Source organism: Pristiophorus japonicus, chromosome 15 (genome assembly GCF_044704955.1).
Source record: "Pristiophorus japonicus isolate sPriJap1 chromosome 15, sPriJap1.hap1, whole genome shotgun sequence".
NCBI classification, from domain to species: domain Eukaryota; kingdom Metazoa; phylum Chordata; class Chondrichthyes; family Pristiophoridae; genus Pristiophorus; species Pristiophorus japonicus.
In genome coordinates this window covers 66,395,775-66,539,953 of record NC_091991.1, presented here as the reverse complement: position 1 = coordinate 66,539,953, position 144,179 = coordinate 66,395,775, and the positions used below count along the sequence as shown (strand labels likewise).

The 144,179-nt window shown below is 46.1% G+C and overlaps 1 protein-coding gene across 3 annotated transcripts; it reads left to right on the top strand.

Moving 5' to 3' along the window:
* Nucleotides 1–40,877: 40,877 nt before the first annotated feature.
* Nucleotides 40,878–121,112, top strand: LOC139280825 (proline-rich protein 5-like). 3 transcript variants are annotated; one of them, XM_070900556.1, is made up of 9 exons: nucleotides 40,878–40,903; nucleotides 41,294–41,407; nucleotides 48,928–49,008; nucleotides 51,232–51,280; nucleotides 62,603–62,660; nucleotides 63,511–63,602; nucleotides 81,330–81,470; nucleotides 113,823–113,961; nucleotides 116,100–121,112. In XM_070900556.1, exons 2-9 carry the CDS (start codon nucleotides 41,304–41,306, stop codon nucleotides 116,687–116,689), a joined length of 1,254 nt encoding a protein of 417 aa, XP_070756657.1. In that variant the 5' UTR covers nucleotides 40,878–40,903; nucleotides 41,294–41,303; the 3' UTR covers nucleotides 116,690–121,112. The 3 variants fall into 3 exon arrangements, with proteins under 3 accessions (XP_070756657.1, XP_070756658.1, XP_070756656.1); XM_070900557.1 differs by lacking the exon at nucleotides 40,878–40,903 and adding an exon at nucleotides 40,955–41,060; XM_070900555.1 differs by lacking the exon at nucleotides 40,878–40,903 and having other exon boundaries at nucleotides 40,955–41,407.
* The last annotated feature ends 23,067 nt before the right edge of the window (nucleotides 121,113–144,179 follow it).

The following is a 144,179-nucleotide window of genomic DNA, read 5'->3' as shown; positions in this document are numbered from 1 at the left end:
AGGTACATCACATTGTTATGAAGAGCGGTGTGTTGCAGCATTTGTGTTTGATGTGGTTTCTCTATTAATGAGGGATCAATAAATAAGGTCATACCGGAAAGAATTAATGTGAAGGCCATGTTATTGATATGTGGCATGGTTGTCATAGCAAGTCAACTCTCTAATCGTGCTGCATGTGGTCTTCCTCCATACGGCACCAAGAATGTTGGGGCAAAGTTCTGCAGCACTGTGTGGCTGATTGGCTCCTGAGAGGGACACTGTGAAAGGCACCTCCACTGAGAATACCTCCCAAAGCTCCAGACAGCAGTCTGTAAATTCGAAAAGGATTGTTTTAGGAAATCTTGGGGGTGAAATTTTTTGAGAGGCCCGTTAGCGCTTCTGTTTTCGCCGGAGGGGTGCTACCGGCTCCCGGGTCCCGGGAAATTGCCTGGGAGCTTGCGGAGGTGCTGTCATGGCAGCGCCGTGGGCAGCGACCCTGGACCGCCGCGCAACGGGCGATGATGTCACCATTGTGCGCAGCGACCCCTCAGTGCGCCGACCCCTTTCCGCCCCATTAGGCTGGCACGAGCGGGAGTCAGAGCCAGTGTTGCGGGTCGCGAAGCTAGCCAACATCCGCTCGCGAGGTGGAAGTTAAAGGGGAGGTCGTCAGCACCCTGCGGTGCCATCTTAGCTTTTTTGCCAACTCTCGGCTTGGCTAGCCTACCTGCTTTTCCCGTGGTCCGGGCCACTATCGTGCATACCAGGCTGCAGGCTTGGTACCACGCTACCCTGGTGGTCCAGCAGAGACCATCAGAGGCCTTGCAGTGTGCGCAGCGGCCTACCTCTCTAAGCGAATGGGAGGGGCGTTGAAGCGCGATAGCGCTACGCAGAGTATCTGTGTAGTGCTACACAACTCACCCCTGGAACCACCCCTAAAGGAAGTGGAGCGTGCGAGATTGCACTCAACTTCCTTTTGAGGGGCAGTAAGCCCAATTCAGCGGCCGGGGCGGGACCTCTCTGCCGGGCACAGGAAGTCCCGCGCCGAGCGGGTTGCCGCCCCCAATCAGGCACAGGGATATTTCGCCCCCCCCTTGTGTTCTTAAACCCATGACCTTCTGACTCTGAGGCAAATCAATGGTTTACAGTTTAATATAAAATTATACAGTTATAAATTTTGAAGTTGTAGTGATTTATAGCTCAGTACTTTAGCACTTTGATTTTTTTTTTGTTTTGCAATTAACTCTTAGACTGCCAGCAGCTCGAGTGAATTGCTGGCTCTCTAAGCTGCCCAAGTTTTGGAGATTCAACTCATGCACTGTAACTCTGAAACAAACAATAATATTATAGCAAGGATGCTACTGAGCATGATGGAAGGGGTGTTTATTGAGTCCATTGGTGGGGTGCTGATCAATCACACTGCTCTGTCCTGGATGATGCTCCATTACTCTCCTGACTTGAGCCTTGTAGATGGTGAAGAGCCTTTAAGAGGTCAGGAGGTAAGCCATTCATTTCAAGATACTCTGCCCTGCTCTAGTAGCCATGGTCTTCATATGGCTGGTGCAAATCAGCTTCTGGTCAATGGTAACCTCCAAGATATTGATGGTGGGGGTCTCAGCGATGATGGTGCCACTGAAGCTCACAAGGAGAACACTAGTCTTTCTCTTGTTCAAGATGGTCATTACTTGGCACTAATTGGCACGAATGTTACCTGCCATTTGTTAGCCCAAGCCAGGATGTTATCTAGGCCCTGCTATGTGCTACTATTGGCTACGTTCATTATCAGAGGAGTTGCGAATGAAGCTGAACATGATTTAATAATGTCCTTATAAAAAGTATATTATCTGCCTTAACATGAGCAATGCAACAGAAGATCTGCTTGTATGTATATAAGATTTTCTTGTTGCAGATGCAGGAAATATTTTTTTTTTTATTTATAAAAGAAAACCAGTTATTTCCTGGGCCTGCTAACCAACAGAGAAATAGTCACTCTTTAAATTACTGCAGAAAGTACGTAAGAAGAATTGATTCTCTAATTGACCTGAAGGTGCACCTATTTACGGCAGTTGGATCTTGTGATCTTAAAATAACAGGCCAACATACACACAACTGCCGAATAATACACTTTACTACACGGTGCTCCTCTCCTTATAAAAGAGCGTATTCTATATCTTACCATAAGCATCCACTCACCACTTCGAACTAATGATGTATATTGTGGCCTTTTTAAAATTGTATTTTCTTGCAGAAAGGTGAAATTGTTATCTTACTGTTTTCTAATGCTTTTGAGGTATAACAATCTGAAGGCGAGACTCAGTCTCACAAAGTAGCCCCAGATTGACTGAACACCGGCTTCAAAAACAGTTTTTCTTCCAGGGCATTAGAAATCAAGCTAGCCATGTCACTGAAGCAATTAAGACGATCTTTTAATGTCTTTTTCCATGCAACATCAGGCACAGCCGGCTCACTTGATGAGCAGAGAACTGCCAAAATGAGTTATCTGGTTGCAGCATTTCAGGGGTTAAAGGTTGGAGAGAAATTATCACGTACTGCTTTTTATCATTTTCCTCTCTCCTAAGGAGAGATTTTTTCCTGTCATAAGGTTCCACAGCTGTGACAGTTCCCTAGTGCCTCTTCCAAATAGCCACTCTTGACATGTGAGCATTGAGTGGTGAGTGTTGGCAACATATATTACCATAGAGGGGCTCACAAATGGGCCCAATTTTGGCCTCGCCCGACATCCACACCCACATACAGAATCAGGCAGCCAACTACTGCCCTATCTGGGTGCAAGAAATTTAATTCGCACACCAAGAATCTTCCTAGCTTGTATAACTTAGTTCTACATTCGGATGTGTTGTTATGTATTGGCAGAGCCACAATTATTGTACATAACTCTAATGTAACATGGAGAAATGTACAATTGGGTTTTGGGAGCTGCTGCTGACTTTACTCATTCAACAGCAGATCTGTCAAGTTTAATACGTTTGTATGCAACAAATATTGCTCTGGTCACATCTATGACATGATCAGAGCAATCTTTATGGCTTGGGTTTTCAATTATGTGTAAAACTGACCTTTACAACTAATTGAAAGAAACAATTTTCTTTAAAGTTATTCCCACCGTTCATTATGGTAATTGCTTGGGGCCGGGTAGGGTCCACTGCCCGGTAAGAATCAAAGTAGAATTAGGTCGATCCACAGAGGCTTTAATTTTCTGTTATTATGGAGCTCTCCATTCTCCATTTGTTCCATAGGAGTCTCCTCTTCTTCTTCATAGGCAGTCCCTCGTATCGAGGATGACTTGCTTCCACACCAAAAAGGGATGAGTTCACAAGTGTTTCAATGAAGGACCTAATATTCCAGGTTCCGAACTACATGTTAAAGAGTGGAAGATGCCTGTGCGTGGATTTTTTTAACGTGTGCTAGCCATTGCACACCAGCCACCACACGGGCTTGACAGAGCTAGGTCTTGGTCCAGTGGCAAGGATTAACCAAGACAACTGGAGACAAGCTGTGCTGCACAGACCTAGAACGCGCGCACATCGCAGGAGAATAGTAAGTAGGTGGCCACCTGGTAGGGTAGGAAGAAGCAGGCAGTGCTGGAATCCTCCAGGAGTGTGATACTCTCTAACCGGTTTTCAGCGCTGAATAGTGAGCTAGTGAGGGTGATGACACCTTGGGAGAGTACAGTATAGAGCACATCCATGGCACTGTGGGGAAAATGACTGCACAAGGGGATACAGCAAAGTGTAAAAATGCACAAAACATCACAGTTGTGTGAGATAGGCTGGATGGACCAGAGGGTCATTTCCTATCTTTCATTGTTCGTATGTTCCAGTACCTGTTTGGTCTTCGGTTTGAACTGGAGACAGATCACAAGCTGCTTATTTCACTGTTCTCTGAAAACAAAGATATCAATACCAATGCTTCATCCCATATCCAGAGGTGGGCGCTGACATTATCCACTTATGATTATGTCATTCGCCATAGATCTGGCATCGAGAATTGTGCCGATGCTTTGAGCCGTCTGCCGTTGCCCACACCAGAGGTGGAAACGCCACAACCGGCGGACCTATTGTTAGTTATGGATGCTTTTGAGAGTGAAGGAACCCCTGTCACAGCTCAACAAGTTAAGACCTGGACCAGCCAGGACCCGATTTTATCGGTGGTGAAGAGTTGTATCCTCAAAGGTGATTGGTCTGCCATACCCAACAAATGTGCGAGGAGACCAAACCTTAAATTCGTCGCAAAGACGAACTGCCAATTCAGTCGGATTGTATACTGTGGGGCAATCGTGTTGCTATGCCCAAGAAAGGGAGAGAGAAATTTGTACGTGAGCTACATAGCACACATCCCGGCATTGTAATGATGAAAGCCATCGCCAGGTCTCATGTATGGTGGCTGGGAATTGATTCTGAATTGGAATCATGTATGCATCAGTGCAACACTTGCATGCAGCTCAGCAAAGCACCAGCGGAATCACCGCTGAGTCTGTGGTCGTGACCGTCGAAACCATGGTCCAGGATCCACATAGACTTTGCAGGTCCCTTCCTGGGAAGATGTTTTTAGTTGTGATGGATACATATTCGAAGTGGATAGAGTGTATAAATCATGTCATCCAGCACATCCACAATTACCATTGAGAATCTCAGTGTCATGTTCGCGACACATGGTCTGCCTGATATCGTTGTTAGCGACAACGGATCGTGCTTCACCAGTCAGGAGTTCATGAAACTCAATGGTATCAAACATGTGAGGTCAGCACTGTTCAAACCTGCATCCAATGGGCAAACAGAACGTGCTGTCCAAGTCATAAAGCAGAGTATGAAGCGAGTAATCCAAGGGTCACAGCAGACCCGCCTGTCATGCATACTGCTTAGTTACAGGACAAGACCACACACGCTTACCGGGATCTCACCTGCTGAACTAATGATGATGAGAGGTCTTAAGATCAAACTATCTCTTGTACACCCTGACTTGAATAATCATGTTGAATATAGAAGACAAAGTCAGCAAGGATATCATTATCACGCAGCTGTGTCACGCGATATTTCTGTAAATGATTCTGAATTATAGTCAGGGTCCCAAGTGGATTGCTGGTACTGTCATGGCCAAGGAGGGCAACAGAGTATTTATGGTCAAGCTCAAAAATGGGCAAACGTGCAGGAAACACATGGATCAGACAAAGCTGCGGCATACAGACGAACTGGAACAGTCACAGGAAGAGACAATCGACGACCAACCAACCAACCCACCCCCAGTCATCAGAGGACTCTGTGGTCATCAGTCATCAGTCATCAGTGAATCACTGATATGTTCAATGAAAATGGACTTTCAATCCCTGACATGGCCAATGCCACTCTCACCAGGTCAGCCACCCAGCCACCAGTAACAACAGACTCTGAACACTCACCCAAGGCTGGAGTTGAACTGAGACAGTCAACCCGGGAGTGTAAAATACCGGAGTGTAAAAGACTGTGTTAATATCTCAGAGTGGGGTATTGTCATGTATGTACTTTTGGGATTACTAGCCACTAGATGGCGTCATTGTTGGAGGCCATTGGGCTGCACATACGTGTGTGCAGCCCAAGTATAAAAGGCCAGCCATTTTGTATATTAGTCACTTTGGGCCTTAATAAAGTAAAGCCAAGGGCATACCTTCTTGGAGTTAAACAGTATTCAGTCTAACAGTTATTGCATACACAACAGCAACATTAAACATTCCAATCAAAATTTATATAACAATAATAAACTGTATCATAATGTCTTTACGAATCACCCTTGTGCATTTCCTTATATCCCCTCTTTACTTTAACTATTGTAGCTCCTCTGCAGTGCATTCCCTGTGGCTGCAGCATGGTTGATGGAAGGCTGCTGTGTATCAGGGCCAGAGACTATAGATGGCCTTGCAGGATGCCCTCGACCAGTTCTGGGCCTGGAAGGTCCGGCTGTAGACTGCACCACCTCAGGCTGGACGACAGCTGACTGGGTGACAGCGACAAATGCAATGGAGGAGTTGGCAGTGGTGGGCTCAGGAATGCTGTAATTGTGAGAGAAGACAGCAAGTTCCTGCTCCACTGACCCAGAACCATTCCCCTGGGGCAGCACCTCAACATCCCCATCAGTCTACTGGAGCACAGTTTGGTGGGCTGCTGCAACACCGTGAGATCCCTGGTGGACTGTGCTGCGATGGCAGCAGTCAGAGCACGTGTGGTATCTAGCTGAGACTGCATGAGAGCAGTCTGAGACCCGATGGCACCAACCATGCTCTGCATCACAACACCAAAACATTGGGTCACTTCCATCTTTTCTGCAATGGAAGCTGCGACATCGCCCATGGCACGTGTCATGAGGTCTGGATCCGCACAGTCTCTCTGGAAGTCCAACATCATCTGCAGACTGGCAATGATGGGCTCCATGGAGTGCACAGAGCTCTGTGCAATTCTGGATGGGGACTCCTCCACGCTCCTTACTGCCATTGAGATGTTCTTGGGCACCCTTGCCATTGCACCCATGATGTCAAAGTGCATGGATCACCCTTGCTGTGAACGCCTCCCTATCAAGGTCCTCATCTGAGTCCTGTGCAGCAGAATTCACGTGTAAACTCTCCCTCGGGAGATGACTCCCAAGGTTCCCTTTTCCCTGGGCCTTTCTGCAGCCCGCTGGGCCCCGGTGCATCACCCAGTGCAGACCCCTCTACTAACCTAACCCCGAACAAACGAGTAGTGTCAGTTTCTGAGCTGGTGCCTGTGGGTGACAGAAGCAATGACGCAGTGCTCAGCTCCTCCTCTTCATCGTCGTCCTCCTCTCCCTCCTGACTATGTTGGAGAAGGGGGGGTTCCTGTGCAGGCTCCACATCTGCTGGCTGGTTATCTGAAAGCATAAATGGCACAAGGCTCGCATTAAGGTGAGGGTAGTGGGGTAGGAATGGAGCAAGGAATGCAGACACTATCAGGAGTTGGAAAGTGAAAAAGCCTTCTGGTGCGTGGAGGAAGTGGGATGAGAAAAGAAGAGGGGATAAAGATACCGTTGTTGCCCCCAGCGGGGTCGATGCCCACCACCTGCGGGCCAATGAGCCGCAGCACTTGTTCCTCAAGGTCAGTGAGCTCGCGCAATTGAGGTTCCCTTCTTCCAGTCTGTTGCTGCTCCCTCCTGTTATGTGCCATCTTGGCCTGCAAAAGAAAGGTATTTGTGTAAGTGTCCAGCTATGTATGTGGAAGATATGCCTGCCGTGATTGAATAGCTGTGAATGTAGGCAAGGCATGAGATATGGATGTGAGTTTGAGTTTGAGTATCTGCAGATGCTTGGTGGTTGAGTGGCGGGGAAGTGGTGTTTTGCACAGTGTGCACAGACAGAGGTTCCGAGAAGAGTGTAGTGTAACAAAATTTGCAGATGACACAAAGATTAGTGGGAAAGCGGGTTGTGTAGAGGACATAGAGAGGCTGCAAAGAGATTTAGATAGGTTAAACGAATGGACTACGGTTTGGCAGATGGAATACAATGTCGGAAAATGTGAGGTCATCCACCTTGGGGGAAAAAAAACAGTAAAAGGGAATATTATTTGAATGGGGAGAAATTACAACATGCTGCGGTGCTGGGGGTCCTTGTGCATGAATCCCAAAAAGTTAGTTTGCAGGTGCAGCAGGTAATCAGGAAGGCGAATGGAATGTTGGCCTTCATTGCGAGAGGGATGGAGTACAAAAGCAGGGAGGTCCTGCTGCAACTGTATAGGGTATTGGTGAGGCCGCACCTGGAGTACTGCATGCAGTTTTGGTCACCTTACTTAAGGAAGGATATACTAGCTTTGGAGGGGGTACAGAGACGATTCACTAGGCTGATTCTGGAGATGAGAGGGTTACCTTATGATGATAGATTGAGCAGACTGGGTCTTTACTCGGAGTTCAGAAGGATGAGGGGTGATCTTATAGAAACATTTAAAATAATGAAAGGGACAGACAAGATAGAGGCAGAGAGGTTGTTTCCACTGGTCGGGAGACTAGAACTAGGGGACACAGCCTCAAAATACGGGGGAGCCAATTTAAAACCGAGTTGAGAAGGAATTTCTTCTCCCAGAGTTTGTGAATCTGTGGAATTCTCTGCCCAAGGAAGCAGTTGAGGCTAGCTCATTGAATGTATTCAAATCACAGATAGATAGATTTTTAACCAATAAGGGAATTAAGGGTTACGGGGAGCGGGCGGGTAAGTGGAGCTGAGTCCACGGCCAGATCAGCCATGATCTTGTTGAATGGCGGAGCAGGCTCGAGGGGCTAGATGGCCTACTCCTGTTCCTAATTCTTATGTTCTTATGAGGCTGGTATGCAGGAGATGTGGAAGCATGTACTCGCCTTTACCACCCGACTGAGATCATTGAATTTCTTACAGCACTGTGGCAGGGTTCGGTCTACCACTGTGCTGGCTGATAGCTCCTCGACCACATGGCCCTGAAACCTGTGGCGATGGCCGTTCCAGATAGAGGGAACTGCAACTCCCTTCTTCTCTCCACTGCCCCCACCAATGTCTCCAGCGCCAAATTATTAAACCACCTGGCCCTCTCCCTTGAAGCAGAATTCACAACAACAAAGGTGTCTCAGTTGTTGACATGTCTGACTCAAGTGCAGCAATGCTGAAAATGAACAACAGCAGGTTTAAATTACCTTCCCTTTAAGAGCTAGATCAAGCTAGAGGCAAGGATTGAAGGCTGGTTGTTGAATGCAAGTCAGCTGAAATTGTGTAACCCTCTGTCAATAGCGGCCATCTGAGGCCATTAGCATCTCATTTACCGCCCCCTCCCCCGCCCCCCCCCCCCTTCACTCCTGGGGCAAAAACACTCAATTTCCCACAATTTTGCAAGCCATTTCACCAGGTGCTAAATTGTCAAAAAGTTAAAAGTTAATGCCCCAAACAGGGCTCAACCAAATTTCGCAACCTGGGTGTTACAGTCCCAATTTGAACTTGTACCACAATCTATGTATGCTGAGACTGCAGAACTATGGGAATTGAAGTTCCTCTGCTCAGGTAAGCATTCTCCATGCAACGGGGGTGTCTAGCTGGATTTAGTTTGCAGATAAATAAGAACAGCCAGTTTTCGCAGCATGACCTCTTATGAATTATGAACCATCTTCAACCTTGGGATTTATTATGAAAAGCCTTCTGTAAATCATTATTACATGTTCAAAAAAGTACTGGCAGTAAAATATACAATTGTTTCTGATGAGCTGAAAACATTTAAGATGAGCTGAAATATAAATGTATTTAATAAATATATATAATTATGCCAGGAATAGGCATAAAAATGCTGTTTAAAGTTTGGTAACTGTCCCCGAGATAGCTCATTTTATTTCAGATGATAATAGACATTTATATCTTGAGAAGGCCGAGGTTAGTCATGATGTGAAATTATACTGCAAGTCCGTGCATGTGATGTGTTGAGTTTCGTCTGGAACACTTTCGATCTAAACTAGGTCAAGTGCTTTTTAAATAAAAATGGAAGCAGTTATGTTTTTTCATGTGGCTGTTAGACAGTAGAATTTTAAAATTAATTCATTCTACACTCCCCGCACTCTCCCTAGCCCTATCCCGTTTCCTGTGCCATGTGCCATCCATGATAATTGACAGAAGCTTATCCAGCCTGTTACCATAACTTACTTAAGTCAATGGGGACTGGTTGAATTGGGGATATTAAAAAATTTAAACAAAATTTTAAAAACAATACTTCAAATCGACTATTTATTTCAATGCAGCAGTTTCACAGAAAAAAACCCACCAAATAACATTCTTGCTCAAGTATTAGAAATGGCCAAGTCGACAATTTTCACCCATATTCATATAATGCCAAAAGCTCTTGAGGATGGCAACATCCACTGGGTGCGAGTTGGGGCTCAGTAGTGCCGTTGTACGGGCACTACGGATGCCGTTTTGGAGACCAAATTGGTGACTGATGCATGCAGCACACTTCTGCCGCAAATCATGCCAAACGCCATATTGGTGAGGGCATTAGCGCACGTGCAATTATGCAGAGAAGGCAGATCATGACGTCAATCATGTAAAGCTGATTTGACGCCAGAGCTGTCATTTTGGATTGCAATGCTGCAGCCGATGACCTCCCTTAAACTTGCACAGTTGAACATGCGTTAATCAGCAGGATGAAGTCCCCCACCAATGCTACTTAAAGGGATCATCAACTACTCACAGGTTAGTTGCTGGTAGCTCAACGACAGAGGTTGGAGTGGTCTTGGACCTGGCCTGGAGAAGGCGAAGGTTGAACAGCTTCCCACAGGTTCTGTAGTTTAGCTCCACTCCAGCGGGGAGCTTATCAACTGTGAGGTGGAGCATGGCAGCGAGGAAGATTGAGAAGAGGGTTGGGGCGATGACGCAGCCCTGCTTGACCCCGGTCCGGAAGTGAATTGGGTCTGTGATGGATCCGTTGGTAAGGATCACGCAAGAGCAGGCATTGACGACGAGATCCAACACCGCCTCCAGTGCAAGACCAGTCCCTCAAAACTGTCACCAAGCTCATAGTCTACAGGGCCATAGTAATACCCGCCCACCTGTATGGCTCAGAGACGTGGACCATGTACAGTAGACACCTCAAGTCGCTGGAGAAATACCACCAACGATGTCTCCGCAAGATCCTGCAAATTCCCTGGGAGGACAGACGCACAAACGTTAGCGTCCTCGTCCAGGCCAACATCCCCAGCATTGAAGCACTGACCACACTTGATCAGCTACGCTGGGCAGACCATGTAGTTCGCATGCCAGACACGAGACTCCCAAAGCAAGCGCTCTACTCGGAACTCGTCCACGGCAAACGAGCCAAAGACGGGCAAAAGAAACGTTACAAGGACACCCTCAAAGCCTCCCTGATAAAGTGCGATATCCCCACTGACACCTGGGAGTCCCTGGCCATAGACCGCCCGAAGTGGAGGAAGTGCATTCGGGAGGGCGCTGAGCTCCTCGAGTATCGTCGCCGAGAGCATGCAGAAATCAAGCGCAGGCAGCGGAAGGAGCGTGCGGCAAACCAGGCTCCCTGCCCACCCTTTCCCTCAACAACTATCCCACCTGTGACAGAGACTGTGATTCTCGTATTGGACTGTACAACCACCTAAGAACTCATGCTAAGAGTGGAAGCAAGTCTTCCTCGATCCCGAGGGACTGCCTATGATGATGATTAGTTGCTGGTTGATTTCTTCTGGCTGTTGCTACGATTCTACAAGTGTTTTGTGCTTACCATAGTTCATTTAAATTACAAAGTCTGCAGGGAGTGGTGTGGCAAGTGCTGAAGGACTTTTTGCTGACTTCAAGGCTTCTGTACAAACCAATTTCTCCCAGACATGGGTGTATTAGTAGGCCGCCTTCTTGGAATACAGCATGACTGGCAGAATGAGCAGAGACCATGCAGAGCAGGACAAGCTGCGAGAGAGAGGAGGAGGAAGGGGAGAAGTGCTCTCAGCAGGAGGCCATATTCATCCAGGGTGGTCGGGGAGCAATTCTCCTACCTGAACCTTCGTGAGGAACAATGTGTGACGCATCTGCACTTCAGTAAGGACGTCCTCATTGAAACTTGCCACCTGCTGCAGCCACAACTGCAAACTCAGAGCAGGGCAAGGACCACATTGCATTGTCAGTGGCCATGAACTTTTATGCATCGGGCTCCTTCCAGGCTGGAGCTGGAGATATTTGCTACATCTCACAGGTGGCCGTCAACTGTTGCATAAAGATCGTCCATTCAAAGAGAGCTAACTGCATAATTCTCTCTTGCCAGAGACAAGTAGGCGAAGCGAGCACAAAGGTTTGCTAGGATTGCAGGCTTCCCCATGGTGCAGGGTGTCAGTGGTTGCCGCACATTGCTTTGTGGGCACCACATGTCAACTCTGCCATGTACTGGAACTGAAAGGGATTCCACTCCCTCAGTGTCCAGCTGGTGTGCAACCAAAGCTAACACATCATGCAGGTCAATGCCCGGTATCCTGGCAGTAGTCAGGATGCCTTCATTCTGCGTCAGTCCGCTGTGCCAGCTGCATTTCAGCCACCCCGGCAAACCAACGGACGGCTTCTGGCAGACGAAGGCTATCAGCTGATGACACGACTCATGACTACGGCGGGCAACCCACACACACGTGCGCAGCAGGCATACAATGAGAGCCATGCTGCCATAAAAATGTCCAGAACAATCATAGTGGCATCAAAGAAATTGTCTTTGTTTTTTCATTTTCTTTGAATATTTTTGTTTATTAGTTATAAAAATATCAGACATGAGGGTGAAAAGCCGTTTGACTGACAGTGAAGAATCATCCAATCGGGTAGTGAACAGTCTATTCACTTTCTGATTCGAGTATGAAGGTGTCCCACCATGAGGAAGGACATGATGGGCGACTAATGGCGGGAGTGTGGGGGCAGTTGAAGGCAGGAGATCATGTGACAAAACTTCCAGGAATATGTCCAACCAGAGTTGGCAACCCCAATGGGGAAAAGGTTACAAAACATGTGCTACAGTCAGGAGAGGCCCCAGGTCTGTAGGATCTGATTCTGAAGGCCTTTATAAACCCAGAGTACGCAAGCAGTAATTTTGCCAATTCATACACAATGTCATTTTGGGGAGTCTGCAGCAGCTGTGTGTTGAAACTTCTATAGTCCAATCATCAGTGTGTACATTATTAGCGCCGGGCTGCAACTGTGTTAGAAATGTTAGCAAGTGTTATCCTAAATCTTCACAGGAGATGGCCCTAGCAATAAACAACTGCAAAGAGGCTTGTAAAATTGCCCTTCAGAAGAATGTTTTACACAATCGACAAAATCTGCAGACTCCTTAGTTGTATATATGGTGGAGGGATACAAGCTCCACATTAAGTCATGTTTGATCTAGGATCTAATAGCCTTTCAAAGTTGACAATGCCACTTTGATGATGTGATGCATATTGCCTTCTGTCAAGGTGGATGTTAGCTGCTACATCAAATCTGTATAATACTGTACCATGTTCATAACACTCCCCTGCTGACATCACAAGCAAGTCTGTTTTTATACCTGGAACTTGACAAAACCTGTGATTATGGAAGCTGTCCTTATCTAGTCTTACTAATGTAGACAGAAGTAATTAGCCTTTGACATTTTGGTTAACATTTTCTTTCCAGAACTTATAAGGCAGCTTGATTTTAAGGCACTTTATTTTTGTGCAACATATTTTCATACATTACATTCATTAATATGAGATACGAAGTAGAGAGTGACAGCAAGTGAGCCTTATAAAGTGGCTTGCAAATAATTCGAGACTGGTTCGGGTGCTAATGACGGGATAGCAGGATGTTCTGTTGAACTTGTCCGATGACTCAGTGTCTGGTGGGTTTTGGCTGTGCAACATAGCTTTGTGAATTGCTATTTTGGAATGGATGAAGCGTGTGTCTTGATGCAGTGCTCAAGTTGTGTAGGAAATGCTCTTGCTAACCAGGGACAGGGTCCAGGTTTTAGAAAATGTTTCCTGATTCAACCACTTGATGAGTCCATGAATTTCTGATAGTGCTGTTTTTTATTTATATGATGTGGGGCTCGTCTTGAAACTGGAATCTAGTTGTTGTGGAGATTTTGTTCAATTACCTTTGGGACCAGGAAAGAAATAGTAGTTTTATGTTTGTGGATGTTTTGTCTGTTGAGTTGATATAAGTTGGGTACAACCCATTACACAACTAATGGCACTGTTTAAAGGAATGGGTTGGAAGGATCACCTTCTCTCATTCTGTATGTTATCATGTTCTTGTACAAACATTTCCCAACACAAAGATTACAAGAGAAATTAACATAGACTCATTACTGGCGGCCTATTATGCATAAATAACTCTTGCTTTTTTTTTTTATTTGTTCATGGGATGTGGGCATCACTGGCAAAGCCAGCATTTATTGCTCATCCCTAATTTCCCTTGAGAAAATGGTGGTGAGACGCCTTCTTGAACTGCTGCAGTCCTTGTGGTGAAGGTACTCCCACAGTGCTGTTGAGGAGGGAGTTCCAGGATTTTGACCCAGCGATGCTGAAGGAACAGTGATGTACTTCCAAGTGAAGGTGGTGTGTGACTTGGAGGGGAACATGGAGGTGATGGTGTTCCCATGCGCCTGCTGCCCTTGTCCTTCTAGGTAGTAGAAGTCGCTGGTTTGGGAGGTGCTGCCAAAGAAGCCTTGGCGAGTTGCTGCAGTGCATCTTGTAGATGGTACACACTGCAGACACGGTGCAACTGTTTAAGATGGTAGATGGGGTGCCAATCAAGCGGGCTGCTTTGTCCTGGATGCTGTTGAGCTGCTTGATTGTTGGAGCTGCACTCATCCAGGCAAGTGGAGTGCCTTGTAGATGGTGGAAAGGTTTTAGGGGGTCAGGAGGTGAGACACTCGCCACAGAATACCCAGCCTCTGACCTGCTCTTGTTTACGTGGCTGGTCCAGTTAAGTTTCTGGTCAATGGTGACCCCCAGGATGTTGAGGCGATGGTATTGCCTTTGAATGTCAAGGGGCGATGGTTAGGCTCTCGCTTGTTGGAGATGGTCATTGCCTGGCATTTGTGTGGCGCGAAAGTTACTTGCCACTTGTCAGACCAAGCCTGAATGTCGTCCAATTTTTGCTGCATCCGGACATGGACTGTTTCATTATCTGAGGAATGGCACTGAACAATGTACAATCATCAGCGAACATCCCTACTTCTGACTTTATGATGGAGGGAAGGTCATTGATGAAGCAGCTGAAGATGTTTGGGCCTAGGACACTGCCCTGAGGTACTCCTGCAGCAATGTCCTGGGGCTGGGATAATTGACCTCCAACAACCACAACCATCTTCCTTTGTGCTAGGTATGACTCCAACCAATGGAGAGTTTCCCCCGATTTCCATTGACTTCAGTTTTACTAGGGCTCCTTGATGCCACACTCGGTCAAATGCTGCCTTGATGTCAAGAGCAGTCACTCTCACCTCACCTCTGGAATTCAGCTCTTTTGGCCATATTTAGACCAAGGCTGTAATGAGGTCTGGAGCGGAGTGGTCCTGGGAGAACCAAAATGAGCATCAGTGAGCAGGTTATTGATGAGTAAGTGCAGCTTGATAGCACTGTCGACAACACCTTCCACCACTTTGTTGATGATTGAGAGTAAACTGATGGGGCAGTAATTGGCCAGATTGGATTTGTCTTGCCTTTTATGGACATGACATACCTGGGCACACTTCCACATTGTTGGATAGATGCCAGTGTTGTAGCTGTACTGGAACAGCTTGGCTGGACGTGTGGCTAGTTCTGGAGCACAAGTCTTCAGCACCACAGCCGGGATGTTGTCGGGGCTCTTAGCCTTTGCTGTATCCAGGGCATTCAGCTGTTTCTTGATATCACGCGGAGTAAATCAAATTGGCTGAAGACTGGCTTCTGTGATGGTGGGACCTCAGGAGGAGGCCAATATGGATCATCCATTTGGCACTTCTGGCTGAAGATGGTTGCAAATGCTTCAGCTTTGTCTTTTGCACTCACGTGCTGGGCTCTGCCATCATTGAGGATGGGGATAGTCATAGAGCCTCCTCCTCCAGTTAATTGTTTAATGGTCCACCACCATTCACAACTGGATGTGGCAGGACTGCAGAGCTTTGATCTGATCTGTTGATTGTGGGATCACTTAGCCCTGTATATGGCATGCTGCTTCCGCTCTTTAGCATGCATGTAGTCCTGTGTTGCAGCTTCCCCAGGTTGGCACCACATTTTTAGGTGCGCCTGGTGCCGCTCCTGGCATGCTCTTCTACACTCCTCATTGAACCAGGATTGGTCCCCTTGCTTGATGCTAATGGTAGAGTGGGCGATATGCCGGTCCATGAGGTTATAGATTGTGGTGGAATACAATTCTGCTGCTGATGATGACCCGCAGCATCTGTGGAGAAAATAGAAACTGCTGAGATATGTTTCTCCAGGGTTATACCTGAAATGTTGACTTTTTTTCTATTCCTCCCAGATGCTGCCTGATCTGGTGAGCATTTCCAGCATCTACAGTATTTTATGGTTTGTTTTCAGTATCTAATTAATTGAGATATTTTGATAAGCAACATCTTTTAGCAAAATCAGAATGGCCTTCGCTGCAGTTGTGAGAAACTGGAAAGCCAGCTGAAGTCAGCCGAAAGAAGAAGATGGTGCTGTAATAAAACCAAAATACAGATTGTGTAGGCGAACTGAAAGGGGAACTGTCTATTTCGATTATGATGTGTCAGCGTGCTAGTCACAAGTTAAGAATCCTATGTGTATCTTGATTGGAACTGAAAAGGTGACCTAAATTTGCTCTCGCTATATGCCCTGAAATGAATTCAAGATGAAATGAGAAGTGACGGGGAGGGAGGGAGTGTGTGTGTGACATGGAGGGGTGAGTGCAGACCAAAGTGTAAAGTGCTCAAACTGTTTTGGGGAGTCTATTCTATCAGAAACCTCTACAATATATTAGATTTCCTCCTGAAGTGGAATTTCCATGGGAGTTCTCACTATTTTTACCGCAACTTTCCTGGAGAAATACCAGGAAATTGGAAGAACTTTCCAGAAATTCTCCTCCCCCTATTGATCTACAGTGGATTCCATTAAGCATCAGCTTTTCTTTGATTGAGGAGGGAAGTAGCAGTATGACTTATCTTGCTTATCACGAGGAGGAATATTGGTGTTTAGAAATGGAAGGTATTCCTACATTCTACATCCCGTGTTCACTCTGCACTATCCCGACAATGCACCTGATTCCCAACCTGACAAAACATGCTTAAATGCACCACCTGATGCTTACATATCCCCAAATAACCATTCCTAGCTCTGGGTGACCATAAAAGTAAAGAATAAGCAGCTTATGCCACAGAATTGCACCGCTAAGAATTAGACTTGGACTGTACAACATTATTTCTCTGAGAGTGAATTCAAAGGAAAATTTTTGGTACCAAATAATATTTGCTCTTAGCAGCTGGCCTTTGGTTTTTACAATAATCAAGATAACAAACGAACAATTGACTGCACAATCTTCTTCCTGCCCCCAGATATTGCCAATTGACATGGTAAATATTGTATTGTAGCATCTTCAAACTGCTGGAAAAATCTAATGACAATTCAATAAAGCTACACTTTTTTCAACCAAATTATTGATTTGAGTAAGCATGATTATTTCCTCCTGTTTAGTGTATTTTTTCTTTTTTGGCTTTGTGTCAGCCATGGCTCAGTGGTAGCACTCATGCCTCTGAGTCAGAAGGTTGTGGGTTCAAGTCCCACTCCAGAGACTTCAGCACCAAATCTAGGTTGACACTTCAGTGCAGTACTGAGGGAGTGCTGCATTGTCTGAGATGCTATCCTTCTGATAAAGCATTAAACAAAACCTATGTCTGCTCTCTCAGGTGGACATAAAAGCATCCATGGCACTATTTCAAAGAAGAGCAGGTAAGTTATCCCCAGTGTCCTGGCCCATATTTATCCCTCAACCAATATCACTAAAAGATGATTTGGTCATCATCTCATTGTTTGTGGAAGCTGGCAGTGTGAAAATTGGCTGCCGCGTTTCCTACATTACAACAGTGACTACACTTCACAAGTACTTTATTGGCTGTAAAGCATTTTGGGATGTCCTGAGGTTGTGAAAGGAGTTATATCAATAGAAGTCCTTCTTTTGCTTCTCTCTGAAACAACCACCTACACCAAAGAGGATATGTGACTTTCCTTCAGACCCTTGCCAATGCCAACTGACCACTATAAGGTGCATGAATCGACCTGGGTAGCTGTTATCTTCATCAGTGTTTACATGTTCTTTCCTCCTCTCTTGAAAGAACGGACGCCTGCTTAGGTGTGATTTTAATTGTGCCAGTTGGCCTTCTGTACCTCATACAAATGAGCATTAGTCATGCATTATCCTTGATAATAAGTAGTGCCAAGCTATTAAACCATGGAGGATCTCCACAGCAAAACCTGATTCTTCCCTCCCTCATCAGGCAGCATGAGAGGAGAATAGGCAGGTGTGAGGTGACTTTAATTGGTGAGATAACTTTTGTTGAAAGCACTGGACTATTGGTTGCATCATCCTTTCTCTGGCTGTTGTGGTTCACATGCTCCCTTCCTGTGCTCCCTCCTCATGACTACACTCCAAAAGTACTTCATTGGCTGTAAAGCACTTTGAGACATCGGATGGTCATGAAAGGTGCTGTATAAGTCCAAGTCTTTCTTTCTGTGGGGAAGGAAGTCCTTCCAACCCTCTCTCCATCATTGCCTTTAGCTTCTCGAGGCAGAAAGCCTTTCCTCATTGCGACATTATGCAGAAATGCAGCAAGTTACAGTGATTCTTGAGAAACTTGCAGGCTGTATTGTCGAGCTCCAGCAGATTTATCCAAGCACCTAAAATGGGACTTGAGAATTCCTGTGGTCTGCACAATGACACCTTGTAATGAAGTGCTTCTGATTGTATCTGTTGTTCCCCTCTGTCTGCAGAAGCCTACTGGAGTCATCAATCAGCTATTCTGAGCCATGAGGCTGGCATGGTGGATTGTTACATAAAGAAAGCATCATAGCAGCTTCCTGAATATCAGGCGTCGATGTGCTCGATAAGATGATTTATATAGAACACTCACTGGACTTCAATGGAATGAAAACCTTTCCCACATAAAATTGAAAGGATTGTTGCAGGGGATTATTTCAGGGGACTTTTAGTGCTCCATATGTTCGATCAATTGCTCTTTGCACCTGTGAGAAGTGGTGATCAACTGTCTGACTAATGTGGCAAGGTCACCTGATGCTGCCTGGAAGGATCCAACCACAAATACATTTAAGGTAGTGGTGACTTTGACTGGTAGGAATCATGCTGTGCCCATGGTGAAAGTAGGCTGCAGGTCTACAGTGAGCAGTTGACGTATCTCCCCAATAGCCTCTGGATGGGAGGAACAACCTTCTGCGGCACTGATGACCAGAAACGTCTATATAAGACCTTATTGGCTGTAGACACTTATGGGTTGGCATGAGCACATAGGAAAGGGACAGTTTCCAAGAGCCTCTAATCTAGCTTTATCCATATCCTTCACTTTCTCCTCCTCTTCCTCTTCTTCATAGCATGAATAGAAAAATGCCCTTTGGTTCATCTGTATCCCCAATGCAAAGCAGTAATTTGAACTGAGTGAAATTAGCACGAAAAGTCCTGACTGAACATCCAAAGTACTAGAGAAATCAATATACAAGCAAAATAACAGCAACCTATAGTAGCTGCACACTAAATGACCTCCTCAATATGGCATCCACCTCATTATGCCTTCCTACAACGCCACTTGCATAGTGGTGGTAATTATTTGGTTGTGGATTAGCCCCACCCCCTTGACCCCAGTTACATGGGTGGATCAAGTTCACGGTAGCTTTAAAAGGGAACTGATGCTACTTTTGGAGGGCAATTCAAGTGCAGATTTTTTGTAGTGGATTTGAGGCAATAGCCTCTAAGAACTTCAAAATGTGCATTAATTTGGGGAAAAATCTGAGCCAAAGTTAGCTGTGGCTTGCTTACAAGAATAGGCTAGTTCTGACATGACCTTTAAATGTTTCTGAATATGATGTGTTTTGGTATTTTCACCTACCATCGATAAATGAATAACTCTACTGAAGCAAAGTTGCAGATTGGAAAGAAGGTTATATATTCATTTCTTGATACAGGTTGAACCTCCCTTATCCAGAACTCCCTGATCCGAACCACCCCTTGTCCAGAACCATTCCCAGCCACCGGGTGGCGCATGCGCAGAACTCCGACTTGAACAAATTGAAGTCCTTCCTCACTGCCGACTCCCGCAATCGCTGGCCTGACCCCGTGATCCACACACCCCCCCCCCACACAAGATCTCTCTGCCGCACTCCCAGCCCCAAGCCAGCCAGCCCCAATATCCCCTTGCTCAGTACCTGTACCATCCAATGTAACGTGACTGCCCCTCGTCCAGAAAAATCCCTTATCCAGAACATGCCAGGTCCCGAGGGTTCCGGATAAGAGAGGTTTCACCTGTACTAGATTTTTAGTTTGATCTTATTACAAGTAATGGATGGGAAGAGAAGTTCCTAAGTGCTTTTTGTCTCTGTCTGGATCGTGTGGGAGGCTCAGAAGTGGTGCAGTTGATTTATTTTCATTTCTATACTGCTAGTTGTGGGAAGTGTGAGTCTCGGGTTATCCTGTACAAGATGGATGCTCCAGGGGTATAAAGGCAACACTTGTATAAAGCTGTGATGAAGATGTGGAACATGATATGTAATGGTTCTGAAAGAGAACTATGTTCATCTCAAATAAAAGCAGAAAATGCTGGAAATACTCAGCAGGTCAGGCAGCATCTCTGAAGAGAGAAACAGAGTTAACATTTCAGGTCGATGAACTTTTGTCAGAACTATGTTCATCTGAATTGCCAATGTTGCTAAGTATTGAAAGGATAGATTTTTCAAACTAATGCAGCATCCCATGAAGCAGAAATGGACACGGCTTTATTCGGTTCCTCATCTGAGGCATCTTGAGTGTGCATGGGCTAATTTGTCAATGAGGTATCAAGCTAAAGAAATAAACAAGGAATTTACAAGAAAAACAAGAGGGGAAAGCATACCAAAAAAAGTACCCTTTCCTCCAGAGGAGGTTACAGATATCGACATACCAACTGGGGTTCTCCTCATCCGGCCCCACATCCCCTGCAACCACCACCTGTCCCCACATCCCCCACATCCCCACATCCCCCACATCCCCACATCCCCACATCCCCACATCCCCCACATCCCCCACATCCCCATGCTCTCATGCTTATAATGTAAAGCTTTTTCTCTGGTCCATGTAGGAAACAAATACTGTGTGTTGAATTTCCACCGCTCCCTCCCACCTTCCAACGAACACCATGAAAGAGGATAGCAGCATCTGGACTGCATTTCTATTCATCAGTCACTGAATATCTACCAAAATGTCAGGCTACCTTTGACCGGCACTGCTAATGAACAAAACATGAGAACAAAGACCAGCTGAGCAAATGTACTGATTATTACCTGATACAACTGTGGCCATTAAGATATAATGGGGGGTGATTTTCAACTGCATGTTTCCTGCCTGAAAAACAGGCGTCCAGCGATTGAAAATCTGTGGGGAGGGGCGGGCTGGTGTGTCCTTCAGCCACCCCACTAATATCAAGGTCTGTGTGATGCAATTTTAAGCCGGGGCTGTAAATGGGCACGCATCCCGATGGCCTGAAACAAAGATGAATGGCTGTTTAAATATGAAAATAGGACCCTGATTGCATTTTCAGGTACAAATAGGCAGCGCGTGCACCATGAAAGCTTTGCCCATTTGTATCAGCGTTCAGCAGCCCAACCAGTGATCCTTAAATGGACCACTGGAGGTCACTCAAAAATGGCCCACGAAGCTTTAAATTTCTTTCAAAAACCCAACCTCCGCCCACTACCAGCCTGTTCGATGTCCCCCTCTCACCCCCAGGCACACCATGGCAGCTGGCTCAGCCTGGGAGCTGGATGCTTTCCCGTCCTCGCGGAACCATCAAGCTGTAGCGGAGCGCTGACTTGGTGACCACCGCAAGTCACCAGCATCATGGTAATGTGACCGGGTCTCAAAATGGTTCCGGTGTCATGTCGTCACCAATGGGTTCTACTTGCAAATTTGTCTGTTTCTTTTAAATATTCTTTGAAAGCTGTAGACTGCAGGAAGATATCAATGGACTGGTCAGGTGGGCAGAACAATGGCAAATGGAATTCAATCCAGAGACGTGCGAGGTAATGCATTTGGGGAGGGCTAGATAGATAGATTTTTAACCAATAAGGGAATTAAGGGTTACGGGGAGAGGGCGGGTAAGTGGAGCTGAGTCCACGGCCAGATCAGCCATGATCTTATTGAATGGCGGAGCAGGCTCGAGGGGCTAGATGGCCTACTCCTGTTCCTAATTCTTAGCCCTTATAAGAACATATAAGAATATAACAAAGCAAGGGAATACACATTAAATGGTAGGACACTGAGAGGTGTCGAGGAACAAAGAGACCTTGGAGTGCATATCTACAGATTGCTGAAGGTAGCAAGACAGGTAGATAAGGTGCTTAAGAAGGCATACGGAATGCTTACCTTTATTAGCCGAGGCACAGAATACAAAAGCAAGGAGGTTATGTTTGAAATGTATAAAATACTAGTTGGGCCACACCTAGAGTACTGCATGCAGTTCTGGTCACATTACAGAAAAGATGTAATTGCACTAGAGAGGGTGCAGAGGAGATTTATGAGGATGTTGCCTGGACTGGATAATTTTAGCTATGAGGAAAGATTGGATAGGCTGGGTTTGTTTTCTTTGGAACAGAGGAGGCGGAGGGGAGACCTTATTGAGGTGTATAACATTGAAAGGCCCAGATACAGTGAATAGGAAGGACCTATTTCCCTTAGCAGAGGGGTCAACAACCACGGTGCATAGATTTAAAGTAATTGATTGGAGGTTTAGAGGGAATTTGAGGGGAATTATCTTCACCCAGAAGGTGGTGGAGGTCTGGAACTCACTGCCTCAACATTTAAAAAGTATTTGAAGTGCCATAACCTACAGGGCTACGGATCTAGAGCTGGAAAGTGGGATTAGGCTGGATAGCTCTTTGTTGGTCCACGCGGACACGATGGGCCGAATGGTCTCCTTCCATGCTGTAAATTTCTACGATTCTAAAACAGTAGAGACAATGTTCGTTATGATCTCATGCTGCCTCATTGGGTGACATTTGCCAATTACATATGTGTCCTTGAGATGTCTCGCAGAGCACCAGCCTTGCATTTTGATATCCATTTTTGTTGGTTTGTTTGATGCCTGATGGAAAAAATTTGTGGTTGGGAGAAATGAACCTGTTTATGAGCTGTTTCATACATTTTCTTCATCCTGCTGACTGAGCTTGAGTTGAGGGGAAGCACAGTGATCATAATCCTTTCACTGGAGTTCTGACCCCATGCTGAGCTGCTCTAAACACATGTCTAGGTCCATAAGAACATCCAAAAGTGAGAGATACAGAGACTACATGCTGCTGAACAATGGGTTAGAGAGCTTAGATACTAACAAATGCTAGGCTGTTGTAGAGCCTTACTCCTAGCAAACAGTAGGCTAAGAGACAACACGCTGGCGGTTATACAGGCAACATGCTATGAACAATGAACTATAGAAATTACACACTGGCAAATGAAGGATTTATAAAGTCTACACCATAGTGTGAAATCATCACTATGGTTTTTCTGTTTCCCCATATGCAAAATGTGGGGCAAACATTTTTTTCAATAAGACAGCTGTGCTTCTAACATTAGTTGTAACACACACTTACACAAATTCATTAAACAACAATGAACCAAACAAGAAAACCAAGAGCGATACACTTTGTTCTGGGTGGGATGGTATCTAAATGTGAACTTACCCTTTCACTGGAGAAGAAAATACCAACAAGAGATACTTCTCTGGCCTAGTCAGCCATCAAGTTTAACACACTAAATAATAGAACACTTTATGATAAAGCAAAATGACCCGGATGTCATTTTAGGACTGAGCACTTCTGTTAGAAACCTGTTCACAAAAGTACACAAATGTAATCCAGTGTTGGTGTTCTGTGGGTTGTTTCCCCAGAGCTCCACAGTTTTGTAATGTATATTATTCAACGGTGCTTCAGTGAGAACTATGCTGTTTTAACACGTGTTGTGTGTAATCAGAAGCTTTATTCAATAACCAAATGGCCACTGAGTTCCACAAATCCAAAATGCACAAATCCAAAATGGGTCAAGCTGTTGAAGCAGAGCCTGTGCTTGTTTATGCTGCTGTTGGTGCCCATGAAGAACAGAGGTGCAGATGGGAAGTGTGCTGTCCTTCACAGCTGTCCTTCCAGAATTCAATGAAGAATTACCTGAAATGGAAGAAATGAGAGCCTTCACATTCAAAGCCAATGGGCCAGTGCAGGGATTAATATCCAAGGCCAAATGTACAAGCATGTGTTGCGTTAGTGTGTGCTTAGTTGATGAAAACATTGCTCTCAGCAGTAGTCAAATAACTGATGCTTCAGTGCCCACCAGTACAATAACTGTAAGTAAGACATTAACTATGGTAATGTTCATAACCTTAACAACGAACAGCAGCAAGAAAACCATGCTTGAACTCCTTTCTTGTTATATTCATCTGACCATCAGGATTGCTTTTTAAAAATCAAATAGAGTTATGACTAACATTAATATATTGCTTTGGTCTCTCATTTCTGTAAAGTCTTTTAAATGTTTTTTGTCTAAATAGAAGTGTTAACGATTTTATTGGCGAGGCATGGAGAATAACTCAGCTCAATTTTAAGGAGCTGAATTAACGTTAATAGGCATGCAACCATAAGCCCAGTGGTGACTGAGCATCAGTCTTGCATGTTCTTCTAGCTCTCTCACACTATAATCATTAACAGTTACCATCTGAAATTTAAAAAACAGACAAAATTAAACTATCAATAACATTCTTTTAAAATGATATTCCCTCTTCAAACTGTTCAGCTGCGGTATTAAGAAAACAAATTCGCCTAAGCACACAGTCGCTCTAATTGCATCTTATACATCAGAAAGCGTGTGCCCTGATCTCCTTTATCTCTGTCAGTATTATCCAATAGAAATCATTGACAAGCCACAGCTGTGGCTCCGATTACACCATTTATACACACGTACTAATTTTAGTAGAAAACATCTTGCACACAATACAAGTAAATGTACTTCACCCGTTAAAAAACATCTACAACTTCAGAATGTTTCCACTGTGGGAAACGTTGCCGTCTTTCTCTTGTTCCAAATTCTGACATGAGTTTATCAGACACAGCCCGCCTTGGTGCAGCTTCCAGGCTTTTGTCTAGAAGTTGCGAGCGCCACTTTCACTTCCTCGGTGATTCTGAGAATATTGTTTCGCACAATGTGGCATGCCAGATCCGACACTGCACTCCATCCAGAACGTGGTTGGATGCTGCTTGCATTTACCATGACATGTCCTGGTGGGGCTGCTCATTATTGATTGGGCTTGTTTTTTTCTGCTGCCCTTGAGTAGTTTTTCCGTTAGTTAAGCTGACCATGATGACGGCACACCTCTTCATACAATGTTGCTGGCGTTACCATGATGCTGAATATGAAAGGTTGAACATGTGAAAGTGGGTTCAACCTCACATATAAGTTTGATGTTAAGGGCATTTGTCCAGGTTCAGTGTTGTTAAGACAATTAGTGAAGCGTTGTATCTTTGATTATTTTTCAAAGGGAGTTGAGAGTTGTAAACTGTTCCAACTTCTTGTTGCTGTTTGATTTTTTACTTTGTAATAACCCCAAATCATAGATTGTACCCTAATACAGACATTTCACACACAGTGGCTATTCTTCCCTTATCTGAAGGCTAGGACAAAAGAAGCTGATGACATTTCCAGTGAGCAACTTACAGTAACAAAGGCATCCTGCTCAATCCTGGGAATATCACATGTCAGATACTGGCCCGGAATTTGCAGTGGGTAATAACAGCGAACGAACAGCATTCGCTGTTATTACCCCTTTGATACTGACCGCAACTTCAGGATTTAGCGCATGCGCATCTTAACGCAGAAATCCTGAAGTTGCAGTCAGTCATTCACTGCTCTGACACTGGTTGAGCTGTGGCCCCCCCCTCACCCCCCACAGCCGGCAATCAGTGTTATCAGGGAAATCAGTGAAAGTGACTAAATTAGGCTTTGCGGGATCTGGACCGCGGCTCCCCCTTCTTCTACTCGCTGGAAAAAAGGCAGAGTGTCCGTAAGCAGCTCTTGACGCTGCTGGCCGACGACGGCTCTCTCGTCTCGGATCCGGAGGGCGTCAACAACAGGGCCCGTGAATATTACGGGGCTCTGTTCTCTCCGGATCCGTCCAGCGAGGAAGCGCATAGAGTTTTGTGGGAGGACCTGCCGAAGGTCAGCCTGGAGGGCGCCGAAAATCTGGAAGCTCCGCTAAGCCTGGCGGAGCTGACCGGCTCTCGAGGGGAAAATCCCCGGGGCTGGACGGGCTGACCGTGGAGTTCCACAGGGCATTCTGGGACGTCCTGGGGAGCGACTACGCGCGGGTCCTGGGGGAAAGTCTGGCGACCGGGGAGATGCCCCTCTCTTGGCGCAGGGCAGTCATCGTCCTGCTGCCTAAGAAGGGCGATCTCCGCCTCCTTAAGAACTGGCGCCCGGTCTCCCTCCTCAGCACGGACTACAAAATCTTCGCCAGGGCGATGTCTGCTCGCCTTGGTGCCGTGCTGGACCACATGATCCACCCCGACCAGTCCTACACGGTCCCGGGCCGGACAATCCACGATAACATCCATCTGGTCCGGGACCTCATCCATTGTTCCCAGGAGGCTGGTCTGTCGGTCGCCTTCCTATCCCTCGACCAAGAGAAGGCGTTCGACAGGGTGGATCACGACTATCTGCTCGGAACTCTGCGCGCTTTCGGGTTCGGGACGCATTTCGTCGCCCGGATCCGACTTTTGTACGCCGCCGCGGAGTGTCTGATTAAGGTTAACGGGTCCTTGACGGCGCCCCTTCGCTTTAGGAGAGGGGTGCGCCAGGGATGCCCCATGTCCGGCCAGTTATATGCCGTCTGCGTGGAGCCTTTCCTGCGCCTCTTGCGGACGAGGCTGACGGGACTGGCTCTGCAAGGGCCGGGCGTGGAGGTCGTCCTCTCGGCTTACGCCGATGACGTGCTCCTCGCGGTAGAGGATCCCGCTGACCTGCGGAGGATGCGTGAGTGCCAGGAGATTTACTCGGCCGCGTCCTCCGCCAGGATCAACTGGGAGAAATGTTCCGGACTCCTGGTGGGTCAGTAGCGGGTGGACTCCCTGCCGGAGGAGCTCAGGCCTTTTGCCTGGAGCACGACCCATCTCCTCTATCTGGGAGTCTACCTTAGCCCCGACGAGGGAGCCTGGCCTGCGAACTGGCAGGAGCTGGAGGCCAAGGTCGCCGCTCGCCTAGGGCGCTGGACAGGACTGCTCCGAGTGCTGTCCTACAGGGGTCGAGCGCTAGTCATAAATCAGCTGGTGGCCGCAATGTTGTGGTACCGGCTGGTCACTTTGACCCCTCCCCCTGCGTTTGTCGCCAAGATACAGAAGAAGCTGGTGGACTTCTTCTGGAACAACAGGAAGCACTGGGTCTCTGCCGCGGTCTTGAGTCTCCCGCTTGAGGAGGGCGGTCAGCCGTTGGTGTGCGTCAGCGCCCAGCTCGCGACTTTCCGTCTTCAGACCCTGCAGAGATACCTTTACGTCGAGCCCCCTCCTAGGTGGTGTGCTCTGGCGACGTACTTCTTCCGCCAGCAGCGCGACCTCAATTATGACATGCAGCTCCTGTTTGTGAACTTGGGGGGTGTCAGGACCGCCCTCCGGGAGCTGCCTGTCTTTTACAAGGAACTCATCAGGGTCTGGAACAAAGTCTCCACCAAGCGCAGCTCTCCGCCGGCTGGAGTGGCGGCCGTCCTGCAGGAGCCGCTGCTCGGGAATCCGTACCTCCACGACCGAGGTTTTATGTGGCGGTCGGAAGAGAGGGCTGTGGCTGGTGAGGTGACCAGGGTCAGGGACCTGCTCGATGGCGGAGGAGCGGGCTGGATGGCGCCAGACACGCTGGCGCGGCGCCTAAACTCTGGCAACGTCCGCCACGCGGCCGATGCCATCGAGTTGCTAAAAACAGCTCTGGGCCCTGACTCCGTTAGGTGCATCGAGGAGGCTCAAGCACGTGGGGAGATCCCGTCCGAACTGACCCCCGTCCGGACGGAATTCCTCATCGGCGCCAAACTCCGGAACCTCCCTCGGGGGCCGGCGCCTCACAACTTGAGCCGCCTCGGGGAAATCCCCTCCGTGCCTTTCAGTTCCGCGCGGAGGGGTTTCCTGTACGGGCTGCTCCTGCACACTCTCAACTTTGCCATCCTCGCCGGCCGTCCGGACACGCCATGGCGTACCATCTTGCCGTCCGGAGGAGGCGGGGATCCCCGATGGAGGGCACTCTACGCAGGGGTCCTCCCACTATTCATCGGGGACTTGGCCTGGAGGGTGGTGCACGGAGCAGTGCCGTGCAACAAATTTTTAAGCCGGTTCACGGACTCCCAGGCCGCCTGCAATTTCTGCGGTCTGGAAGAGTCCGTGTTCCATGTTTTTATGGAATGCACAAGGTTGCAGCCCCTGTTTTATTATATGAAGGGGCTGCTCCTGAAATTCTGGCTGCACTTCAGTCCCACTCTCCTGATCTTTGGGCACCCTGTGCGGAGGGGAGCGGGTAGGTCCGAAGGCCTCCTCGTAGGACTGCTCCTGGGCACGGCCAAGGGTGCCATCAGCCGGTCCAGGCAGCGGGCGGTCGAGGGGGTCGTTCAACCTGCCTCTCTTCCGCTCTTACATCCGGTCCAGGGTGTCCTTGGAGATGGAGCACGCGGTGTCCACCGGTACGCTCGCGGCCTTCCGCGAGAGGTGGGCGCCAGAGGGACTGGAGTGCATCATCACGCCCGGCAACCAAATTTTAATTTGATTTTATGTTTTAAAGTTTAATTTGTTTTAATTGCCAGTGCTTTTAGTGTCCCCCTTCCCTTTTATAGGGGGCACTGGGGAAAAATTGTGATTTTAGTGCCCAAAGAAAAACACAAAAAAAAACACAAAAAAAAGGAAAAAAAGGGCCTTGTAAATGTCTGGTGTGTCACCCAGGTCGGGTGGCACGGTTTAATGTCTTATGTTTTATAGGTAGATTCTAAAAGAGTTTCCCGCGGTAATATCATTGTTAAATCCCCCATTAAAAGTTAGACCTTTTTAGATTACGTGGAACTGGGATTTTAACAGCATATTGACTGCTAAACCAACGTTTGGCCCTGAAAAATTATTTTTAATTTTGTGGAGTGGCAAATTGATCAATTTTTAATAAAAATTACAATTTTTAAGAAACTTTTAAAAAAAATTTTAAAGTTTCTTCATATTTATTTCAGGTTTACGTTTGCCCAGGTGAGAGCGCCAATCTTTGGTTTTCTCTCTAACATTTTTTAAAAGTCAGAATAAAAGGTGCTTCCTGATTCCTGGTCTGTGAGAATCCTGCATCGTGATTGGCTGCTTAGACAGTTTGTTGACATCACAGCAGCTAGCGCTATGGAATTCCCACTAAATTACACTGATTGAACGTCGGAGAAGTTCAAATTTCTCACCAGAGATCGCGAGATCTTTGTGGGAAGCTTTCTTTGGGACCAGCGGCAGACGCCTTTGCATTGCCACATTGTGCGAGGCAACATTCTCAGAAATCACTCTGAAGAAGTGAAAGTGGCGCTCGCAACTACTGGACAAAAGCCTGATCGGTAAAGAATGAAGGCTCACTTATTTTGTAATATTGAACTTCCCCCTTATTTTTGTCTAGTGCTCCACTGCCATAGGGTGGATGAAATGTAAACCAAAGGCCTGGCTTCCTGTTTGGAGATTAAAAGTTCCCTAGCAGTACTTAAAGAAGATCAGGAACCTCTCCTGATGTCCTGGCCAATATTCCTCCCTTAACCAATACCAAAAACAGATTAACTGGTCATCCATCTAATTCCGGTTTGTTGGATCGTGCTCTGTGCAAATTGACTGTTATATTTTTCTACATACCAGTTATTGTAATTCTTTGACTGTGAAGTGTTTTGAGATGTTTCTGACAAGGAATATATAAATGCAAGTCTTTATTTCAGAAAGTGTAACCAGAAGAAAATGTTTTGTTTCTGAATTTCACCTGGATTTAATTTGTAAAGCACTGGGAAAATTCCAAAGGAAACAATCATTCAACTATTTCAGAGAGTGCTAAATAATGGATTTGCTTGTGTGTATGAGTTTCCAGCTTTTCAAGTCATAAATTGCTGACAACTTGCATAAATGATATTGCTAGAATAGGAAGAACTGTTGGAATAGAAAGACTTGCATTTATATAAAGGTGCAACGTCTGAAATCCAGAAACCCCGGACTGAGACTGTGCTGGTTTTCGGATTTTGCTGGATTTCGGACCTTGCTGTTGGCGTTCCTTGCTGATCCTTGCCACCTGCCGATTCCCGGCGCTGCATTTTTTCACCGTTTTTTACCAGTTTCCTCGTCCCTCCCCGCCCGATGTCGCCATCTTGGCCCTCTCAAAAATATCCGCTTTTCGGACAATTCCGGTTTTCGCACAGCGATATTCGAGACGTTGTACCTGTAGGGCCTTTCACAGGCCCAGGTCATCTAAAGGCACTTTACAGCCAATGCAGTACTTTGAAGTGTAGTCTGAGACTCCTTCAGTCTGAGTCATCCTGTGGAAGATCTTCTGTGGGAACCAATTGCTTAAATTCAAGTTTTCAGGCACTTGATGTTTACAATCAACAATCACATTATACAATGACACCTTTGCCTGTAACACCAACTAACAACATGCAGTCTACTCCTGATCACTCAAATGGCTCTTTTGCTCAACGAATATTTGGTTTATCCAATAGTTCGAAGTAAGCAATTTTAATGAAACAGCACAGATAAACATCAAAGCTGTTAGTGAAAAGCTCGTGACTGAAATTTGAGCACTGTGCAGGCTGTACACTGCAATGTTCAGTCACTTCACGAACTGCTCTCCGATTGTGGTTTGCTTCCTGCTGTCAGCACGATCGTCCACGAAGTACTTACCGTAGAGAAAGTTCAGTCAGGACATCCGGCTTAATTATCAGCAGTTATTATTATTATTCATCAGCGATCTAACACAACTGGACACCAAGGCCATATTGAGGGTTGGTTCCTCTACCTTTGCTCACGGAATTCGCTGACTGGGGCCTCTTGTTCACTCTCACTCCCACTAGTGGAAGCATTCTCCCATACTTCATCAACAATCTGGCCGCCGGGCCTCCTCTTCACCACCAATGGTACATTCAGATTTCACAAGCGCTGGGAGTCGCTATGGAGAACTCGCGTGCTCAGAGCTAGCTAGTCGGGATCTGTGCGAAATCCTCGCCTGTGTCACATGCTGCTGCTTCCCCTTACATTAGAGTCTGCCTCCAGACACTGCTGTTTCACACAGCCTTGTGCTGCCATGAGTCGGGCAAAGTGACTCAGCCACTCTTGTGAAAAGAGCACAAGCCATTCACACCTTTTTGTTATTTCCGCAGATTACAGGCACACTAGCATCAGGGCATTTGAAATTCCCAATCACCAACTATTTTGATCACGGGGCCCAATTGTCAATTCTTTCTGCATGCTTCACCTGTGTGTGGATCTAGACTTCGATTGTGTGGTGGTGTATTAAGAATCTGATCCATGATGCAGAAACAGGGCCATGTGATATATTTTTATGACATCACAAACAAACGCCCTACAAGATGGGTCCAATACAGAAAACTGTCATCATGTGACCTTGTCACATGAACCTATTATTATTTACAGCAGCAGTTGCATTACCACAGTAGTCCAAAAGGTGGAGCAGTAGCGCACTAGTGGGAGCTCTATTACAGGTCAGTTCCAAATTCTTTGGCAAATTCAGTTGCCTTTTCCAACAAAGCGAGATCAGAATAACCAAGGAAGGTTAGCTGGCATGGCCTGCTTGAGCCAGGTTGAATTCGAATTAAGCAACATTTGGGGTAAAAGTTTGAATTTATCAATTTTTTGAATGAGGAGGTTGAAATGAAACAATAAATTTTCAATGCATTTTCAATAGAATTCAATTCAAATTAACAGATAATTTGAATTAAGTAATTTCAAATTGAAAGTAGGTGGGTAAGTAATTAGCTCTCTCTCTCTGTAAATGAGTGCCAATAACTTCCTGGCCAAGGTGTTAATGGCTATTGATATAATCTGATAATATCTGCATGTTCCAGCACTTTGCATTTCAGAAGGAAACAGCCAGCTTTCATAGCAAGTGGCTGGAGCACCTGAAGCTGTCTTTAAACTCCAGTAGAACGTTAAAGAAACACTTTCATTTAAACAGTGCCTTTCGTGACCTCTGGACATCCCAAAGAACTTTACAGCTGATTAAGTACTTTTTGAAGTGCAGTCTCTGTTATAATGTAGGAAACTGGGCATCAATTTGCACACAACAAGGTCCCACAAACAGAAATGAGATACATGACCAGATGATCTGTTTTAGTGATGGTGGTTGAGAGTAAATGTTGGCTAGCACACTGGGAATGTCTTCAAAAATGACATAGGATCTTTTACATCCACCTGAAAGGGCAGTTTCCCTGGGGGGTTATGATGGAGACCAGAAGAGCCGCTGCAGAATTCAGAGCCACGGCTATATGGATTTTCAGAAGGTGTTAAATAAAAGGTCTCACAGAAGCTTTTTAAAAACAACTTCGGCGTATGGTGTAAGAGGAAATATAGCAGCATGGATAGAAAGTAGGTTAATGTATAGGAATCAAAGAGCTAGAGTAAATGGATGTTAGTTAGATTGGAGAATTGAAGTAGTATACCCCAGTGTTGGGTCCATATTTGATCTCGGCAGATAATTTGAACTTGAGTATAGGGAACACAATCTCAAAAGTTGCTGACGACACAAAAGTAGAACATTTGGCAAACAGTGAGGAGGACTGTAAAAGACTTCAGAAAGCTGTAGACAGATTAGCAGAATGAACAGACAGATGGCAGATATAAGTTAAGATGGCTAAGAGCGTTAAGAGTATTCCCTCAGTGCGAGACACTAAAGGATTTGGATCAGTAGAGTGACCTAGAGCTTCAAATCCATAATTCTTTAAAGTACGCGTGCAGGTAGATAAAGCTATAAGAGGCCACAAGCATCTTGGATTTTATAAATGGGGGAATAGAGTACAAGAATAAAGAAGTAATGATGGATTTATACAAAATGCTGCTTAGGCCAGGTTAGAGTACCATGTGCATTTTTGGACAGCTCATTATAGAAAGGGCAATGAATGCATAGACAGCACACACTGTGGATTCACCAGGAGGAGGTCTAGATGGGAAGCTATAGTTAAGAGGAAAGACTTCAGGTACTAGGTCTAGTTCCATTGAAGCAAAGAAGGATAAGAGAAGATTCAGTGGAGATTTGTAAAATTATGAATAGTTTTGATAGTGAGTAGAGAAAGACTATTACCTCTGACTGGGAAGTCTATGGCAAGACATCAATTTAAGATTATCACAGAGAGGGAGAGAGTGGGTGAGGTTAGGAGAAATGTCTTCACACAAAGGGTTGTTGGAGCAGACAATGCTTTACCACAGGGAGTGGTTAAGGCGACGACCATTTCATCTTTAAGGGAAATTGGATAAATATTTGAAGCGGAGGAAGATAGAGAGTTATGGGGAGAAAGCCGAGCAGTGAGATTAGTTTTGCTTTAGCAAAGAGCTGGCACAGACTCAATGTGCCAAATGGTCGCCTTCTGTGCTGTAAGCATCTATAGTTCTACAAAGATTCCAATGAAATTAAGTAGGACACATTCCTGATTTGTCACCAAAATTTATGATTTTGTTTAGTCACGCTTCGTTGCTTCCTTAATGCCACTAACAAGACAACTAATTATACAGAGTAAACATTACAAAATGTGCTCAAACTATTTAAATTCCATTGTTTCACTACCAATGCCACTAACGTCTTTGATCTAAAGTTTACTGTTTTTGACAGTTGATTTTAATCATTTTTAATATTTTGATTGTGCAATTCTCCCTTTGAAAAAAATCCTGTTACAGTGACCTAGGGCTCAATTTTTCCCAGTGATTTGCGCCATTTTTTTGGGCCTAACTTTAAAAATCCAAGTTTCCCCAATCTTTGTGCACCACCATAACTCAGTTAGTTACGATTTTTTTAGGTTATTTTCTTTTTGCGTAACCTGATGTCTGCGCCAGTTTTTCACAATTATGCAAGTTTGGCCAATTTAAGGTTCTCCTAGGGCGGCGTATGTGACCACTCCCAAAAAACCTTCCAGGTACTTAATGAAAACCAGCGCATGTTAAAATTCGGCACAGAAAAACGCCATTGTTTTTAGGCGAAGTTTTGGAGGGAGTCTAAATATGCATAATCAAGCTTACATTTTTAAAACTTAAACGCAGGAATTCTTTAAGTTTAGATTTTTTTTTAAACTGACATGCCACCACCGAACATCTCCAAACCGGGCTCGAAGGTCAGAGCATCGGCCAGCAGAATCGGTCCCTCACCCAGACACGGGTTCAGCTTGAAAAGAAGCCCGGAGGGGGTGGGGGGCTGTGGAAGGTGAACAGAAGGCATGAGAAGCCTTACACTATGCATCAAATGAAGCTCGGGGGTTCCCGATCATTGCGCCTGCTCAGACCTGCGTGTGGTCCATACTAGGGTGTCGACCTTTGAGAGAGAGAACAAAGAACCTTGTCCTGTCTGCCGTTTTGAGCTTCTTGCAAAGGTACAATTTAATCATGGGGGCAATATTGACAATGCCATACCTTGTGCAAGCCTTCTGCATGATGGTGCTGCGGAGGAGACAATTAATTCGACGTCATCACATGAGGAACCTCAGAGCACGTAGGGTGATGGGCAGGAGGCCTTAATCACGTCGGGTATATTGAGACAGGCTTTCGTACCTGCACCTGAGTGATGATGCAGACTGTCAGAAGGCTGCCTTTCCGCAAAGAAGTTGTAACGGAGATCTGTGAGTTAGTAAAAGCAGACCTGCAACCTAGAAGCATCAGGAGGACTGCTTTGTCAGTTGAAGTGAAGATTACAACTGCACTTTCACTCTATGCATCTGGATCATTCCAGGACACAACTAGGGATGTGTGCTCCATTTTTCAACATGCAACACATATCTGCATTCGGCAGGTGACAGCTGCACTGTATGCCCGGAGGAATGACTACATAAAGTTCCCCATGACCGCCCAGGCAATGCGTGAAAGGGCAGTGGGTTTTTCCAGATTGCTGGCTTCCCAAAGGTACAGGGCTGCATTGATTGTACCTACATCGCCTTGCGAGCACCTTTGAAGGATTCCAAAATGTACAGGAACAGTAAAGGCTTGCACTCCATTAATGTGCAGCTCTTGTGACGACATGCATCGCATCATGTCAGTTGATGCAAGATACCCTGGGAGCACCCATGATGTGTTCATCCTACGCGAGAGCGTTATATCTGCCATGTTTCAGCAGCAGCCAGAAGGGCAGAGCTGGCCACTGGGAGACAAAGGTTGCGGCCTCGCCACCTGGCTCATGACGCCCCTACACGTAATCCGGACAGAAGCTGACCGGGAATACAACATGTCGCACATTGCGACACGCAGCATAATAAAGAGGACCGTAGGCATCTTGAAACAGCATTTCCGATAGCTGCACCGGAGTCTACTTGCAATACTCCCCTGAGATTGTCGGTCAGTTCACTGTTGTGTGCTGCATGCTGCATAACTTAGCCATCATAGCTTGTTGCACCCCACTAGGACCCGCAGCCTCGGACGGTGGGGCCCTGGGTGTGTCTTGTTGAACCCCACTGGAATCCCCAGAAACCATGGAATGTCCCACCAACGCTCCTATCACTCAGGGAAGGGGCTGGCACCTCCTCCAGTGTGAGTACAACAGTGGGGGCTTCATCCATTCCCTCCCCCTCCTCACCCCCATGCTCTTGGTCTGGAAGATGTTCTCCTCTTCAGGCTCGTCCGCGTCTGAATCATCTTCTGCATTGGCTTCAGCCTTGTCAGGGTTGGCCTCAAGTTCTGCAAAATATAACACAACAGACAAATGATTAGTAGCAGAGCAGGGGGCAGGGTGGCATGAGTAGGCTCACACAGCGCAGGCAGCAGGCTGATTTGAAGGACCACGATGAATGATAGCACATTGCATCAACCGCAGCGTAGCTGATGGAGACCTCCCCATGAACCGAAGCACGCAGTACTTATCATTTAGTAAAGCCAGACTGTGGAATTTGCAGGACTTACACCCTCGAGTGTGGGCCCAGCTTGTGCAGTGGTGGTTGCTTTTCTCCAGGCAGGACCTATCAAAGCAGTGACCCTCTCTTCCAAGGGTGTCAGTGGCTGCAGATTTGCTGGGCCTTCTCCTGTTTGAGTTCATTCTCGTTTTTTGTGAGCCACTTTCCTCTGCAAAGATGAAAATATAACTTTTTAGAGAGGGTGGCTTTCTGCTGGGTGGGACATATACAGCTGGTCACATTTACAATTACAATTCCATTGAATAAAGGTCCTGCCACTTCTTTTTGCACTGGCCTCCAGACCTTGGGGTGGTCACCATTGTACAGTAATCTTCTGCAAGTTGATTCTAGCATTTCTTCATTTCTTTTGGTGGAACTTTTATGTGACCTCTGCTGGTGTTCAGCTTTTGCCATCTGCCCTCAATCACAGTAACTAGTGCCTCCACTTCAGCCTGTAAGACATTCTTGGTCCTTGCACTGCATTGCATCTTGTATTGCAACTCTGATTTTTCCAGTGAGAATTAAAGTTCTCTCACGCAACTGGCTCTTTAAAAATGGCCGAATGCAGACAGGGAGCTGTACTGGGCATGCGCGCCGATAGGAATCACGTCAAAAACATCCCTTTTTTTTGCGCATGTGTAGAAGGGGGGGGCATCGTTTTTTCGGCGCAGACATTAGGCTCCACCCACCCCCCCCCCCCCCCTGAAGTTACAGGACAGGCTGCGTGTCACCAATTTCAAAAAATAGAACGGTGAAACTTGCTACTTTTTTTGGGGAGTAGTTGGGGCCAAGAAAAACGGGCGTAACTCTGGCAATGTGCCAAAACTCGGCATTTGGGAAAATTGAGCCCCTAATCTGTGCTATTGCTCCTTAATGAACTTTACATATCAGTTTGTCTTAAAGTGAAATTGGCCCTCTGACTGTGCATGTTCGAAATGCTAAGTGGTCAGAATTACCATGGATAGTGAGTGGGATATAGAATAACAGGTGGTTACAGGTGGACAGCAGGTATGCTTGTTACGCTGAGTTAGTTTTAGGCCAGTCTGACCTCAACTCATGAATCTACAAGTACACCTGCAAGCCTTACACCATCATATATATAACGTATTAACTTGCCTGCAATTATTTTGCACATAATATACAAAGTGCCATTTTATTCCCTTAATTTCCATTGGCATAAAATGGTTCCTGCCACATCAGAGTGAGTAGACTACCGTGCTAATGAAGAACAACAGAACTACATGTTCAGGTAGCAATGGCCAAATATCCTCCCTTTCTGCTGTAATTTATATGATTCAATTTAAAACAATTTTTCACTGTCCTTTTTATCCAAATATAACATCATATTTCTCTGTATTGATCTGCATATGCCACCTAACTGCCCACTCTGTTAATCTGTCTGTGCCCTCCTACATTTTTCTTCAGTTTGCAAAGCTTCCCAAATTTAGTATCATCAGGAAACTTTAATATCATTCCTCTTGTCCTTGTGTCCAAATCATTTATAAACATTGAAAACATGAGATCCCAGCACAGATCACTGGATCACATCACTGCCCATATCCTGCCAATCCAAAATACATCCATTTATCTCTACTCTTTCCATTTGGTTCCCAAGCCATCTCTTTCTTGATTTATTTATCATCAGCTGTGGCTCAGTGGATAACACATTCGCCTGTGAGTCAGATGGTTGCGAGTTCAGGTCCCACTCCAGAGACTTAAGCACAAAAATCTAGGCTGACACTCCAGTGCTGTACTGAGGGAGTGCTGACTGTTGGAGGTGCCGTCTTTCGGATGAGACATCAAACCCAGTCTATTCTCTCAGGTGGACGTAAAAGATTCTATGGCACTATTTCGAAGAAGAGCAGGGAAATTATCCCCAGTGTCCTGGCCAATATTTATCCCTTAATCAACGTAACAAAAAGTAGATTATCTAGTCATCATCACATCACAGTTTGTGGGAGCTTGCTGTGCGCAAATTGGCTGCCGCGTTTCCTACATTACAAAAGTAACTACACTTCAAAAAGTACTTCATGGGCTGTAAAGCACTTTGGGACATCTGGTGGTAGTGAAAGGCGCTATATAAATGCAAGTATTTCTTTCTGTGCTGCTTCATTCCTTTAAATATAATTTGCCTTAATTTTCAAGTCGCTTATCAAATACCTTCTGAAAATCTATATATACACACATCAACCAGATTCTTTTTTTCTATACATTCCTTGACTTCATCAAAAATTCAATTAAGTTAGTTAAGAACAACCTTTTTTTTTAAGTAGTACGCGCCTTTCTAAGCATTCCTGAATTTCATCTCAAATTAAGGGCTCTAGATGTCTAATAAATCGGATGAGATAAACTGGCCAGTAAATTCCTGCTTTATCCCTTTGCACTTTCTTGAACGGGGTGTTCCATTTACCACCCTTCAGACCTTTGGCAGAATTCCAGTTTCCAATTTTTTGGGGGAAAATTATGATTAATGCCTTTGCGAATACCTCCCTTAGTATTCAGGGCTGCATTCCATCTGGGTCTGGTGATTCTTATACTTTTAGTACTATTAACGTTAAAAAATATAGTTTCCACTCAAATATTTGACTCTGGTAGTGGCTCTACGACCTCCTCCCAGGTATCTCTAAAATCCTACTTTCACTTTCCTCTAAAAAGATAAAGCATTTACAAAGTAGCTTCACAAATCCCTTGTTCACAAGTACTTCATTCTATGACTAACCTGTTACTTTTTTTATGTGCTTAAAAGATAAAATAAACCAGCAGGGTGAATTTCATTGTGTCTTCTCCTACTCTGCCACTGTAACTTCAGCTGAAACCCTGATTATGCACTTAAATGGAGTTTCCACCAAACTTCTACCAAAGTTACAGCGGTGGAGTAGAAAAGTCTCCAAGGAAATTCACCCCATTAACTTTTATAAAGAGGCATGGCATTAAAGGTTTACTAGATTAATGACAATGGGGTATAAATTCAACAAGAAAATTGGGGCGGGGGGAGGGATAAAATGGGATGCTGACGTGCTATTGTCCATTTTTGCACTATCACTCACTTTCCACTACCACCCAACACACGTTTATCTCCCAATGTGTCTTCCCAGTACAGCAAAGATTCACAAACAGCTAAAATGTTATTGTTAGATGAAAATTTATGCAGTTAAGCCTAGAAGTTACTGTCAGTGATACTGGCTTATAACCATATGACACTCTTATATGCATATCTTAATAGTGGTATTAGTCTGTTATAAATGGATTACGGTCTACTTTAAAATAATGAACATATCAATACTTTAGTGTTTTGTATGATAACAACATTGCAAACAGTAATTTCTAGCCTTTAATTTTTATCTTTTGGTCAAGAACTTTACATTACTTGAGATTACAAAGATTTTCTTTTTCAAATTATGTACTTTAGCTGGGAGTACATTATGTGTTGTTTGACACTTTTGAAAAATGGTTGAAGAATATATGTTTGGAAACTTAATTGAGGGTTATAAGGCTAAGTTCAAGATTTAAGGAATATGTAATGGTTATGTTAAGATGGTGACCAGTCAAGAAGGATAAAAAAGTAAAGAAAGACTTGTATTTACTATCTCAGGATGTCCCAAAGCACTTTACAGCCAATGAAATACTTCTAATGTATAGTCACTGTTGTAATGTAGGAAAGGTGGCAGCCAATTCCTGCACAGCAAACTCCCACAAACAGCAATGAGATAACAGCCAGATCATCTGTTTTAATGCAGTTGGTTGAGTTATATATATTGGCCAGGACACCGGGGAGTACTCCTCTGCTTGTCTTCAAAATAGTGCCATGGGATCTTTTACATCCCCGTGAGAGGGCAGATGGAGCCTTGTCTCATCCGAATAACCACACTTCCATCAGTGCCGCATTCTCTCAGTACTGCATTGAAGTGTCAGCCTATGTGCTTAACCCTCTGGAGTGGGACTTGAACCAGCGACTTTCTGACTCAGAGTTGAGAGTGCTACCTACTGAGCTGACAGCTGAAGGTTAAATAGATATTTGGCATTTATGTTGACTTACCTTTACAACGATGGAGGGATCATTGCAAAATCTTTCCTCAAGATGTTAGGTAGTTTGGGAAGAATATCAATCGAGGGAATTCCACACAGTCTGTAGAAGGTACAAGCTGGATGGCCGAATAGCCTTTTCACATTTCATGCTTGGTTATATTCTTATTATAAGAGTGATTGAAATAAAAAAACAAACTTGCATTTATATAGTACCTTTCTAATCTCAGGACATCAAAGTATTTTTTGAAGTCTAGTCATTGTAATGTAGGACGACACGGCAGCCAAGTTGCACGAAAGGTCCCGCAAACAGCAATGGTACAGATGACCAGATAATCTGTGTCTTACTGGTGTCAGCGGGGGGATAAATGTTGGCCAGGACACTGAGAGCACTGGGATCAGTTTTGCAGTACCTGTACTGCCCAGGACGATTTCACCCTCAGCAGTGCAACACTCTCTGTGCTGTACTGAAATCTCAGCCTAGTTTATGTGCTATAGTCTCTGGAATGTGAATTCAAGCCACAACTTACTCAGAGGTGAAAGTGCAACTACTAAGACAAAGCTGAATGGCAAGTGGCTTTCTGTGCTTAAACTCTGAATCATTACTTGTTTCCATTAATGTGTAGAGCCCATAAGCTCTTAATGTGTCAGGTTTCAGATTGAAATACACCAAATATATTACTTTTAGTTTACTTAAAATTAATCATTAAAATGTGGCATTTTGAAGGGTCAGTGGAAACAATTTTTAAAAACTGCATCTTTAGCAATTAGTTCAAACTGTGATCAATCTGTACCATAGCAGGAAGTGAGCTGGTGCCTAAACTATGTTCAGTGCAAGGTGCAAAGTGTCCTCATAAAAAGATTTTCTCCCTTTTAGTTCTTTTTAAGGAAATTGCGACAGGAACATTTGCACACTGTTGCGTTTCACACTTTCTTTCTGTAATGGAACTGTTGGAATTATTCTTGTTCCAGATGAAAGGTTTTTTTTTGCTTAAACCTGCTGCCAATATATTTTCACCTCCCTCCCCGCTCAAAGTAATCCTTTCAGAATAGCAGCATGGAGGGAGTCACGTCGTCAGATCCGCTGCCCAATGTGTGTGCGTGTGCACTATTTACGTGTTTGACTTTTTCCCCTGTGCTTTCTGTAGGTTGGTGCTGAGAGTTACCGCGGCCACTGGAATGTGTAATGCTGTTGAACCTTCCAGTATGGTCTGCGTTTTTTAAAAACAAAAAACAAGAATTATATGAACTCTGGTGAAATATTTACGGTTATGGGATTTTAGTTTTAAAGCCACTTTAGAAGAGTTGGATTTTGTTGGGGCCAGGCTCGGTTTTTTTCAGCGTACGGTTAATCCTGACTCTGGGCACTGAATGGGTTTTCTTACCCCGCGGTGAAGACTTTCCCTCTCCGATACCCACGCGGGCTTCTTGACTCCCCCTTTCTGTTCCGTGCGTGTTTTTGTACTAACCATGAGGAATTTCCGCAGACCGAAGTTCATGAGTTCACCCAGCCTCAGCGACCTGGGCAAGAGCGAGCAGGCAGCTTTGGAGGAGCGGGGGACGCAGCAGAGACGCGCCGGCTCCAACGCCACCTGGAACAGGTAAAGGGCTCCGCACACCGCGCCCCCATCCTGTGTGTACCACTGTCACTCGCTCCTGCTGCTTTCAGAATCTAAACCGTGCAATGCATGTTTAAAATATATAAACACGCAACTCCCTCTGTTTAAATAGGTTTGCAAACTGCCTCCTATAGTGGGCCATTTTAACCTAACCCACCTGTCGGAAAACTGTCCGAATCCGGTTCAGTGCTGGTTTTACACCCCCATTAATGGCACAGAATTTGCGAACGACAAGCGTTCGCTGTTATTATCCCTTTGAAACTGACCACAACTTCAGAATGCAACACATGCCCATCCTCACTATCACTGGCTGCACTGTGGCCACTGCCCTTCCCCTTCCGCGCCCCATTCCCCCTCCTCGCCCTCGCCCCCTGCTTGCCCCCTCCCCCGCCCTTCCCCTTCCTCGCCCGCCCTTCCCCTTCCTCGCCCCCTCCACCACCCTTTCCCCATTCTCGCCTCTTTGCCCTTCGCCCACGCCCTGCCTCCCCGTCTCTATCCCCCATCCCCGTCTCTATCCCCCCTCCCCGTCTCTACCCCCCCCACCCCGTCCCCCTCCGCCCCTCCCCCACCCCGTCCCCCTCCGCCCCTCCCCCACCCCGTCCCCCTCCGCCCCTCCCCCACCCCGTCCCCCTCCGCCCCTCCCCCACCCCGTCCCCCTCCGCCCCTCCCCCACCCCGTCCCCCTCCGCCCCTCCCCCACCCCGTCCCCCTCCGTCCCTCCCCCACCCCGTCCCCCTCCGTCCCTCCCCCACCCCACCCCCCTCCGTCCCTCCCCCACCCCGTCCCCCTCCACTCGTCCCTCCCCCCCCCGTCCCCCTCCAACCCTCCCCCCCCCCCCCCCGTCCCGTCCCCCCCCGTCCCCCTCCACCCCTCCCCCTCCACCCCTCCCCCACCCCGGCCCCCCTCACCCACTACCCCATCCCCCTCCCCCTCTCAACCCCGTCCCCCGCTCAACCCCGTCCCCCTCTCCCTCCCTCCAGTCCCTCCCTTCCTCCTTCCAGTCCCTCCCTCTCCCCCGTACCGTCCCCTTCCCCTCTTTCCCCCCCCCCCCGTCTCTTTCCCCCCCCCCGTCTCTTCCCACCCCCCCCGTCTCTTCCCCACCCCCCCCGTCTCTTCCCCCCCCCCCGTCTCTTCCCCCCCCCCCGTCTCTTTCCCCCCCCCCGTCTCTTTCCCCCCCCTGTCTCTTTCCCCCCCCCTGTCTCTTTCTCCCCCCCCCCTGTCTCTTTCTCCCCCCCCCCCCGTCTCTTTCTCCCCCCCCCCCGTCTCTTTCTCCCCCCCCCCCGTCTCTTTCTCCCCCCCGTCTCTTTCTCCCCCCCCGTCTCTTTCTCCCCCCCCGTCTCTTTCTCCCCCCCCGTCTCTTTCTCCCCCCCGTCCTTTCTCCCCCCCCCGTCTCTTTCTCCCCCCCCCCGTCTCTTTCTCCCCCCCCCGTCTCTTTCTCCCCCCCCCCGTCTCTTTCTCCCCCCCCCCCGTCTCTTTCTCCCCCCCCCCCGTCTCTTTCTCCCCCCCCCCCCGTCTCTTTCTCCCCCCCCCCGTCTCTTTCTCCCCCCCCCCCCGTCTCTTTCTCCCCCACCCCCCCCCCCGTCTCTTTCTCCCCACCCCCCCCCGTCTCTTTCTCCCCACCCCCCCCCCCCGTCTCTTTCTCCCCACCCCCACCCCGTCTCTTTCTCCCCACCCCCCGCCCCGTCTCTTTCTCCCCACCCCCCGTCTCTTTCTCCCCCCCCCCCCCCCGTCTCTTTCTCTCCGTCTCTTTCTCTCCGTCCCTTTCTCCCCGTCCCTTTCCCCCTCCCCCGTCCCGTCCCCTTTCCCCTCCCCCCCCCCCCGTCCATTTCCCCTCCTCCTCCTCCCGACCCTTTCCCTTTCCCCTCCCCCGTCCCGTCCCCTTTCCCCTCCCCCCCCCCCCGTCCCTTTCCCCTCCTCCTCCCCCCGTCCCTTTCCCTTTCCCCTCCCCCACCCCACCCCCCCCCCCGTCCCTTTCCCCTCCCATCACTTCCCCTGCCCCGCACCCCCCCCCGGTCCGCCCCATCCCCTCTTCAAGCCCACCCCCCCCCCCCGTCTGTCCCTTCCCTTCTCCCTTGTCCCTTCCCCCCCCTTGTCCCTTCCCCCCCCCTTGTCCCTTCCCCCCCCCTTGTCCCTTCCCCCCCCCTTGTCCCTTCTTCCCCCCCCTTGTCCCTTCTTCCCCCCCCTTGTCCCTTCTTCCCCCCCTTGTCCCTTCTTCCCCCCCTTGTCCCTTCTTCCCCCCCCTTGTCCCTTCTTCCCCCCCCTTGTCCCTTCTTCCCCCCCCATGTCCCTTCTTCCCTCCCCCCCTTGTCCCTTCCTCCCCCTTGTCCCTTCCTCCCCCTTGTCCCTTCCTCCCCCTTGTCCCTTCTTCCCCCCCCCTTGTCCCTTCTTCCCCCCCCATGTCCCTTCTTCCCTCCCCCCCTTGTCCCTTCCCCCCCCTTGTCCCTTCCACCCCCCCCTTGTCCCTTCCACCCCCCCCCTTGTCCCTTCCACCCCCCCCCTTGTCCCTTCCCCCCCCCTTGTCCCTTCCCCCCCCCCCTTTGTCTCTTCCCCCCCCCTTTGTCTCTTCCCCCCCCCCCTTTGTCTCTTCCCCCCCCCCTTTGTCTCTTCCCCCCCCCCGACCCTTCTTCCCCCCCCCCCCCGACCCTTCTTCCCCCCCCCGACCCTTCTTCCCCCCCCCGACCCTTCTTCCCCCCCCCGACCCTTCTTCCCCCCCCCCGACCCTTCTTCCCCCCCCCGACCCTTCTTCCCCCCCCCCGACCCTTCTTCCCCCCCGACCCTTCTTCCCCCCCGACCCTTCTTCCCCCCCCCGACCCTTCTTCCCCCCCCCCCCCGACCCTTCTTCCCCCCCCGACCCTTCTTCCCCCCCCCGCCCCTTCTTCCCCCCCCCGACCCTTCTTCCCCCCCCGACCCTTCTTCCCCCCCCCCCCGACCCTTCTTCCCCCCCCCGACCCTTCTTCCCCCCCCCGACCCTTCTTCCCCCCCCCCCGACCCTTCTTCCCCCCCCCCCCCGACCCTTCTTCCCCCCCCGACCCTTCTTCCCCCCCCCGACCCTTCTTCCCCCCCCCCCCCCGACCCTTCTTCCCCCCCCCCCCGACCCTTCTTCCCCCCCCCCCGACCCTTCTTCCCCCCCCCCCCGACCCTTCTTCCCCCCCCCCCGACCTTCTTCCCCCCCCCGACCTTTCTTCCCCCCCCCCGACCTTTCTTCCCCCCCCCCCGACCCTTCTTCCCCCCCCGACCCTTCTTCCCCCCCGACCCTTCTTCCCCCCCCCCGACCCTTCTTCCCCCCCCCCCCGACCCTTCTTCCCCCCCCCGACCCTTCTTCCCCCCCCCCGACCCTTCTTCCCCCCCCCCGACCCTTCTTCCCCCCCCCCGACCCTTCTTCCCCCCCCCCCCGACCCTTCTTCCCCCCCCCCCCCGACCCTTCTTCCCCCCCCCCCGACCCTTCTTCCCCCCCCCCGACCCTTCTTCCCCCCCCCCGACCCTTCTTCCCCCCCCCCCCCCGACCCTTCTTCCCCCCCCCGACCCTTCTTCCCCCCCCCCCCCCGACCCTTCTTCCCCCCCCCCCCCCGACCCTTCTTCCCCCCCCCCCGACCCTTCTTCCCCCCCCCGACCTTTCTTCCCCCCCCCCCCGACCCTTCTTCCCCCCCCCCGACCCTTCTTCCCCCCCCCCGACCCTTCTTCCCCCCCCCCGACCCTTCTTCCCCCCCCCGACCCTTCTTCCCCCCCCCGACCCTTCTTCCCCCCCCCCGACCCTTCTTCCCCCCCCCGACCCTTCTTCCCCCCCCCGACCCTTCTTCCCCCCCCCGACCCTTCTTCCCCCCCCCCCCGACCCTTCTTCCCCCCCCCCGACCCTTCTTCCCCCCCCCCCCGACCCTTCTTCCCCCCCCCCGACCCTTCTTCCCCCCCCCCGACCCTTCTTCCCCCCCCCCCCGACCCTTCTTCCCCCCCCCGACCCTTCTTCCCCCCCCCGACCCTTCTTCCCCCCCCCGACCCTTCTTCCCCCCCCCGACCCTTCTTCCCCCCCCCCGACCCTTCTTCCCCCGCCCCCGACCCTTCTTCCCCCTCCCCCTTGTCCCTTCTTCCCCCTCCCCCTTGTCCCTTCTTCCCCCCCCTTGTCCCTTCTTCCCCCCCCTTGTCCCTTCTTCCCCCCCCCCCTTGTCCCTTCTTCCCCCCCCCTTGTCCCTTCTTCCCCCCCCTTGTCCCTTCTTCCCCCCCTTGTCCCTTCTTCCCCCCCCCCTTGTCCCATCTTCCCCCCCCCTTGTCCCATCTTCCCCCCCCCTTGTCCCTTCCCCCCCCCCTTGTCCCTTCCCCCCCCCCTTGTCCCTTCCCCCCCCCCTTGTCCCTTCCCCCCCCCCTTGTCCCTTCCCCCCCCCCTTGTCCCTTCCCCCCCCCCTTGTCCCTTCCCCCCCCCCTTGTCCCTTCCCCCCCCCCTTGTCCCTTTCCCCCCCCCTTGTCCCTTTCCCCCCCCCTTGTCCCTTCCCCCCCCCTTGTCCCTTCCCCCCCCCTTGTCCCTTCCCTCCCCCCCTTGTCCCTTCCCCCCCCCCTTGTCCCTTCCCCCCCCTTGTCTTCCCCCCTTGTCCCTTCCCCCCCCCCCTTGTCCCTTCCCCCCCTTGTCCCTTCCCCCCCTTGTCCCTTCCCCCCCTTGTCCCTTCCCCCCCTTGTCCCTTCCCCCCCCCCTTGTCCCTTCCCCCCCCCCCCCTTGTCCCTTCCCCCCCCCTTGTCCCTTCCCCCCCCCTTGTCCCTCCCCCCCCCTTGTCCCTTCCCCCCCCCTTTGTCTCTTCCCCCCCGTCCCTTCTTCCCCCCCACCCCCGTCCCCTCTTCCCCCCCCCCCGTCGCTTCTTCCCCCCCCCCCCCGTCGCTTCTTCTCCCCCCCCCCCCCCCGTCGCTTCTTCTTCCCCCCCCCCGTCCCTTCTTCCCCCCCCCCCGTCCCTTCTTCCCCCCCCCGTCCCTTCTTCCCCCCCCGTCCCTTCTCCTCCCCCCCCCCCCGACCCTTCTCCTCCCCCCCCCCGACCCTTCTCCTCCCCCCCCCCCGACCCTTCTCCTCCCCCCCCCCCGACCCTTCTTCCCCCCCCCCCCGACCCTTCTTCCCCCCCCCCCCCCGACCCTTCTTCCCCCCCCCCCCCGCCTTCTTCCCCCCCCCCCCCCCCCCGACCCTTCTTCCCCCCCCCCGACCCTTCTTCCCCCCCCCCCGACCCTTCTTCCCCCCCCCCGACCCTTCTTCCCCCCCCCCCCCGACCCTTCTCCCCCCCCCCCGACCCTTCTTCCCCCCCCCGACCCTTCTTCCCCCCCCCCCGACCCTTCTTCCCCCTCCCCCTTGTCCCTTCTTCCCCCTCCCCCTTGTCCCTTCTTCCCCCTACCCCCCTTGTCCCTTCCCCTCCCCCCCCCTTGTCCCTTCCCCTCCCCCCCTTGTCCCTTCCCCTCCCCCCCCTTGTCCCTTCCCCTCCCCCCCGTCCCACCCCCCTTCCCGCCACCCGTCCCTTCTCCCTTCTCGCCCCCCCCTTCTCTCTCGCCCTCGCCCCCCCCTTCTCCCTCCTTCTCACCCCCGTCCCCCTGCCTCCCCCTCTCCGCTTCCGCCTCGCCGCCTCTCGCAACCACACACCGCCCCCCCTCCCCGCCCTTCCTCCACCGCCCTCTGGCTAGCGATCAGTGTAATCGGAAATCAGTGAAACTAACAAAATCCGCGGTAATATTGCTGTTAAATATCCCGTTAAATGTTAAACCCTTTTAGACTCACCTGGGTTTTAGCCACATATTGACTGCTAAACAAACGATATGGCTCTGAAAAACTAATTTTAATTTTGTGGAGTGTCAAATTTATCTACTTTAATAAAAATTAAGATTTTTAAGAAACGTTCATCTTTATTAAGGTTTAACTTTTCTCCATGTGAGGACCCGAATCTTTGTTTTGCTCTCTAACGTTTTTAAAAAGTAAGAATAAAAAGAGCTTGTTCACTTCCTCTGCATTGCAATTGGTTGTTTAGACAGCTTATTGACGTCACAGCAGCTCGCACTTGGGGATCCCCATTAACTTACTGGTCCCAACTGAACGTTCTCGCTGCTGAGATCACGAGATTTTTCTGGGAAGCTTACTTCGGGGCCAGCGGCGAACGTCTCTGCTGACCGCAGATTATGGGCCAATGACGAGTAATATTGGACGGGATATAAATCCGACGTTCCGCTCGATCCCGTTGGTTTTTCATCTGGCGAGTTAAGCTAAACTTAGACGGCTCTACTAATAAATCTCACTTCACTTGTATTGACAGCTCTGAATTTCTTTCCACCTGATCCCAGTGCTTAAATGCCAGTTTGCCCGCTCTCATCCCAAGCACATGGATATACAGTCCCACTCCTGAACTCCTTTAAGTTCCCCTCTCCATCTACTGTAAGGTGCATGCACAGGAACATGTCCTTCAACGGTGGAGATTCTTGCCGTTTCTGGGTTTAGTTTGAGCTCAGTAATCTGCATCATGAATAGGTGATCAGGGGTTTATTGGATAGCGATGTTCTCGTTCTCGCCCCACAAAGGAAACATTCAGGGGTCAGAGGAACGAGCTATACTCTTTTTATATACCGGGAAATATCTGCAAAGAAGATACTAAGTTTTATACAATGTATAAAAGACATGAAGTTATAACCCAAGACTATGCATTTAAGTACAAAAATGGTACCTCATTTGAAGATATATATAAAAATGATTTGTGTAAGCAGTCTATGAAGCACTGATGATGGACAATATACAGCACTGGCATCACCTACCGCTGGAGTATCCTAGGGAGAGGTGCTCCTACAGATTTTAACTTGTGGGACTGATGGTACATGCTAAAGATGTGTCTCCCCAGACAGGTGCTTTGTAATTAGTTTCTCTGTAAAAGAATTATATTAAACTCAGATGTGAAAGACAAGTATTTATTATTAATCTCATTTAAAAAATGTTTCAAGCATAAGTGGAATTGGTTGTACCATTGCTGACATTTAAGAAACTGTATATTTGAATGGAGAAGTTAGTGCAAGCCTGTTTACTGTCACTAGATGTTTGTAAAAGTATATTCAGGGCCTTCCTTCCTCTAAAGAAAAGGGTCTGTACTGTGGACAGTCTTTATTAATCAATCAAACCCTGTGTCTGTCATCCAATCTACTGGTCCTAGTCTATTTACAGTAATGCTAGTCATCCCTTTTAAACTAATTAGTGCAACCCACCAGATCCTTACTAATAAAGGAAATTAACTGCACTTTAACCTGCAGCTGGCAGCTACTTTGCCACCTCCCAGCCCCACCCCACCACAAGATTGGTTTAATTTAATTGAAGTCAAAAGAGGACAAATCATTTATAAGATGAGGCTGGGTGAAATATAATACAAAAATATGTGTGCTACAAACTTGAAATGCAAACGTCTGACTGATCACTAGTCACTGCAATGTGCTAACAGGCAGTACCCATGTGAGGTCCCACGACTGTATTAAATTGGTCCAGTTATAGACAAATACTGAATCTTTGTTTTCCAGCATACAGAATGCTGTAATCGCTGTGTTCCAGCGGAAAGGTTTACCCGATAATGAACTTTATAATCTCAACGAGGGAGTCAGGTGAGCAGGAGACGAGAATTTCTGTATGTATGAGGTGAACCTTTTTATTGCTGAAATGGTGGGCTGTTTAATTGTGCGTGCCTGACTTAAGAAGGACCCAAAACAAGCAATTCCAATGGGTCATTTGATCCACTGATTAGCCGATGGAGAAGGTAAGTTTTGGTGAGGGAGAATGGTGCTTTCAGTAATAAATACTCTCCCCAGCTAGGGCATGTGAAAATATAGTAAATCTAGCTGATATAGGGCAATTGTGCTTTAATTGTCCTTTCCCCTTCTCCCCAGTTACCAATATTTTCAAGTCTCTGCATGTACCTAGTAACTGATTCGCTTGTGTCAGCAATGAGACCTGTCAGTAGGTGAGCAGCTTCATAGGGACCAACACCGATCACCGTTCTTTACTATTCTGGAATCATGGCCGGGAACTGTCCCAAGTTGGGATATTTCGGTGCATTAAACTTTTAAGATCTCCTACAGGTTGGCAACCTTATTTATTTCCTCCTCCCATTTTCTTCTCTATCCCTCTTATTCTCAAGGCAGCAAGTCTTTCTTGGGGTTTGCTCTGAAGGCAACTGTGACTAACTCATCTAAATGGCAATTTAAAAAAAATAGCAAGCTTGGGCAATGTGTATTGGTGGACTATTTGACTGTGGCTCATCACAGCTGAGCCTGAGTCTGTCCTGGGTTTGATGTTCACAGCTGCATTTCCAGTAGTGATTCTTAGATAACGAACAACAAACTCTTCCTCGCACCAATTGTAGTGCTCCCATTGCATCCCTGGCTGAAATGGGTTTACCCAACACAGACCAGGAATGGAACTTGCAACCATTCTCTGAGATTCCAAGCCATAATTCTCTGATCGGTCTCCCATGCTCCACCAGCAGAGATTCCGAGCTGTCCTCAGTTAGTTGGTGTGTGTCTGTGGCAAGATTTGTATCAGGAATATTCTGTATGTACCTTCAGCAGGAGTCCCCCATGTCTGTGAAAATAAATTAATTCCAGCAATAGCAGTTAACAGTGAACAACTTATTTATGCTTTCCTAGCCGAATACTATACAGGGTACCACCATTGTAATATCATTAGCCATGCCCTGGCTGAGACCAACTAACTCAGCATAAACCAAGGACTGAATATAGATGATGAACTGATCTGGAGATGCTTAGAGCCACATGACTTAAGTTAACTTCAGTAAAGGTGCACATTGTTGAGGTTTACAATCTCTCCAAACCCATTCTTTAGGTTGTACCATAAGCAGCTGTGGTTATTTTCTTCCCAATTTTCTATTCTGTTCTGAAGGTGCAAACCCTTGCTGGAGTTCCCCCAGTGACTGATGTTTGAGCTGAAATATTTAGAAAACAAACTACAATAAAAAAAAGACTGTTGATAAATTTAGAGCATAACCCACAAAGTGGAATGTTTCACATGATAGTAACAAGTCAAGGGGTTGAAATGATGTTAGACCATAAAAGTGACACTAGGGCATTTATCTGAAACCATATGTTCTTAAACACATGCTGAACTGGTGTGTGGGTGTGTGTACTTTTTTGTTTTTCTTTACTTTAAAGCAGTATTAAGTTGAAATCAGCCATGTTCTCATTGAGTCCTGAATGGCCTATGTTCCTGTTATGTTCCTATTCAGTTGAAATTGTGTTCTTAATTTGTGACACTTGAGTTTGGTGATCGTTTCCTCTGTTCAGTCTTCCACTCACTTGAGGTGTGGGAACACTTTACATTTCAGACCCTGGGCAGGGAGAGGGGAGCAATTTTAACGCACCCCACCTGTTGGGAAGCTGACAGGATCGACTATAACGCTGCTTTTTATGCTTGCTTGATTTTACTGTCCATTGACGTCAGTGGAGCAATATTGGGCGGAATGTATAACTGGCGTTCCACCTAATGCTGTGGGCTTCCCACCTGACGTGTATGGTTAAAATGACCCCCTCCGTGTCACTATCAACACTACCTAAGGCCAGGTATGCCACAGTCAGAAGCAGAGTAAAGCTCACTCTACTCTGCCCAAACAATGTGTCTTGGTCTCAAACTCAAAAAGTTCCACTTACTGCACAAATGTGACTTTGTTTTAAATTTCACACACTATCCTCTGTGGTCTTTGAGTGAACTAGTTAAGGGCAGTTTTGTAGAGTGGATCCATGGCAACTAGCAACTAGTTGAGACTGCCCAGACTCGCTTCTAATCGCGATTTCTCCTTTCTTTCCTTGGTGCAGGCAGTTGTTGAAAACTGAGCTGGGATCATTTTTCACTGAGTATCTTCAGGTCAGTATCATGTATTTTTCCTCAGTTACCATTCTGAAATGCTCATGTACAAACTTTGATTTTTTACATCTGTAGTACTGATCTCTGCCCACATGAGATACAAGTGGAAAACTGGTAGCACAGTTTACACCAGCTCCTATCTAAGGGTGAGGCGGGGCAGGAGGATGTCAAAGCTTGGCCAGTGAACCCATATGGTTATCCACTTTTAAAGGGGCTTTGCTGTCTGAAACCAGGGTCCCTCAAGAAGCTTTACAAGGCTTTAGTGACACTGCATGTGTGTTGATAATATTGAGCATGACGTGACATCTTGTACACATTATGGATTACTGTATTTAGGATGAAGAAGTGAAACACAATTGGGGAAATGGGAGGAAATATAGTTATTCTCCAGCAGGCCACCTCATAAATTCTGTAGTGGAAATTCTTTCAGGAACTGGGGATTCCCCAAATTGAGAAAGAAGAACTGCTATGCAATTTACATTGTTTTACTGATTTAAAAAAAAAAATAACCTTCCTCTGAGAAGTGACCGTGCATTGCAGAGAAATCCAAGCTTGCAACACTGCATATTCCCACCACTCGAACAGCGACCTTTATCGGCTCTTCCTGGTTTCTTTCTAGCTGGTAAAAATGGTGTAGGAGGAATACATTTTCCACAATACCAAAAACCCTGTCGAAGGGCTTCATTCTTGAGCTGTGTCTTCCACGAGGGCCACTGTCAGGAATTCCTCAATACGCTACACCACAGAGAGCTGGAACATAGATATATATCTATAATTTACTACACAATAAGCTCCTGAGCTAGTTTCAAATATACCACACTGGCTAGTTACCGTAGGAAAAGGCCATATGAATTCTGGTTGAGCTAGAAGTATCAGTCCTGTCTACCACACTTGCCTCCTGTAGTCTCCTACCCACTCTATCGCAGCACCTCCAGCGCTTTGCAATTCCTCGCCAATCTCCTCCCAGCCCACTCTAAGCTCACATTCACCTCCTGTTTCTTCCATCTCCTCCTCACCATTCTGTTCCCCTTTGCCATTTCTAGACTTGAGTATTGCAGCACCCTCTTTGCTCTCCCATTCTCCACCCTTCATAAACTACAACTTCTCCACAACTCTGCTACACGAATCCTTTCCTACACTTAAGTCCTGCTAGCCCATCATTCCCATCCCTACTGCCCTACATTGGCTCATAATCCCACGACATATCACCTTTAAAATCCTGCCCTCATCTATAAATCCTTCCATGGCCTTGCCCCACCCTATCTTTACAATTCCCTCCAGCTATATATCCATTGCTGAATACTCTGGGACTAGACTTTACACCTCACATCGCCTATCTATGGCCCATCTATCACCCAAAACTGTCCTCTATCGCCCTTTTTGAGCAAAAAGTGGAAACTAGGCCCAAAACATCGCCGGAAAAACAGGTGCCTAAGTTTCTACTTTGATCGCCGAGATGATCGCCCAAATGATCACCCACACAAGGCCCATCCCAAGTTTTGGCACCTAGCATGCACTTCACTGGGCCGCTGCAAGGCCCAAAAGAGTGCTGAGAAATAGTTGCTTTTACTGGGTCTAAGGGAAGGAAATGGGCACTACGGACGCCATTTTGAACTTCAGAGGAAGGGTGGAGAATTAGCTGAGAGTTATTTAGTGAGTTAATTTAAAGATAATTACTCAGAATATTGGGACAGGGAATATAAATAGATATTATCAAATTATTTTTGGTAAATAGTTTTTATATATTGAAATTATTTTGTAAATAGCTTTTACATAGTGAAGTTATTTACTGATATTGTTGGGGCCTATCAAACTGACTGGTATACAGCGTAGAGAGTGCAGAGTACAGTGATTAGAGAGTAGAGTATAGAGTAGAGAGATTATTAAAATTAGTGAAAGTAATTATCGATAGTGATGGGGCCCATGCTTTCCCTGCCTTTAATTGTAACTGCTCACACACTGGTTACTGAAAGGATCAATCGAAGAGGTGGCAGAGAAATGCGTAGACGGAGATGAAGACAGAGGAGGAGACCGTACAGACAACGTAGGTATTGGAAAAGCAATCTTACCTGAACTTGTCTGAAAATGCTTGTCTTAGGAGGCTGCGATTCCGGAAGGAGGTCATCGATGAGATATGTCAACTCGTCAAGGGTGATCTGCAGCCTTCCAGCACCATCAGAACCGCACTGTCCGTTGTGGTGAAGGTTACTGCTGCCCTAGCCTTCTACGCTTCGGGATCTTTTCAGGCTTCAGCTGGCGACATCTGCCATATCTCTCAGCACGCTACACACTGCTACATTCGACAGGTGACTGAAGCCCTTTACGCTCGCAGGATGGACTTCACAAGCTTCCCAATGACCAGGGAGGCACAGACTGAGAGGGCTTTGGGTTTCTCGAGAATAGCAGACTTCCCCAAGGTGCAGGGAGCAATGGACTGCATGCACATTGCCCTGAAAGCCCCCTTAAAGAACGTGGAGGTGTTTCGTAACAGAAAGGGGTTCCACTCACTAAATGTGCAGCTTGTTGTCAACCACAATCAAACAATTTTAACAGTGAATGCTACATTTCCTGGCAGCATCCGTGATGCGCACATCTTACGTGAAAGTGCTATCGCTGACCTGTGTCAATCAGCCAGAAGGTCACGGTTGGATGCCGGGGGATAAAGGATATGGCCTTGCCAGTTGGCTGATGACCCCTCTGCGTAATCCTGCCACTGAAGCATAGAAACGGTATAATGAAAGTCACATAACGACTTGCAACATCGTTGAAAAGTTCATTGGAGTCCTAAAGCAGCGCTTCAGATGCCTGGATCATTCTGGAGGCAGCCTGCAGTACCACCCTGATCAGGTAGCAGAGTTTATTGTGGTGTGTTGCATGCTGCATAACCTAGCTATAAAGAGAGGACAACTAATGCCAGATCATGCTACAGGTCCACCTCCAGAAAGAGATGAGACAGAAGAGGCAGACAGCAAGGATGAAGAGGAGGAACAGGCGGGAGAGGACGCGGGCGAGGACATAGGGGAGCTTAATCAGCCTGGCGATCTAGCACCGGTACCACCACACCTTTCCTGAAGACCAGTAGCCGGTGGCAGTTACACGGCCGCTAAGCTTTTGTGTCAGCAGCTCATTAATGAACGCTTTGCATGAACTATTAATTATGGATATTCAAATGTTCAATTACAGTTATGGTTAATCAAAAGTTTCATTTGCATGGGTTTTCCTTGTTGTCTTTCCTGCATTGGCCTAACTAAAGTTTAAAGTACTAGCAAAGTAAAAATACTGGTATAATAACAGAATAAACAAACAAATATGCATGGAAAACTAAGTTTGAAAACTAATGTAACTAAGAGAGAAGGCACAAAAGTAGTTGTTAAATTTTTTTTTTTATTACCAAAGATAGAATTTTTTTAATTAACTATGAACAACACCGTCCCTCCAACCCCCCGCCCCCCCCCCCACACCAACCCACCCTGCCCTCAAATCCCCAAAACGTTATAAAATGAAGAAATTGAACATTTAAGTAATAAAAACAAGTGAACATTTAAGTAACAATAACATTTTATGGAACTATTGAAAAACACTCCCCCCCCCCCCCCCCCCCTTCTCTACCTGCGACGACGTTTCCTTCCAGATCCTGTCCCACTCCGTGTTCGCACCCCACTCACCCGTTTTGATCCACGCAGACCGACACAAATGCGTTGTCTAGTGTGGGACGGCAAGCCTTCCTGCCGTGGTGGAGGTGACGGAGCGGAAGCAGAAGCCTCAGGCTCCACTTCCGAGTCAGGAGGAACTGTGTCCTCCATACTCGCTTGTGTGCTTGGGGTCTCGCTGCGAGTGGACACGACACCTTGGGGTGCAGCGCCATGTCCAGCCAGCAACGCATGCCGTAGGGCATTTGTTGCAGCTGCCTGCTCCCTAATCGCCTCCAATGTCTCCCGAGCAGTCTGTGACTGCTCAGATGACCAGCTGGAGAAGCGCATGCAGAACCCGCTCCAGGTTGTGGAGAACTGGCTCCAATTTGATGAGAAACCCGCGAACCCCTGGATAAGGTCACGACCGATCGCGACCGTCTCCCTGCACAGGGATAGTAAGTTCTCCGTCTGGTCCTCTGTGGTAGGCATGCTGACCGGACCTTCGTACGGTCGGCGTGTGCAATGTCACGCGCCTTGGTGTCACCACCTGCACACCGCTTGGCCCCGATGCCTCATCCATCTCAAAAAGCCTAACATGACCTCATTCAAAGATCAATAGTATATCTCAATTATATATCAAATTACATTATAATTGCATAACATTACATGCATAACTAAGATATATGTAGTATTTACTATTGATTCACACATTGCACAGTTCTCATTACTCACGTGACTCAAAGGTGGGTTCGGCCACACCACAGGTTGTGACCGAACTGCTTTCTGGCCCCACCAAGGCCACCGCAAGCTCCTCGAAAGCACTTAAAGACTGGAGCATGGCAGAGTCCCCGCCAGTCCTGCATTACTTGCGGTGGTTGATAGATATCTTCTTCTGTAAATAAGATAACATTGCACAGTATAAGCAAATGGATTTGACAATAAACATTTAAGATTGACAGATTTATATGTTCAATTACAAATTTGCATTACATTGGATAGGAGTAAAATATTTCATACTATAACATTCAACTTTATGCTGGGTTGCATAAATTTATTCATAATTTAGTTATGTTTAAAAATTACGAAATAACATTGCAGATTCTAGTTACAATTTCCATACATTAAATAATACATATGGAAGATTTCAAATATTAATTTCAACTTACTCTGTCAGCTGCCAGTAGGCTGTTCCATCTTTTGTGGCACTGGTCCGGTGTCCGCGCTTCATTTAATGCCGGCGCTCTGCCCAAATCCTCCGATATGCACGGGGTGGAGATTTCCCATGCCCACCCCGTGTCAGATACTTCCACCTCGTGCTGACTATATTCATGAGGGCCTCATTGGCCTCCTCGCTGAAGATCTTGGTCCTTCGCCTTTCCATTTATCCCTCCATTTTCAAAGAATAAAATGCTGCTCATAAATTTTTTAATTAAATTCTAAGTAGTATTATCATTGCACTTAACAGTATTTAAAATTTGTTAAAATGCGAAAATAATTCAAAATATGTGTAATATTATCAGATAAATTCAAACAATCCAGAAACTCTTTTCTTTTTTTTTCTCTTTTCTCTTTTCTTCTCTCTATCTCCCTGACCCCCTCAGAGCTTCTGAGCACGTGTGATGACCCTTGACCTCTCAAAGCGGCAAAGAAAATCAACCTTAAAAAAAAAAATCAAACTACACATGTGCAGTATAACGTTGCTAGGGAAACTTTTTTTTTCATTCACTTCCGTGACGATCGCCCATTTGACATCGCCGGGGTAAGGCTGAGTGGAAAATCGCAACAAAAAAAAATAGGTCTTGTGCCGGCGATCAGCACGGGCGATATGTCTCACATCGCTGGAACAAGGCCCATTTTTTTGGACCTTGGCCACTTAGTGGAAAGTCTAGCCCTCTGTTCCTCTGACTCCGGCCTTCAGTGCATTTCACCCTCTCTTTGCCCCATCTTTAGTGACAGAACATTTACCTATCATAGAATTATAGAAATTTATGGCACAGAAGGAGGCCGTTCGGCCCATTGTGTCCGTGCCAGATGGCCTCCGGCCTCCCTTCTGTGTTACTCTTTGGAAGTCCCATCTAACCCTCACCCTCTTTCTCCCGCTACATTTAAAAAAAAAAACATCTCTTCACCAAGCATTCAATCGCCCCTCCAAATGTTTCCTTCTGGCTCAATCTATTTTTCTTACCCTCAGTTGTGAAACACCTTGGTATATTTTCTTGCATTACAGGTGCTATATAAATACAAGTTGTTTCTATTCCTTTTTGCTTACTCTAGTGAGGCTGAGAGCCAGGCCTTCTAACAGTATTTTGGTAATATCTTTCATGAGCGTTAAAATAAACAAAGGGATCAATTTTGAATTAAAGTCCTGGCAGCTTCTCTCACTGGGAGTGTCTATCATTGATGGCCACTTAGGGCTGTCACATATCTGACTTAGGACTTCCATTTTTGAATGTGTTGTGTGGAAACTATTAAGAGGTAAACGAGACAATAAACATTTTTTTTTAAACAGTCTCATTATGTGGAGCTAGTAACTTTTGAAGTTATGAAGGTTTTTGATTTTTTTCATCAGCAAAGTAAATCGAGAAACACCCAACCCTATCCAACCACCTTCATAGCTAAGGGATTTGAGTATAGGAGCAGGGAGGTCTTACTGCAGTTGTACAGGGCCTTAGTGAGGCCTCACCTGGAATATTGTGCTTAGTTTTGGTCTCCTAATCTGAGGAAGGACATTCTTGCTATTGAGGGAGTGCAGCGAAGGTTCACCAGATTGATTCCTGGGATGGCTGGACTGACATATGAGGGGAGACTGGATCAACTGGGCCTTTATACATTGGAGTTTAGGAGGATGAGAGGGGATCTCATAGAAACATGCAAGATTCTGACTGGACGGGACAGGTTAGATGTGGGTAGAGTGTTCCCGATGTTGGGGAAGTCCAGAACCAGGGGACACAGTCTTAGGATAAGGGGTCGGCCATTTAGGACTGAGATGAGGAGAAACTTCTTCACTCAGAGAGTTGTTAACCTGTGGAATTCCCTGCCGCAGGGAGTTGTTGATGTCAGTTCATTGGATATATTCAAGAGAGAGTTGGATATGGCCCTTACGGCTAAGGGGATCAAGGGGTATGGAGAGAAAGCAGGAAAGGGGTACTGAGGGAATGATCAGCCATGATCTTATTGAATGGTGGTGTAAGCTCGAAGGGCCGAATGGCCTACTCCTGCACCTGTTTTCTATGTTTCTATGAATAACATTAGGGTAGCTTTGAGTTTATCTTTAACGGCCAAACACATTTAATAAGTTGTAAAAGAACAAGTGGATAGTTGCGCTAATACAATAACTGATGAGCTTTGCTAGCTCCTCGTGTAGTAGTTTCTGTCTGCTATGCTAAACATTGTAAGTAATATTCTAGTGCAATGGTTCCTTTTCTTTTCCTACCATCTACTCAAGCTATCTGGCCTGACTCTCTCTGAAAGCTTTTGACAAACTTACTCATCTGAACAAGTGTGAAGCGGATTAAATAACTGTTAATTAAAAATAAGTTGCCAATCAAAAACATATGGGAACAAATCCCAAAAGAAGCTTGTATTTTGAATTGCTTCCGTCACTGCCTCAGACACCAACATCCTACAAATGGAGCTATTGTTGCAATAATTGTATTGAGCTGAGCTGGCACATGACACATGTGAGTGAAGCTGGTTTAGAACCTCTTGTATATAGTGACAGAATTAAAGAGACAAATACTGTTCTAAATCTTAGATAAGAATGCTTCCTTTTTATCACAAGTGGAAAAAGAAATTGCATTTTTATAGTGCCTTTCATGTCCTGAGGATATTTCAAATGGATTCTTGAGAGTCTACCGTTTTAATATGTTCACACTTTTTGTTAAAATAGCAAACACAGGAATTTAACAGAAACACATTTATTTATGACCCTGATTTTGTGGTCAGCAGCGAAGTGAAGGTGTTCACTGCTGGATCTAAAGTACATTCCACACACACATCTCTCGATCCCTGTGTCAAAAACCTTGGGTTTTCCGACTTCCAATTCAAATCAACGGAACTTAATGGGAATCCCCTTGTTCAGTCTGCTGTGACATCATCAGGCTGTCTAAGCAACCAATCAAAAGGCAGAATCTACAGACAGTGAAAAAGGAAGTGAGTAAGCCCTTAAAATTTTAGCATTTTAAAATAGTTAGAGAACAAAAGATTGGGGTTCTTACATAGGGAAAAGGCAAACCTAAAATGAAGATGCATAAACTTTCCAAAAAAAATGTTTAAATGTTTGAAAAGTTTCTTAAAAACTTCAATCTTTATTAAAATGGACAAATTTTACACTGCACAAAATTAAAATTAGTTTTCCAGGCCATTCACCTTTTTCTCGCTGTCAATACACTGTTAAAACTCCAGTTACACCTAATCTCTTTGGGTCTAACTTTTAGTGGGGAATTTACCACGTACTTACTGAGGAAGAGCCGACGTTTTATCATTTTCAATGATTTACAAGATTTCACTGATTGCCATCTCACAGTCTAGCCAGTTTCAGAGCTTTCATTGACAGACCACAACTTCAGGATTTCCACATGCGCCAGTTCCCGAAGTTGCGGTCAGTTTCAAAGGTGGAATAGCTGCATTCTCTGAGAGTTCGTCATCATACCGACTGCAAATTCAAGGCCAATATGTTTGTTATTAGTATTGTACAATACAGTTTCAACCCCATTTAATATTGTAGCACTGCTCTCGGAGATCCTAGTGTAGCTTTTTTGTATTCAAGTTCTTTGATGCTATTCACCTTTAATAATAGCAGTAGTTGCTAATTTCTTTACATTAAGTAAACCTTGCCATCAAAATAGATTAGATGAAACTACTAAAATGTAGCACTGTTGCTGAAGGCACAGAGTTCAGTGTATTTCCAAAGTTTGCAGTTGCTAAATGACACTGAACGGCAACAATAAACTGAGGATGTGCCCAAGGAAATATCTGTGAACACTATACAATTAAAACTCTGGAAACATCTTTTGGATTGTTTTTAAATCATGACAAGAGTTGGATTTCTTCATCCCACACAGGCTGCACACAAATTTAAACCCAGTGCTTAACTGCAGAAATTGTTGAGTCAAAGTCAACCAGGACTTGGCTCAACTACAAAATTGTCCTTCCTCCCTCCATCTTCCGATCACAGATCATATTTCTTGGAAGAATAGGAAAAATGCCTTTTTATTCCTGAATCTAGATTTTTTTTAAAAGGAGAATTGTTGTCTTTGTGAACAGTTTTACAGCCAGTCTTGTTTCTGGGGCATGTAATAATTGGCATGTTCTGTAAAATATACCCATGGTTACTGATGGGGGAGAGTTAAGTTGATTAACAGTGGTACAGATGTTTCCATGATAGTTTGTGCTCCCTTATCGCAATCTTGCAGTTTCAATATTTGTACCAAAAATATCATAATGATATCATATGCACACTATTGCTAAACATTAAATGCCTTAAAGAGTTGTTGTTCATGCTAACCGATCCAGCCAAGTTCAACTGGTTTCAGCTTTTCTGCTGTGTGCTTACTTACCAGTGGAGCAGAGAGCACCTGATTGTTATGAAATGGTTTGGTGTCCCAAGAAACACTACAAATTGCCAGTCCTCAGACTGACTCCAAAAAGCTGTCCAATTAAGTACCTCCAACTCCTTAATGTATTTATTGTCCTTTATACAATAGCACAAACCGTGCTGTTTTGTACACTACTCCCTCGCACCCAAATGCTGGTCCTCGCAAAACATGGTGGAAAATTACAGAATTCTAGCTTACTTCAACAGCAGCATTTAAAAAAAATATTAACAATATATTTGATGAAGCTAAAGCTCCCCAGATTAATCTCTCTTGATTCTGTTCCATCACATGGTCTGCTTAATTAGCCCCTCCAATCAAATTTTTCTGTACCCATGACCTCACTTGCTGTTTAAATTTATTTATCCAGACAAATTAGCAGTAACGAAATAACTATTATCATTCTTTATTAACAAAAACAGATTTTTTTAAAAATACATATTTTCTTCCTCCTGTTTTCCTCTTCCAGTGTTCTCTCTGTGCAGTGCACCTTCCCAGGCGGAGGGCACAGGCTGGACACCTGATCCTAAGCCTCTGACATTAGCTGCTAAAGGTACTTTTATATTGATGTGCCTTTGGCACGACCCTCACTGCCTCCAGCAGACAGTAAGAAGATTAGCTCTGCACTTCTCCAAGAGAACTGAGGTTGGAGGCATGAAAAACCAGTGCTTCTTTTAACAAGCCTTTGAAAGGGAACTGGAAGTACATAGGTGCATTAAAAGGGAAGGTGGTGCATAAAGGTCATTTGTGCACCAGTGTTCTGAAGCCTGGGCACATGTATACAGGTACATTTAAGAGGTGCACAGGAGTAATCCTGGGGTGATTGGCCTTCTGATTCTTGTTCCTGTGGAGTAACGCTTGGCTGACACCCAGCACCTCCTCACTGGAGCACAGTTGAAACCTGAAATTTGCCAGAATGGATCTTGTGGTGGTGAACCCTGCATGTCACCACTCTCATTTAGAGGATTTTCTGAATATTATACATTGAAAATGTTCCACACTGACGTGGTGTCAAAGTGTGTTAAAGATTTCTGGAGGTCGATGTTTCTGTATTTACTCATTTTAATTCACCATTTTGCTAAGAATTAGCGAGACAGAAATTTCACCCTTTAGTACCAAATAAAGTGTACTGCACCTGGGTGAAAGGAACCATTGTTCTTTTATGAAGAGATGGGGTGTGCCCTGTATGCTTTTTAGAACATTTTACAAATGTGGTGCAGATCAGGCAGGAGGAAAATGCTGTGCAAAGTTGGTAAGATGAGAATATTGTATCTTACAAACTGAAAACCATTATTTTAAAATTCAACATGATAGCTGCTGGAGCTCTGCAACTTCAATAAATCTTCAGTATTTGAAGTCTTTACAAAAAGTTATGAGGTTTTAATTTTATTTAACTTGGCACAGGCGCGATGGGCTGAATGGCTTCCTTCTGAGTGGTATGATTCTGATTCTAACTTTAAAAAAAACGATATTGGACAAACATCCTGACACACATTTAATATTGTGTGTTGTTCCCGATTATAATGCTCCTTTAAAACTGTGATCCACATTAACAATTATGTATTTTTGAAGTAAATATGGCAGTTTAAAAAATTCTGCAGCACCTGTTCTCATAAGGGTTGCCATAGATCTAGAATTATACTACTGCCCCTGAAGCTCCCACTCAGTAATTTTATTTGCAAGTAGGAATTCCATTTGCCCAAGTAATTCTTGATGGCACAGGCCTCTAAAAGAAATGAAAGCTTCTCCACTCTGGTTCATCTCTAACTGTATGTAGGAATCCGAGGGGCCGATTTTAACCCTACTCGCTCAGCAGAAACCTGGCGGGTGAGCCGTTAAAATCGCCCTGGCTCATGCCTGTCCGAAAGCCGCCATGATCGCAGCATCTGCAATTTTAACCTACTCTCCTGAGCAGGCAGCAAGGACATGTGCCCAGAGCCAACAGGGTCTTTCTTTACATATGCATGTTGCGGCCCAATGACATCATTGAGACCCGACTCGGGCCTGAGCGGAGAATCCACCTGGAGTTAAAATTGGGGCCAGAATGTTTGTAAATGTGGTGAATCTTGATGTTTGTTGTTTGTTTCCTTGTGTAGAATCAGCTGCTTACCAAAGGGATGGTGATTTTGAGGGACAAAATTCGGTTTTATGAAGGTAAGAAGAAAGCTTTGCCAGTTTACTTCCAACGATTTCCAGTGTGTGCCAGTATCATTAAGAAATCGTAATGCTGCTCCTGATGAACCGAGAGGACTGCTTGCTGATGCCAGGTGGAAGTATTCACAGAGACCTCCACTGAAACAAACCTCTGAGCCAAAACACACTGCCTCCATACCTGAGACTATGGGGGCGAAATTGCCCAGCGCTCGGTTTGGGGTGCTGAATTCGATGCAAGAGCCGGGAATTGGGCACTTTTGGGGGGAAAAAAATCATCTAGGCGCTCTCTGGGCGGGAGGGAGGCGTGACTGGGGCGCTGTGAGTCAGCGTGATGCGAATGTGCTGCGTCGCATTGACCCGTCGCAACATCCTGCCCTTCTCTCAAAGGGAAGGGCCACTGTGAACTCTGCAGACACTTCCGTGGCGCCCACTGGGCCACCAGGAAACGTTCATTGATTCAAGAAGTTCTTGACATAATTTCTGCTGATACTTATTTTTGGGCAGTCATTCATCTGCTAACATCTAATATTTAAAAAGTCTGCACCTTTTAAAGTGTTTGGTTGAATGAACCATCTAATAAATGCAAATGATCAGATACCAATGCAAGCACAAAATTTACATTAGTAACAACACATTTTGATAAATTATAGTAAGGCAAAAATGTATTGATCATAACTAAATATGAAAATGCCATATATAAACAGACGAGGATTACTGTGTACAGGCAGTACCAACTGATGCACAATGGTACCACGAAGAAAATAAGTTAAAGTAACAATATGATGAATGACAGGGACCTGTTCTGTTTTAACCCTTCCTATTCCTTAGATTATGCATCTTTTTTATATAGGACAGAAATTACTCGACACAGTGGCTGAAATTTGGGACTTTTTCTTTTGTGACATCCTTCCTATGCTCCAAGCAATATTTTACCCTGTCCAGGTAAGCTACTTCTGTATTGTCTCAATAAAACGTCCCTTTCTCCTGTTCCACTCACTTCCAAAACTGTATTGTGCATTTCGTGTGTTGAGTTTCCTAAACTCTCCTTTCTTAAATAGAAGGGAGATGTGGTGTTTCTATTCTGATGCTGATCAGTAACCAGCATTACACTTCTCAACTGAGGCACATTACCACCCAACAACTAATAACACAACTCCGAGTGGCTTTGAAATGAAAAACAAAACTAAATTGCAATCAACAAAAAGCATGGTGGCAGATATGTTTTTACTTCAAAGCACGTCAAGCAGGTTGCTAATACAGCAGATGAAGTAATTTAGTGTGTTTAAGAGGGTAAGAGATGAGGAATTGTTGTGTGAAAATAGTTCTGTACATTGGGAGGAAAATGAGAACTCTTGTCTGACTTCACTACACGATGTCGCCACCATGGAATCATGGACTATTTATAAAAATGATAACTTCCTGAATGGAGCATGGACATCACTTGTAAGAAGAGGTGTTTTGGGCGATATATGGCCCATATATCACCCAAAACGGACCTCTGTTGCCCATTTTGAGCAAAAAGTGGAAACTAGGCCAGAAAGATCGGCGGAAAAATAAGCCCCTAAGTTTCGGCTCACTTCGCCGAGCTGATCGCCCACACATGGCCCATTTAAAGTTTCAGCACATGGCCGGGCTACTCGCTCGCCGAGAACATCGCTGCATAATAGTTGTTTTTCACTGGCTTTACTGAAGAAAATGGGCACTACGGTCACCATTTTGAAGATCGAAGAAAGGGTGGAGACAGCTTAAAAAATCGAGCTTAGATAGTTGAGTTATTTAAGGGTACTGTATAGATAGATCTACTCAGATTGTTATTTATATTTAATTTTACTAATAGTAGCCTAGTGGATTAGGCATTTTTTTTAGTGAAAAGTGCATTTATAGCAAGTGAAAATAATTATTGAAAGTGATGGGATCTAGTATTAGACTCTGGCTGGAACAGAGAGAGTATTATAGACTGAGATTGGTATACATTGTTAGACTGAGGCTTGTATAGAGCAGTTTAATAGATAGGCATTTTTTATTGAAAAGTGCATTTATAGCAAGTGAAAATAATTATTGATAGTGATGGGACCTAGGCTTTCTGCGCCATTACTCGTAACTGCTCACAAGCTGGTTTCTGAAAGGATCAATCGAAGAGGTGGCAGAGAAATGTGTAAATAGAGACAGAGGAGGCGAGCATACAGCCAACGAAGGTACAAAGAAACGTAATCTTACCTGAACTTGTCTGAAAACGCGGAGGTGTTTCGGAACAGAAGGTGATTCCACTCCTTAAATGTGCAGCTTGTTGTTGACCACAAGCAAATAATCATGACAGTAAATGCTACATTTCCTGGCAGCATCCATGATGCGCACATCCTACGTGAGAGTGCTATCCCTGACTTGTTTCTCAATCAGCCAGAAGGTCACGGTTGGATGTTGGGGGATAAAGGATATGAACTTACCAGTTGGCTGATGACCCCACTGCATAATCCCATCACTGAAGCAGAGAAACGTTACAATGAAAGCCACATAGCGAGATGCAACATCGTCAAAGACAATTGGAGTCCTAAAGCAGCGCTTCAGATGCCTGGACTATTCTGGCGGCAGCCTACAGTACTACCCTGACCAGATCACTGCTGCAGGTCCACCTCCAGAAGGAGGGGAGGAGCAACAAGAGGAAGAGGCAGAAGAAAAGGCTGGTGAGGACCTAGGGGAGGGCAATCAGCCTGGCGATCTAGCCTTGGTCCCACTCCACCCCCACCCCCCCGGAAGACCAGTACCCAGTGGCAGTTACGTGGCTGCTAAGCTGTTGTGTCAGCAGATCATTTATGAACTGAACGCTTTTCCTGAATTTACATTTACATTTACAGTTACCATTAAACAAAATTTGCATTTGCGTTGAGTTACGTTTTTGCCTTGCCTGCACTGGCATTTGCATTAATGCTTAACTTAAGCAAACTTTTGTTATAATAATGGAATGCACAACAAATGCAGAACAATTGTTAAAATGTTATGCTTAACGTAATTATAAGAGAATGCACAACAATTGTTAAATTCAATTTAAAAAAAAAAAAATTATTTTATTTTATCAACACCCTCTTTTCTCCCACCCCCCACACCCAACAACAATGAACGCACGAACTTTAAAAAAAATGTAACATTTTATATAGAAAAAAACAACCCCTCTCCCTACCTGCGGCCACGTGTCCCTTCAGGCCCTTTACCAACCCGTGTTTGAACACCACCCGCCCGTTTTGGTCTCTGCAGACCAAGACGGGCAACGGCAAGACTTCCTGCTGTGGTGGAGGTGTCGGAGTGGAAGACGAATCATGTTCGTCTTCCGGGTCAAGAGGAACTGTATCCTCCCTACTCGCTTGAGTGCTAGGAGTTCCACTTTGAACCAACACGACACCTTGGGGTGCAGCGCCGCGTCCAGCCAGAAATGCATACCAAAGGGCATTGGTTGCGGCGGTCTGTTCTCTGATCCCCTCCAAGGTCTGCCGTGCTAACTCCATTGACATGACAGACCAGTTGAAGAAGTTTGTGGAGAACCATCGCGACCATCTCCCTGCACATGGAGATCAAGCACTCCGTCTGCGCCTCCAAGGCTCATTTCGCTGACCCGACCTCTGGGGGTCGGCGTGTGCAATATGACGCGCCTTGGCGTCGCCGGCAGCACACCTTTTGGTCCTGGTGCCTCTTCCCTTGCAATGGAGATTACCTCAGGTTCATCCCCGCCGCCCCCCCCCCCCCCCCCCTCACACAACAGTGGACGGCTCGTCCAGGAGCTGCAGCTCCTCCGCCACCACCACAAACGCATGGCTGAGTTCGGCCAGACCACGGGTGGTGGCCAAATGGCTCTCATCACCAACCAGCGCAGCCGCACGCTCCTCAATCTCAGTTAGTGGCTGAAGCTGAGCAGAGCCACCCCCACCGTCTGCCTTTGCTCAGCACGGTTGATCGATATCTTCCGCAAACGAGAAAAGAGCAAAGAATAGCATAAGCTAATTGAATAGGTAGTATCTTGAGGACATAACAGTTAAAAATGTTACATGCTGATAGTTCAGAACACTGTCTGGATCTTAACATGGTTTACGTAATACATTTATGAATGACAAACTTACATTCAATGCAGGAGATTCATTGTTCTAATAATTTGCATTCATCAGTTAAATATTAAATGCAACTTACTCTTGCTGCAGTGACCAAGCTAATCCATCTTTTTCTGCACTAGTCTGCCCCCCTCTCCTCACGGAAGGCAGACGAGACAACATCTGCAATCTCTGCCCATATTTTTCGGTATGCACGGGGTGGCGGTTTCCCATGCACACCCTGAGTCAAGTCTGCCCACCTGGACTGCACCTCGTTAACAAGGGCTTCATTGGCTTCCTTACTGAAGAGCTTTGCCCTTTTTCTCTCTGAATCGCCTTCTAAAGACATTTTTGCTATTGTTTTTCAGTTAGGTATTCCCTCTGATTTTTGACTCTCTCTCGCTCTCTCCCTTCTGCACATGTGTGATGACCCCGACCTCCCAAAATGCGGGAAAGCCAGTCGACAGGAAAAAAAACTCTCGTGCGCAGAAGCCTGTTGCTAGGGAAGCTTTTTCCTTCCACGTTCGGTGGGCGAACGTGATATCACCGAAAAATCAGATCAACCATTCCACATCGCCAGCCTAAAATCGGCAAAAAAAAAGGGCCATGTCCCAGCGATCACTAAGGCTGAGTCGTCCTACATCGTTGGAGCAAGGCCCATTTTTTGGGATGATGGCCACTAGTGGAAAGTCTAGCCCCTAGTATTTAAAATATTAATGGAGTTCTATTTTACAACAAGGACAGCAGAGGATTTCGGGTAAAGTTTAGTACATTTTTTTAAAGCTCTGCTAAATTCTACTATTCCATGGATCTATTTTTACTGTTATTGGTTCTAAGTCCATCAGGTGATGGTGCTCGGCTCTTTTCTCTATTGTTACCATTTATTGACTGGGTTAACTAAGTAAATCATCTGCATGGGTTATGTATGGGCTTGGCTCAGTTACTGATGATCTCATTCATGCCAAAAATTGCTGGTCACAGGAATGTGGGAAGGGAGGATCTTGAGACAATCACTATCACTAGGGGGGTAGTGCTGGACAGGCTAATGGGACTCAAGGTAGACAAGTCCCCTGGTCCTGATTAAATGCATCCCAGGGTATTAAAAGAGATGGCGGAAGTTATAGCAGATGCATTCGTTATAATCTACCAAAATTCTCTGGACTCTGGGGAGGTACCAGTGGATTGGAAAGCAGCTAATGTAACGCCTCTGTTTAAAAAAAGGGGGCAGACAAAAGGCAGGTAACTATAGGCCGGTTAGTTTAACATCTGTAGTGGGGAAAATGCTTGAAACTATCAATAAGGAAGAAATAGCGGGACATCTAGATAGGAATAGTGCAATCTAGCAGACACAGCATGGATTCATGAAGGGGAAATCATGTTTAACTAATTTACTGGAATTCTTTGAAGATATAACGAGCATGGTGGATAGAGGTGTACCGATGGATGTGGTGTATTTAGATTTTCAAAAGGCATTCGATAAGGTGCCACACAAAAGGTTACTGCAGAAGATAAAGGTACGCGGAGTCAGAGGAAATGTATTAGCATGGATAGAGAATTGGCTGGCTAACAGAAAGCAGAGAGTTGGGATAAATGGGTCCTTTTTCGGGTTGGAAATCGGTGGTTAGTGGTGTGCCACAGGGATCGGTGCTGGGACCACAACTGTTTACAATATACATAGATGACCTGGAAGAGGGGACAGAGTATAGTGTAACAAATTTTGCAGATGACAAAGATTAGTGGGAAAGCGGGTTGTGTAGAGGACACAGAGAGGCTGCAAAGAGATTTAGATAGGTTAAGCGAATGGGCTAAGGTTTGGCAGGTGGAATACAATATCGGAAAGTGTGAGGGAAAAAAAACAGTAAAAGGGAATATTATTTGAATGGGGAGAAATTACAACATGCTGTGGTGCAGAGGGACCTGGGGGTCCTTGTGCATGAATCCCAAAAAGTTAGTTTCCAGGTGCAGCAGGTAATCAGGAAGGCGAATGGAATGTTGGCCTTCATTGCGAGAGGGATGGAGTACAAAAGAAGGGAGGTCCTTCTGCAACTGTATAGGGTATTGGTGAGGCCGCACCTGGAGTACTGTGTGCAGTTTTGGTCATCTTACTTAAGGAAGGATATACTAGCTTTGGAGAGGGTACAGAGACGATTCACTAGGCTGATTCCGGAGATGAGGGGGTTACCTTATGATGATAGATTGAGTAGACTGGGTCTTTACTCGTTGGAGTTCAGAAGGATGAGGGGTGATCTTATAGAAACATTTCAAATAATGAAAGGGATAGACAAGATAGAGGCAGAGAGGTTGTTTCCACTGGTCGGGGAGACTAGAACTAGGGGGCACAGCCTCAAAATACGGGGGAGCCAATTTAAAACCGAGTTGAGAAGGAATTTCTTCTCCCAGAGGGTTGTGAATCTGTGGAATTCTCTGCCCAAGGAAGCAGTTGAGGCTAGCTCATTGAATGTATTCAAGTCACAGATAGATAGATTTTTAACCAATAAGGGAATTAAGGGTTATGGGGAGTGGGCGGGTAAGTGGAGCTGAGTCCACGGCCAGATCAGCCATGATCTTGTTGAATGGCGGAGCAGGCTCAAGGGGCTAGATGGCCTACTCCTGTTCCTAATTCTTATGTTCTTATGTTCATTTCTGGTCCACACACACGGACTTCAGCACATAATCGAAGGTGATGTCCAGGGCAGTACAGAGGGAATCCCGCACTCTGAGGTGCCATCCGCCAAATGAGAAATTGAAATCCGGTCCTAGTTTCCATTATTTAAAGAACAGCGGGGAGTTCTTGTGCCTTAACCAAATTTCCTCCCTCAACCAGCATCACCAAGACACATTAACTGGGCATAATGCAATTGGTGGATGCTACTTGCATAACAGTCACTGTACTCAAATTATTGTATGTGAAGTAATTCGAGATGTTTTGATATAATAAGGCACTATGTAAATGCAAGCATTTTTAGTTTTGTAAGTAGATTAGAGAACAGTGGGACATTGTAGGTTATTCACAAGTGAGCAGTTTATTTTGTGGAAGACTACTGGGGAGGAGGAAAGTGTAGAAAAATATTCATTGAAATTTCAAATGTCAAAACTTCAAATATCTTGTCTAAGCCCAGACCTACAGATCATTGACTACTCCAGTGACGTTAGCAGAGTGACATCGCAGAGCCTTGCTCAGGGCAGGCACGGGTCATGTGATAAGCCACGCAGATCACTGCGCCTCGATTGCCAGGGAATGGTGGCAGGATTTTGGAGACTGCGCTGATGACCAGCACAAACTTAGTAGAAGCTGCAAAAGTATATCAATCGCTCCCTTGCTAGATTTTTCCATTTTCTCACCAGCAATAACACTTGGCCATTTGAAGCAAATGGCTGATACTCCGTTACAGAGCTTCCTAAAATTGAATGTCGCTCCTTTCATCATTGTTGCAAAGTTAAGTTTTTTTTAAATATTGCTTTATCTGCATTTTTATTGGTGCATTAATTTTTGTTGCTGTTTAGGGCTAAATTTTCTGTACTGTAAGACTTATTTCTAACTCTGTTTCATACAACTGGCTTGTTTCTCTCTGCATATTTCTTGCAGCAACTAAAGTGGACAGGTTGAGAATTCCTTTGGGATGCTAATGATGCCTCGTGTTTTGGAGGAAAAAAATAGTTCTTGAGGGAATAAGAAAGGGAGCTGTGACTATACATCACATCAAAATAGCTTGTATTTATATAGCTGTGATATACGCACCCTTTACTATCCCAAGACCTGTATTTACTGGCTCAGATAGCTTTTCTCCGACAAGTCTACGGATATTTATTATTGGAGCATCCGCTGCACGAAGGAGACTAGAGGCTGACCTGCAGAAACATGTACCGCAGATCCAGTTCTTTCCAAGGACATGAAGATTTAAAGCGACCAGATCCCACCAAGCCACCACATATGCCAAATCAATCAGTTAGCTGTCCGCAGATGCATGAAGCAAGTAATGGGCCTTACTTTGCAAGGAGTAACGTGTTTGTCGCTTAGAAAATGCATTGGGGTGTGCAATAATATAAAATGGGTGATCATGAACAATGCCTATTAATGGGAATAAAAATCGTGAGAGATTTAAACAGGCTGCCGATTCGCTATCACCTGTTTTACACTATTGCACAATGTCAAAATCTACCCGATCAACTTGACAGGGCACAGAACTTTTTCCAGATCATAGTACAGAACATCATTAGAGAACAATGATGTTATTGTACAGACTGAGCCTGACCACCACCTCCCGATAACCCTGGCGGGTCAAGTGTGACCGTCCTTGCACTGACCTCTGGCAACAAGGCGCCCACTTTTCCAGCTATCGAAGGGGTCAGGCACTGCACTGCTGGGTCACTTGCCAACGGACTCCATTGCATGCATTTTATTGTTGCGTGATAATTCCCCCCACACCCTAACCCTGGTGAAGACTGAACAATTGAAGCAATATTTGCCCCCAAATGCAATATTTACTTTTTAGTAGAATCCCATTAAATTTGAGCTGCTAGCTAGATTGTTTGCATGCTTGAGGGTGGGGGAGTAGGGAAAACCAAATAGAAGACTAGAAAGAAAGATTGCATTTAGATAGTGCCTTATCATATCTCTCTGAAATATCTCCAAGTGGTTCAAATGCAAATAATTACATTGAAGTGCAACTATTTAATTTCTATGTCTGCAAACACAGCAGTCATTCTGCATACAAGATCCCACAAAGAAATGAGTTAACAGTTGATATGTTTTTGGTGGTGCTATCTATGAAACTAAAATGGCAAGGATACAGGGAAAACTCCCTCCTCTTCAAATAGTGTCAAAGGATCTTCAAGGTTCATCTGGACAGGCCTTTGTTTATTGTCTAATCCTGAGGATCTCACTTCTGACAATGCAGCAGTCCTCCAGTATCACACTGGACTCTTGGCCTAGAATGTGTACTCTGGTCCTGTTGTACAACTTGAACTTCCAACTTTCTCTCTGAGGTGAGTGCACTCCCCATGGAACCAAGTTGGCACTGTCCGTTGACAGCAGTTGTGCACCTCTTGGCGGCCTGTTCAAAATGGTTTCATATTAATGCTCTCCACCATGAGTGAGCAGCCCAGGCAGACTGTTTGCTTCTCCGTCTCCTAGGCCTGCCTGCTTTCCCAAGCAAGCCGGAGGGGGTTAAACTCAGGACGTTGTTATTCTGAAAGTCGATTTTGTTTATTGTGTAGGTGGAGGAAATTGGGATCCCTAAGGAGGGAGCTGCCAAGTCTTAATTGCAAGATCTGCATGGGAGGGAGGATATTTCTGCTCTGAACATTGGAGTGTAGTCAGTCAGGAGAATGTTGTAAGCCCTCACTACAAATAGTTAAGATTGCAAGGAATACTGGTTAATTCTGGAATTGGATTTGTGGGGCTTAGAGTGGAGGGATAAGTTGCATGCATTTGGATTGTATTTCAGTAACTGATCAACTAGGCGGGGCATCATCAGTTTCCCCTTAGTTTTGTCGACCCACTGGGAGATACTACAGACGCAGATGTTTTATGGAAACTTGGGGTATATTTGAAGTCTCCTTTGATTGTGATGTTGTGCTTTGAGGAATGGGAGGCAAAGAGAGCCAGACTGATCCAGTGTGTTCTGAGCTTCTTGTTCTCAGAATCAATTAAGTGGGTCTAATGTAGGAGGGCCATGTCTGTGTGCTCCATGGGGAAGGAAGGCAAGTACTTTTTCTTTAAGACTGGATGATTGATGCCCTTGACTTTAATTCTGATCATCTTTGCTTATTGGTGGAAATGCATGCCATTCTAGGAGCAGATAAACGGCCCATTAAGATTTTTATTATGGCATTGTATGTGGGTATGTTCTCTGTAGCACCAACCCACTGAGGGTGAAGGGTTTTGGAGGTGGTCTTTGGGGGCTAGCACCATTTTATAAGCTGATTTTGGTTTACTCTGTTAATATATATAAATGTAAGATTTGTCATACCCTAATGAGGGGTGGGCTGTTGTGTTTGTTGTCAGTAGGGTACATTGACCTTGGGGAGAGGATAGGATGAGCAGGGTTGGGAGGAGGGGAAGGTATTGTCATCGTTTGGGTTTCCTTCCCAAAGGCTAGTTCCATATGTAAACCATGGAGTAGATTTATCGCCTGGTCGTTAATCTGGTGGAGCGATTCATCCGCCCTTTATAGAACTCTAACTCTATTGTCACTCCATTAATTTTGCCAGTACCGACCAGGCATAGTCTCCTAGGAACCAAAACCTGCACCCTTACTGCATGTCGTAAGTGGGATAGTGTAATAATGTATATTGGACCACCATATTCTCCTGTGTTCACCAGAACACAGTAAATATTACACTCCGACACATTGGCTGAAACTAATAGATTTCTTTACAAATAAGGTATTACACAGAAGCAGTGTAGCTCATAGCAAAAAATTAAAAGTATAATACTTAAAACAATAAAGATAGATCAGTCCAGAAAGCAATTTGAATACCTTTTGTAGAACATATTTCTTGTACCGTTCTATAATCTGCAGGACTCTTGGATGCAATGTTTTTGTAGTCCCTAATGCAGTATTAGATATGGGTGCCACAGTTCCATTTTGGTAACCCACAGCATCCAGATGATCCATTCTGAAGTTAGCTGAAATAAAGTTGAGCAGCTAGGTGAGGGATTTACACCAAACTGTCTTTTATGTCACAAATATTACTGTTGACGCTTTCTTCCTCACAAGCATCAATGTGACGATTTAGCCATTCGAGAATATAAATTCAACTATTCCCCCAGTCTGTATGCTTGGATACATTAATATTTCAAACAGAGATCTGCCCTTGCTTTCGTCATCTTTAATCTAATCAATTTGTGAATGTAGGCAATGGCACCAAACAATAGATGTGAGCTGACTTTCAATGAATCTGTTAATAAATCTGCCCCATCTCTTGTCAGTTGGGCATGCCCTAGGCCCTGACATTCCAAACAACTGTGTTTCTTTAATCTGGTACTTCTGGAACTTAGCCACTATTGAATGTAGTTAATTCAATTTATAGGCCAAAAGATAGATGCGTACTGGGTATTCTTAGTAATCAGATCTGCTGGGCTTTGATCTGAAGCTTGAAAGCAGTGTCTGTGTAAGGATCCTGGCATGTCTAAATTTGCGGATGACCCCAAATTGGCGGGGGTGGGGGGGGGGCGGGGAAGAGAGGAAGGAGATAGTCAATACTGAGGAAGACTGCAACAAATTACAGGAGGACATTAATGAACTTTAAAAATTGGCTCTGTCTTTACTAAGGAAGACACAAATAACCTCCTGAAAATACTAGGGGACCAAGGGTCTAGCGCGAAGGAGGAACTGAGGGAAATCCTTATTAGTCAGAAAATGGTGTTGGGGAAATTGATGAGATTGAAGGCTGATAAGTCCCAAGGGCCTGATAGTCTGCATCCCAGAGTAATTAAGGAAGTGGCCCTCGAAATAGTAGATGCATTGGTGATCATTTTCCAACATTCCATGGACTCTGGATCAGTTCCTATGGGTTGGAGGGTAGCTAATGTAACCCCACTTTTTTTAAAAAGGAGGGAGAGAGAAAACAGGGAATTATAGACTGGTTAGCCTGACATCGGGTAGTGGGGAAAATGTTGGAATCAATTATTAAAGATGTAATAGTAGTGCATTTGGAAAGCAGTGGCCCGATTGGTCCAAGTCAGCATGGATTTATGAAAGGGAAATTATGCTTGACAAATCTTCTAGAATTTTTTGAGGATGGAACTAGTAGAGTGGATAAGGGAGAACCAGTGGATGTGGTGTATTTGGACTTTCAAAAGGTTTTTGACAAGGTTCCCACACAAGAGATTAGTGTGCAAAATTAAGGCACATGGGATTGGGGGTAATGTATTGACATGGATAGAGAACTGGTTGGCAGACAGGAAGCAAAGAGTGGGAATAAATGGACTCTTTTCAGAATGGTAGGCAATGGGGTACCGCAAGGTTCAGTGCTGGGACCCCAGCTATTTACAATATATATTAATGATTTAGACGAAGGAATTGAATGTAATATCTCCAAGTTTGCAGATTACACTAAACTAGGTGGCAGTGTGAGCTGTGAGGAGGATGCTAAGAGGCTGCAGGGTGACTTGGACAGGTTAGGTGAGTGGGCAAATGCGTGGCAGGTGCAATATAATGTGGATAAGTGTGAGGTTATCCACTTTGGTGGCAAAAACAGGAAGGTAGATTATAATCTGAATGGTGACAGATTAGGAAAAGGGGAGGTGCAACGAGACCTGGGTGCCATGGTACATGAGTCATTGAAAGTAGGCATGCAAGTACAGCAGGCAGTAAAGAAAGCAAATGGCATGCTTGCCTTCATAGCTAGGGGTTTTGAGTATAGGAGCAGGGAGGTCATGCTGCAGTTGTACAGGGCCTTGGTGACACAACCCCTTGAGTATTTTGTGCAGTTTTGGTCTCCTAATCTGAGAAAGGACATTCTTGCTATTGAGGGAGTGTAGCAAAGGTTCAGCAGACTGATTCCCGGAATGGCAGGACTGACATATGAAGAAAGACTGGATCGACTAGGCTTATATTCACTGGAATTTAGAAGAACGAGAGGGGATCTCATCGAAGCCTATAAAATTCTGACGGGATTGGACAGGTTAGATGCAGGAGGAATGTTCCTGATGTTGGGGAAGTCCAGAACCAGGGGTCACAGTCTAAGTGTTGTCTGTAATGCATGTATGAATGACTCCACAGGGCAATGTGTTGTACTCAAACTGTAGTGACCTTGGTCCTTTATTCGTAACTCCAGAGTGAGGCACAAGCATAGTGTGCAGCCTTTTATACTGGGCCCTGCACCCCTATGCAGGTCTCCTGCTGCAGTGCCCTCTGGTGGACAGCCTCTGCCACAGGGGCAAGAAACCCCGGTCTCCATCAGTTGCACCCTCTAGTGGTACCAGCATAGTATATCCACAGTGTAAACCTTATTGATAGCACATCAGGTAACAAGTCTCCATCTTATGCAACTATACAGTGACTACACAGAGAGTATATCTATAGTCTGCATATATAACACTAAGGATAAGGGGTAAGCCATATAGGACTGAGATGAGGAGACCCTTTTTCATCCAGAGAATTGTGAACCTATGGAATTCTCTACCACAAAGTTGTTGATTCCAGTTCATTGGACATATTCAAAAGGGAGTTAGATGTGGTCCTAACGGCTAAAGGGATCAGGGGGTATGGAGAGAATGGAGGAGTGGAGTACTGAAGTTGCATGATCATATTCCTGCACCTATTTTCTATGTTTCTATAATTGGCAAATGACGTTCAAAAGAGAAAGTTTTGCTTGGCCAACCTCATTGAATTTTTTGAAGAGGCAACAGAGAGTAGACAATGGTAATGCAGTAGATGTAATTTATCTAGATTTTCAAAAGGTCTTCGTTAAGATACCCCATAATAGACTGATGAACAAGGTCAGAGAATGCGGAGTCGGGGACAAGTAGAATGGATAACTAGCTGGCTTCAAGACAGAAAGCAGAGAGTAGGGTTAAAAGGTAGCTATTCACAGTGGCAGAAGGTGGGTAGTGGTCCACAAGGATCAGTTGTTCACAATTTATATTAACAATTTAGACTTTGGAATCAGAAACACAATTTCTAAATTTGCGGATGACAACAACAACTTGTATTTAAATAGCACCTTTAATGTAGTAAAACATTGCAAGGCACTTCACAGGAGTGTTTATAAGATGCAAATTTGAAACCGAGCCACATAAGAAGAAATTACGGCAGATGACCAAAAGCTTGGTCAAGGAGGTAGGTTTAAGGAGCATTTTATAGGAGGAAAGAAAGTTAGTGAGGTGGCGAGGTTTAGGGAGGGAGTTCCAAGTTTGGGGCCTAGACGGGGGGGGGGGGGGTGGGGGCGGGTCGGTGGTTGGGAGGCTGAAGGAGATTGCAGAGATGGGGAGGGGCGAGGCCATCGAGGGTTTTGAAAACCAGGATGAGAATTTTGAAATCGAGGCATTGCTTAACCGGGAGCCAATGTAGGTCAGCGAGCACAGGGGTCATGGGTGAACAGGACTCGTTGCGAGTTAGGACATGGGCCGCCGAGTTTTGGATGATCCCTCAAATTTATGTTGGATAGAATGTGGGACGCCAGCCAAGAGTGCGTTGGAGTAGTCGAGTCTAGAGGTAACAAAGGCATGGATGAGGGTTTCAGTAGCAGATGAGCTGAGGCAGGGGCAGAGATGGGCAATGTTACGGAGGTGGAAATAGGCGGTTTTAGTTATGTCACGGATATGTGGTCGGAAGCTCATTTCAGTGTCAAATAAGACACCAAGGTTGCGAACAGTCTGGTTCAGCCTCCGACAGATGCTAGGGAGAGGGATGAAATTGGTGGCTGGGGAACGGAGTTTGTGGAGGGGATAAAAAACAATGGCTTCGGTCTTCCTAATTAGAGAACATTTCTGCTCATCCAGTACTGAATGTCAGACAAGCAGTCTGACAATTGAGACCGTGGAGGGGTCGAGAGAAGTGGTGGTGAGGTAGAGCTGGGTGTTGTCAGTGTAGATGTGGAAACTGACGCCATGTTTTCGCATGATTTTGCCAATGGGTAACATTTGGATGAGAAATAGGAGGGCCAAGGGTAGATCCTTGGGGTACACCAGATGTAACGATGCGCGAGTGGGAAGAGAAGCCAATGCAGGTGATTTTCTGGCTATGATTAGATAGATAAGAATGGAACCAGGCGAGTGCAGTCCCACCCAGCTGGATGATGGTGGAGAGACGTTGGAGGAGGATGGATTGGTCAACTGTGTCAAAGGCTGCAGACAGTTTGAGAAGGACAAGGAGGGATAGTTTACCTTTGTCACAGTCACAAAGGATGCCATTTGTGACTTTGAGCGCCGTTTTGGTGGCAGGGGTAGAAACCGAATTAAAGGGATTCAAGCATGGAGTTCCAGGAAAGATGGGCACGGATTTGGGAGGCGACAACACGTTCAAGGACTTTGGGGAGGAAAGGAAGGTTGAAGATGGGGCGGTAGTTTGCAAACACAGTGGGGTCAAGGGTTGGATTTTTGAGGGAAGGATTAATGACGACAGATTTGCAGGAGAAGGGGACAGTACCTGAGGAGAGAGAACTGTTAACAATGTCAGTTAACATGGGAGCCAGAAAAGGAAGTTGGGTGGTCAGCAGTTTAATAGGAATAGGGTCAAGGGAGCAGGAAGTGAGTCTCATCGACTCATCAAGATGAGAGTGGAGAGGTCAAGAGGGGAGATCAGAGAGAAACTGGAGAGAGATGCGAGTTCAGGGCTAGGGCAGGAAGTTGGGCTAGGAGAAGGAAGGGAAGTGGCAGAGGCAGCTTATCGGATGGTCTCAATCTTTGAGACAAAGAAGTTCATGAACTTCTCGCACTTGTTGTTGGAGGATGGCATCAAATTGAGGGGGGGGGGTGTGGGAGGGGATAGTCAATACTGAGGAGGACTGCAACAAATTACAGGAGGGCGTTAATAAACTTGCAGAATGGGCATATAATTGTCAAATGAAGTTCAACACAGAAAAATGTGAATTATTACATTGTGGTAGGAAAAATAGGGAGGTCACTTATTACTTAGAGGGTGCAAGTCTCGGTGGGATACAGAAACAAAGGGATCTCTGAGTACAAATACATAAATCACAAAGTTGCGATGCAGGTTAGCAAGGCCATAAAAAAGCAAACCAAGCACTAGGGTTTATTTCTAGGTGAATAAAATTGAAAAGTAGGGAAGTTATGCTGAACCTGTATCGAACCTTAGTTAGACCACGCTTTTGAGTGTTGCGTACAGTTCTGGTCGCTATATTATAAAAAGGATATAGATGCACAGGAGAGGGTGCAGAGAAGATTTACAAGGACGAAACCAGAAATGCGAGGGTATACAAATCAGGAAAGGATGAACAGGCTGGGTCTCTTTTCTCTTGAAGAAAGAAGGCTGAGGGGAGACCTATTAGAGGTCTTTAAAATTATGAAAGGTTTTAATAGCGTGGATATAGAGAGAATATTTTCACTTGTGAGGAAGAGCATAACTAGAGGCCATCAATATTAGATGGTCACCAAGAAATCCAATAGGAAATTCAAAAGAAACTTCTTTACTCAGAGTGGTGAGAATGTGGAACTCGCTACCACAGGGAGTGGTTGAAGCGAATAGTATTGGTACATTTAAGTGGAGGCTAGACAAGAATATGAGGGAGAAGGGAATTGAGGGTTTTGCTGATTGTTAGATGAGGAACAGTGCAGCACTCCTTCAGCACTGCACTGGAGTGTCAGCCTAGGTTTTTTTATGTGCTCAACTTCCAGGAGTGGGACTTGAACCCACAACCTCTGACTCAGATGAGTGTGCTACCTACCCACTGAGCCGCAGCTGATACTTAGTAGTTAAAGTGTTAAAAATCTGAATCCCGACCTAGACCCACTTCCGGTATTTGACGGGGCGGGAAGCCAATCCACAGCCAGCAGACAGGTTGTCTATTTTAATATTGCATTGAGGCTGGAAGCCTCTGCTTTAACCTTCATTTTTAATTTAACTTTAGCTGGTCGGGTTTTGCACGCTTCATGAAACCTAGCAGCTAATGCAAGGCGAGGACTGTTGGATCCAAGAGATGCCTTCACACTTATCTCCTGGATCCAGGATCCTCCCCCCCCGCCCCTCTGCGATCAGAGACTTCCCCACGAGGCCTCCAATTCCGGCCCTCCCCTTGCTGCTCCCAGCCCCCGATCCCTTCAGTCCCCCACCTGTGGCCGGCCCATGATCACGATCTCCTGGAGACGCCCCAATCCTCTGCTCCATCGGCAGGCCAATGATTGTGATCTTCTTGGGACAGCTGGCAACCCCCCTCCACCTGGTGTGCTGGTTTTGGTCAATACACTCTACTCCGGCTGGCCCGCACGATCCCTCCCTCCCTCCCTTCCTTCTCTCTGCGGCCTAGTGCTGCAGGCCTACCCACCCGGAGCCTGCCAGCTCTCAATCTGACTGGCTGCGGGTTGAAAACAGAGGCTTCGCATGCAGATCAGGCCCTGCCGCTAAATTTGCATTTCCCAACCGCTTCGGACCCCTGCCCCCACCCCCCCAATTAAAGTTCAGCCCAGGGAGTGAGAAAGGATCTTCGTCCTCTACAATGGGGCTTGCTGGGAAATTTGGAGGGAGCTAACGAGGGGTCAAGCCTGAGCCCGTGTTCTACTGTTGAGGCTGCTCTGCCTATATTCTAGCTGTGCTAGAAATAGCCCAACTCTCCGCCCGCGGAGGCCCTTTACTTTCAGATGCATGCGATTTGACGAGGATTCTTGACCGATCACAAGTTCCGGGTTTCAGTGCATGCGCAGTGCATGCCTAAACCGGAAATTGCGGGGCCCCTATAGGCGTGTGTGCACCTTGTACGCACCAGTAGGGGCTGCAAATTCAGGGCCTGTGTGTTTTTTAAAACTAATACTTGAACATTACAGTATATTCTTCTGCTGTTACTTCAATTACTCATTAAATTTGTACTTGGTACACCATGGGAAAATCACATGGAAACCAACACCCTTCCTTTATGCTTATACCATTGTTCTGATGCTTTTAGTTTATCATCTCAGATTGTTCCCACCACCAGTGACCAGCCTGCAACCACCCCAATACTTGACCTGCTGTTATATACACGCTTTGGAGGGGCAAAATCTATAATGGCATTGCAGGGTGCTTACACCGTGCAAACGGCCATTTTGTGGACATTTCACACATCCACCATGGCTGAAATGGTTGTTACAACACTGTTGCATATTAATTAATAATAAGCTGGAATTGTCATCTTTAATTAAACTCGGCAATACTCACTGGGAGAAGATGTTAGATGTCACCACTGGGTGGTAAACTCAGCAGATCAGCTGACCTGCAATACACCCTGATGGATTTTCCTTTCCATTGACTTTGGGCAGGGGGTACAATATGGGCCCGAGTTTACCTTCTGACCATAAAAATTAACATCGATCCCATTATGTTAGAAAGCCTCTGAGTTGTGCAGCGTGACAGATGTGTTGTAGAGTGTAACTGATTTGTATGTCTGGAAGATTTTAATCTGAGATGGGCAGCCTGGAGCTCAAAAGAAATCGTTGTATATGTGAGTTGCATCGTTCCCCTTGGCATGTTTGATGAAGTAAGTATCACCTGTAGTATGGATTTGGTGATATGGTTGCACAGCTGTTTGAACCATATCATAGTCACATGTGTTTGCGATCTAGTGCTTAGCCAACAGATTTGTTGCTGATTTTCATATAACCATGTAAGTACTTGTTTGAGTACTGTACGGAGACGTATATGTGTCCAGGAAGTAGTACATCACATAATCACTCGTGTTTTACTCTTGCATGATATATGATATGCTTTGTATGCTTAAAGGTTGAGAAGACATCCTAAACTGGGAGGGGGTACTGGGTGGGTGTGGTGCAATGCTTGATTTCACTGCATTGTGCAGTGCAAGGGTCTGGAATAAATCTTGGCTAAGGTCTGTACAAAAATGCTCATTGTGCTCCAATAAACCTAGCCCTTATTTTTTTGTAATCCCAAATTCCTTCTAATTGTTGTTCCTTTGTTTCTGTTAATCATTGATCTCGCAGGGCAAGGAATCCACGGTTCGGCAGATAGCTCTGCTGCATTTCAGGAATGTGATCACGCTAAATGTGAAACTAGAAGACGCTCTGTCCCGCCCACGTGCAAGGGTCCCACCTTCAATCATTCAGATGCTGCTTATATTGCAGGTAGGCTGGAACGCTGTCTTTTAACTAGATGGAAGGGGGAGCTATCGTGAGAGTCTTTACTCTTCTCTCTCTTTGACCTTTTGCACACTAACATGTGGTTCAAATTGTCTCATACGATCTCCTTTTTAACTACGGATGTGGTTAAACCGGAGCGATGTAGAGTTTAACATTTATACAGTCAGTACACGGAATGGTTTCAATTAAAAACAAACCCAAGGCTATTAACAATTTGAACCAGCGTTAATTTTGTAAAACATTGCATATTATTTACACGAGCTTCCCAGTAAACATGCTCCAATTTAGTTTTTAACATTTAATGCTCAATTGAAAATCTCTGGCTCAGTGCAATGGCCTCGTTGCATCTACTCTAATTAGAACACCAAGGTGACTGAAATATTAAATCAGCACTGTGCCCCAAACCTGTTGCAATGTAGTTTGATTGTGGTGATTAATGCTGCCTTTGAATCAAATACAGCCCAGTATGCCTGTCTATAGCATTACATTAATTTCTCTGTTTTGAATTAATTAAACCAGGAGAATAAAATGCTCTAGACCAATGACCCAGCTGAGATTTAGCATCTCATTTATTGAGACAATTGAGTTTTAATGACCAGCCAGTCAAATTGGGATGTGTACTAGTATATGATGGGGCACTGGAACACCGGCTGGGATACCTTCTCCCATCATTGTAGATGTAGTTAAAAAGGAGAAATGCTGCAGATGCTGGGAATCTAAAACAAAGTGCTGGAAACACTGTGTGCCTTGAGCATCTGTGGGGACCAGTTGACATTTCAAATGTGGTCACTTTATCAGAACGGGAAGGTATCCCAGATCAATAGCGTTTAAAAAGGAACAAAACAAAAGAACGAGGAATACCACGTGCGCACAGATACGAGAAGGTGTTTGCTTACTGAGTGTGCAGGTGAGCTTCCAGTTGTTAGGGTGGCTGTTTTTTTAAAGAATGAGTGTCTCTGTCAGTACTTAATTTCTTTTTATAAAAAAAAGACGAACAAAGAATTATGTTTGACAGAAAAAGATGACTATTTTTCAATATTGACTACGGCTGACATTCTGGGAAGCTATGCGGAGTGTGGGAACAGAATGAGCATGTTCAGTTGGAATCCCGAAGTATGTTGGGTCAATGATTGTCTGGTGACATCAGTTAACCTTTCACTCTATAAACCAGGGACATGGTTTAAGTAAAACCTTAACACGTTGACAGGACTATATAATAATCTGAAAGTCCTAATTTTATAGGTCTGTACACTTGAGTAGATTATAATTGCTGTATTTCTTTTGATGTCTTTTACGCTCGTCTAGGGAGAAGGGATATAAGCACTAGAGAATGGAAAACGTTTTCCCCATATTAGATACATCTTGTCACACCAAGTTTTCAGGTCAGGTACAGCACAGTCAAATGCAGAGTGGTGATTCTTCTGCTCTGCTCCAGCATTGTATGTTGGCCTTGAACCCAGAAGAGCACCCTACTGTATCAGTGTGACAATTCTATTTTTCTTTTAAATCTCTGAAATGAGATTTCCAAATTAGAAGTCGTTTTACATTGCAGACCCTCACCTACTGGGAACTGCCAAAACTCATTTCACATTCGATCCTTACACCTATCAGTGAAGGTTGATTTTCATCTCCTCAGTCTGGGTTGGATTTGATCCAGTCCCATAGATGAAAGGGCTGGGTACTTAATCCAGTTACCAATTAGTCTCTCACTACTTTTAGAAAAAATTCAGTGCATGTAACTACCCCTGAATGTGGGTACAATAAATATTTCTCTAATGGAATATTCTCAGCAGTCCTTCTGTTCTGCATGCATGGTTAAAAGCTGTTGCAGCACACCGGCTCTCCTAGTTTCAGTAACCACTTCGAGAGCAGCGCAAATAGATCCTGCATACTCATTCTGATTGATCACATTCCCAAGCACTTGAGTGAATGTAAGCTATACACAAAGTGTAGTAGTGCTGTGCATTTAATCTTTGAAAGGCTGATAGGTTTAATTTATTTTATGGATGGCTTTTGAAAAGAACAAACAAATCTCCTACCCCTTGAAATGATGAAGGCCATTTGCTCCTTTTCTGAGTCTGTTACACAGTCGCATGGATCTATATTTTCCAGTTTGGATATAGGACGTCAACCTCTTTGTTAAAAAGATCGACAACATCCATCCAACGGCAGCATCTGTAAATAGAGGATGTTCCAATCAAAGTTAAGAACATAAGAAATAGGAGCAGGAGTGGGCCATACGGCCCCTCGAGCCCGCTCCGCCATTTAATACGATCATGGCTGATCTAATCATGGACTCGGGTCCACTTTCCTGCCCGCTCCCCATAACCCCTTATTCCCTTTTCGGTTAAGAAACCGTCTATCTCTGTCTTAAATTTATTCAGTGACCCAGCTTCCACAGCTCTCTGAGGCAGCGAATTCCACAGATTTACAAGCCTCTGAAAGAAGAAAATCCTCCTCATAGTTTTAAATGGGCGGCTCCTTATTCTAAGATTATGCCCTCTAGTTCTAGTCTCCCCTATCAGTGGAAACATCCTCACTACAGCCACCTTGTCAAGCCCCTTCATAATTTTATACGTTTCAATAAGATCACCTCTCATTCTTCTGAATTCCAATGAGTAGAGGCCCAACCTACTCGACCTTTCCTCATAAGTCAACCCTCTCATCTCCGGAATAAACCTAGTGAACCTTCTCTGAACTGCCTGCAAAGCAAGTATATCCTTTCGTAAATATGGAAACCAAAATTGCACGCAGTGTTCCAGGTGTGGCCTCACCAATACCCTGTATAACTGTAGCAAGACTTCCCTGCTTTTATACTCCATCCCCTTTGCAATAAAGGCCAAGATTCCATTGGCCTTCCTGATCACTTGCTGTACCTGCATACTAACCTTTTGTGTTTCATGTACCAGGACCCCCAGGTCCCGCTGTACTGCAGCACTTTGCAATTTTTTTCTCCATTTAAATAATAACTTGCTCTTCGATTTTTTTTTTCTGCCAAAGTGCATGACCTCACACTTTCTAACATTATACTCCATCTGCCAAATTTTTGCCCACTCATTTAGCCTGTCTGTCCTTTTGCACATTGCTTTTCCTCCCATCTTTGTATCATCAGCAAACTTGACTACGTTACACTCGGTACCTTCATCCAAGTCGTTAATATCGACACCCAAAATATCACATCCTGTCTTTTCTCTTTAAAGATGCCAACTAGCCTGCTGAGAATTTCTATATTTCAGATTTCCAGGGCGTCTAGACTTGGTTTCACTTTTTAATATAATATTGGCTTTATATCAGGGTATCTATCCACTGTGCATGTTTTTAATTTCAAGTCTCCACAGTGCGTACTGCTATGCTCTTAGAAGAGAGATCAATGCCCACAGTAATAATGTTCTCGCTGGCTTAAAGCCATCATTATGGTTGAAAATGAAACCGCTTGGCAAACAGATAGCAGGTCAAGGAGGAGGCCCAACAGGACCATGCTAAGGTCAAATGATCTTTGAAGAGGCAGACATGCTATCAATGTCTGATTGGAGGGAGCAAAGTATCATTCCCTGAATGTAAAAGATGCCGTGGCACTATTTCAAAGAAGAACAGGGATGTTCTCCCCAGTGTTCGGGCCAATATTTATCCCTCAACCAACATCACCAGGACAGATTCTCTGGTCATTAACACATTGCTGTTTAAGGGACCTTACTCTGCACAAATTGGCTGCCGCATTTACTACATTACAACAGTGACTGCGCTTGAAAAGTACGTCATTGGCTGTAAATTGCTTTAGGATGTCCTGAGGTCGTGAAAGCCACTATATAAATGCAAGTTATTTTTTTTTTTAATTCTATCAAGGAAAAATTATAATGTTACCAGTTTAGCCCAAGAAAATGGGATGAGTCACGCCCAAATTAAAGCTCACATAGTGAGGAAACACCGAGCTTTGCTTCAGATGGATATTCATTCAGGAAAAAAATCGGTTGAATACAGCGGTTGCAAGTTTAAAGATTCAGTGGGTGAAATTGCCCCTATTTATAACCCCATTAGAGCCTCCCGGGGGTGCTAATGGGGTGCAACAAGGTTTTGCCCGGAGGATAGGGTCAATAGCGTCTCCATGGAAATTGCATAGGAGGTTTGGGGAGCGTTGTGCCATTAACGCCGTGCCCTGTGATTTACGCCCCGGGCTGGCACACGCACACCGATGACGTCATCGGCGTGCACGCTGACCCCTTTGCGCCCTGCAGGTGGCGAAGATGGCACTGGCCGATATAACCGGCAGCTCTGCGGGCCGCAAAGCTGGCAGATATCCGCCGCCAGGGCGCCATATATTTTTGTCGGCCAACTCTTCTGTCGGCCCAACAATGGCGGCCCTCAACCGGGCTGCCATCCTTGGAGCCCGGCACTCCGTTATGGGTGCCACGCTGTTGACTGAGGACATCCCTGGTGGCCCAGTGGAGGTCACTTAAGGGACTGCAGAGCACGTAGTAGCCCTCCCCTTTAATTGAAGGGGAGGGGCGTTCTGCCCCATCAGTGCTGTGCGGAGCATCCACGTAGCGCTGCCATTGCCGGTGGGGCTCCGGAGCGTGGCGCTTGACCTGCTCAGTCTATTAATCAGGCTGCTGTGGGTGGGAAAACGACAGGAAAAAATTAAAAGATATCCTGCAGTTTTAGGACATTCGGGAAACCCATACTTCCGGGTTTGCCGTTCCTAACTTCACCCCCCACACGGAACGTGGCCCGATCGGGACCCATGTTTTTAAAATACTTCTGTTCCAGTCTCATAAAAGGCGTTTGACCTTTTGTAGTATTCACATGGTGATTAAATTCTGTATTTTGGATTCATGTTTGCCTCCTAGTGTGGATTTGTGTACACCAGCCTTCTACCATGTAAAAGGGGCATAATCCTGACTTCTTGTACGTGAGACCACTATCATAGAAAACATAGAAACATAGAAAATAGGTGCAGGAGCAGGCCATTCAGCCCTTCTAGCCTGCACCGCCATTCAATGAGTTCATGGCTGAACATGAAACTACAGTACCCCCTTCCTGCTTTCTCGCCATAACCCTTGATCCCCGAGTAGTAAGGACTTCATCTAACTCCCTTTTGAATATATTTAGTGAATTGGCCTCAACTACTTTCTGTGGTAGAGAATTCCACAGGTTCACCACTCTCTGGGTGAAGAAGTTTCTCCTCATCTCAGTCCTAAATGGCTTACCCCTTATCCTCAGACTGTGACCCCTGGTTCTGGACTTCCCCAACATTGGGAACATTCTTCCTGCATCTAACCTGTCTAAACCCGTCAGAATTTTAAACGTTTCTATGAGGTCCCCTCTCATTCTTCTGAACTCCAGTGAATACAAGCCCAGTTGATCCAGTCTTTCTTGATAGGTCAGTCCCGCCATCCCGGGAATCAGTCTGGTGAATCTTCGCTGCACTCCCTCAATAGCAAGAATGTCCTTCCTCAAGTTAGGAGACCAAAACTGTACACAATACTCCAGGTGTGGCCTCACCAAGGCCCTGTACAACTGTAGCAACACCTCCCTGCCCCTGTATTCAAATCCCCTCGCTATGAAGGCCAACATGCCATTTGCTTTCTTAACCGCCTGCTGTACCTGCATGCTAACCTTCAATGACTGATGTACCATGACACCCAGGTCTCGTTGCACCTTCCCTTTTCCTAATCTGTCACCATTCAGATAATAGTCTGTCTCTCTGTTTTTACCACCAAAGTGGATAACCTCACATTTATCCACATTATACTTCATCTGCCATGCATTTGCCCACTCACCTAACCTATCCAAGTCACTCTGCAGCCTAATAGCATCCTCCTCGCAGCTCACACTGCCACCCAACTTAGTGTCATCCGCAAATTTGGAGATACTGCATTTAATCCCCTCGTCTAAATCATTAATGTACAATGTAAACAGCTGGGGCCCCAGCACAGAACCTTGCGGCACCCCACTAGTCACTGCCTGCCATTCTGAAAAGTACCCGTTTACTCCTACTCTTTGCTTCCTGTCTAACAACCAGTTCTCAATCCACGTCAGCACACTACCCCCAATCCCATGTGCTTTAAATTTGCACATTAATCTCTTGTGTGGGACCTTGTCGAAAGCCTTCTGAAAGTCCAAATATACCACATCAACTGGTTCTCCTTTGTCCACTTTACTGGAAACATCCTCAAAAAATTCCTCAAAAAATTCAAATCAAATCAGTCAAATATCCATTCACAGTTTATCCTGCTCTGAGTCACTTGGGACTGTGTTACTCATAGAGTAAAATACATAGTCCATTGGTGTGTTCTGTGAATCATTGTTAAGTTATTCAGCTCTGCAGAAGACTTTACAGTGAATTCCTAAGCTCGCCTCACTCCAGCACCTTGCCCGAGTGGTGGTGGTTCATTGTGAGCCCAGACCATGATCAGCATCATTGCGGGGGGGTGGATTGATCCCTCCTCCTCCTGATTCTGTTCATATACACATGTACACTTTCCAGCTAAGGTCATTGAATTTCACTAGACGTGGGACCTGCCTGAGCTGCATGGTGTCATTCCACACTGGGTGATGCATTTACCAACGCCTTTGCATTTGTTCGAAAAGCCCACACCTAATCCATCAGGCACTATGCTTTTTATAATTATATGGGCTGCTCTGTTGGCCTTCACATGTTCTGTGGCTGAAGCTTCGCCCAGCCAGCTCAACTCACCCAGTTAGTGTTGAATGATTTATGTTTGCAGTTAAGATACTCATCCAAGACACAGGAACCATAACACTCAAGAAACCCTGATCTATGTACAATTTGGTCGAATACTAAAAATGTCGTCTTTATATATGAATTGTATGCATGGTGCTTTTGAAACATCTTATGCTCTTCTCTCCGATTTAAAATTATGGGTGGGATTGAAGGAGTGGGTAGAACATGTTCAAACAGAAGATGATAAGATGCCCTTTTATAAACACAGTTTTTGTTCCTTGTATCCTGAGAGAGCATCATTTTGTGCATGAATGGAACTTTCCACTCTTGCTGCAGGTGTGTGTTCTTTGTTGCTGAAAACGGAATAGAATTCATGAGTAGTGGAGAAGGAAACTGTTGTTAAGGTCACCTTTAAAACACTGGCAGTCCCTCATTATTTATTAATAGCTTCCATCAATGTGAGGGCTGTTCTTGCTTGCCTGAGCTTGTCTTCCTTCATCTCAGCAGGAAATTCCCATTGACATTTTTAAGCTGAGTTTGAGCAAGTCTGCAAATTGGGTCAGAGCCCAGTGGAGCTGTCAGCTGCTCGGTGCAGGCTGGAAAGAGGCCGGAACGCAGCAGTTTCAGTCCGTTTCATCAGACTTCTGTAGCTGAAGCCTCCCTCCCTCCTACCCCAGCTACCCTAACTCACTTGTTGGTGTTTACTGTAAATGTACATTGAGCCTCAAATGCAATATTGACACTGGCTGTTTTGTTACGTTTCCACAGGAGCAGATTTTAGTCTGTTGTGAGGGATTTTTAAACATTTTTATGAGCCCTTTTTGAGTAGCTCCAAAACAAGAGGATATTCCGTGAAACTTTCATTTGGAAGAAAGTGCCACAGAGGAGGGACGGACTAAATACGAGCGGGTGGTAAGGGGGAGATTTGGAGGAAGAGGTACAGTGGGGTGGTCCCTGATGCCTCCTGGCACCAGCATCCACCTGAGATCAGGCGTACTCTCACCCTTTTTGCTGAGAATTGTCAAGGCACGAGGATAAAGAAGATTAAAAAAATCACAAAGGAACGAGGGAAATCACCCCTTTTTTTTTAAAAAAAAAAGCAACAAAAAGTGATCCCAAATGCAACAGGAATGAAATATTGAGAAAGATCACAGAAACTCAAGCTGTAGAGAGAATAACATTAAGAGGGATGGCATGGATAATGTGAACAGAGCAATACATCGACGTAAATCAGGCTAGTGAGACAAAATCTGGTACATGTAGATGCTTTTGATGGCTAATTGTGCATTTGAAACACATCAAAAATAATAATGCTGGCCAACATTATCTGCAGACATGGGGTCAGCTTCCAATTGTACACTGATGGGACCCAGCTCTATCTCCAGCACCTATCTCAACCCCTCCACTTCCTTTGCGCTGTTAGACTGTTTGTCCAACATTCAGCTTTGGATGAACTGCAGTTTCCTCCAGTTAAATATTAGGAAGACCAAAGCCATTGTCTTTGATCTCTGCTACGTATCCTCGCAACTGATTCCATCCCCCTGCCTGACCATTATCTCTGATTAAAACAGACTGATTGCAACCTTGAAATCTTATTCGACCCAAGCTGAGCTTCCAACCTCCTATCCTCCAACACTAAAAACACCAACTTCCAGCGATGTAATACAAAAACAAAAAATGCTGGAAATCTCAGCGGGTCAATTCTCCAGCTATGTAACATTGCCCACCTCCAGCCTTGCCGTAGCCCATCTGCTGAACCCCTAATTGTGTGCCTTTTTAAAGTCCCGTCTCAATTATTCCAATGTTCTTCGAGCTGGGCTTGCATCCTCCACCTTCCATAAACTTTAGCTCATCCAAAGCTCTGCTGCATATATCCTATCCCACATCAAGTCCCGCTGACCCATCATCCTTGTACTCGCTGACCTACATTGGCTCCTGGTCCACCAATGTCTCCAATTTCAAATTCTCAGTCCTATATTTAAATTCCTTCATGACCTCTGCCTCTCTAACTTTCTAACCTCCTCCAGCCCTAAAATTTCCCCCCGAACTCAACATTCTTTTCTCCCCTTGCCCCACCATTGGCAGCCGTGCCTTCAACCGTCTCGGCCCCACATTCTCAAACTTCCTCATTAAACCTCTCCACCTCCCTCTCCTTCTTTAAGACCCTCCCAAACCCATATCTTCGACCAGGATCTTGGTCACCCCTCCTAATGGCTCCTTTCTCGGCTTGGTGTCCATTTTGGTCTGATCACTCTAGTGTGAAGCACCTTGAGACATTTTTCTATGTTAAAGACGTAATATAAAAGCTGCTTGCTGTTGTTCCTCCAGCGACTCAATAGGCAAAAGCATTGCATGATATGCTACTCAACAATAAGTGGTGCCAGGTTTGATCATCAGGTTAACTGATCTTAGCCAGAATACCAATAAAGCATTGCAATTGGCGTTGGTGTTCCCAATCGAGGGAGGGGGAAAATATCCAGCATTCCCACTCTTGATTCCTATCTTGTGCCTCTGTCAGAACGTGTATGTGATGTACAGTGAGAGGACGTGCTGATACTTGCTGTTTAGACACACCATGTAGGGTGGTGTTCTGAGGGCAGCCATATTGTAGAACTACACCTCCGTGGCAATCATCACCTTCAGGAAATGCATTATTGCCAGCTCCAAAACAACAGAAATCATTGGGGTGATAGCCATATGAAATTCCTCTGTCTGCTATTTAACATTTTGGTTAAAATAACAAGGAAGATTTCAATCAAGGTTACAAAAGCAAAATACTGTGGATGCTGGAATCTGAAATAAAAACAAAGAACGCTAGAAATCTCAGCGGGTCAGGCAGCATCTGTGGAGAGAAAAACAGAGGTAACGTTTCGGGTCGATGACCCTTCGTCAGAACTGCCGAATGTACGAAAAGAACACATTCTTAAACACTGAAAGGGGGAGGGGAAGAAAGAACAAAAGGGAAGGTCTGTGATAGGGTAGAAGGCAGGAGAGATTAGAGAGATAAAAGGGATGATGGGCTGAATTGAAATGGTAATGGCAGGAGTTAGAAAAAGGTTAATCTGGGTAGGGCATGAATGGCGGAGTAATGACCAGCTGCCATTGGAGATAAAGAGGGGTGGGGGGGAAAGAAAAAAACATCAGATGGGGGGGGGGGGAGGAAAGGGAGCCAAAGATGGCCAGAGGTTATGCTCTGAAATTGTTGAACTCGATGTAGAGTCCAGAAGGCTGTAAAGTGCCTAAACGAAAGATGAGTTGCTGTTCCTCGAGCTTGCGTTAAGCTTCATTGCAACAGTGCAGGAGTCTGAGGACGGAGATATCAGAGTGGGAGTGGAGTGGAGAATTAAAGTGACAGGTGACCAGAAGCTCAGGGTCACACTTACAGACTGAATGGAGATGTTCGGCAAAGCAGTCATCCAATCTACGCTTGGTGTCCCCAATGTAGAGGAGACCACATCGTAAGCAGCGAATACAGTATACTAAATTGAAAGAAATACAAGTAAATCACTGTTTCACCTGGAAGGAGTATTTGGGGCCCTGGATAGTGTGAAGGGAGGAGGTAAAAGGGCAGGTGTTGCATCTCCTGTGCTTGCACGGATAGGTGCCGAGGGAAGGGGAGGGGGTGCTGGGGGTGACTGCGGAATGGACCAGGGTGTCGCGGAGGGAGCGGTCCCTTCGGAATGTGGGGAGGGAAGGGGAGGGGAAGATGTGATTGGTGGTGGGATCACGCTGGAGGCGACGAAAATGGCGGCGGATGATCCGCTGAACGTGGAGGCTGGTGGGGTGAAAGGTGAGGACAAGGGGAACCCTGTTGTGGTTCTGAGAGGGAGGGGAAGGGGTGAGAATAGAGGTGCGGGAAATAGAATGGACTCGGTCGAGGGCCATGTTAACCACGGCGGAGACGAATCCTCTGTTGAGAAAAAAGGAAGACATGTCAGAGGCACTAGTGTGAAAGGTGGGGTTGTCAGAGCAGATGCGATGGAGAAACTGGGCGAATGGAATGGAGTCCTTACAGGATGCAGGTTGAGAGGAAGTGTAGTCCAGGTAGCTGTGGGAGTCAGTGGGCTTGTAGTGAATGTTTGTCAATAGTCTATCCCCAGAAATGGAGAAACAGAAGTCAAGGAAGGGAAGGGGATAGACCATGTGAAGGTCAGGGAAGGGTGGAAATTGGATGCAAAGTGAATATAATTTTCAAACTCAGGTTGAGAGCAGGAAATGGCATTGATACAGTCATCATTGTACCGGAAAAAAAGGTGAGGAAGGGGACCGAAGTAGGACTGGAACAAAGAATGTTCCACATATCCCACAAAAAGGCAGGCATAGATAGGACCCATGCAGGCTCCCATAGCAATACCTTTTAATTTGGAGGAAGTGAGTGGAGTTAAAGCAGAAGTTGTTCAATGTGAGAACAAGTTCAGCCAGGCGGAGGAGGGTGGGTGTTGTGTACAGACCTCCAAACAGTAGTAGTGATGTTGGGGAGGGCATCAAACAGGAAATTAGGGGGTGCATGCAATAAAGGTGCAGCAGTTATCATGGGTGACTTTAATATGCACACAGATTGGGCTACCAAACTGGAAGCAATACGGTGGAGGAGGATTTCCTGGAGTGCATAAGGGATGGTTTTCTCGACCAATATGTCGAGGAACCAACTAGGGGGGAGGCCATCTTAGACTGGGTGTTGTGTAATGAGAGAGGATTAATTAGCAATCTCGTTGTGCGAGGCCCCTTGGGGAAGAGTGACCATAATATGGTGGAATTCTGCATTAGGATGCAGAATGAAACAGTTAATTCAGAGACCATGGTCCAGAACTTAAAGAAGGGTAACTTTGAAGGTATGAGGCGTGAATTGGCTAGGATAGATTGGCGAATGATACTTAAGGGGTGGACTGTGGATGGGCAATGGCAGACATTTAGAGACCGCATGGATGAACTACAACAATTGTACATTCCTGTCTGGTGTAAAAAAAAAAGGGAAGGTGGCTCAACCGTGGCTATCTAGGGAAATCAGGGATAGTATTAAAGCCAAGGAAGTGGCATACAAATTGGCCAGAAATAGCAGCGAACCCGGGGACTGGGAGAAATTTAGAACTCAGCAGAGGAGGACAAAGGGTTTGATTAGGGCAGGGAAAATGGAGTACGAGAAGAAGCTTGCAGGGAACATTAAGGCGGATTGCAAAAGTTTCTATAGGTATGTAAAGAGAAAAAGGTTAGTAAAGACAAACGTAGGTCCCCTGCAGTCAGAATCAGGGGAAGTCATAACTGGGAACAAAGAAATGGCAGACCAATTGAACAATTACTTTGGTTCGGTATTCACTAAGGAGGACACAAACAACCTTCCGGATAGAAAAGGGGTCAGAGGGTCTAGTAAGGAGGAGGAACTGAGGGAAATCTTTATTAGTCGGGAAATTGTGTTGGGGAAATTGATGGGATTGAAGGCCGATAAATCCCCAGGGCCTGATGGACTGCATCCCAGAGTACTTAAGGAGGTGGCCTTGGAAATAGCGGATGCATTGACAGTCATTTTCCAACATTCCATTGACTCTGGATCAGTTCCTATGGAGTGGAGAGTAGCCAATGTAACCCCACTTTTTAAAAAAAGGAGGGAGAGAGAAAACAGGGAATTATAGACCGGTCAGCCTGACATCAGTAGTGGGTAAAATGATGGAATAAATTATTAAGGATGTCATCGCAGCGCATTTGGAAAGAGGTGACATGATAGGTCCAAGTCAGCATGGATTTGTGAAAGGGAAATCATGCTTGACAAATCTTCTGGAATTTTTTGAGGATGTTTCCAGTAAAGTGGACAAGGGAGAATCAGTTGATGTGGTATATTTGGACTTTCAGAAGGCTTTCGACAAGGTCCCACACAAGAGATTAATGTGCAAAGTTAAAGCACATGGGATTGGGGGTAGTGTGCTGACGTGGATTGAGAACTGGTTGTCAGACAGGAAGCAAAGAGTAGGAGTAAATTGGGGACTTTTCAGAATGGCAGGCAGTGACTAGTGGGGTACCGCAAGGTTCTGTGCTGGGGCCCCAGCTGTTTACACTGTATATTAATGATTTAGACGAGGGGATTAAATGTAGTATCTCCAAATTTGCGGATGACACTAAGTTGGGTGGCAGTGTGAGCTGCGAGGAGGATGCTATTAGGCTGCAGAGTGACTTGGATAGGTTAGGTGAGTGGGCAAATGCATGGCAGATGAAGTATAATGTGGATAAATGTGAGGTTATCCACTTTGGTGGTAAAAACAGAGAGACAGACTATTATCTGAATGGTGACAGATTAGGAAACGGGGAGGTGCAACGAGACCTGGGTGTCATGGTACATCAGTCATTGAAGGTTGGCATGCAGGTACAGCAGGTGGTTAAGAAAGCAAATGGCATGTTGGCCTTCATATCGAGGGGATTTGAGTACAGGGGCAGGGAGGTGTTGCTACAGTTGTACAGGGCCTTGGTGAGGCCACACCTGGAGTATTGTGTATAGTTTTGGTCTCCTAACTTGAGGAAGGACATTCTTGCTATTAAGGGAGTGCAGCGAAGGTTCACCAGACTGATTCCCGGGATGGTGGGACTGACCTATCAAGAAAGACTGGATCAACTGGGCTTGTATTCACTGGAGTTCAGAAGAATGAGAGGGGACCTCATAGAAACATTTAAAATTCTGACGGGTTTAGACAGGTTAGATGCAGGAAGAATGTTCCCAATGTTGGGGAAGTCCAGAACCAGGGGTCACAGTCTAAGGATAAGGGGTAAGCCATTTAGGACCGAGATGAGGAGAAACTTCTTCACCCAGAGAGTGGTGAACCTGTGGAATTCTCTACCACAGAAAGTTGTTGAGGCCAATTCACTAAATATATTCAAAAGGGAGTTAGATGAAGTCCTTACTACTAGGGGGATCAAGGGGTATGGCGAGAAAGCAGGAATGGGGTACTGAAGTTGCATGTTCAGCCATGAACTCATTGAATGGCGGTGCAGACTGGAAGAGCCAAATGGCCTACTCCTGCACTTATTTTCTATGTTTCTATGTGATGGTGGATGGGGACTGGTTGGGCATCTGCTCGAGGAAGAAGCAGAGTGCCCTCAGGCCATCCTGGTGGGGGATGGAAGTGCAGAGGGATTGGATGGCCATGGTGAAAAGGAGACAGTTGGGGCCAGGAAACTGGAAACTGTTAAAGTGATTGAGGGTGTCAGAGGAGTTGCGGATGTAGGTGGGAAGAGAGTGGACAAGAAGAAAAGAGGTGGGGAGAAATAAGTTCTGTGGGGCAAGAACAGGCTGAAACGATGAGCCTACTGGGGTAGTCCTGTGTGGGTCTTGGGATGGAGGTAGAAGCAGGCTGTGAGGGGTTGGGGAACTATGAGGTTGGCGGCTGTAGAGGGAAGATCTCCAGAGGAGATGAGGTCAGTGACGGTCTGGGAAATGATGGTTTGATGTTCAGTGGTGGGTCATGGTCCAGGGGGAGGTGGGAGGAGGTGCCACAGAGTTGGCGATCAGCCTCTGCAAGTTAAAGGTCGGTTCGCCAAACAACAAACCACACCCAGGGCCATCCCGCAGTCATCCCCTCCCCTTCCCACGGCACCTTCCCGTGCAAGCGCGGGAGATGCAACACCTGCCCTTTTACCTCCTCCCTTCCCACTATCCAAGGCCCCAAATACTCCTTCCAGGTGAAACAGCGATTTACTATTACTACTTTCAATTTAATATACTGTATTTACTGCTCACGATGTGGTCTCCTCTACATTGGGGACACCAAGCGTAGATTGGGTGACCGCTTTGCCGAACATCTCCATTCAGTCCGTAAGTTTCTGGTCACCTGTGACTTTAATTCTCCACTCCACTCCCACTCCGACATCTCCATCCTCGGACTCCTGCACTGTTCCAATGAAGCTCAACGCAAGCTTGAGGAACAGCACCTCTTTCGTCCAGGCACTTTACAGCCTTCTGGACTCAACATCGAGTTCAGCAAGTTTAGAGCATAACCTCTGCCCATCTTTGGCTCCCTTTTCCTCCCCCTCCCATCTTATGTTTTTTGTCTTTCTTTTTTTTCCCCTCTGTCTCTCTATTGGCAGCTGGTCATTACTCCGCCATTCACACCCTACCCAGATTAACCTTTTTTCTAACTTCTGTTATTACCATTTCAGTTCTGCCATTGCTTTTGTCTCTCTAATCTCTCCCGCCTTCCACCCTATCACAGACCTTCCCTTTTGTTCTTTCTTCCCCTCCCGCTTTCAGTGCTTAAGAATGTGTTCTTTTCGTACATTCGGCAGTTCTGACGAAGGGTCATCGACCCAAAATGTTAACTCTGTTTTTCTCTCCACAGATGCTGCCTGACCCGCTGAGATTTCAATCAATGTTACTTGTATTCAAATGGTATTACCACGGTGCACTTTTACCCCCGCCCTCCTCCCCCACTATGCCCCCTTTTCATTTTACTTTCATGTCTCAGTACAAAGCTCCGTTCTTTCGCACAGTAAAATATTTACTTTGACTGTGATCTATTTGGTGCCGTGCACACAATGCACTCCAGTAAGCCATTTTTTTTTAAATCAGAAAAGAAGATTGTAAAAGTGAGAGTTGTGAATGAGTTCAATTTATTAAATCTGGGCTCTTGGAGATTAAATACAGGTCAAGTATATAGTGATATACAGGCCAAGTATGTCAGTTAATTGATTTATGCACAAAATGGCCAAAATACCTAATGATTAATATCAAGCACAGTTTAGAGGACAATTGTAAATGACACAATAACTCTTTCAGGAATTTTACGATATTACCATTATCTATTCGAATTAAAGTGATTACATCCAGCTCACTATCTTAATGTATTTGCCTAATGTGGTGGAAGTGTCTTCACAAGACCATGCATACAAACATTACACTCGAGCAAAGAGGTCAATAATTACAGCTAATGCTTTTATAAACTCTGAATTTTTAAAACTGTGAGCCCATTGATTAGGGAAACAAAATATATTTAAGTTTAGTTATCATTTGTCAAACATCGTTATGACCAAGCTAAGTACAGATAACCAAGTGCATTCAGCATATCTAGTTCCAGAGTATTTATTTGCGGCTTAAATTCTGTTAGAAAGAACTTGTATTCATGCCGTTTCTGTCACAACCTCGGGACCTGCCAAAGCGCTTTATAGCCAATAAATTACCTTTTGAAGTGTAGTCACTGTTGTAATATAGGAAACATCTATTCAGACTAAATGGGAGGAATTTTAATCCTAAAACTGAGCGGGCTTGGGTCGAGTGGGAAGTAGAAATTTTAACAATCTCCAGCCCGCACCCAACACGCCCACATCCAATTTTAATGGCGGCAGGGCGAGGAACCAACCTGCTCCCAGGAGGCAGGTTTGGCCATTTAAATATTATAATGAGGCTGCAAGCCTCAGATTTTTTTTCTCCATTTTAAGTTTAACCTGTCGGCTAAAGGGAGGCGAGGACTGCTGGGAGGAAGCGGTATGTACCTTTCCGGCACTGCTTGTGGGCTAGGAGGTGCAGGAATGCTTCCTCCCGGCCACCCCAGCATTCTTTGTGCTGCTCATCTCCTTCTGATTTATTTAAGAGAGGGCACTTTTAATCTTGTAGAATTTTTATTATTTTAAAGATAATTCATTCCTGGGCACATGTGGCCAATTGAAAAGCAACTTTAATTTTGCCAAGTACTCGTCATCACCCTGAAGCAGACTGCTGTGAAGATTATAGTCTATGTTTCCCAAGCTGGCAGTGAGGAACCTAGTCACCAGTGTGTATAGTACTCAAAAAAAAAAAAAAAAATGACCCTCTATTTTAGCACAAGTGCAATACGTTTATCATTCAACTGAAAAGATGAATGGAATGCCATACTGGAAGCAGATTACAACAGTAATGTCGGGCAAGGTAAAGCAGCGGTAAGTGTCAGCGGAGCATCCTGCTGAGGAGACCAGGCGGCTGGGCAATGTTCAGGGGAGGCACAGCGCCAATCGCAAAGAGAGGGTAGATGAATCGTGCCCAAAATTTCAGCTGTCGAATACTCGAGTAGTCCAAAAATATAGCCAGAATTGTAATTCTTATGATAGTTATGCAAGTTAATCCCTCTGGAAAAAATATTTCAGTCAAACTCCGAGCACTCGGTGGTTGTGGCTTTGTACTTTAATCAGCATCAAAGCTCAGTTACTTTGCTCTGTGTGCTCTTGGAAATTGCTTCCAGAGCATTTCAATTTACTTATAATTTGAGTAGAATTGCCTATATTTCCCTTTTTACAATGTGTTGCCGTTTACTGGATATTTAAAATTGACATCCACATGAGTCACTTCATTAAAGGGAGGTGATACAAGGGATCTTTTACTTTCTTTGCCTGGATCCTGTTTCTGTTTATATTAGACCATATTTTGTTGCTTTACCTTGGCTTCCAGAGTCCAATAGAATGGTGGGGGGGAGGGGAGCGGATGTTGGATGGCAGGCTGGGTGAGGAAATATTAATTTACCGACCTGGCTTCCAATGAAAGACCAGACACCTTATGAGATTTTGCATTTTCTTTATTAACCTAATATATCAGAGAGAAAGGATCTGTTTATATAGAACCTCATGTCCCAAACCACTTCTCAGCCACTGAAGTATTTTGAACTGTAGTTACTGCTGTTATGTAGGCAAACACAGGAGCCAATTTGTGCACAGCAAGGTCCCAGAAACACCAATGAGATAATTCATCAGATAATGTGTTTTATTAGTGATATTGCTTGAGGAATAAATGTTGGATACATCTCCCCTGCTCATCCTCGAATAGTGAGATCTTTTGCATCCACCTGAGCAGATAGGCAGGGCCTTAGTTTAACATCTGAGAGACGGCACCTCATAGTGCAGCACTCCTACACTCCTAAGAAGAAGATCTCCTACACTGAATTGTTGCATAGATTGTGTGTTTGAGGCTCTGGAGTGGGGTTTGAACCCACAATCTTCGAAGTTAAAGTACCATTGATACAAGGCTGGCACTTGTACACAAATACACAGTTGTACTTTACAAGCAGCTATGCAAGGACAAGGCCTTGTTCTCCCATTACTAAATCTTGAGATACTTTTTAATATAACAGTATCAGCAGGAAGGATAAATAAAGCGTTAGAAGTCACTTCTGCTTTTAAAATTCATAATTTGTTTTTAAACTCTCAATTCATATGAACAATAATGAAAAATTTGATAAAACTATGTAATTAACAGGTTTTTCTAATATTTTATCTTGAAAACATCTGGTACCTTGTATACTGTGAAGCCTGAAGGGCGGGGGTGGGGAGTGCAGCTGTGATTTACAAACACAGCGGAGGCAATTTAACCCCTCCTTCACTCCCCCGGTGAGGGATGGGAAAGGGTCGGGATAGAGAGATTTAAAACCGCATGCCATCCTATTACATATGCGCCTGCTGCCATTTTTCCGGGAGCGGATTCTGTGGCGTGTCTGTGTCCCAGTTGCGAGAGATGGGACACATAATATTTAAATCAGACTCCCACAGTACAGTCTGATTTAAATTTAATGCTGGATGGCTGGGTTTCTCAGGACTAGGGAAACCTGGCAACTCAATGGAGACGGGAGCAGGCAGATCAAGCGGGCATGTGCTTCTTATAGCATTGCTTATAAATCAGGAGGAGCAGGAGTGGTTCCCCTGGACCCTCCAGCAAATCTGCGATCAACTGAACACCCCCCCCCCCCCCACTCCCCGGCCCGCACTACAAACTAGCGATCCTAAGATCTCTGTCGATATTCCCCATGATTTTTGCCGATTGTCAGGACCATCCCCAAAGGTCCCCAGTTTGCTGCCCCTTACCGAAGGTTTTGCCGCCCTGCAACCAGCCAGCCTTCTAATCCAGTCGGCTGCCGGCCAGGAAACAGAATAAGAAATGACGATGAGGTACGACCTTGACATGCCGGGGATTCCCGCGTTCCACCCCCATCGCCAACGTGTCCTGCCCCGTGAGTATCGGTGCCAGTCTAACTCTAAAGAACATTTTTGGGAAGTTTCTTGATAATTGTAGTTTTTATTAAGGGATAAATTTCACACTGCACAAAATTAAAGTTAGTTTTCCGGCCCTTAACATTTGATTAGCAGTCAATACACTTTCAAAACCCCAATCACACTTTTGGGTCTAACTTTTATGAGGGAATTTAGCAGTGTATGTACTGCAGAAGTGCCAAAATTTAGGTCCGTTTCAATGATTTAGCTGATTACACACATTGCCCACTCTCAAGGGGTGGACACATCGCAGCATGTTTCAGAGCTGTCAATGACTGACTGCAACTTCAGGAATACTGCCTGCACATGTGCCAAATCCCACAGTTGCAGTCAGATTCAAAGGCGGAATGACAGCAAATTCTGCCAGTTTGCAATCATCCCGGCCGCAAATGCTCGTCACTGAATCCAAGGCGCTCCCTCTGCTCGAGGAAATCTGCATAACTCACTTATTTTCCCAAGCATGCAAATAATGCTCCCACAGATCAAGCCCACAGACAAAGCTATCCGAGGAATTCTTTTTAAATTGCTAATGCCTGGTGAACAGGTTCCTTTTCTTAACTTGCCTTCAAAGAATCATAGAATAGTTACAGCACGGAGGAAGGCTATTCGGCCCATCGAGCCCATGCCGAGCTAGTCCCACTCCCCCGCCCTTTCCCTGGAGCCCTGCAATTTTATTTCCCTTCATGAGCACAAACCTACTTTTAACTATTAACCAAAGAAAATTAATCCTGAAAAGGCAGTGAGGTGAGACATGAGACGTAGGAAACGTGGAAGAAATCATTGGGTGTGTGCGGCAAAACTAGGAATGGAGCGGAGCAAAAACCAAAGTATTTGTGGTGATTGGGGGAAGCGGGGGGTGGGGCTTGTGGGAGCGGAGTTTAAAAATACAAATGGAATGTTGCTTTCTTTCAGTGTCAGCACAGTTAGAAAACCCGTCATGTAGTTAGTTGGTAATTGGAATTTAACAGACCTGGCACAGTGGACGTAAAATTCACCTCTCTCTCTCTCTGCCACCTGCGGAATTTGATTTACTGCAATGGTATGAGTCATTTGGAGCGGGTAGGATATGCAGCTCATGTGCACTCTTTCCTGAGGAAGTCACCATTTTCACTTTCCCCCACAAACGGTTGATGATGGGCCTGGCAGGTTTCCATTTGTGTTACAAACTATGTCTCTTTCTGCTGAAATGTCTTGCCGTCCAGTTCCACTCATTGTTATCCTTCAACAATTGTAATCCTGCTTACTACCTCATTAATCCAAAGGTTCCAAACCTTGAGCAAACTTCAACGTTTCACATCCTTCACACACATTAAAAATGAAAATCTGTTGCGTCCTGTGCGATGGCATTGACCACTAGGTCACTTGGAATCTAGCTGAAACAATCGCTCCACTCAGTCCTGGATCGAAGCGAAGCCATGCCATGCACCGGCTGCAGTGTCTCACAGCAGAGGGGAGGAATGAAGCACACATTACATATCATGAAACATGGGGCATATGTACCAAAGAAAGAAAAAATACATGACATAAAAAAGGTACAAAAACAGACATGGTCACTTGAATTCTGAATTCAAGATAAAGAAAACCATGCGGCCCATTTGACTTCCTTACAGACAGCTACCCATCCTATCTCTTGAGTGCTACAGGCTGCCACCCATCCTCATTTCTACAGACTGCCACCCATCCTATCTTCCCACTGCTGCAGCTAAATTTGTCTGGTGATCTGTGTTCAACTATCCTTTATGTTCCACTTTGATCACTTTATGTGTAAAGAAATACTTGAATAGTGATAACTATCAAGTCATTCCTCATATCTGATTCCTTTGACATGGGGAAATCTGCCTCATTGCTCTTCACTTCACTGCACTCCTGTAGGAGTTGTGCACCAATGATCAAAGCTGTACTCTATTCCAGGAGCAACCTGAACAGAGCATTGGAAAGCTTGAGCATGACTTCTGGAGAATGCAATGCCACTGATTCTGCAGAATATCACCCAGTAAGTGTCAAGCTGGCTTTGCTTAATGTTGCCTTGCACCTTTTGGGCATGTTGAGTTAATTCGCCAACAGAGTTCAGCACTATATTTGTCTCATTTGCCATTTTAATAGATTAAAGTTTACCACTTAAGCTTCTCATATGGTTCCGTGGATAAATGCAGTATTCTGATGTGGGGATAAGCTACATAGACAGGGAAAATTCCAGATAAGATTTCTGCTTGTGTTAAATTGGCTGATTTCTGCCAGTTGGGATGTTACATTTGGCCTCAATGCCCCCAAAGCAGAGAAGGGCAAACTCAGCCGGACACCTGCTCCTCCATGTAGACATTGGGCAAGCTCTGCTGTGATGCCTCCTCACCTGCCCTCAGGTTAAGTAGCATGTCGATGTTAATTTTATAGGCTCATATTAAGACAATCCATTTGGGTGAACTTCTGTAAGTGAGCCACCATGGAACCCATACCAAGCATAAGTCAGGATCTTCAGGAGAAAGGGGAATAAACTGGGAGGGTGAGAAATAATGAGCTGCATTTCGTGACCCTACCATTCCCGGCCAGAATCAAGATGATTGGGTAATTCCCCCGTCAATCACACCTGGAAACCGCACTATTGTAAGTGACTGGGATTGGTTTTACTCACATAATTTGTATGTAACTATCTCCACTCACTGCATTTTTGTGGAGAAATCACCTTGTTTTTATCAGGAAATGTTGCTGCAATTTTGGTCATGAGTTCTGTTTGCAGTAGTTCGTAGAGACTCATAAATAGATTCTGTCGACTGTTTGCTGTAGTGTGCTGTTTAAATGGACTCTGTTTGCTGAGTAAACTACAGAGTTTCCTGGGAGTCCTGCTGTAAGTTCTGCCCTGCTTCCAACTCATTGGCGTAGTGCAATTCGTTGGCTAGTGCATTGGTGTCACTGGACACTCTGGGGAAAAATGTAATCAAGGAAAACCGTCTCCAGTTACTTTTGAGCCTAAGTGATTGACATGTGCTCCTTTTAACGATACTCTAAGCAATTGAATCACTAATTGAAGTCTCTGTCTTCACTTCACTTTGAAAGATCTAAAACTGGAATACAATCAAAAGGATTTATAAAGAATTCTGTTTTTGCTTTGAATGCACATTGAAGTAACTGCTCTGCAGAATCCCACACAATCTATTTCAAAGGTGCTTGATAGGCACAAAGAAACACCACCTGTTGTCAGAACCACTGGAATTCCTTTGGTAACGTTAGCATAATTATTCTTGCACAACATGCAAACCCATGTACGTAGTTGCGCAGTTGTCAGCAGCAAGCTGCAGTTCGAAAGCATCATAAAGAAATGGGTTGAGAAACGAGCAGGTTAATGGCTTTTGGTGTGGGCTGCATCTTCCACCTACCCTGGTGCTCTCAATTTGCTTATTTTACAGTTTCTAGTCACCCCTTGCCTTCTGCTGTTGCATTTCTGCATCACAAGCAATCACTAAATCATCAAGGTTAGCAAGTTTCCATGAATGGAAGAACTGTGGTGATGCATTTCTAGGCGGTGTTTTAGTCCTTGTCATGAGATTCTGGTGTCCAGCAGGGGAGAAAGAGCTGATTAAAATGCAAGACAGTGACTGAGAGGAGGCTGTAGTCTGGGAACAAGCAGATTCTGCAGTCCTCAAAGGTTTTCTGCTAATTTAAAAATAAGGCAATAATTTAATCAGTTATTCCCTCTTTCTATGTTCTTGTCTCATCAGTCCTACCTTGAAGGTAGTGGCTCATAGTTGAGTACATGTCATTGGCACCACCAGCAATCTAGAACACAGCTAAATGGTCATTCTTCATGTATTAGCCTGGACAGTAAGTTTCAGGAGGCTGTTGGATGGTGGTGGCCATGGCATTAAGCCCAGTCATACCCTCACCTAATGACTACATGTCTCCAGCAGAGACCACCGGATAGCAATCAGGAGCAGAGATTCTGGCTCACCCCCCACCCCACACTCTGGGGCACTGAAGCTAATTGTACCGATCATACCGCTGCCTTCGATGTTGTCTAACTCAGTACATAATGGAGGTTATACCTGGTGCGTAGCTCAGTACCATGCCATGTGAATTTACTCACTGAATCACTGGGTCCTCAAACAAATGGGGGGAAATGGTGTATTTTTATCTCCCTGTAACTGGTGGGTAGTGTTTAACAAAAGCACCGATGTACCACAACACCGTTTCAACTGATCTTAATGCACCTTAAAAAGTGCTAATTAATTTTCCACGTCGTGATGAATATGTGATCGTCATGAGGGGATTATTCATCATCTACCAGAAATATATTCTGACTTTGGATTTGATGCTTTCCACAGCTGTTGGAGGCTTACTCCCATTTTTGTGTGGCATAAGTATATGATTATACCAGATCCAATGACAAATTCATCCCAGACACCACAGGGACAATTTTCCTGACCTGGCCCCCAGGGAACACCCAGTTCCCCAGGTACAAAGGTCAGAAAACAGGGCAAGACCCATTTTTCCAGATTTCTATCCTTTCTACTTTACTCCAAGGTTTTTGAGTGGCTTTTCTGTGGGAACGGGGTGAAACACGCTTGAAATTTGGTCTGTACCTGGAGTTGGTTAGATCTGTCAGAAGCTTTCAAATGCCCCTCATTCTCCAGTGCAGTCACTGATTGAGTGCCTCACCATAGGGGGGCCTAAATAACATGGTGCTTTTGCCTGCCCCAAAATCCTTGCCAACCAGAGGGTTTGTGGGAGTAAGCCACAGACTGGAAGTAAGATTTTTTTTTTTTAAAGCTTTAACCACTCTCTGAAACGTTGAAGTCTAGTTGGTACTTTCTGGCTGTGCTGTGAGGGGTGGGGCTCGTGGGGGTGGGGTTGTGAGGGATGGGGGCTTGGAAAGATGGGGCTGGGGCTTAGAGATGGGATGGGGTCTGTGGGGGTGGGGGCTGTGGGGGTGGGGATGGGATGGGGGTGAGGATGGGAGGTGGCGTCTGAGGGGTGTGGGTGGTGGTGGCAGCTGTGAAGGGTGGGGGTGGGGGCTTGGTGGGATGGGACCTTTGGGGGTGGGAGCTGTGAGGGGATGGGTGGGTGAGGGGTGGGGATGGGGGGGGTGGGGGCTCGGTGAGGTGGGGGCTGTGAGGGATGAGGTAGGGGCTGTGAGGGATGGGGGTGAGGGCTGTGCTGGATGGGGTGGAGGGATGGGGTTGGGGGTAGGCGGGATGGGGATGTGGGGGTGAGGGATGGGGCTGTGAGGGTTGGAGATGGGGGTGGGGGCTGAGAGATGGCGATGGGGGTGGGAGCTGTGAGCAATGGGGCTGTGACGGATAGGGTAGGGGCTGTGCTGGATGGGGTGGAGGGATGGGGTTGGGGGTAGGCGGGATGGGGATGTGGGGGTGGAGGGTTGGGGGTGAGGGATGGGGCTGTGAGGGTTGGAGATGGGGGTGGGGGCTGTGAGAGATGGCGATGGGGGTGGGAGCTGTGAGCAATGGGGCTGTGACGGATGGGGTAGGGGCTGTGAGGGATGGGGTGGAGGGATGGGGTTGGGGGTAGGCGGGATGGGGATGTGGGGGTGGCGGGTTGGGGGTGAGGGATGGGGCTGTGAGGGTTGGAGATGGGGGTGGGGGCTGTGAGGGATGGGGGTGCAGGCTGTGAGATGGCGATGGGGGTGGGAGCTGTGAGCAATGGGGCTGTGAGGGATGGGGTAGGGGCTGTGAGAGATGGGGTGGGAGCTGTGAGGGATGTGGGTGGAGGGATAGGGGTGGGGGCTCTGAGTGATGGAGGTGGAGGGATGGAGTAGGGGCTGTGAGGGATGTGGGTGGGGGCTCTGAGTGATGGGGGTGGAGGGATGTGGGCTCGGAGGGGGGGGGGGGTTTGTAACAGGTCAGCCTGTGCTTATCGTTGAGCTATATTCGAATGTGACAGGAAATCCTGTCTCTGCTGGGCTTGCACAGGAAGCAGCGCCGGCCACACGGGGAACATAATGTGGGAAACATGTTCTAATAGTATACAGGAACAAAAGTAAAGTACTCGTAAATCACATTCTGAAATTTCAGAAATCCGCTCACCTCAGAGATCCCATTGATAACCTGCTAGGATTCCGTTAAGCCAGTTTGAAAACCTGCACTCTATAGGAATACGCAATCGTGAATATGGCACCTTTCAGTGCTTGACCAAAAGACCGAGAACAACTTACCACTATAACTGAGCCTTGTTTCAAGAGTGAATCCCGTGTGGTGCGAATATTGGCAATGGAGCCAGCATGTAGGCAAGAGAGCATGGTTGGATAGTGGGGAGTGGTTCTTCTGACATGTAAAGGGGAAGAAAAGCATTTTAAGTGAATTTCAAGGTGTCATAGTGTACTGATGCTCTGACACAGTTCCACAGAGCTAGTGGTTTTGCCCTATATTTCATGCACACAGCCAGAACAGTGCCAGGTGGAGACTTTCTGACAAAGAAACAAGGGAATGTTGATCGAAAACTGCCAAGTTACTGTCATGTATTTGCTATGACCGCATGTGCTGGAAGCCACAGCTAAAGTGGCATTGGCAGAGGACTGGGAGCAAATTGCCCACCTGTGCTCTTCGCTTTCTACTGGGTAATACACTTAAAGGTGGCAATAAGAAGCAAGATTGAATTGCTATCGTGATGCCACATTCAAGTGGAGGATTTAGTCACTCCATTTCTGCGTATATACTTTATTGTTTCATTACACCTTGTAGTGCTCTCAGGAGCCTTTACTGCATCGCTCACACACACACGCACATATCCTCTTAGTCCAAGCTGGGCAGGAAAAATACAATAGTACAATAACACAGCTGTACTTCAAATAGAATTTCTGTTCAGGGGTTTCCAGCAGTCCCAAGTGAAGCCAACATTTTTCCATTCATGCACAGAGTGTATGTTAAACTTCAGTGACCTGGTCCGCAGGCACAGCTTGATAACCTGTTGCACCATGGACTACAGGAGCTGCTTTTAAATGCCAGCCATGGTATTCACGCTTGGATTCACACCCCCCAAGCCCATGGCAGTGCTGAACATTGCTACAGTCCACAGTGAGCATGAAGCAGGCAAAAGTCACCTGTGTCTTTGAGCTGCACATCACGTTGCCCTGAACAATTAGCCTCAGAGGGGCCTTGGCAGAGGTTGAGGGTTTTTTTTTGTTGCAGGCTCCTGACTGTTCTCTCATACAGGAACCATTGTGTGCAGCCAGGGAAAATAGTTTTTTTTAACACTTCCTTCTCTCTCCAGTTCAGCTTTTCTTTCTTTATGTACAAAGTTGTCCTCTACTGAAAAAGGCTTTGCTACAGTTTCTATAGTGAAATGATTGTCTTTACTGAAAGGAGTGAGGGGCAGCACAGGACTTGCACACTGAATACCCATTCGGTTTCAATGTAGAATAAATGTACTTCCCTCAGTACAAGCATCATCTTAAAACTGCTGCTGTTAGACCGTGCAATGCACAATTACAAATCAGTGGTGACTCTTTTTGATTTGTCAGGATAAAGAAAAATAATTTTTGTTAACTGAGTTATTTTCTCCTTTAAATTTCTTCTGAGATTTTTAAGAGGTTATTTTGGCCAAAAGAGAGTAAAAGGAAAGAAAGAAAGACCACTATTTATATAGCGTTTTACAGCCAATGAAGTATTTTTGGAGTGTAGTCACTGTTGTAATGTAGGAAACGCGGCAGCCAATCTGCGCACAAGCAAGCTCCCACAAACAGCAATGTGATAATGACCAGATAATCTGTTTTTCTTATGTTTTTTAAAGGATAAATATTGACCAGGACACCGGGGATAACTCACGTGCTCTTCCTCAAAATAGTGCCATGTGATCTTTTACGTGCACCTAAGATCGCAGACGTTTAACGTCTCATCTGAAAGACGGCACCTCCAACAGTGCAGCACTCCCTCAGTGCTCATGGAGTGTCAGCCTAGATTTTTTTTGTGCTCGAGTCTCTGGAGTAGGAGCTTGAACCCACACATTCTGACTCGGAGGCAAGAGTGCTACCCATTGAACTACAGCGGAGAGTGAAAGCGGGCTAAATGAGTGCTGTGCTAATAAGACACATCTGTTTGAACATCTGGTTTTAGCACGCAATTTTAGTCCTAATTGCTGATTACCATAATTTGAACTTGCTTGGAGGTGCTAAAACAGACACCTGCAGGTTGAGCACTCGAGTGTTGGTTAAACGCAATATTCGTGGAGCAATATATGTGGGCTCCTCCCACTTAAGGTTTCAGGATGACTCAGGGACCGAGGGCACACAGGTTCTCGGACGCGGCACTGGAGGTCCTGATGGAAAAGATTCAGAGGAGGGGGGATGTCCTGTACCCGCAGGCGAGAATAGGTCCTCCTCGCCGTCCTGTCCCTCTCTCCTGCAGCAGCTGGTGCTGCTCTGCCTGGCCTCGTATCCTCCTTCCATTCCTCTTGCAGACCAAGGGGGACCCCTAGCACGATGCCCATGACCAAACACTTCCTTTCTCCTGGTGAATCCTATAAGGTGGAGCAGCACAGTACTTTCTCCCTTTTAAGGTGAAGTCCCCAGAGAATTTCCAGAATAAACGTTGATGAAGTGTTGAAGACGTGACAAAGTGTCTCAATCTGTTTCACAAGTCCTCTTCAAAATTCCAGCAGCAAGCAAACAGTGAAAGATGATATACCTTTAAGTAGCACTCAAAATCCTCAGCAATGTCTTATTTATTCCCAAACAGCTGGTTGCTGGTAGGAGAGGGCATTAGGCCAAGCGCTAGCCACCAAAATGCCATGCGAGGTAAGTTAAGTATCAATCAGCCCTTTAATGAGCCTCCGGGCTGCCCTTCCGTGCACACATATCAACTCTTTTACCATGCTGGCATCTTGCGCTAAATGTGGACTGAACCGGCTCAAGAACCCAGCTAGTGCCTAAAGTATCCAGGAAAAATCTCCCCCTTTGTAGTTGTTGTATTGAGGTGGGATAGTTAGAAAAGCATTTGGGGATGTGTAAGAGTGTTGGACGTTGATAACTTAAGACTACCCGGAGGTCATTCTGGTGGCATGTTAAGGTGCTGTTTAACATCGGACAGTTCAGTAGGACATGGATTCCCACTCTTGCACTTTCCCATCTGGTGACTTCCCAATCTCCTCCATGTTTGTAAGGCAGCTGTCAGTGAGTTATTGCAAAGCACTCCCTGAGAGTGAATTTTAGTGCCCAAAAGCAGCAACAGCAGAGGTCGGAGAGAAGATTGCCTTCCCATTATCGACAGTTAGGAACAAAGCATGCTATGGAGGGAAGTGTAGAGCCTTTGTGGATGGGAAAGAGTGAATTAGAGAACTTAAGGCAACAAATAAATTTCAGACAGAAACAATAACTACCTTTGTTTTAAAGTGGTGACTTGACAGACTGACTGATATATTATTCATACCATCAGTGTCCATTCCAAAAATGAGCCGCCTTGGGAGTAAAGCCTAATTCAATAACATCGACCACATTCAAAGTTTCAGCCGAGTATTCTTTCTTTGGTTTGCTGCCAAACTCTTTTTTTCAACCGAAACAAAAATATCGTGCCCTTTCCTATTGATTGGGATGATGACTCTATTGCATTGCGCAGTTACCATTTCTCTTGAAATGTTCCACAGCAGTGTTCCTCCTTTGGCTGCTTTCTCCAGGTCAGTTTACAGCTGTGTCGGGACACATCACAATATTGTTCCTCTGTCAGCTCTGCCACTGAGCCCGTTTATGTCCTTTTCTCCATTAAATGACAAAACAGTGACCCTTCTTCGCTTTATCTCCTGCCAGAGAGTAAAATCAGTAGCAAAAAGCAGACATGCTGGAAATACACAGTGGCGGAAAATCCGTGCAGTTCATCAGAGTGTGAGAAAAGGACCCGCTGGATATATGGGATGCATGGGGACAGTTACCCAAGTAAGAGTTCTGTACACAAATTCAGCTTAAAGGGTACGATGTAGTAGCCATTACAGAGACCTGACAAGAAGCTGGGCAGCATTGGGAGCTAAATATTCCAGGCTCTCATCTTTAGAAAGGACAGGGAAATGGGGAAATGATACAAGACACAATCAAGCTCAATCTTGTCCTCGCGCAACACGGGTACGCTTACAGCAGAGGTTCTTTAATAGTGATTAGGAGCAGGAATCTTAGCACGCTCTCCTTTCCTGTAACCCAGCACTGAGTCCAAATGCAGTGGCCCGCCCTCTGCCAGAGTGGAAATGAACTGATTCAGCACAGGTCGGGGATTAAACCTGCCACCTTCCTAGTCTGTGTGACTGAGCTGCTTCCTGGATTCATTTGCTGAACCATTAGTGGAACCAGAAGTAATAAACTTAACACACAAAAAATAAACGCTGTACATGTGCGCATTATTCAGGATATGCACATCCTGGAATATATAAAAGTTCATCGATAACATGCTTAAACTTCATGATATCTCTCTTTCCTTGTGTCACACTACATACTGTGAGTCAAGGTATACTTCATTGGCTGTAAAGAGCTTTGAGATGTCCGGTAGTCGTGATAGGCGCTATATAAATGAAGGTCTTTCTTTTATTGTTAAAGTCAGAAAGTTTGTCAAATATATCTGAAAAGAACATTTCAGTACATAAAATGTAGATAAAGAAGCCACAGGCACACCCTTGAGAGTTTAAGCAGCAACCCTCAAGGAAAGTTCCTCTCGGGCCTTTAAGTTTAAGATGTCCGTTCATAGTTTCCATACTGTGTGGTCTGGCTAATTCCCACTGGTCTTTTAGGGTATCAGCACAGTCCATGGTCTCCATAATCAGTACCTAGATTTCCATACCGATCCTATTTTGCACTACACAGAGGCAATTATGTTGTCAGTATTTCCAATAAAAGCAGGTGATTAACCTATTTCCATTGTTTTCTTGACTAACATAAAATGTTCATTACAGATTTAGATCCAACTTGTGTTTTACTTTTGCTTCTAAAACTTTACTTTAAAAGCCAGATGTTCTTCCTCCCTACCAAGCCAAATTCCTGAGATTTCAACTATTATTTTCTGGCTATACGGTGTACAACGTACCGTAGAATCATTTTACTCTGGATCTGTAAGGAGGCAGTTGCTATTTTAATTGTGGTATAGTTACTGCACAATGATCTCATCCTGCCCATAATGCTTTGCAGAAATTGGATAGAATAAAGTTCCCCTGAGTGGAATTTTATAACTTGCAATATTTCTGTCCAATAGCACCATCCTTTCAAGCACCAATGAGCTTGCGCACTGCAAGCTACTGTGATTAAAGTAATTGTAAAAAAGGTGCTGATCTTGCTTTCATTCAGCGGTCAATTGGACCGAGAATGACCCACAATAGTCATGCTTTGAAATTTAGTGACACGGACACTTTCAGAACCAAGCAGCACTCCAACAGGATGCAGTGAAAGAGTAACTGCTGCAGGGGCCCAGAAGGATATAACAGGTGGTAAGGTTCTTGCTACCTGTTAAAATCTCTCATATTTCACAAGGTCTTTAACCTTTCTCAACGTTTCCAGAAATCAAATGTGACTGCATTTTGATTTTTACTTGGTGTCCGTTGGCTTTCTCAGGATACAAAACAAAAGCACAATCTGTGTAATGTTGCATATTTGGACTCTTCATTTTTCTTTAGACTTGTGTGATGTTTGCCACACAGAGTCCCTCAACATTTGGGGAATCGGTTAAAAAAAAAATCTTCAAAATGTTGATATACATCATCCATATTTCTGACATCTGAGCCCCTGGATGGGGAGGAAGTGGAAAAATATTCATAGGGAGAAGATCCAGAAAATCACCCCTCGCCTGAACACATTTGAGGAGATTGGTCCTTCACAGGTTTGGTGAACACATGTTTGGTCATTGGCAAAGGGTAAATGTGCTGTAAGGAACTGTGATTTTGGCTATGTGGCGTAGATGAAAGTTAGTCTACCTGATGTCTTGTGTGAAATGAATTTGTGCAGTTTAATCACATTCCCAGGGAGCGGAAGTCCACAATGCAAATTGTTCATGGTTCAGTAGTAATTCTCATTAAACTACAAAGAGCCTTTACTTCGGCCCCAAGAATGGATTGTGTTGGAAAAGTTACAGTGGTTCAGCACAACATACATCTAAACCTGGAGCAGTGACGTGTTGTTGGAGACCATCTCAGCCTCACTTGACATGTATCTGATTTATGTTAAATCTGGCCCTGGAATGCCAATTATGAAGACCGAGTACAAAGGAGAAAAAATTCTATCCCTGCACTATAATCCTTCATAAACAGCATAAAATCTGCAGAAAAAAGTTTATAAAACAATAGCAGAGCAGCAATCAACCTGATTATGTCTAAAAATACAAGGTTTCTGCAGATTGTTCTTCAGCTGTTTACAAGTTCCGTCTTCATGGTTCTCAACTCTTGCTAATTTGAACGAGCAGTCGATTCTGTCCTCCATTAATTCCCCAAATGTACACACATTTCTGCCCATTTAAAGTCAGCCCACAATGCGTTGTATGCTCTCTCTCTCCTGCACATGCATGATGTTTCAGTGCTGAAGAATGAGCACGCAATGGATTGTGAAGCGAGTGCAACATGCTTCAGTATGCGCAAACCAGACATGTTCACAAAGGAACAAACTAAAGCACGCTAGCTTAAAGGTTAAAAGGTGTAGCTTCACACTATGTGCTAAAGTAATGCTCCAAGCATAGAGGACAGGTACATATTGATGGGATGCAGGGACAGATAGGAGAAATCCTTTCGTATACACAATGAACACATTAAATACTGCACAGGTGGTTGTTAAATCCAAAGTGGGGATCATATTCTGGCCCAGTTTGGACTCTGTTGGAATTCTTGCTACAAAATTAAAATATATTGCTACTCCTAGAGATCCTGGCAGACTTTATTTGTGCATTAGAAATGTCTTTCCTCCATTGTGGCTGTGGCTGGGAGCTACTGTAACAACAGTGGGTCCTTTCAAAAGGAATTCGGGGGCTTTTCAGTGTTGTTCTACCATTTTCCTAGCAGTTGTGTAGTTGTTGACTATTTATTTCATTTAACGTTATTCAACCACTAGAGTGCTGGCATGCACGTGCTTGTATGTGTGGGTTTAGTCGGTTTCCCTGTTGCGAACTGGCCATGTTTTACCTGATCATTCTGTTTTTTCAGCCGCTGTATGCACATTCTGCAGTGAGCACACGTATTCACCACTCCTGCCCTGTTCACAGGCATTGCAAAGAACTGATCCAAGCTAAAGCCCTTTTGTGGTGTCCTTGGGCATTGCTCAGAGTTGTTCCATCCATCCCAATCACTGTAATCCCACACTGTCCTTGGGTGAAAATAATCAAGTGGCGCTGCTTGTTCTCCGTCAGGCACACCCTGGAACATCACAAGCGCAGACTGCGTGGCTGCAGCCCTGCAGACCTCTCCTTCAACCATATCCCTGGCATTCAGTTCCTCTGCTGCTCACAGACAAACCCTGGTGACACTGCAAACTCCCTGTGTGAGGATGATAATGATGCCTTTGTACAGAACTGTGACACCGGGCAAAGTGAACAAAGACACTGGGCCTTCAAAAAAATGATTTTCTATTCAGATCCCAACAGCGAACAGCTAATTTAATTATGCACATTGGAAAGCCTAATTCAAGTATTGATCAGTTCTTTTTCTCCTGTTTAAAGCTGTGAATAGTGGCTGTTCCAGCCATGACCAGGCCGCTGAACTGATTTCTACTTCTATTCCAGGGAGTTCATGAATCCAAGGGTGTGACTGGGGATTACCTGCGGTTGGAGTTGCTGATACAGAAGGTGGTGTCTCCGTACCTGGGAACATATGGTCTGCACATTGGGGACGAACAAGTTACACACTCAGCATGTTTTCTGGGTAAGAGCATTCCTAACTAGTTCTCCACTACAAAATACAAACTATAAATATTGAGAAAATGGGTTCAGTAAATTGTAGAAAGGTTGTGTTGAATGCCATTGGAAGAGGTGAGTTTTTGAAATAAAATCCCAAATATATATAGGGTTAATCATCAGATGAAAGGTATTAATGGCTTTTTAAATAGTCTGGGCACAATGGTATCACTCACCTTTGACTTTTGGAAGCCATTCTATTGTACGTTATACTAACTTGTTAGCATGCTAATAGTGTTGCATCTGTTGTGCTTAGCAGGTTTTGATAATCTGGCCCTCTGACCTCCGCCAAATCTCAGAGCAAACATAGGCCACGTCTAGTGTCACACGTTATGTCTACCTTCCGATGCACCATCTATTGTCCCTGCATGTTAAACTTGAACTGTTCAAGTATGTATAGGGCACCACAAAGTGCATTGGATCTGTGGTGTTGTCGACTGCAAGTGGATTGACACAATGTTGGCCTATTGCCTGAACACCACATCCGTTGGGTTTCTTTGGAGGCGGCACTTCAGGAATTTGCGCAGGTTCAGGAATGGTCTGCATATATAGTAGATTTATATGCATCTTATTAAGAAAGATAAAATATCCACATGTATCTGGCTCTAAAAGGGCATGTATTTTCCTTATTGGTGTTGGCATTGGTCTTTTGGGATTGGATTCAGCTCTAGATTCCAGAGCTTAAAAGGCAGTGTTTGAACTCACTGTATTACGTAACTTCTGTTTGATTATATCATTAGGGTCCTCTTTTTCATCGTGATACAATTCGGCATTGTGTCTTTTGAACATTTTGACAATATCCAGTCTTAAATCATTTTATTTGGTCCTGCCAAGCTACATTGCATTTTTAGTCTGAGAGTGCGCAAGCAATCTATCTTAGCCCTCTGTTGCTCCTGTCTCCACTGCATGTACATAAGGATTCCTACGCATGATTGAAGTTTCTCTCCCTATCTTTTTGTTTCCTGCCTCACCTTCTGCCCTTCTTCAACCCCTGCTTCTCATTTTACTCCTATCTTCCCCAACTAAATCTCCCAACCCACTTTCCTTTTTTTCTCTGCTGCCCCAGGCTCCCTTTGAGCATGTTTATGGCCTCCTTCTATCTCAACCTAGGCACTGAACAGCAACTCCACCCAGGCAGTCACACAAGTTGTCTTATTCCTCTTCTAAGGCATTACCTTGGAGTCAATCTCTCTACCCTCCTTTCCTTTCTCTCTCTCTGGGACCACATCCTCTCCACTTTCCATTGCGAATCTTCCCTTGTAGACCCCAATTTCCCTGGTGCACCTCGAGCTGCTTTCCACAAATTTAAAATAAGCACACAAAGAATTAAAAAGTTTAGGAAAAAAAATGCTTTCCACAGAGGGCGGTTAGACGAATAGATGCTAAAGCAATGTCCATAAATTCCTTGAAAAGAGAATAAGAAAAGGGGTTATTAAAGGTTACAGGGAGTGAACCAAAGAGCAGAATTAGACTAGCTGACTCGTGATATGTTTCTGTGCAGTATAATTCTAAATGTAGAGTGGAAGCTAAGTACTTTACGCTGGGAAGGAGGGACAAACTAGTGGTTGTCCTGTTAGGTTAACCCTTTCCACTTATCAGCCAATTGTGGAGTAATTTTGTATGGGCCTTGGGAGGAGGGACGCAGGACATTTGCCTCTCTCTCAACTGAGGCATAACACATAGTTTGAGGAGACCTAAAGAAAAACAAAGCGGTGACAATACTTTTAATAAGAAACTTGCCATTTGATGGTAATAAAATGGAATGTTCAGCTTTGTGAAAACAACACAAAAACAAACCATTATTCCAATAGGCAAAGTGACATCACCACACTAGTACTTTACAGGCACCATTTCAGTTCAAATACTTCCCTGAAATCTGAAGTGCGCTGTTACTTATCAAGTCTCAGCCATTTGAAGTGGTGTTCATTCATTTTGGTTGTCAGAAGTGATCTATTGCAATGGACACAACTGTCTATGTTTAAGCCAGTTTGGAGTCAGCTTTGCTGTTCATTTCCCTCCTATTTCTCATTCTTGGCAGTGGCCTTGTTTTGACATTACTGTTTTCTCTTCTGTTAAATGGATCAATTATATATTTCTCTTTAACAGAAAAACAATTATTTCCACGCTCCAAATCGAATGAAATCGTGACCAAGAATCCAGTGGTGCGCTCCAAGAGCTACAACAATCCGATGCTCACCCCGGTCGCAGAATATGAGAGCGAAGGAAGTCTGGTCAATAGCACGAGCATCAGAAGGCACTCTGTGTCAGAAATGACAACTTGCATCGAGTCTGAAGGCTATTTAAATCTCAGTCCCTGCGTTACTACCCCCACTATAGACCCAATGTCTGTCATGACTGTCACAGCAACACGGAACCACTTGCCAGGAGAGCAAGAGCGGGCCAGCATAAGAGCCATAAGTGAACTTCTCCAGTGCAAGACTATGAGCGAACCCATCATCAGCCAGCAGCAGGGTATTTTCCATGTTCAGGATCCCAGAGATACCCAAGACAATGCCTTTAAGTTGTCAAGTAGCCCCTCCCTGATACCAGCAGCATCCTCCAGTTCTGAAAGCACAGTGGACAACATTCTGGAATCAATGGGTACAGACTCTGAGGGGATTTTTCTTGATTTTGGCCATAGGTGTTCAGAGACGCCAACATACAGCAGAGAGATGAGCAGACAAAGTGTAGTGTGACATTAAGAACAGTAAAACTGATAATGTAGTGATGCAATAAAAGAAGAACCCGCAATCACAGCCAAACTGTCACTGTTGCACTGCCAGTTATTAAATGCTCAAGTGTTTTTAAATTCATCAAACTGAAGAGGAAGAACACTTCTGATACACACCCTGAATTTGAAGTATGACTACTAGAATACATTGTTAAGACCAGCAACGTGTAATGTCTGCAGCAAATTCATTTGAGCCTCAGCCACTCTTCTTGTAATGTATGTATTGAATGTCAGCACCAACTCCAGCCTGAGCCACCATAGGGAGACAAACTCCTCGTTTTCACATTTCTCTCCTCTCTCCCTGCCCCATTAATCTGTGAATTTGCAGTGGGGCGGGCTCACCGCTGAGGACAGAGGGAGTATTTCTGCAGTGCACAAACTCAGATAGTATTGTCTTAGTTTATTCTGAGTTAATGCTCTCCCTGGGTTTGTGTTTTGCTCCAATTCCAGCTTGTGGCAAATTTACAGAGAAGCAGTAAGTGCCAGAAAGCGGTGAATATTTTAATGGAGTCATCTTTTTAAAAAAAAAAACAGGATTCAAAGGGTTCATTTTCCAACTCCACAATATTGTTAGCACCTTTGAGCACCAAGAACCAATGGTGTCGATTTAAAAATAGATAGATGATGTTGTCCAATCTAGACTTTTTTTGACCAAAGTACATTCACAAGTCACCTTCCTTTACCTATTCCAAATCACAAAAAGTGCCATAATTTACTGCGCATTTCACATAGTCTGTAATGATTCACTCGTCAGGTCTAAGATTTCTGGGGGTTTCTTTAATGCTCATGATTCTCGTGATAAATTTAACTGTAACCTTCTACACATATAAATCTATTGCGTGAATCGTGACTATGAAAAAGGCTGAGTCTGTGATCAAATCTGCTGAACTGCCTACAATGGGTGTTATAACAGGAGATAGCTGAACTGTTAGTGCTTGAGGCTTTTGAATTGCTGGTTAGAGGCAGCCTGGGAGCAGCATCATGATTTCCATTACAGTGACTTCATGAACAGGGCCAATAGGACCGAGGAAGGCACAAAATGAGTATTCCCAGACTTAACCAGCCAGTCAGTAAAAAGGGTGATTGAAAGATGCTGATATGTGCACAGATATCTCCCGTCACGGGAGAGATCAGTGCAATCGATTTCCCCTTTTTATGCTGCTTGGTGGTTTGATGTGCAAATCTCATTCTGCTGCTGTAGTTTGAAGTGCAGAAGATTTCCTGTTTCCATGCTGAGGGATCCTGCATGGAATACCCATGTGAGAAAGCACTTTGTAATTTGAATGTAACATAAGTTTGCTGACGATACAAAGATGGGAGGAAAAGCAATGTGTGAGGAGGACACATAAAATCTGCAAAAGGACATAGACAGGCTAAGAGAGTGGGCAAAAATTTGGCAGATGGAGTATAATGTTGGAAACTGTGAGGTCATGCACTTTGGCAGAAAAAATCAAAGAGCAAGTTATTATTTAAATGGAGAAAGATTGCAAAGTGTCACAGTACAGCGGGACTTGGGGGTACTTGTGCATGAAACACAAAAGGTAGTATGCAGGTACAGCAAGTGATCAGGAAGGCCAATGATATCTTGGCCTTTATTGCAAAGGGGATGGAGTATAAAAGCAGGGAAGTCTTGCTGCAGTTGTACAGGGTATTGGCGAGGCCACACCTGGAATACTGTGTGCAATTTTGGTTTCCATATTTACGAAAGGATATACTTGCTTTGGAGGCCGTTCAGAGAAGATTCACTAGGTTGATTCCGGGGATGAAGGAGTTGACTTATGAGGAAAGGTTGAGTAGGTTGGGCCTCTACTCATTGGAATTCAGAAGAATGAGAGGTGATCTTATTGAAACGTATATGATTGAGGGGGCTTGACAAGGTGGATGCAGAGAGGATGTTTCCACTGATGGGGGAGACTAGAACTAGAGGGCATGATCTTAGAATAAGGGACCGCCCATTTAAAACAGAGATGAGGAGAAATTTCTTCTCTGAGGATTGTAAATCTGTGGAATTCGCTGCCTCAGAGCTGTGGAAGCTGGGACATTGAATAAATTTAAGACAGAAATAGACAGTTTCTTAAACGATAAGGGGTTATGGGGAGCGGGCAGGGAAGTGGAGCTGAGTCCATGATCAGATCAGCCATGGTCTTATTGAATGGTGGAGCAGGCTCGAGGGGCCGTATGGCCTACTCCTGTTCCTATTTCTTATGTTCTTACTTCTTTATAAGGGCAGGGGAAGAGAAGAAGTGGATAAAAAAATCTGCACACAGATTTTGGCCAAAATATTTTGGCCAAGAAACTAGAAATGGGTCAGTTTAGTCCAGTCCTGCCCTGGTCAGTCATGCCCAAAGAGGAGACCAATATCTAAGGATAAACTGGATATTGTATGAATCCAATACATGAAGCAATGCAAAAAACCTGTTGTGGAGTCTGGTGTAGCAGCTATTAAGAGCAGTTACTGAAGCAGTAACTAAGTCTGTGGATTCAGCAGAGGGGGAGAGGGTGGGGGGTTGGGCGTACCCCATTCCACACAGATGTAGCTCTTTACCATTTCATCCCTTGGAGATTCTGCATTCAGAATTCTTACTTAACTTGCTTCATCACTTCTGTTTGTAAATGATATGAACAGGGGCCTCTAGAGCAGCGTATTCTATTCTCTCTCTCCAGTGTTTTTCCCTGTCCACCTCGCCTATGTTATCCTCTCTGAAGATGTTGACTATTTGCTGGAGTACTGTTTTCTGGCTCCAGGCGTGCTCTGGCACCTAACTCATTTCAGCCTATTTGACTACGAAGGCACTACTGCCAACCCCAACGATGTCTTCAACAGCCATAGGCGGCAATCAGGAACAGAAACTAGAGGTGCAAAACCCAATTGTAGTGACCTTACTATTACACTAGTCGAGATCATTGAACTCAGCACAGACTGGAGATCAAACCTGGGACAGTCCTGGTTTGTACGGCTGAACTGCTGACTGGGTATAATGTGGTAAATGTGAGGTTATCCATTTTGGGGGCAAAAACACGAAGGCAGAATATTATCTGAATGGCGGCAGATTAGGAAAAGCGGAGATGCAACAAGACCTGAGTGTCATGGTTCATCAGTCATTGAAGGTTGGCATATAAGTACAGCAGGTGTTGAAGAAGACAAATGGTATGTTGGTCTTTATAGCTAGGGGATTTGAGTATAGGAGCAGGGAAGTCTTACTGCAGTTGTACAGGGCCTTAGTGAGGCCTCACCTGGAATATTGTGTTCAGTTTTGGTCTCCTAATCTGAGGAAGGACATTCTTGCTATTGAGGGAGTGCAGCGAAGGTTCACCAGACTAATTCCAGGGATGGCTGGATTGTCATATGAGGAGAGACTGGATCAACTGGGCCTTTATTCACTGGAGTTTAGAAGGATGAGAGGGGATCTCATAGAAACGTTTAAGATTCTGACGGGACTGGACAGGTTAGATGCGGGAAGAATGTTCCCGATGTTGGGGAAGTCCAGAACCAGGACACACAGTCTTAGGATAAGGGGTAGGCCATTTAGGACTGAGATGAGGAGAAACTTCTTCACAGAGAGTTGTTAACCTGTGGAATTCCCTGCATCAGAGAGTTGTTGATGCCAGTTCATTGGATATATTCAAGAGGGAGTTAGATATGGCCCTTACGGCTAAGGGGATCAAGGGGTATGGAGAGAAAGCAGGAAAGGGGCACTGAGGGAATGATCAGTCATGATCTTATTGAATGGCGGTGCAGTCTCGAAGGGCCAAATGGCCTATTCCTGCACCTATGTTTCTATGGGTAAACTTGCTGAGCCACCGGTGGAGCGGGTCACAGAGTCTTGATGTCACTGTTGACTCTGCATTCTGGAGGTTGACCCTTAGATTTTGGCAACTCCTGTTTCTATTGACTCTCACCATTTTATTTTACTGCACTGAAGATGCATCACCTGTCACCATCTTCTGCAGAAATATGTTGCAATAAATTAATGCAGTAGAGACCAGTTAGCAGGCACTTTGTTAATGAAAACATTAGTTTGAAGAAAACCTTTGCTCATTCCCATTGTATTCTACAACATTTGCTTAATAGAATCATTGGATAATAGGGTATGTGTTTTCCTTGCCATGGGATGTGCTCCATTGTGAGGCTTACATACTTGTATTTGCAATTGTAAGCTGTTCTGTGGAATGATATAATATCACAGTAAGACTCATGAATATTAATTAACAGTAAATCTTACTTAATTTCCTTCACTTAAGAACTGTCTGGTTAATCAATACATTGTTATGAAGTCAGTTGTTTGAGGTTGCTATACAAATCTCCTACCTGCATTATATATGTTTTATCATGCAAAAGTACAAATTTATTGTTTAGGTCTAACAGTATCCTGATTTATTTTTATTTAACAGAGCTTGCACTGATGAAAGTAAAAATATCCCTCTTTATATGCTGGTTTCATGTTCATTCGTATCTCTTTTTCATGTTTCATGTTCGAGTGTACATTTCCATGGACATCAGTCACCCTCTGGTACTCGGGCAAATAGTCATTCTTCAGAGAATACAGATTGGCTCTTTGACCATGGGGACATGCTATTAATTAACACACACATTTTCCAGCATTGGTCATTGAAGAGTTGATGAGGAGTAGGAACACTTGCTGAGCTTTCAGCTCCTTAGCTCAAGGGCTCTGAGATCAATTATTGCAGCACTACTACAGAGAGGGTGTTAATTAAACACTCTCAAATAATTCGCACTAACTTCCCCCTCTTAATGTTTAGTTGAATTTAATGTTTAATTTTGAACAGTGAATACCAATGATATTGTCAGGGAAATGTGAGGCAGCTGAATGAACATATTGTTGACTCTGAAGCCTGCAATTAATATCCTCCTGCACACACTCATTACACCCATACTCACTAAGTCCTTCAGGTCTGTTTCCCCCAAGTGATGAAATCAGCAGTAAAACAGTCTAAACAAAAGCAATTTACTTAAACCTAAAAAAAGAAACAAACGGATAACAAAATCTATGATCCATGTAAATGCAAAGTGGCCTTATTTCTATTACATTTTTATTTCCCTGTCACTTTGACCTTTCCTGAAGAAACTGACTCGCACAGGGGTACCATTTTACAGATACCAGCAGCTCTCTGGTATCTTGCTCATGTGGCTATTACTCATTTGTGAGCCTATACAAACATGGATGGCAGCACCAGAGCCACTGGGAGTAGAGGAGGTGTGGTCTGGTGCTTACGGTGGGGATCCCCTATTGGTGCACGGCCGGTGGGATGGTCCATACCCCTGGCATCTACCCATCTTTCTCCAACACAATCCCGGGCCATGGGAGCCTTTTCTTTGCCAAATGTTCCATGCTTCTTTCCCCCTCTGCTATTCTGCCGTAACCATTTACACCTCCCATGCTTCTTGACTTGTCCCATTACCAACCCTTTTTGCCTTGCACCACCATCCCTTTTTTCATTTGTTCACTCCTGTACTCCACCCTATCACAAACATTCCCCTTTGTTCCTAGATTTACAGAATGGTTACAGCACAGAAGGAGGCCATTCAGCCCATCAAACCTGTGTTTTTTCCTTCCCTACCCACCCCCTTTTCCCTGGCACTGTACTCGCAACATCTTCCAGTTCTAATGAAAAGTCATTGATATGAAACTGTTTCGCTCTCCACAGATGCTGCCTGATCTGAGTATTTCTAGCATTTCCTGTTTGATTTGGGATTTCCAGCATCTGCAGTATTTTGCTTTTGTTCCTTGCGAGCAGCATTTTTTTCTCACAGGTGTGCCGGCTGTCCCATAGTTTTTAATGTGTTTACCCATGCTGAGCGAGATCCTCCTTTTTTTAATGAAGAGTTGTTCCAAAGACACGTTCCCCTGTACAACTATTTTAATTATAACATTAAACCAAAAGCCGTCCCCTTTTGTAAAGCCACCAAAATCCACAAATTATCAAATAAACATGGGGAAACTTGCCAAATCAAATTAAAATTCTGTCCCCTGCTGCAATGATGCACTCCACTCCAGTCCCTCCGGCGCCCACCTCTCGCGAAAGGCTGCGAGCATACCGGTGGACGCTGTGTGTTCCATCTCCAGTGACACCCTGGCGCGAACGTAGCGCAGAAGAGAGACAGGCAATCGGGCTGAATGACCCCCTCGACCGCCCATTACCTGGACCTGTTAATGGCCACCTTGACCAGGCCCAGGAGCAGTCCCACAAGGAGACCCTCTGACCTGCCCGCTCCCCTCCGCACCTGGTTCCCAATGATCAGGAGTATGGGACTGAAGTGCAGCCTAAAATCGAGGAGCAGCCCCTTTAAATAATGGAAGAGGGGCTGCAACCTAACACACCGTGCATACGCATGGAACACGGACTCCCATTCCCCTGTACCTGCAGCAGTTGTATGGCCAGCTGCACCATGTCAGAAACAAATTGAGCCAATCGTGAGCACAGTGACATTAATGAACAATAGATTACTGTTGGATAAAACAGACTGCAGTGCACTAAAAAGGGTTGTTTTCAGCACCAATACAATCCAAATGCAGTGTTTTATATTAAAGGTCAAGGCATATTTAAATATTTAATTCTTTAGAAGTACAGGAAGTTTCTTCTAACGAGCATTCAATGATGTTAAATTGGCTGATGAGCACTGATCTGAATTGGGGCCTGTGGGGTAAAGTTGGATAAACTACCTTTTTACTCCAATTAACGTGTTTGAATTTCCTGCGTATCTGTATCCAGAAACATGGGCAATCGGGGCACAAATCAAATAACGCAGCCTAAAAGATCGCAGAATTTTGGGCATAAGCGAATTTTGTACCTACCTCATTTACGACCAAATCTCCCCGATCATTTCCATTCGTATACAGATTCTCTTACCCGAATGTAACTCCGCCCACAAAACTGACCCCGTCACCCTGGTTACAAATGCGAGCATCCTGCAATTGCAATGGTTTGGAGGCCCTCCTCAGAATGCGAGCAGAATTTCAGGCAAAGCAGGAAACAAAATCATTTTTATAGTGTTTTTATTGAATTTGTTTGATTGTTTTTAAAATGTATCCTCACTCAAATCTGCAGTGTATTTTCTCTTTCGTTGAATGCATTTTTATGACACAACTAAAAATATCCCCGATTGCAGGTTCTTAAACACGCTGTGCCTAATGATGGTTAAATGAGTTTGGAACTTTGTTTTCATAATTGAAGAAATATATGGGCCGGAATCTTCCCAGCCCTACGAGTGCGAGTTTGGAGGTGAGACCGCTGTCAAAATGGCCCTGATTGACAGTGGGTGGGAATTCCGCTCTAAGCCCGCCTCCTTTTCAGTTTCTCAAGTGACGGGTCTGCCTGCGATCGCAGACCCGACACCAAGCAGTGGGCCAGCCAATTAAGATCGTTAAGAGGCACTTTAAAGGTAATTTAAATGAATTTTACCAAGTTTTTAACGAGTTTGCCGTCTCTCAAGTTTCACGCCAGGTAAGTGTGTCGGATTCCCAGTAACTCTCCATTGCTTTGACTAGTTGACAGCTGCAGAAATGGTAAAAAAGCTACCATTTCACAGCTGTTCACTTTCCAATCAGAAGCTGAAGCCTTCAAGATTTGGAAGACACTTTTGAGCTGTATGCAGTTTGGAAGTGTCTGCAGTGAACTCGCTATCCACTATCAACTCCTTGGAGCAACCTCTCTCACCATTGACAGATTGGTTCTGTCATCTCAACTTCAGCTGCCATCTATTCCAGCAGCATCGGTGCCCTTGAAAAAAATCACACCTTAGTCCTCAGAATCCCACCACGATCAGCCCAACCTTATCCGCAATCTCCTGATGTTGCACAGGACAGAGGGCATCAACACCTGACCACGTTGCTCCCTGGTGCGCCAGGGATGGCTCTACATGGCCACATTTACTTCACTTGACACTGTACACCCTGACTACCACATGATGCACCAGGTTGGCACCACCCCACACCAACACCATAAAGCATCCCTACAATGTCTTATAATAAAAACAGAGAATGCTGGAAATTTCAGCGGGTTAGGCACCAACTCTGGAGAGAAAAACAAAGTTAACGTTTCGGGTCGACGCACCTTCAACTGAACTGCCGAATGTTCGAAAAGAGCACATTCTAAGCACTGAAAGGGGGAGGGGGAAGAAAGAACAAAAGGGAAGGTCTGTGATAGGGTGGAAGGCAGGAGAGATTAGAGAGACAAAAGGGATGATGGGCTGAATTGAAATGGTAATGGCAGAAGCTGGGTAGGGCGTGAATGGCGGAGTAATGACCAGCTGCCATTGGAGACAAAGATGGGAAAAAAGAGAAGAAAGAAGAAAAAAAACTTAAGATTGGGGGGGAGGGGAAGGAAAGGGAGCCAAAGATGGCCAGAGGTTATGCTCTGAAATTGTTGAACTCGATATAGAGTCCAGAAGGCTGTACAGTGCCTAAACGAAAGAGGTGCTGTTCCTCGAGCTTGCGTTGAGCTTCATTGCAACAGTGCAGGAGTCCGAGGATGGAGATATCAGAGTGGGAGTGGAGTGGAGAATTAAAGTGACAGGTGACCGGAAGCTCAGGGTCACACTTACGGACTGAACGGAGATGTTCGGCAAAGCGGTCATCCAATCTGCGCTTGGTGTCCTCAATTGTGAGCAGCAAATACAGTATACTAAATTCAAAGAAATACTATTAAATCATTGTTTCACCTGGAAGGAGTATTTGGGGCCCTGGATAGTCGGAAGGGAGGAGGTTAAAGGGCAGGTGATGCATCTCCTGTGCTTGCACGGGAAGGTGCCGAGGGAAGGGGAGGGGGTGCTGGGGGTGACTGCGGAATAGACCAGGGTGTTGCGGAATGAGCGGAACCTTCGGAATGCTGAGAGGGAAGGGGAGGGGAAGATGTGATTGGTGGCGGGATCACGCTGGAGGTGGCGGAAATGGCGGAGGATGATCCGTTGAACGTGGAGGCTGGTGGGGTGAACGGTGAGGACAAGGGGAACCCTGTTCTGGTTCTGAGAGGGAGGGGAAGGGCTGAGAGTAGAGGTGCGGGTAATAGAACGGACACGGTCGTGGGCCATGGTAATCACGGTGGAGGGGAATCCTCAGTTGAGTAAAAATAAAGACATGTCAGAGGCACTAGTGTGAAAGGTGGCATCGTCAGAGCAGATGCGATGGAGTCGGAGAAACTGGGAGAATGGAATGGAGTCCTTACAGAATGCGGGGTGGAAGGAAGTGTAGTCCAGGTAGCTGTTGGAGTCAGTGGGCTTATAGTGGATACTGGTCGAAAGCCTATCCCCAGAAATGGAGACCGAGAAGTCGAGGAAGGGAAGGGAAGAGTCGGCGATGGACCATGTGAAGGTCAGGGAAGGGTGGAAATTGGATGCAAAGTGAATTAAATTTTCAAGTTCAGGGCAACAGCAGGAAACGGCATCGATACAGTCATCAGTGTATCGGAAAAAGAGGTGAGGGAGGGGACCCGAATAGGACTGGAAAAAAGACTGTTCCATATATCCCATGAAAAGGCAGGCATAGCGAGGGCCCATGCAAGTTTCCATAGCAACACCTTTAATTTGGAGAAAGTGAGTGGTGTTAAAGGAGAAGTTGTTCAATGTGAGAATAAGTTCAGCCAGCTGGAGAAGGGTGGTAGTGGATGGGGATTGGTTGGGCCTCTGCTCGAGGAAGAAGCGAAGCGCCCTCAGGCCATCGTGGGTGGGGGAGGGGGGTGTGGGGGATGGGAGTGTAGAGGGATTGGATGTCCATAGTAAAAAGGAGACAGTTGGGGCCAGGAAACTGGAAACTGTTAAAGTGACGGAGGGCATCGGAGAACTGTGGAGACTGGGTCATTGAATATATTCAAGGCTGAGATAGACAGATTTTTGAACGATAGTGGAGTCAAGGATATATGGAGCGGGCAGGAAAGTGGAGTTGAGGCCAAGATTTTTATTTATTTGTTCATGGGATGCGAGTGTCGCTGGCAAGGCCAGCATTTATTGCCCATCCCTAATTGCCCTTGAGAAGGTGGTGGTGAGCCGCCATTTCAGAGGGTAACTTAGAGTCAACCACATTACAGATCATCCATGATTTTGTTGAATGGCGGAGCAGGCTCGAGGAGCCGTATGGCCTACTCCTGCTCCTATTACTTGTTAATATTCCCAGAATTGAGGTTTGATCTCCCAGGTACTCCAGTGAGCAATCCGGAGGAAACCAGCTCGCCTGCTGGCCGCCGCAGCTGTATCTGCAACGCTACAGTTTGTTCCTTCCTGATTGGGTGGAACTGCTCCTACAGCCAGCCAACCCAGAGTGTGTCTGCACACACGGCCGTTCCACTCACACAATACAGTGCTTTCAGTGGCGCCCAGAATCGTGGGCATCTGCTGCCACCATTGCTGTTTTTGGTATCAGATCATCATCATAGGCAGTCCCTCGGAATCGAGGAAGACTTGCTTCCACTCTTAGCATGAGTCCTTAGGTGGCTGAATAATCCAATACGAGAGCCACAGTCCCTGTCACAGGTGGGACAGACAGTCATTGAGGGAAAGGGTGGGTGGGACAGGTTAGCCGCACACTCTTTCCGCTGCAAGCGCTTGATTTCTGCACACTCTCGGCGACAAGACTCGAGGTGCTCAGCGCCCTCCCGGATGCTCTTCCTCCACTTAGGGCGGTCTTTGGCCAGGGACTCCCAGGTGTCATTGGGGATGTTGCACTTTATCAGGGAGGCTTTGAGGGTGTCCCTGTAACGTTTCCTCTGCCCACCTTTGGCTCGTTTGCCGTGAGGGAGTTCCGAGTAGAGCGCTTGCTTTGGGAGTATCAGATATCACATGATCAAACCTCCATTATGTCCAACGAGAGTTGGAAACCCAATCACACAGCCATCCGCAAGCTGAATGTACAACCCCTGGAACGTGCTGAAACTGGCTGCTAGGAAGATATTGTTTAACAAACTGGTAGCACTAATGCAGGACTTGCGCAATGTAAAAGCTGATGCAATAGTGTTGAATTCCCCTGTTCTTAAATTCAGATTATATCTTTAAACCTCAAGTGTTAATGTCCCTATCACCATTCTGCTCTCAGCTTATTGCAGAAACCCACAACTATAGCTGTTTGTGTGAGACCAACCTGCTCCTGCAAACTCACTTTAAGCTGCCTTCGTGACTGAACCTTATTTTCTGTGTGTTTTCTTCAATTCTCCCCCTTCCTCCCTCAGGGCATTAATTCTTGCTAAAATACAGGTGCACCTACATCTGCAGCCCTCTGCTATCGCTCCCGAGTGGTTTCCTCGATGAGTATCAGCAGGTTATTTGAGCGAGGAGGAGCCTGAGCTTACATCACGCCCGAGGCCAGTCCTGTCCTCGTTAATGCACATCAGAAAAATTAGGCTTCACCAAAACCAGAAATGTATCATCTTGTCCTAATTCTGCTAGTCTGTTGGGCTCCAAAAATAAACAAGTCTTCATGTGGTCAGGTGCATGAATCCAGTAACTGCCTCCTTCAGCTGTACAAAGCTATACAAAGTTTAGTCTGTGAAGGCCCTCTAGTGCTGGTTAAATACATTCCTCTATAACATGACAAAATAAATGCATGGAAAGGTCTGTCACCTAGTGTTCAACATTGGTACTATCACCACCTCAATCTGATGCAAAAGATCCTTTTAGTTTAAAAAATCCTCCTTTTTCCACTAAGATTTCTTCTTCCCCTCCCCACCTTTACTTCAAAGGCATCAATCGCTGGCTGGAGTACAGTTCTATGACTATTGATCACCCTCTGGTACCTCATTGATGCAGCTATTACTCATGTGTAAGCCTTCACTGTGCATGTTGGCAGGCAATTCGACTGTGAGGGCATCACAGCCATATCCAATCCTATCCACATATACCAACATCTGTTATCCACCCAAAATTCACAAATGTGCACTTTCCAGAAAGGGTCACTGGATAGTGATTAGTCGTAGGAAATCTGGCTATTTTTGTTTGCTTTTTCTTTATCCTAACCCAGCTGTAGCATGCCGATCCCCATCCTGGCTGAGGTAAGTCCAGGGCTGTATGGCTGTGCTATTCACTGAATAAAACCATCATTACAATTGGAGGCAAAGTATTGACATGGGAAAGAAAGAAAGAACGAAAGATCGAACTTGCATTTATATAGTGCCTTTCATGACCACCAGACATCCCAAAGCGTTTTACAGCCAATGTTTGAAGTGTAGTCACTGTTGTAATGTAGGCAAGTGGTTAAGAGGTAGGAGGCACAGAGTAGGGCTAATGGGTGTGTATTGCAATCGGCAAGATGTGACTAGTGGTATCGCCCAAGGATCTATACTGGGCAGCAGCTCTTCATTATATTTATAACTGACTTAGATGAAGGAAACAAGAGCCGTGTATCTAAGTTTGCTGATAACACAAAGAGCTCAATTTTCCCCAGTATTTGTGCCGTTTCTTTTGGAGCAGGCTGCTTTTTCTGGCCTAAATTAAAAATCCCCAGTTTCCCCAATCGATTTGCACCAGCGTAACTCATTTCGTTACATTTTTTTCCGGTGAGTTTTTTTTCCTCAAAAGGTGGCTTAACCAGTCACCTACACCATTTCTGGGCATTTAGGGTGTTGTGTATCTGTAAAGCATGCACTCCCATGTTCCGCCATCAGGGAGCACTGTATATAAACCGACCCCTAAGGCCTGTTCCTCACTCTGGGAGTGTCTTATTAAAGACAGAGGTCACTGTTACTTTAACCTCCCTGTGTGCAGGCTCATCTGTGTCAGGAATACAACAACTGGAGATGAGTATACGAATCCAACACAAAGATGCAGCAAACTGTGGGCATCCTGGAGAAGTTCTCGGAGGGTGAGGACTGGGAAGCCTATGTCGAACGGCTAGACCAGTACTTTGTAGCCAACAAGCTGGACGGAGAAGGAAGCGCTGCAAAAAGGAGAGCGGTCCTCCTCACGGTCTGCGGGGCACCGACCTGCAGCCTCATGAAGAATCTTCTGGCTCCAGTGAAACCCACAGATAAGTCGTATGAGGAGCTGTGTACACTGGTTTAGGAGCATCTTAACCCGAGGGAGAGCATGCTGATGGCGAGGTATCGGTTCTACACGTGCCAGCGATCTGAAGGTAAGGAAGTGGCGAGCTACGTCGCCAAGCTAAGGCGACTTGCAGGACAATGTGAGTTTGATGGCTACCTGGAGCAAATGCTCAGAGACTTTTTTGTACTGGGCATTGGCCATGAGACCATCCTACGAAAACTTTTGACTGTAGAGACACCGACCCTCAGTAAGGCCATTGCAATAGTACAGGCATTTATGTCCACCAGAGATAACAACAAACAAATCTCTCAGCACACAAGTGCTAGCAATGTTCATAAGTTAACTGGAACTGTTTGCGCAAGCAGAAATGTACAGGGCAGAAACCACGCATCTGCAACTGCCAGCAGGCCTCAGGTGACCCAGATGACTCAGAGTCCGCAACAAAGGATGAATGCAAGGCAATTCACACCTTGTTGGCGTTGTGGAGGCTTCCATTCAGCCTATTCATGCCGCTTCAAAGGGTATGTTTGCAAGAGCTGTGGAACAATGGGGCACCTCCAACAAGCTTGCTGCAAAACCTGCTAACCACCACGTGGCAGAGGAAGATCGGTCCATGGTGGATCAAAGCAATTCCGAGCCTCAGGGAGAGGAGGCAGATGTTGAAGTACATAGGGTGCACACATTTTCAACAAAATGTCCACCTATAATGCTAAATGTAAAATTGAATGGCTTACCCATAGCCATGGAACTGGACACTGGCGCTAGCCAATCCATCATGAGTAAAAAGATGTTTGAGAGACGGTGGTGCAACAAGGCATTCAGATTAGCCCTGAGCCCCATCCACACGAAACTGAGAACGTACACCAAAGAGCTTATCACTGTCCTGGGCAGCGCCATGGTCAAGCTCACCTACGAGGGCACGGTGCACGAACTGCCACTCTGGATTGTCCCGGGCGATAGCCCCACACTGCTTGGAAGGAGCTGGCTGGGCAAAATCTGCTGGAACTGGGATGACATCCGAGCGCTATCACATGTCGATGAGGCCTCATGTACCCAGGTTCTTAACAGATTTCCTTCCCTTTTTGAGCCTGTTATTGGAAACTTTTCCGGGGCGAAGGTGCGGATGCATTTGGTCCCAGAGGCACGACCCATTCACCACAAGACGCGAGCGATACCTCATATGATGAGGGAGAGAGTGGAAATCGAGCTAGACAGGCTGCAACGCGAGGGCATCATCTCCCCAGTGGAATTCAGCGAGTGGGCCAGCCCGATTGTTTCAGTACTCAAAAGTGATGGCCCGGTCAGGATTTGCGGCGATTATAAAGTAACTATTAATTGTTTCTCGCTACAGGACCAATACCCGCTACCTAAGGCAGACGCTGGCAGGAGGCAAGACATTCACCAAGCTCGACCTGACTTCAGCCTACATGACGCAGGAGATGGAGGAGTCTTCGAAGGGCCTCACCTGCATCAACACGCATAAGGGACTGTTCATCTACAACAGTTGCCCGTTTGGAATTCAGTCGGCTGCAGCGATCTTCCAGAGCAACATGGAGAGCCTACTCAAGTCGGTACCACGCACGGTGGTTTTTCAGGACGACCTATTGGTCATGGGTCGGGACACCGTCGAGCACCTACAAAACCTGGAGGAGGTCCTCCAGCAACTGGATCGCATAGGCCTGCGGCTGAAGAGGTCGAAATGCGTCTTCATGGCAACAAAAGTGGAGTTTTTGGGGAGAAAGATCGCGGCGGACGGCATTCGGCCCACAGACACCAAGACAGAGGCTATCAGGGATGCGCCCAGGCCACACAATGTCACAGAGTTGTGGTCGTTCCTGGGACTCCAGCTATTTTGGTAACTTCCTACCGGGGTTAAGCACCCTCTTAGAGCCCCTACATGTGTTATTGCGTAAAGGTGAGAACTGGGTATGGGGAAAAACCAAGTAATTTCTTTTGAGAAAGCCAGAAACATTTTATGCTCCAACAAGCTGCTTGTATTGTATAACCCATGTAAAAGACTTGTGCTAGCATGTGATGCGTCGTCATACGGAGTCGGGTTTGTATTACAACAAGCTAACATTGTGGGGAAGTTGCAACCTGTCGCCTATGCCTCCAGGAGCTTGTCTAAGGCCGAGAGGGCCTACAGCATGATTGAGAAAGAGGCATTAGCGTGTGTGTTCGGCGTAAAGAAAATGCATCAGTACCTGTTTGGCCTCAAATTTGAGTTGGAAACCGATCACAAGCCCCTCATATCCCTGTTCGCTGAAAACAAGGGGATAAATACGAATGCCTCAGCCCGCATACAAAGGTGGGCACTCGCGCTATCAGCGTATAACTATACCATCCGCCACAGGCCAGGCACCGAGAACTGTGCGGATGCTCTCAGTCGGCTACCATTGCCCACCACGGGGGTGGAAATGGCGCAGCCTGCAAACTTGTTGATGGTCATGGAACCATTTGAAAATGATAAATCACCTGTCACGGCCCGCCAGATTAGGACTTGGACCAGCCAAGATCCTCTGCTGTCCCTTGTAAAAAACTGTGTACTGCATGGGAGCTGGGCCAGCATCCGCCTTGAAATGCAAGAGCTAATCAAGCCGTTCCAGTGGCGAAAAGCTGAGCTGTCCATTCAGGCAGTCTGCCTGTTGTGGGGTAACCGCGTAGTGCTACCCAAAAAGGGCAGGGAGATGTTCATCTCGGATCTCCACAGCACACACCCGGGTATAGTAATGATGAAAGTGATAGCCAGATCCTACGTGTGGTGGCCAGGTATCGACTCTGACTTAGAGTTCTGTGTACGGCAATGCAGCGTGTGTGCTCAGTTGAGCTACGTGCCCAGAGAGGCACCACTAAGTTTGTGGTCCTGGCACTCCAGACCATGATCAAGGATCCATGTCGACTACGTGGGCCCTTTTCTCGGTAAAATGTTCCTGGTGGTGATGGATGCTTTTTCAAAATGGATTGAATGTGAAATAATATTGGGGAGCACTGCCACCACCACTTGAAAGCCTGAGGTCCATGTTTGCCACCCACGGCCTGCCTGACATACTGGTCAGTGACAACGGGCCATGTTTCACCAGTGCCGAATTTAAAGAATTCATGACCCGCAATGGGATCAAACATGTCACACTGGCCCCGTTTAAACCAGCCTCCAATGGGCAGGCAGAGCGGGCAGTACAAACAATCAAACAAAGCCTTAAACAAGCCATAGGAGGCTCACTCCAAAGCCGCCTGTCCCGAGTACTGCTCAGCTACTGCACAAGACCCCACTCGCTCATAGGGGTGTCCCCGGCTGAGCTACTCATGAAAAGGACATTTAAAACCAGACTCTCGCTGGTTCACCCCAACCTGCATGATCAGGTAGAGAGCAGGCAGCAGCAACAAAATATAAACGATGGTTGCGCCATTGTGTCACGGGAAATTGATCTGAATGACCCTGTGTATGTGCTAAACTATGGACATTGACCCAAGTGGATCGCGGGCACGGTGGTAGCTAAAGAAGGGAGTAGGGTGTTTGTAGTCAAACTAGACAATGGACAAATTTGCAGAAAGCACCTGGACCAAAGGAGGATGCGGTTCACAGACTGCCCTGAACAACCCACAGCAGACACCACGTTTTTTGAGCCCACAACACACACCCAAAGGATCAACGACACCACCCCGGACTAGGAAATCGAACCCATCATGCCCAACAACCCAGCAAGGCCAGGCTCACCCAGCAGCCCTGCAGGGCCAACAACACGCCAGCCCAGCGAGGGCACAGCCAACACACCAGAACAGACATTTGTACCGAGGCGGTCCACCAGGGAAAGAAAGGCTCCCGACCGCCTCACCTTGAAAATAGTTTTCACTTTGACTTTGTAGGGGAGTGATGTTGTGTATCTGTAAAGCATGCACTCCCATGTTCTGCCACCAGGGAGCGCATCCCCTGAAGTCCCAAAGGATCCCAGCATCCCTTGGGAGCACTGTATATAAGCCGGCCCCTAAGGCCTGTTCCTCACTCTTGGAGTCTCTTAATAAAGACTGAGGCCACTGTTACTCTAACCTCCCTGTGTGCAGTCTCATCTGTGTCAAGAATACAACATAGGGAACTTTGGGCAGCTGATAGTTACTCCATTTTTACTTAGACCAACGCATGTGGCCTCTCGAGAAAACCCTTGCAGGGAGTTAAAGAAATCGGCGCAGGTAAATAAATCGGAGGCCATTCAGCCTGGGCTATGGGCAGGAAGCGGAGCGGACCTGGACCGGCACTCACCGGGAACCGGAGAGGCTCGGCGGGGGAGGGTGCAAACTGACCGGCACTTACTCTGGGGCCACAGACCGGGAAGGCACGCACTCGGGGGCCACAGAGTGGAAAGGCACACACTCGGGGGCCACAGAGTGGAAAGGCACGCACTCGGGGGCCACAGAGTGAAAAGGCACACACAGAGTGGAAAGGCACACACTCGGGGGCCACAGAGTGGAAAGGCACACACTCGGGGGCCACAGAGTGGAAAGGCACACACTCGGGGGCCACAGAGTGGAAAGGCACACACTCGGGGGCCACAGAGTGGAAAGGCACACACTCGGGGGCCACAGAGAGGAAAGGCACGCACTCGGGGACCACAGAGTGGAAAGGCACACACTCGGGGGCCACAGACCGGGAAGGCATGCACTCGGGGGGCCACAGAGCGGAAAGGCATGCACTCGGGGGCCACAGAGTGGAAAGTATGCACTCGGGGGCCACAGAGTGGAAAGGCACACACTCGGGGGCCACAGAGTGGAAAGGCACACACTCGGGGGCCACAGAGTGGAAAGGCACACACTCGGGGGCCACAAACCAGGAAGGCACGCACTCGGGGGCCACAGACCGGGAAGGCACACACTCGGGGGCCACAGAGTGGAAAGGCATGCACTCGGGGGCCACAGAGTGGAAAGGCATGCACTCGGGGGCCACAGAGAGGAAAGGCACGCACTCGGGGGCCACAGAGTGGAAAGGCATGCACTCGGGGGCCACAGACCGGGAAGGCATGCACTCGGGGGCCACAGAGTGGAAAGGCACACACTCGGGGGCCACAGACCGGGAAGGCATGCACTCGAGGGCCACAGAGTGGAAAGGCACGCACTCGGGACCAGGGAGGCTAGGCGGGGCGGGGGAGGGAGCAAACTGACCGGCGCGCACTCGGGGGCCACAGTGGACCAAGAAGGTATTCAACCCAGCAGACCAGGAAGGCACCTCACCCGGGAACCGGAGAGGGTCGCAGACACCCAATCTGAAGGCTTGGTGCCCGGGGAGGGGGGAGGGAGAGAGAAGTCACTACTGCGCATGCGTGGCCATTTCAGCGACGTCAAGAACGTCAGTTTTTTTTCCCCGTGCACGCGCAGAAGGCCCGGCTCCTTTTTCCAGCGCAGACCGCAGGCTCCACCCCGCGAAGTAACTGGCCACGCTGTGCGGCTCCAGATTACAGCACAAACTTCGGACAAGTTTTTCTCGCGCATTTCTTGACCTTAATAAGCGCCGCAACTCTGGCACTACGCCAGAAAACAGGCTTGGGGAAAATTGAGCCATAAGTTAGGTGACACAGTAAATAGTGTAGATTGGAGCAGAAAGATGCAAAAGGACATTGATAGTTTAAGTAAAATAGACAAAACTGTGATAGCATTAATTCAATATGGGGAAGTGTGAGGTCATCCACTTTGGACCTAAGAAAAATAGATCAGAGTATTTTCTAAATAGTGAAAAGCTAGGAACTGTGAAGGAGCAAGGAGATTTAGGGGTCCATGTACAGAAATCATTAAAAGCTCGGTATAGGAAATCAGGTACAAACAATAATTTAAAAGGTTAATGGAATGTTAACCTTTATCTCAAGGGAGCTGGAATACAAAGGGATGGAAGTTAGGCCACAGTTGTATAAAGCTCCAGTTCGACCCCATCCAGAACACTACATTCAATTCTGGACAATACTCAGGAAGGCTATATCGGCCTTGGAGGGGTGCAGCGCAGAATCACCAGAATGATACCAGGGCTGAATGGTTTAAATTACGAGGACAGCTTGCATAGACTTGAGTACAGAAGATTAAGGGATGGTCTAATTGAGGTGTTCCAAGATGATTAAAGGATTTGATAGGGTAGTTAGAGAGAAACTTTTTCCTCTGATGGCGGAGTCCAGAACACGGGGAAATAAACTTAAAATTAGAGTTAGGCTGTTCAGGGGTGATGTTAGGAAAGACTCTTTCACACAAAGGGTAGTGGAAATCTGGAACTCTCTCTGCCAAAAAGCTGTTGAGGCGAGGTCAATTGAAAATGTCATAACTAAGACTTTTGTTAGGCAAGGGTATGAAGGGATACGGAACCAAGGGGGCAAATGGAGTTACGATACAGATCAGCCCTGATCTAATTGAATGGTGGAACAGGCTCAAGGAGCTGAATAGCTTACTCCTGTCCTATATTTCTATAAACACCTGGCAGAAAGGACCCGACTCCACCCACCCACTTACACCAAGCAGAGGCCAGCATTCCACCCTGAGGATAGGGAAGGAGAACAAGAGAAACAGCCCTCACAACCATGCAGCTTCATGGACTAGCAGAGGCCTGGAAATCAGTCTAAGCTGATTTTGCACACCTATTAATGGTCAGTCGTATGAGCATCACCTTGGGCACAGACCTGGAAGCAGGTTCTCTGCCTGTTCTGTTCAGTTTGGCAATGGTGCACAGTATAAGAAAACCTTTAAAAATACATTGTTGTGTAAAATAATGAAACAAGTGAAAACATCCAATATTGAATTTCATTTTCTCAAAGCTCATAGTCAAGATAGAGAGGGTTTTATTTTTTAAAAAGAATAGCAAGTGTTTGGTTACAGGAAGACTGTGCTGCTGAGATTCTGGAGGCTTAGCTTCAGCTTGGTTGAAGATAAGGATTACGTGAGTGAGGATGGGAGGATCTGGGTGTTGTAGAAGATAGCCAACAAAGAATGCAATCTGCTTGGAGACTGCTGTGCTTATTGTTCAATAACATCTGTCAGAACAGGGAGCGAAACTGAGCACCACTTTTTGTAATTGCGTTTACTGGAGGGACTTTGTTTTTCATGAGAGCAGTGTCTGCAATTAAATGATCTCAGTCAGGGTGGAATTAGATGTTTAAGATACTGTTATTGGTGTTATTTAGTTTCCAATGTAATCCCCTACTTGTGGTTTTGACACCATGTAATTAGACAATTTAGGGAAGAATAATGGTAGTACAGGTTGGCGCTTTGAAACTTGAAAATGATTAAATTGGCAGGTCTTTACGAGACAAAGCAGTCCCATCAAGCACCAGTTACAGAAGCTTTCCAGAATTTTGTATGAGGTAAGCTGCCAACAGTATTCGCAAGCCTGAGGACTTCCGGACCACAGATTCCTGTGGCTCTGCCGTGACAACTTTTATTTATATTTTTGTGTGAGAGACATTCCTGCTGGAGAGTGGAAATGGTTTCTACTGTTGGCACGAAGGCCTCCACAATAGTTTACCAGGTGTCAGGTGTGCCAACACTGAACAGACCCAACATGCAGCGGCAGGGGAGGACATTTAGGTCATTATAACTTTGTTAAAAGGCTATTAAACACAATTCTAAGGTCAGCTTACCATTTTTCCAGGTTTTCTACGAGGATGCCGCAGCTCGGGATCATGTCAGGTAAGAACGTCGGGGGTTGTGTCAACATGAATTCATTTCGTTACCTGACAGCTGCAAATGTGCTAGAAAAGCTCCCATCTCACAGCTGTTCAATTTCCAAGATCAGAACCTCTTGCTTACTGCATTTGGAAGGCACATTGACCTTTATGCAAGTTGCAAGTCTTTGGAGCAATCTCTCTATCCAGTGTCACCTCTTTGGAGCAATCTCTCTCACCATTGACAGATCGCTTCTGCCATCTCTATTTCACCTACCATCTATTACATTAGCATCGGTGCCTTTGAAACTATCTCAGAGTGGTCCTCAAAATACCAACATGATCAGCACCAACACCAGCATCACCAAGCACACCAGCAGCACCAACAACAATACCAACCTTCTCCACAATCAACTGATGCTGCCCGGGACACAGGGCATCAGCACCCGAGCACATTGCTGCCCAGGACGCCAGGTATGGCCTCACCGTGGCCAGATTTACTTCACTTGATGCTGTACACCCAGGTTGCCACATGAAATGCCAGGTTGTCACCACCCCACACCAATACCATAAAACATCCCTACAATACCCAAGCCATTCTTTCACACTTATAATCATTGCGGGGGGTGGGGGGGGGGGGGGAGGGTGGTGGTGTACCTTTATGTCTCACCATTCACTGCAACGCATTAAGCTCAAAACTCATCTTCAAACCACCAGTAGGAAGTGAACAGTAAAAGGTGCTATACCTTTAAATGGTCAAAATCCTTTGCAACTAATTGTTTGCTCTCAATCAGCTGGTTGCTGTTTAAAGAGGGCGATAGGTGAAGTGCTATCCACAAAAATGTCGTGCACCTCCTTAATGAGCCTTAGCAGGCCATCAGCCCCTTAATGATCCTCCGGGAGGCCGCAGGAGTGCAAGCTTCAACTCCTTTACCATGATGTCATCTTGCGTTAAACACGGGCTAACCCGGTGTTTCAGCTTAAGACCCCCATCTTGGCCATCTCAAAGGCACTTTAGCGCCTTTTGTATCCAGGGAAAATTGCCCCCTGAGACTGGCCTAATCCTTATCTGCATTGTGTTACCAATATTATTTATAGCCAGACAATGGGAAAGAAGTTGGCATCTCATGAGCAGACCTGGCTCTTCTCAAGTAATTAAAAATATGCTAATTATAAGTCCTTAATGTAGTGTATGGAGAAAGAGTCAGACTGAACACTGTGAGCTCAAAGTAAAGTGTGATCTTAGTCTTTTATTGCAGGTCTCCAGAGTGCCTCTCCAACCCTGTGAAGTACTCTTAAATACCTGTGCTCCCAAGGGATTATGAGAATGAGCCCTCTGGTGGCTATACGGAGTATATACAAGTCCAGATACATAACAACATTCCCCCCCCAAAGTCAATAGTGTAACTATTTACAATGTGAGTTGATCTGGGGCCCTTCTTGCCCTGGTTGATCGTCTCGGTGTGAAGGCTGGTGTTGTTGAGTCATTTGTTGGGCCCTCGCTGGGCTGCTGTGCAGCTGGCCTTGCTGGGCTGCCTGGTGTGTTGAGCCCTGCAGGGCTGCTATGGATGATGGGTTCTGCTTCGTGGTCAACCGTGGTGTCAGTTGCCACTGGTGTATGTGTGTTGGGGGATCAAAAAATGTAGGGTCCAAGGTGGGTTGCTCAGGATAGTCCGTGAATCTCAGTTTGATTTGGTCCAAGTGTTTCCGGTGAATGAGTCCATTTGAAAGTTTGACCCGAAACACCCTGCTCCCCTCTTTGGCCACGACTGTGCCGGGTAGCCACTTGGGACCTTGCCCATAATTTAATATAAATACAGGATCATTGACTTCAATCTCACGTGACACATTTGCGTTATCATGGTATGCACTTTGTTGAAGCCGCCTGCTCTCTACCTGTTCATGTAGATCAGGGTGAACTAACGAGAGCCTTGTCTTAAGTGCCCTTTTCATGAGCAGTTCAACAGGTGGGATCCCAGTGAGTGAGTGGGGTCTCGTGCGGTAGCTAAGCAGGACTCGGGATAGGCGAGTCTGCAGTGAGCCTTCAGTTACCCTCTTCAAGCCTTGCTTGATGATTTGCACTGCTCTCTCTGCCTGACCATTGGATGCTGGTTTAAACGGGATGTGACATGTTTGATCCCGTTACGGGTCATAAATTCTTTGAACTCAGCACTGTTAAAACATGGCCCGTTGTCGCTCACCAGGACATCGGGTAAGCCATGTGTGGCAAACATGGCCCGCAGGCTTTCAGTGGTGGCAGCGGACGTGCTAGCTGACATTATCTCACATTCAATCCACTTGGAGTACGCATCTACAACTACAAGGAACATTTTACCCAAGAACGGGCCTGCATAGTCGACGTGTACCCTAGACCACGGTTTCGAGGGCCAAGACTATAAACTTAGCGGCGACTCCCTGGGTACATTGCTTAACTGCGAGCATGTATTACATCTGTGAACGCACGACTCTAAGTCCGTATCGATGCCGGACTACCATACATGGGATCTGGCTATCGCTTTAATCTTTACGATGCCTGGGTAGGTACTGTGGAGGTCATTGATGAAGGTGCCTCTGCCCTTCTTGGGGACCACTACTTGATTGCCCCACAGAAGACAGTCTGCCTGTATAGACGGCTTTATCTCTTCCTGCATTTCCACTGGAACACTGGACCAGCTCCCGTGAAGCACACAGCTTTTGACTAGAGATAATAAGGGGTCCTGGCTTGTCCAGGTTTTGATCTGCCGGGCAGTGACGGGTGATTGCTCACTCTCAAATGCTTCTATAACCATGGCTTGATCTGCGGGCTGCGCTATTTCCACCCCCATGATGGGCAATGGCAGCCTACTGAGAGCATCGGCGCAGTTTTCTGTGCCTGGCCTGTATCGGATGGCATAGTTGTATGCAGACAACGTGAGCACCCATCTCTGGATGCGGGCCGATGCATTGGTATTTATCCCTTTTTTCTCGGAAAACAGGGATATAAGTGGCTTATGGTCAGTTTCCAATTCGAATTTTAGCCCAAACAGGTATTGATGCATTTTCTTTGCCCCATAGACACACGCTAACGCTTCTTTTTCAATCATGCTGTAGGCTCTCTAGATGCATAAGCAACGGGTTGCAGTTTCCCGAAATCATTAGCTTGTTGCAATACACATCCGACGTCATATGATGACGCATCACATGCTAGTACCAAACACTTACATGGATCATACAACACAAGCAATTTGTTTGAGCAGAACAATTTTCTCGCTTTTACAAAGGCATTTTCTTGGCTTTTGCCCCAAACCCATTCACCCCCTTTTCATAGTAAGACATGTAGTGGTTCTAGCAGGGTGCTGAGACCCGGTAAGAAGTTACCAAAGTAGTTCAAGAGTCCCAGAAACGACCGCAGCTCCGTCACGTTCTGTGGCCTTGGTGCATTCTCGATTGCCTCCGTCTTCGCATTGGTGGGCCTGATGCCGTCCGCCGCAATCCTCCTTCCCAAGAACTCCAGTTCAAGTGCCAGGAAAACGCACTTCGAGCGTTTTAACCTGAGCCCCACGCGGTTGAGTCGACTAAGAACCTCCTCCAGGTTCTGCAGATGCTCGACTTTGTTCCGACCTGTGACCAAGTTGTCGTCCTGGAAGACCACGGTGTGCGTGACCGATTTCAGTAAACTTTCCATGTTTCTCTGGAATATCGGCGCCACTGATCGGATTCCAAATGGGCATCTGTTATAAACAAAAAGACCTTTGTGCGTGTTGATGCAGGTATGGGCCTTCAATGATTCCTCCAGTTCCTGCGTCATGTAGGCTGAGGTCAGATCCAGCTTTGTGAACGTCTTTCCTCCCGCCAGCGTTGCAAAGAGGTCGTTGGCTTTTGGAAGTGGGTATTGGTTCTGCAGGGAGAAACGATTGTTGGTTACACTGTAATCGCCACAGATTCTGACGGTGCCGTCTCCCTTGAGGACTGGGACAATAGGACTGGCCCACTCACTGGACTTGATTGGTGAGATGATGCCCTCTCTTTGTAGCCGGTTGAGTTCGATTTCTACCCTTTCTCTCATCATGTACGGTACTGCTCTCGCCTTGTGATGGATGGGTTGCGCCCCTGGAATTAGGTGGATCTGCACTTTTGCTCCTTGGAATTTCCCGATGCCTGGTTCGAACAATGAAGGAAATTTGTTTAAGACCTGGGCACACGAAGTGTCATCAGCGGGCGATAGCGCTCAGATGTCATCCCAGTTCCAGCGTACCTTTCCCAGCCAGCTCCTGCCGAGCAGCGTGGGACCATTGCCCGGTACCACCCAGAGTGGTAGCTTGTGCACCGCTCCACCATAGGAGATCTTTACGGTAGCACTGCCAATTACAGGAATCAGTTCTTTCATGTAAGTTCTTAGTTTCGTGCGAACTGGAGTTAAGACTGGCCTTGAGGCCTTGTTGCACCACAACCTTTCGAAAGTCTTTTTGCCCATGATGGACTGGCTCGCACCCTTGTCCAGCTCCATTGACACCGGGAGTCCATTTAGTTCAACATTCAGCATTATCGGGGGACAATTCGTGGTGAATGTGTGCACCCCATGTACCCCTGCCTCCTCTATCAGAGGTTCTGTTTCGTCGTGATCCTCCGTGGATCTGTCCTCCTCTGCAACGTGGTGGTTTGCAGGTTTAGCAGGCCTAGCAGCTCGCCTGCACACTCGTTGGAGGTGTCCCATTGTTCCACAGCCCTTGCAAATGTATCCTTTGAATCGGCATGAATGGAAACGATGATCACCCCCGCAGCGCCAACAAGGTGTTAATGGCCTTGCATTCATCACCCTTGATGGTGGACTCTGAGACATCTGCGGACGTGTAGCTGCAGGTATATGTGACCTGCCCTGTCCGTTACGATTCGAAAACAACATTACTTTGTTCACAGTATTGTAGCAGCACTTGTGTGCTGAGAGATTTGCTTAGTATTGTCACTGGTGGCAATGAACACCTGGGCTATCACTATGGCCTTACTCAAGGTTGGGGTCTCTACAGTCAAAGGTTTGCGAAATATGGTTTCGTGGCCAATGCCAAGTACGAAAATGTCCCTGAGCATGTTCTCCAAATGTCCTTCAAATTCGCAATGTCCTGCTCGTCGACATAACTCGCCACTTCCTGGCCTTCAGATCTTTTGTAGGTGTAGAACCGGTACTTCACCATCAGAACGCTTTCATAAGAACATGAACATAAGAACATAAGAATTAGGAACAGGAGTAGGCCATTTAGCCCCTCGAGCCTGCTCCGCCATTCAACAAGCTCCACTTACCTGCCCGCTCCCCATAACCCTTAATTCCCTTATTGGTTAAAAATCTATCTATCTGTGATTTGATTACATTCAATGAGCTAGCCTCAACTGCTTCCTTGGGCAGAGAATTCCATAGATTCACAACCCTCTGGGAGAAGAAATTCCTTCTCAACTCGGTTTTAAATTAGCCCCCCCGTATTTTGAGGCTGTGTCCCTAGTTCTAGTCTCCCCAACCAGTGGAAACAACCTCTCTGCCTCTATCTTGTCTATCCCTTTCATTATTTTAAATGTTTCTATAAGATCACCCCTCATCCTTCTGAACTCCAACAAGTAAAGACCCAGTCTACTCAATCTATCATCATAAGGTAACCCCCTCATCTCCGGAATCAGCCGAGTGAATCGTCTCTGTACCCCCTCCAAAGCTAGTATATCCTTCCTTAAGTAAGGTGACCAAAACTGCACGCAGTACTCCAGGTGCGGCCTCACCAATACCCTGTACAGTTCCTTTGGGTTCAAATGCTCTCGGACCAATGCACAAATTGTCATACGATTTCTCCGTGGGTTTCGCTGGAGTGAGCAGATTCTTCATGAGGCAATACGTTGGTGCCCCACAGACGGTGAGGAAGATCGCTCTATGTTTGACAGTGCTCGCTTCCCCATCTAGCTCATTGGCCATGAAATATTGGTCGAGTCGCTCCACAAAAGTTTCCCAATCATCTCCCTCCGAGAATTTCTCCAGGATGCCCACTGTTCTCTGCATCTTTGGGTTCGCTATCTGTATCTCGTCGCCAGTTGTAGTTTATGGAGAAAGAGTCAGACTGAACATTGAGCTCAAAGTAAAGTGTGACCTTAGTCTCTTATTGCAGGTCTCCAGTGTGCCTCTCCAACCTGTGAAGCACTCTTAAATACCTGTGCTCCGAAGGGATTATGAGATCCCTTGGGACTCTGGGAATGTGCCCTCTGGTGACTGTACAGAGTATGCATAAGTCCAGATACATAACACTTAACATATACCTGTCTAAGATCGTGTCACCAAAAAAGGGAATGTTTGCCATAAGCCGCATCATTCCAATTAGACAATATATAAATAGGTGAAGAAAAGAGTTTGCTTTGAGAATCAAAGCTTTAAAAGATGGTGTTTTAATACAAGAGAGAAATTGAGAGAAAGAAGCCATGGAGAAGATGAATAAAAAGCATTTGAGAGAGATAGAGGCTACAGCAGTTCAGGGACTTGAGAATGCTGATAGCAAGAGAGAGGTAAATAATTCAGTATGTTAGAGTTTGCTTCTGTTCTCAGAAACCTAAGTTATGCTACCAAGAGAGAATGAATATTGGATGAGCTATTTTGACGACAGATAGAGATTCACCACACTGATTTCCCGGAGGCAGACCTGAGCATCTCAGAGTGAGGCAAGACCATCAACCTGACTGTACCGATTCAGGAGGATGATGTTGGATCTTTGCTAAAGCTGGGTTTAGCAGCAATGAGCTGAACTATCGAGAATTTTAACATATCCAATAGCTGTCAACTTGTAAACTATATGCAGAGGCCGAACCTGAACTTATCTTGCTGACTTTATGTCAATGTTATG

Coding starts and splice junctions, on each gene's coding strand:
- LOC139280825 (XM_070900555.1), top strand. CDS start 41,277: ATGAGGAATTTCCGCAGACCGAAGTTCATGAGTTCACCCAGCCTCAGC. Junction 51,281..62,602: donor TTTTCACTGAGTATCTTCAG/GTCAGTATCATG, acceptor TTCCTTGTGTAG/AATCAGCTGCTTACCAAAGG. Junction 113,962..116,099: donor ACACTCAGCATGTTTTCTGG/GTAAGAGCATTC, acceptor TCTCTTTAACAG/AAAAACAATTATTTCCACGC.